The sequence below is a fragment of the Taudactylus pleione genome, unplaced genomic scaffold, assembly GCF_031769625.1.
Source record: "Taudactylus pleione unplaced genomic scaffold, aTauple2 ptg000100l, whole genome shotgun sequence".
Taxonomy (NCBI): domain Eukaryota; kingdom Metazoa; phylum Chordata; class Amphibia; order Anura; family Myobatrachidae; genus Taudactylus; species Taudactylus pleione.
In genome coordinates this window covers 4,676,524-4,810,933 of record NW_028284502.1, presented here as the reverse complement: position 1 = coordinate 4,810,933, position 134,410 = coordinate 4,676,524, and the positions used below count along the sequence as shown (strand labels likewise).

The 134,410-nt window shown below is 44.3% G+C and overlaps 1 protein-coding gene across 1 annotated transcript; it reads left to right on the top strand.

Moving 5' to 3' along the window:
• The first annotated feature begins 26,574 nt into the window (after positions 1 to 26,574).
• Positions 26,575 to 133,989, top strand: LOC148525806 (sodium-coupled monocarboxylate transporter 2-like). The gene is made up of 15 exons (XM_088470461.1): positions 26,575 to 26,931; positions 35,601 to 35,666; positions 40,885 to 40,936; positions 52,143 to 52,210; positions 53,973 to 54,127; positions 56,301 to 56,441; positions 79,402 to 79,531; positions 90,808 to 90,896; positions 92,303 to 92,415; positions 110,079 to 110,146; positions 111,026 to 111,112; positions 124,985 to 125,190; positions 126,967 to 127,070; positions 130,282 to 130,415; positions 133,813 to 133,989. The coding sequence occupies exons 1-15, from the start codon at positions 26,575 to 26,577 to the stop codon at positions 133,981 to 133,983; spliced, it is 1,941 nt and encodes a 646-aa protein (XP_088326587.1). The 3' UTR covers positions 133,984 to 133,989.
• Positions 133,990 to 134,410: the final 421 nt, after the last annotated feature.

Genomic DNA, 134,410 nt, shown 5'->3' with positions numbered 1-134,410 from the left:
ATATCCTGTAGAATTTGTATCAAGACTTGCTACGCGGCATCCCAACAGCCGGGATTTCATACCCAACCCATCAGGACTAAAAGCCACAGAGCACAGTACCAAATAAGGAGACAGAATCATAAGGCGTGATTCATAACGGATCGCTATGCGAAAATATGCTAATGACTGCAGTCGCAAAGCCAGTACCCAGACGCCGAAAGCAAGCGTAGAGACACCCACTACCGCTTTCGCACATTCGTAATACCTTGCAATACTGCGTATACATCAGTAACATAGGCCCCTGATGCACAACCCCCCCAAATGCTCTCAGCCTGTCACTCGCTCTGCGATGACTTTGTATCTGTGTGAGTGATCGCAGTGCGATCGCAGTGCGATCGCAGACTGCCACACCATCGACCGATTGCAGAAACAAGGGCTGAAACTCCAAAATCCAAAACATGAACACAGCAGCAACAGGAGCACTAGAGGTAATAGATCTAACCAATGGGCATCTAGCAGTGCAGGACACATTGCTTGTACCGGCAAAGCAGGTTTGAATTCGGCACCCTGGTAACCTTAGTCACCAGGGAGTCCAAAGGTTTACCTTGAAGTTGAGAGTGGGACTGCAGGAGAAAAAAACTGGTCACCAGGCTCAGTAAGTGCACACCACATTCTAGGACTGGTATATAACACCGAAGTGTATGACCTGCGGGATATTCCTGTCCTAGGATGGTGGGACAGAACCCTTAAATCAGGGCAGTTATGACGTATTCACTAGTAATCTAGGTGGCCTCTTAGGGCCCAGTGGAATATCGGGGGACATCTCTTTGACATTGCTTTTTTTTTTCTTTAGGTGGGTCCCCGAATCTGATCACCATGTGCCAGTATAGAATGTGCTGAGCTACAGGGCAGGATGTATCACACATCACATTTTGAATACGATGTATCCTGCCTCCAATCACATGCTAAGTGTTTAATAATGCCGTATGCATGAAGATTTGCGTCCTTTTGTACATGCGTGGCTGTTGGCCCAGTGCAACGGCAGCCATAGGTCATGCTTGAGTTCCAGTGACCATGCATTGCCATTCACCACTGAATTACCTGCCTCAGACGTGAAGGCGCCTTATGCGACTGAGACGCTCTGGGATGAGAAGCATACCGCATTTTTCTTTACATTTTGCATCATAGTCGCAGTGCAGACGCAGCAAGAAGCCGCTCACCGTGCAGCAAAGTCTGCGACTTTAATCACATAGGAATTGTCTTTACACACGTACAAAGTCACAGATGAAGCAATACGGCACTTGGGGTGAGGAAAAGTCGTGTGTGCTCGCATTGGATCCCTTTTTACACAGATTTGAGACTCAGTTGCACACAGATGTAAGAGTAACATACAACCCAGTGGTCAGTGCACACTAGCAATGCAGTTCTGTCACCTCCAGCTATTTTATTTATGTGAATAAGATGCACACTTTTAGCGAAAAAGACACTCGGCGTGGCCAAGATGCACAGGACCTGGTGTGCCAAGAAGGGCTACTTGGCATGACTGAAGCCACATGTAAAAGGACAGATCTGTACAGCTCCATGCGGTCTGCCCAGGGCCGGATTAAGGAAGGGGCGATAGGGGAGGTCGTCCCTGGGCCCCCACACATAGAGGCAGGCCCGCTGAGAGCTGCGGCGGGCCCGGGTACTTGGGAGCGTGGCCTAATCGCGGGAGACGTGGCCACGCCCCCTTCCCGGAAAAAAAAGTTTTGCAGCGGCGCTGCACGCTGGGGAGGGAGTGCGCTCTGAGCGCCCTCAGCCCGGCGCAAAGTCAGGGGGGGCGCAATCAGTGTGATCGCTCCCCCCCACAGGCATAGGAGACTGCTGTGGCTGGGCTATGTGAGGGGTGGGCTGCGCCGGACCCGTGCCCCCGCCGGGCCCCTCTGGAAGCCCGGGCCCGGGTAATCTGTACCTGCTCCTCCCCCCTCTTGGCGCCCCTGCATAGAGGGGCCCCCACACAGGGTCAATGTGACCCTGTTGAGAACAGGTGTCCAGCGGAACCTGTTCCCGGATGGGGGCCGGGCTCAGAAGCCGTGGTTGTTCTATTGCGTGCAGCACAGACTCTGAGCGGGACGGCTCCCGAATCCCCTCATCAGCGTCATGTGACACATATCCGTGACGCTGAGAAGGGAACCCAGGAGCAGCACCACCAGCCGGAAAATTTAAGGTAAGAGAGGCTGGAGGGGGGTGCGGGGCCAGGCGTATTCTCAGTCGCCATGTGCCTGTGGGAGGAAATGGAAGGCACAGGCGCAGTGTAGCTTGTGGAGGGGGGGAGGTGGAAGGCACAGGTGCCGTGTGGCTGTGGGAGGAAATGGAAGGCACAGGTATAGTGTGGCTCGGGAGGAGGGGGAATGGAAGGCACAGGTATAGTGTGGCTTGGGGGGGGGGAATGGAAGGCACAGGTATAGTGTGGCTCGGGGGTGGGGAATGGAAGGCACAGGTATAGTGTGGCTTGGGGGGGGGAATGGAAGGCACAGGTGCCAGCTGGCTCGTGGGGGGGGGGGTGAAAGACACAGGAGCTGTGTGGTTTGGGAGGGAGGGATGGAGGGCACAGGTGCTGTGTGGCTTGGGTGGGGGTTAATTGGAAGGCACAGGCACCTTCTGGCTTGTGGGGGGGGGTGGAAGGCACAGGCGCCGTGTGGTTTGGGGGGGAGGAATGGAAGGCACAGGTGCTGTGTGGCTTGGGCAGGGGGGAATTGGAAGGCACAGGCGCCGTCTGGCTTGTGGGGGGGGTGGAAGGCACAGGCGCTATGTGGTTTGCGGGGGGAGGAATGGAAGGCACAGGTGCTGTGTGGCTTGGAGGGGGCCCCCACAATTTAGTTGCCCTGGGGCCCCCACAAGCCTTAATCCGGCCCTAGATCTGCCTCAGGGCCTGATTCAGATTTGGAAATAGAGTAAGATAGAGCAAGTAACTGTGTACCTGGACAAACCATGTTGCAGTGTAAGGGGTGCAAATACATATTTTTGCATGTGGGGTAAATACTGGCTACTTTTGCATTTAGCCCACAAATACTGCACAGCTTTACTTTACACTGCAATTTAGATTTCTGGTTGGACTCAACCATCTCAAATCGAAATCTCTCTGCACATTTTACATCTGCCCCACCTGCAGTGCAGCATGGTTATACCAAGATGCATAGTTACTGTACTTGCTCTTTCTTACTCTGGGTCTGATTCATTACAGATCGCTATTGCGATTGCACCTGCGATTACGCACGCAGTTCTGCTGCAAAAATATGCTAATGTCTGCAACTGCTCAGCCAGCATAGAGACGCCCACTATCGCTTTCTCACATCCGTAATCAGGGGCGCTGAGAGGGGGGGGGAGCGGGTACTAATTACCGGGGCCCGGGCTTGCTGGGGGGGCCTGGGTCCGGCACCGCTCCCCCCCCTCTTACATCACACAGCAGCCCAGCACATGCTGCTGTGTGCTGAGCTGCCTTGGAGACTGCTCGTGGCTGCTAAGAAGCAGCCACAGCAGTCTACTATGCCTGTGGGAGGAGCGGTCAAGCTAATCGCTCCCCCCACTGGTTATGCGCCGGGCTGAGGGGGCTCACTGCGCCCCCTTCACCAGGGCACAGCGGCGCGGCTAAACTTTTAAAATTTTAGCTAAGGGGGCGTGGCCACGCCTCCCGCGATTAGGCAACACACCCTTTTTACTGGGGTCCGGCGCGGCTCTTGACGGGCCTATCCATTAGACCTCGCAGTCCTGCATAAACATCGTTAACATTGAGTAACATCGGACCCTCGCGCAGAATTACAGTAGGTCTGACCTGTCTCGGAAATTGCAAGTCTCGTCGCACGCAGTGAGTACACAAGCTGTGTATGCCGCCTGAGTGGCTAATTTATGCACGCCCAGCGTTTAAATGGGCATGCGCGCCTGCGTTTCTCTGACCACTTCCTCGTCAACGCCCCCCAAACGCTAATGTCCCGTCACTCACTCTGCGATGGCTTTCTGTCTGCATGCATGATCGCAGTGTTATTGCAATCCTGGACTGCGTACGCGTACTGCGGTGAATGTGCAGTGCGCACCCTTGGCCGATCTGCGTAAGCTGTTGCCATTACGATCTGTGATGAATCAGGCCCTCTGCTTGCAAAGTCACAAGTTACAGCATATTAATTCATGAGCCTCTGTAGGATTTTGCAGCCCATTGTCTTCATTAGCTAATGCTTGACACATACATTACATTTTGCCAGTGGCGTTAATAGGGGGTTGCAGCCCACACCGGGTTACACCATCCGAGGAAGTAACACCATAAATAGTATAACTGCTCTGCTATTTTGACATCACCACCTCGGATGGTGTCACCAAGCAGAGCTGTAGCGGTGCGTCACCACAATGTGCTGGGGGAGCCTGAAGCTTCCCAGCAGCTCCTGAAGCCCTGGGCAAATTTCCCAGTGTGACAAGGACAGGGATATGACCAAAAATGGCACATCAGGAGACATGGCCTTGCTGCCACGAGGCCATGCCCCCCATTTGCCTTCGGCACACGTGAGAGGTAGATGAGTGTTGCACCGTGTGTCACCACACCTGCTGACACCTCTTTATTTAGCAGTACAGTCAATACTTAAAACATAAATATAAGACCTAAGAATGGATAAATGCAGACCTCGCACATCATCTGTCCCTACAAATTATTTTATAAAGGAACATTAGGAGTGACTTTCCACAGATGTAATGTGGGCTTTTCAATTCTCTTTCAGTGTGTAAAAATTATGGAGTAGGGATGTGTAGGCTCGGATTAGTTAGGATTTTCCAGCCAAATTCAGATTCCAAAAGTCCGTGAAAGATGGTGTTTGTCCATGAAAGATGATGTTTGTCCATGAAAGATGACGTTTTGCCTCTTTCTGAGACCTGATTTTTGGCGGCAAAAATCCAAACTTGGTGGCAAAATCCAAACTTCAGGCTTTGCACATCCCTAGTAAAAATGTCCTGAAGGCCAATGAGAAGTCAATAAGTGTCACTAACAGTGGTGCACCTAGTGGTGACAGGGACCTGTTAATTTTAAGTCATACATCTTTAGTCCGACTCTTATCCTAGGCACCAGCAGTACCTCCCTCGGCCCTCGCTCTGTCCCTAAAAGAAGCAGTGTTGTCCTTTTCTGAGTGGTGCAATGGGTTCATGTACTGGGCAGCACTTGCTCAGAAGAGGTTCCCATGGCTCTTTTCAGGTAGGAACAGGAGGTCTACAGCACATCAAAAAGGGGGGGGGGGTTGCAGTAGCCGGCGGCGGGCGTATGCCCAGACACAGTCTCCCTGTATTTTTTGGAAAAATACAGGGAGAAGTGTGCGAAGGGAATTCGCAGGTGCAGAGCTTTATTGCAAGCTCTGGACCTGATTCGGAGCCGCTCGTAAGCGGCCCGCTCGTTCGTTCGGAGCGATGTTCGCACATCTGCGCATGCGTATGGGTTTTAGTATGCATGCACGAACCAGTAAGTGCGTTCAGAAATTGTGTGCTCGCAAAATAGCGAATGCCTGCTAATTTGAGTGACAGGATGAGGCGTTTGTGGGTGGTAACAGGGGAAGGTGCTTGAAAACGGGGAGTGGAGATCCGAACGCAGGCGTGCCAAATGGTCAAAACGGGCGTTTTAAGGGTGTGCATAATTAACAAAGCAGCGTCATCGACCACGTCACTTGGTTGTCTTTTAGCCTAAACTGCTCGCATGATTGCGGTAGGAAAATGCTACCACAAGAATAGCGAGCAGTTCATACGCCTTTCGATGTACTCGATTAATCTAATAAATAGCGGAGATGACGTATGATGCGAGCGGCCAGGGGGCGTTTTTTTCAAAATAGCAACCGCATGTTTTGTTCGCTCGTTCAGACATAGAGGCGTCAACAGACCACAAAGAGCGAGCACTTAATTGAAATATCCGGCCCCTTTTTCAGAACGACCGTCCGCAAATTGCGTTCGGTTCTGAATCAGGCCCTCTGTCCCTGCAACTAATTTTTAATAAATCCCTGTGCTATTTCACTATCACTGCACCCGCATCTTAGATATGGATTGTAGTAAATAGATCCCCTAGGCACAGTAGTCATTGTATTAGGCTCAGTAATAGTATTTATCATGAAAGTGTCCCATATGCATGTTTGCTGCTATGATAAATGCAGTAGGTTTTGTAAGACTGCTGGGATTTTTGGTAAATAGGCTTCCCCGTGCAAAGATTTGGAAACACCTCTCTAAAAATCCTGCATTTGCTTCTGCTATGATTCACTATTCTGTGTTCACTATCGAGAAGTAAAAGTGGAATCCACTGTGCAAAAACATTTTATGTCACACAAGTACTTTAGAGCCATTGCACCTGGTTTTATAGGGGAACGCTTACACTTGTGGGACAAGATGGTGGTATTTACACGGGGAACATGTTTTCACCAGCATCTGGAAGGAGTTGGAAAAGGGAAGGAAAGGAGATGGAAAGGGTCAAGGGCATTCCCTGTCTCAACTTTGTGGCGCAGGATGGTGGTGTTAGCAATAGCCAACGTGAGGAACTTGACAGATTGGAGTCAGTCTTTATTAAAACTGAATTAGGTGCATAGATGTAAAAGTTTTCCGGTTAAGTGGAGAAAATTAATTTCGCTTTGTGGACAGGATAAGGTAACGTGATAAAGAGGAGAAGTTTGTGTATTTAGGGGCGCACCACGCTTTGCGAGAGCGTGCACAACCTTTCTCTCCGCTTAAAAGGACCCGACACCTTTATTTGTGAATTCACCCATAAAGTCTCTACCTGTAGCAGTGGTGTAACTAGGGTATTTGGAGTCCAGGGCAAGATGAAAAATGGAGCCCCCCTCCCCCATGTGCGCGTGCTTAAAAGTGGGCATGACCACATGCCACAAGGGGTGTGGTCACTGAAAAATGGGGGCGTGTCAAAATGACACACCACCGTTTCTCGTCACTCTGGGAACATTCCTTTCCATTCCATATGCACCTTATGCCCAGTGTAGTAGTGCCCTTCTTGCAATGCCCACTGTAGTAGTGACCCTTATGCAATGTCCCCAGTAGTAGTGCCCCTTATCCAGTGCCACATGTAGTAGTGCACCCTTATACAGTGCCCTCAGTAGTGCACAGTGCCCCCAGTAGTGCCCCTTATACAGTGCACCCAGTAGTGGTCCTCCCTATGCAATGCACCCAGTGGTGGTCCCCCTTATGCAGTGGCCCTTATACAGTGCACCCAGTAGTAGTCCCCTCTCTGCAGTGCTCCTTATACAGTGCCCCCAGTAGAGGTCCCCATTATGTAGTGCCCCTTACATATATATAGACACAAGCAAAAATCAGAAAACAATACATACCTGTCCCCGCCGCCGTCTGTTAATAACGTCTCTCTCGTCACCCACTGCGGGAGCTGGAAGGTGGAGCTCACAAGTGAGCTCCAGCCCGGCCCGGGCGTGGGTGCAGCTGCCAATGAAGTCTGTCTGACTCTCACTGGCTGCTAAAACAAACACACCGCTGCCGGTGTGTTTGCTTGTTTTACTGTGTAATGAGTGGACCGCAATCACTAAACTAACTGAAACGGACATGGATACACCCCCCCTGCGCCACCAGAGCGACGGTGCCCAGGCCACGAGCCCTGCTGCCCAGGCCACGAGCCCTGGCTGCCGCACCCTAGTTTACGCCACTGACCTGTAGTCCTCTACACTAGTGACCTTCTCATGTCATCCTCACTCCGTATTCTCTGCTTTACCTTCCTGGATGTCTACTACCATATATAAAGGACAAACTAGCAACAATAAAAAGCACATTATATTAATTTATATACTAATACTGCTAATACTATTATTATTATTATTACACTAGTTATAATCAATAATGTAATTAAAATAGATTACCAGAAGGAATTTAATTCTCACTTTAGGGATGCAGAACTGCTGAGTAACATAATACAAAATAATGGTTAACTCATCCCAAAAACTGCATAAAAGGCACTGTGCTCTCCCTGCACTTTATCATGCCAATGGACAATTGTGCCTGCAGTGACTTGGAAGATTTTGTTTTTCTATATACTTTGATAACAAAATGTCTAAACTCCAGATCCCAGAAATTATTACATTTGCAAGTTGGGACTATCTTGTATTTGCAGGACTGTTTTTAATATCCGCTGGAATTGGGGTGTTTTTTGCTATAAAAGAGCGAAAAAAGACGACTTCAACAGATTTCCTTGTGGGTGGTAAGCAGATGTCCTGTGGACCAGTGGCTCTGTCCCTGACGGCCAGTTTTATGTCAGCGGTGACTGTCCTAGGTGCACCTGCTGAAGTGTATCGCTTTGGCGCATCCTTCAGCTTGTTCTTCATAGCCTACGCGTTTGTTGTTATATTTACAGCTGAGCTCTTTGTGCCTATGTTCTATAGATCAGATATCACCAGTACTTATGAGGTAAGTGATTCCTCGCTTATAACCAAAACTCTCAATATCTTAACCTGACAACTTTTTAACTATGGTTTATCAGTTTGTGGGGCCTATTCATCAACACTAAATGGCCCGGTAACCATGTGGAAACACTAGTTTCAGCATATTTTATTTACCGGGTCATTCATCATCAGAGGTCCTGTTGGACCCCCTGATATTCAGCAAACTCCGAAAACTGAGAGTTTTCTGCGTTTGCTTGCGAAAACAAACGCCATCTTTAGACAGCGCTTGTTCTCGGATCCCCGCTCCTTCCTATGGGAAGAAGTTCTGGGGATGCGAAGGGGGATCCAAGTGGATCCCTCCGCCGCCTCCTCACTACTTCCCCGGCGGCTTTGCTCATGCGTGACCTCGGGTCACACATGCGTAGCCGGGTAGACGGGGAGGAGGTAAGTTACGTAGCTACTTCTGTACCTGCAATACTAGCCGAGGAGACAGCTGCTTTCGGAGCAGCTGTCCCTGCACCGGACCAATGATGAATTGCTTCGGTGTAAATTTTCCCCCGCTGCGAGATAACTTAATAATCGGGGGCCATACGGCCTCCCACTGATGAATAGGCCCCTTTATTAGTGGTGGATTTATAACTACTGTGGAGAAAATCCCGTTTAATACAAGATTACACGTACAAAAGAAAAAAAAACATTATTGTAGGAAATTGGAATAAAGCCCATTTCAAATGTCTTTTCTGGATTATTGACATCTGAGTATGGCGTACAGAACTAGTCTTTCAGAAGTAGCTCTTTTTGTTAAGTTGGCTTCTCTGTGCATCGGCAGCTTGTATTGGGCTTAATGAAAAAGAGTCTTTGCCCTTTGATTATTCTGACCCAGTGAATACGACAGGGTGCTGGTTGGTGAGGGGCTGTGGTTCTGCTCTGTCTGCCTTGATCAGTGTAATGACTGACTGTGATGAATAGACAAAGTAATAAAACAGATTACTAGTAGGTAATGTTAAACATACTGTATATCCGTCACTCTATCGCATGGATTATGTATGTCCTAACATGGCAGTGAAGCATTTCCATGACTAGTGATATCAGAGGTTACCAAATATACTGTAAGGAATAAGGATGTGCTTCACATATGCTTTATCCTTAATAATATTCTAATTAGGGGTGTGCACCGGCCACTTTTCGTGTTTTGTGTTTTGGTTTTGGATCTGGATCTTTCTTCGTGTTTTGGATCTGGATTGGTTTTGCCAAAACCACCCTTCCGTGTTTTGGGTTCTGGGTTTTGTGTTTTGGATCTGTATTTTTTTTAAAAAAAGCATAAAAACAGCTAAAATCACAGAATTTGTTGGTTTCTCTGCTCCTATGCTATTATTAACCTCAATAACCTTAATTTCCACTCATTTCCAGTCTATTCTGAACACTGAACACCTCACAATAGTGTTTTCATGTCCAAAAGGTTGCACCGAGGTAGCTGGATGACTATGCTAAGCGACACGAGTGGGCGGCACAAACACGTGACCCATCTAGAAGTGACACTGCAGTGGCAGACAGGATGGCAGTTAGAAAAACTAGGCCCCAAACTGTACATAATGCAAAGAAAAAAAAGAAGTGCAAGATGGAATTGTCCTTGGGCCCTCCCACCCACCCTTATGTTGTATAAACAGGACATGCACACTTTAACAAATCAATCATTTCAGCGCCAGGGTCTGCCACACAACTGTGGCTGAAATGATTGGTTCGTTTGGGCCCCCACAAAACAAGCTGGCAATTAATGTGTCCCTGCACAAACTGGCTCTACGGAGGCAAGATGTCATCCTCATCCTCCTCATCCACCGATTCCTCACCCTCTTCAGTGTGTACATCCTCATCCTCACAGAGTATTAATTCGTCCCTGCTGGAACCACAGGTCCCTCTGTACGTTCTGGAGGCTGGTCTCCCTGGAAGAGTTGATAATTCATTTTATGAACATCATCTTCTCCACATTTTGTGGAAGCAACCTCCTACGCCTTTCGCTGACAAGGTTCCCGGCTGCACTAAACACTCTTTCGGAGTACACACTGGAGGGGGGGCAACTCAGGTAAAATAGAGCCAGTTTGTACAGGGACCTCCAAATTGCTTCTTTTTCCTGCCAGTACAGGTACGGACTGTCTGACATGCCTACTTGGATGCTGTCACCGATGTAATCCTTTAACAGACAGACGCACGCTTGTCGCTGCTGCTTTGAGGATTCAAGTGCGGCTACAGCCCACACAATTCACAAAGACAGAAAAAAAAAAAGAATATTTTTATTGTTTGTGGAGCACACTTTGAGGGTTACACCACCCTTTAACAGACAGACGCACGCTTGTCGCTGCTGCTTTGAGGATGCAAGTGCGGCTACAGCCCACACAATTCACAAAGACAGAAAAAAGAAGAATATTTTAATTGTTTGTGTAGAACACTTTGAGGTGTCACCACCCTTTAACAGACAGACGCACGCTTGTCGCTGCTGCTTTAAGGATGCAGGTACGGCTACAGCCCACACATTTCACAAAGACCGAAAAAAAAAAGAACAATATTTTAATTGTTTGTGTAGAACACTTTGAGGTGTCATCACCCTTTAACAGACAGACGCACGCTTGTCGCTGCTGCTTTAAGGATGCAGGTGCGGCTACAGCCCACACAATTCACATAGACAGAAAAAAAAAGAACAATATTTTAATTGTTTCTGTAGCACACTTTGAGGGTGTCACCACCCTTTAACAGACAGACGCACGCTTGTCGCTGCTGCTTTGAGGATGCAAGTGTGGCTACATCGCACACAAGTCACAAACACATTAAAAAAATAGTTTTTTATTTTTTGGAACACTTTGAGAGTTACACCACCCTTTAACAGACAGACGCACGCTTGTCGCTGCTGCTTTAAGGATGCAGGTGCGGCTACAGCCCACACATTTCACAAAGACCGAAAAAAAAAGAACAATATTTTAATTGTTTGTGTAGAACACTTTGAGGGTGTCACCACCCTTTAACAGACAGACGCACGCTTGTCGCTGCTGCTTTAAGGATGCAGGTGCGGCTACAGCCCACACATTTCACAAAGACCAAAAAAAAAGAACAATATTTTAATTGTTTGTGTAGCACACTTTGAGGGTGTCATCACCCTTTAACAGACAGACGCACGCTTGTCGCTGCTGCTTTGAGGATGCAAGTGTGGCTACATCGCACACAAGTCACAAACACATTAAAAAAATAGTTTTTTATTTTTTGGAACACTTTGAGAGTTACACCAACCTTTAACAGACAGACGCACGCTTGTCGCTGCTGCTTTAAGGATGCAGGTGAGGCTACAGCCCACACATTTCACAAAGACCGAAAAAAAAAGAACAATATTTTAATTGTTTGTGTAGAACACTTTGAGGGTGTCACCACCCTTTAACAGACAGACGCACGCTTGTCGCTGCTGCTTTGAGGATGCAGGTGGAATCTAGACGGGATTTGGAACCGAGGACACACTACCTCCATCAATTGTCTAAATCCCACTGCACTAATGTCGGATACCGGACGCACGTCTAACACCAACATAGCAGTCAAGGCCTCAGTTATACGTTTTGCTTCAGGATGACTGCTGTCGTACTTTGTACCTCATCGCTAGGGACTGTTGGAGGGTCAATTGTTTAGTAAAAGTAGTGATGTTCCTACTTCCTCTCTGGGATGATGAACAACTCCCAGCAGCAGCAACAGCACTAGGAGGAAGAGGTTCTTGATCTTTCCCTATTTTATTTTTATCGGAGAAAGTTTGGTCCTCCATTTATGTTATATTGATATATATACGTGCGGCTAAAGCGCACTCAAACACAGAAAATATTATTTTATTTTTGCTGGAGAGTAGTGCACTTTGTGGGTTACACCACCCTTTAAGAAATGAGCCAGCCGGCTCTTTACTTATGGGACACAGGCGCACGCTTGGCGCTGCTCCTTTGTTGATGCACGTGCAGCCACAGTGCACACAATTCACAAACACAGAAAATAATTTTTTTTTTGGTTTGGACTGGAGTGTACTTTCGGGGGTTACAGCACCCTTAACGGTCAAGCCAGCCGGCCCTTTACTTATGACACAGGCGCACGCTTGGCACTACTTTGTTGATGCACGTGCGGCTACTGCGCACACAATTCACAAACACAGAAAATAATTTTTTTTTAGGTTTGGACTGGAGTGTACTTTCGAGGGTTACAGCACCCTTAACGGTCAAGCCAGCCGGCCCTTTACTTATGACACAGGCGCACGCTTGGCACTACTTTGTTGATGCACGTGCGGCTACTGCGCACACAATTCACAAACACAGAAAATAATTTTTTTTTGGTTTGGACTGGAGTGTACTTTCGGGGGTTACAGCACCCTTTAACGGTCAAGCCAGCCGGCCCTTTACTTATGACACAGGCGCACGCTTGGCACTACTTTGTTGATGCACGTGCGGCTACTGCGCACACAATTCACAAACACAGAAAATAATTTTTTTTTAGGTTTGGACTGGAGTGTACTTTCGGGGGTTACAGCACCCTTAACGGTCAAGCCAGCCGGCCCTTTACTTATGACACAGGCGCACGCTTGGCACTACTTTGTTGATGCACGTGCGGCTACTGCGCACACAATTCACAAACACAGAAAATAATTTTTTTTTGGTTTGGACTGGAGTGTACTTTCGGGGGTTACAGCACCCTTTAACGGTCAAGCCAGCCGGCCCTTTACTTATGACACAGGCGCACGCTTGGCACTACTTTGTTGATGCACGTGCGGCTACTGCGCACACAATTCACAAACACAGAAAATAATTTTTTTTTAGGTTTGGACTGGAGTGTACTTTCGGGGGTTACAGCACCCTTAACGGTCAAGCCAGCCAGCCCTTTACTTATGACACAGGCGCACGCTTGGCACTACTTTGTTGATGCACGTGCGGCTACTGCGCACACAATTCACAAACACAGAAAATATTTTTTTTTTTGGTTTGGACTGGAGTGTACTTTCGGGGGTTACAGCACCCTTAACGGTCAAGCCAGCCGGCCCTTTACTTATGACACAGGCGCACGCTTGGCACTACTTTGTTGATGCACGTGCGGCTACTGCGCACACAATTCACAAACACAGAAAATAATTTTTTTTTTGGTTTGGACTGGAGTGTACTTTCGGGGGTTACAGCACCCTTAACGGTCAAGCCAGCCGGCCCTTTACTTATGACACAGGCGCACGCTTGGCACTACTTTGTTGATGCACGTGCGGCTACTGCGCACACAATTCACAAACACAGAAAATAATTTTTTTTTTGGTTTGGACTGGAGTGTCTTTTCGGGGGTTACAGCACCCTTAACGGTCAAGCCAGCCGGCCCTTTACTTATGACACAGGCGCACGCTTGGCACTACTTTGTTGATGCACGTGCGGCTACTGCGCACACAATTCACAAACACAGAAAATAATTTTTTTTTTGGTTTGGACTGGAGTGTCTTTTCGGGGGTTACAGCACCCTTAACGGTCAAGCCAGCCGGCCCTTTACTTATGACACAGGCGCACGCTTGGCACTACTTTGTTGATGCACGTGCGGCTACTGCGCACACAATTCACAAACACAGAAAATAATTTTTTTTTGGTTTGGACTGGAGTGTACTTTTGGGGGTTACAGCACCCTTAACGGTCAAGCCAGCCGGCCCTTTACTTATGACACAGGCGCACGCTTGGCACTACTTTGTTGATGCACGTGCGCCTACTGCGCACACAATTCACAAACACAGAAAATAATTTTTTTTTTGGTTTGGACTGGAGTGTACTTTCGGGGGTTACAGCACCCTTAACGGTCAAGCCAGCCGGCCCTTTACTTATGACACAGGCGCACGCTTGGCACTACTTTGTTGATGCACGTGCGGCTACTGCGCACACAATTCACAAACACAGAAAAAAAAATTTTTTTTGGTTTGGACTGGAGTGTACTTTCGGGGGTTACAGCACCCTTAACGGTCAAGCCAGCCGGCCCTTTACTTATGACACAGGCGCACGCTTGGCACTACTTTGTTGATGCACGTGCGGCTACTGCGCACACAATTCACAAACACAGAAAATAATTTTTTTTTGGTTTGGACTGGAGTGTACTTTCGGGGGTTACAGCACCCTTTAACGGTCAAGCCAGCTGGCCCTTTACTTATGACACAGGCGCACGCTTGGCACTACTTTGTTGATGCACGTGCGGCTACTGCGCACACAATTCACAAACACAGAAAATAATTTTTTTTTAGGTTTGGACTGGAGTGTACTTTCGGGGGTTACAGCACCCTTAACGGTCAAGCCAGCCGGCCCTTTACTTATGACACAGGCGCACGCTTGGCACTACTTTGTTGATGCACGTGCGGCTACTGCGCACACAACTCACAAACACAGAAAATAATTTTTTTTTTGGTTTGGACTGGAGTGTACTTTCGGGGGTTACAGCACCCTTAACGGTCAAGCCAGCCGGCCCTTTACTTATGACACAGGCGCACGCTTGGCACTACTTTGTTGATGCACGTGCGGCTACTGCGCACACAATTCACAAACACAGAAAATACATTATTTTTTTAGCACTTGGGGGGAGCACCCCTGATGGACAGAGCACCCCCTGGACAACACTACAGCACTCCTTTAGGACTGGGACACTGCACAGGACTTTGGAGTGGACACAGCCCCTATGGAGAACTGACTGCACAACACAGTCCAGCCAGCCCCTATGGACTTTGAAGTAGTGGACACAGCCCCTATTAACAACAGCAGCACAGCACAACACAGCCAGCCTCTATGGACTTTGAAGTAGTGGACAACAGCAGCACTACACTACACTACACTACACAGCCCTAACTCCCACCCTCCCTCTTCACTGTCCACAGCCGAGTGAGAAAATGGCGCCGACGTGGGTACCTTATATAGGATCCAAAACCCGCGAGACTCGGAAGGCGGGAAGATGACGTTTTGCCTCGATTTCAGAATCCGAGTCAGGCGGGAAAAGTCGAGCCTGACTCGGATCGGACTCGGATCGGGGGGGCTCGGGGGGGTTCGGATTTCAGAAATCCGAACCCGCTCACCCCTAATTCTAATACTGTACATTACTGGAGATGTTACCGATGCTTCTTGCAAAATACTTACAGTGTGAAGTTTGCTCGACAAAAAACTTGGGATGGGGAGTTTGCTATTAAAAATCCAAAACTCAGTAGTGTCTGCCGTGATACAAACGTATAAGGATTTGGTGTATAATAGAGTACAAAGAACATATTAGGAGTTATTTTTAAAACAGGGCTCGCTCTAGGACAGAGGTGAGCAATAAGCGGCCCTCCAGCTATTATTGAACTACAAATCCCAGCATGCATTGCAACAGTTTTAGCATGGCCAAATAGCAAAACTATGGCAGGGCATGCTGGGATGTGTAGTTCTACAACAGCTGGCGGACGCTTATTGCCCACCCCTACTCTAGGATAACCTTGATGTTTAGGAGCTGCTGAGACACGAGGTGTCTAACCTCACTAAAGAATGGGACGTCCAGCACTAACTCTCCCTGCAGCCTAACCCTTACTCTCCCCCTAGTGCCTAACCCTAATACCTAAACCTCATACTTACCCGCCAGGATCGTAGGCGCACAGGATGTGGGTGGAGTAATTGTAACCCCTGTTGGGATTCCGGCGCCAAGGGCTGAGTACAGGCATTCTGTGCACCGGGATCCCAACTACATCCTGTCACTAGCATGTCAGTGACAGCTGCTGCATTCTCAGATGCAGATTTGCAGCTACAAAGACCATGTTTTGACGGTGTTCAGGCGAAGACACTGCACCTGCCATAGCTGGTGCAAGTGTCAATGGTGCATGCAATGGTGCGACAATGGTGAACTGTTCAGAACCACCAGCGGTATTGCAGTGTGCAAGGGCATTGAAAGTGGGCATTTCAGGGCTTGCACATTCCAGCTGACACTAGCACCTGCATATTATCATTCATGCAGCATTGAAAAAAGAGGCAGCCGTGGTAGTGACTGCATGTACCTCTGAATCAGGCCTAGTATCTCCCTAACAGCTGTAAATAGGAGTAGGATCTCCTATGCTTTTGTACATCAACACAGATCTTTAAATCTACATATTGGAGTGTTCCATAAGGAATATATAATATTCTTGGTGAATCGCATTGCCATCCATCCATTCACCATGGGTTTATCCTGGCTTCACTTGCATTCCTCTTTGCTAGATTGGCATTCAGTACAAGTCTTGTCCTGTTCTTCTCTCTGTCAGGATGTCTCTCTTCTATTCATTTTAATAATTGTATTGTTAGATTTTTAATAACAAATAAACTGCATTAAAAAAATCATCAGGCAGATCTAAGTGGTTATAATTGTGAATTGGACTACAGCGCAGGTTTTTTATGTTTTCGTTAGTTCTGTAGATAAATATTCCCCTTTCTTCAGAAAAATCTGCAGCTAATATAGGGCCTGATTCAGCTTAGATCGCAGTTGCTAATACGTATTCGCAGCTATCAAACCAGCCACTGCGATCTGGACTGCGGTTGTAGTGACTACGCAGACCCATCGCAGAGTGATTGACAGGAAGTGCTGTTTGTGGGTGGTGACGGGAGGGTGGTTGGAGAAATGCAGACGTTCCAGTGTGTTTGGATGCCATTGCATTAGCAATTTCTGAGTAAGCAAATTCAAATATAAGTGGTTCACAATGTGCTGTCCTCAGATCAAGATTTTATGACTCTTTAATTCAGACGGATGTCACTCTCAGGAAAGAAAAAAACTTATTGTACAGTTAAACTTCAGTATTCCAGTGCTTTTAATCAAAGCCAGGTGCTATCTTCCTTTCACTCACCTCAATACCGTGAGATACGTTCATTCACAAAACGATTTCTTTGATCTTCCTACACATTCATTAGTCTCATATGAATAATGGTATCTCAAAGCTTGTCCCTTTTGGAAATGATCTCATCTGGGCACAGGTATAGATGTTCCTCAAAAGGTATCTTTATGTTCCCACACGTGCTTTCATTAATGCTCCACTCAGGTCAGTAAACTCCTCACAGACATCCTATGATAATGTCCAAAAATGTATTCCAGAAAAAGATATACCAAAAAGTTTCCAGAAAACCACAACAAACAGTAGACCCTCTTGTGGGCCTTCCAGAGTGCATGGATTTAACTGAACACAAAACAAAAACCTCACCCAGAATGAGTAGAGGTATGTTGGTCAGTTGGATTGAAAAGAAGTTCTAATAAAGGAGAATCCACAGTTCCAGAGGGTCCCTCACCAACACATTTCTGACCTTCCTGGCGCTTCCTCAGGGTGTAGCTCAGGTTGTTGGGACCACTGTGTGTATCTTAATTTCTGAGTAAGGTCTGACCTTGGGCAAGTGTGCATGAGGCTGCGATGGTACTCAATTGTACCGATGTTTTCGCAGTCTTGCTAAACATTACACCTTGGGCATCCTTATGTAGTGCCATGGCAACATAGCGATCGTAATGAATTAGCATACTAACGCAGTTGAACTGCATGCGTTATCGCACCTGGGATCGCAATAGCGATTCAAGCTGAATCAGACCCATAGTCCATATTTCAGAGGTTTCTATACACCGCCATTACAGTCCATATTTTAAAGATATCCATGCTTGAGCACAAGTCACTTAATCAGGGCCATAAATAGGAGTGGGGTGCGGGGTGCGGCCACACAAAGCACAGCGCTCTGTTGGCGGCACTGCCGCTCACCCACGGCTCCTGTATCTGGCTAGCAGGGTTGCCTAGAGCATTCTTAGGATGCTTCGGATGGTCACACCGCTGCTCCTACAGCCTCCCTTAGCATTGTGGTAATTATCAATGTTTGTAGTCCCGCCCCCTCCGTGTGATGTCATTTTTAGGGGGCATGACCTTCACCGGGCGCCGCAAGCCTTAGTTACGGCTCTGCTCTTAATTAGAAAATCAGTGAATTTGATCTAACCATTTGGACTCAAGCATGGATTTCCTTAAAACCTGGACTGTAATGGCAGAGTTTGAGAACCTCTGCCATATTTTATTTTCATTTTATTAATAATAATAATTTTTCACTGGTAGAAAAGAGGAAGGTTAAGGGTCTTGTTAGGGGAGAATATAAGGATTGTGAAATATCAAGTAGGGAGAATGAAGAATGGAAGTGAGGTGAATTTATTTTTAAATAGATGCCATTAGTTCACTTATAAATAAAATTATAAATTTCTAATAAGGTTTTTATTATAAATATTCACTTAAGTGGTTCAAAATAAATCAACCTTCCCTGAGATTTCCACATTATTATGGACAGTTAAAAATGATTCCACACAAAAAGCAACAAAAGCTCTCCAGAAACTCAAATCTTCACTTCAGTCCAAATCCTCCATCAATCCAATGTAAAGCTCCATTCTACTGAGAGGTTGGTGCTTCAACAGTAGGAGTAGGAGCCATCCTTTCACAAAAACCTCACATATGCAAGTTTCATCCATGTGAAATTTTCTCTCTTAAAGTTGCTGAGAAGAATTACGCTATTGGTTATAAGAAGTTGCTGGCAATGAAACTTGCCTTAACCAATGGGTGACTTCTTCTCAAGAGCCATATATCCTGTAATAGTCCATACAGATCACAAGAATATACTTTATCTCCAATCTGCTTTAAATTCACACCAGGTTTGCTGGTCCCTAGTCTTCTCCAGATTCAATACGCTAATCACTTTTATTCCAGAAGAAAAAAACAAAAAAGGCAGATGCCTTATCATGATGCTGATCCTCAGGATGATGAATCTCCAAAAGCTAATACAAAAAAATCAGATTTACTCTTATCAATCAGTAGAACTTATATCAGGAAGATACATGTTTGGAAAACCGCCTAAATTATGACCTGTTACCTCAGTGGAGCCATACTTCCTGCTATTCTAGCCATTCTAGAATCAAGAACACTGTAGAATATATTCTTCAAAAGGTATTGGGAGCTCACTATACTGACAGATGTCAGATGTATCAGTGTGTGTTACAGTATATGTGCCCAGCACAAAGTACTGTACCTAGACAAGTTTTCTTGAGGCACTTGATCCTATTATTAACTCTAGAATGTCCCTGGTTATATTTGTCTACTGATTTCATTGCTGTCTTATCCCTGTGTCATGCCTTCAATACCATTTCGGTCATGATACAGTAAATCGTTCTCCAAAGCTGCTCACTTTGTACATTTAATGGCAATATCTTCAGCTCCTAAGATACTGTAGCAGTAAGCTTCATTAAGGAGTTCTTTCATTTACATGGCTTCCAACTGGAGATAATATCTGACTAAGAAGTACAGTTTGTCCTAAAAATGTTGGAGAGCTCATTGCAAATGTTTCATTGTCAAGTAATATTGTTTTTCAGGTTATGACCCCAAGTTAAATGGTCCAACAGAATGAATGAACCAGGATTTTGAAACATTTCTTACTATTTATCTCTGCATCTTATAACAACTTGCGTAGAACTCCTGACATGGGTCACGCTTTCCCACAATCATTTGTTTCATGAGGCTAGCTCTTCCCCTCCATTTTTCATATAATACTGTCTTCATCTGATTCTTAATGAAGTTTCCGCTTGTTCTTGCCAACAGCCAATAATTTAGCTTGGAAATTATACATTATCTGGAGTCAAGTAAAGAAAAATCTCTTGAAGACTTCTAATAAATACCTGTACAACTTTTTTTTAGACTGAATCTTCTTCCTGGTGACCATGTTTGACTATCTAATATAAATTTGTGTGCCCCTATTATGAAATATGTTCTCTTTATATTGGGTCCTTCTAGATTTTACAAGTGATTAAACCTGTGGCATACTTTGTGGATCTTCCACCATCTCTAGAAGTTTCTAAAGTTTTCTATGAATCTTTGCTCAATTATCCTGTTATGAATAGGTGCACTTCAGTCAAGACCGTTACACCCCTTATCAAAATTCATCATCATGAAGAATTTAAAGTGAAACAATTTCTAGACTCATAAGGAACTTTACAATTCTTAGTTGGCTTTAAAGGATTTATTCCAAAGGAGAGATGCTGAGTAAAAGCTGAAAAGACCTTTAGACCCCTCATCTTTTACACATCTGCTCCTGGTGTACTTGTTTGGCCTATTGTGTTTCAAGGCCCACACCATCGCTCCTCTTTTGGCTCGGAAGGTGTGTTTCCTGACTTTGACCTTGGCTTGTGACCTTAACAATTCTTTTTTTTGCTCATTCTGGCTGTGTCATTTCCACTCCATGTACTAGTTCCAGCTTGCTCAGTTCTCCAGACTATCATGCTAGGTACAAACTAAGGGGGACTTGATCTGCCTACCAGGCACAGTGAAGCACATACAGTACCTCCTTGCAGGGGCCCCTGGAGAAAACCACTGGTACACTAGACTCCATGTCTCTGCTGTTGGCAGTGCAGATCTTACCTGGTAGAATGAATCCACATTTTGACTCATAAATAGCTAGTTCTGTAACCACTATCTTATTTTGGTTATGGTGTTCAAGTAGAAATGTATGATTCATCAAGAGCAACACCTACGCCTCAGATGTTTTCTATAGGGGAGGAATCTGTACCACATATTTTTACAATACTCCTCTTTAGTCTGACAGGTGAGCCAAATAGTATATCTTGTTAGTGTTAAAAAAAAAGTACAGTATGTTTTCAGTTAGTTACAACTGTATATAGCTTGAGACGAGAATATAGGTGTGACCTATGAATTTCCTCTAAAGTTATTTTAATAACATCTGCTGAGCAGGAATTGGCATCCACTGATATAAATTTGTTTAATGAGTAATGGAATCTAAGAACTTTGCCAATTAATTCTAAGAAAATGTGGCTCTTAGAATGAAGAGTGTAACTGTATATATAACTCAGTGGTGAAATAGGTCATTATCAATATTGGAAGTTTATATACAGTCATTAAACCACTTAGGTGACCAGCAATAAAATAAGTTATATTTTAACAATATTATAATAGTTTTTTTACTGGGAATGTCACATAAAGTAAACATTTCTATGTTTTCAATTGAGTTATCCACCTTTTGTAACTTTAATAGCTAAATAAATAGCTTTAACTTTCTGTTACTCTTTTCTATTATTCAGTCATGCATTTCATCATGCAGTTTTATATATATTTGTTGCCAATGGATTATACACATCTCTGTATTGGGTAAAACTAAAAAATAGCAACACACTTTATGTTGTGTAATGGAGTAGTACAAATAGCCTTGTCTGATTATATAAAAAGAAAGTTAAAGTTACAGAGAGAAGTCAGTAGAATACTGACTTGTTTCTGGGAGAACTGGGGAAAAAAATACTGTTCCAGCAACTGCTTAGTAACTTGCACTGAAAGCCGGATGAGCGGCGACACCTAGAGGGCCATTGAGTCAACTGCGGTGCCTGAGTACTGATGGGGACCTGGCCAAATTTGTGAGGTGTGGTCATGCCCCCTCCAGAAAACAAATAATGGAATTGTGCAGTAGAAGAGGGACATTTGTCCCTCTCAGCAGCTAACCTGGGCCCATCTTGCAGTGCTCCTATGAAAGGTTTGTTTCTCATTACCATTATCATCAGTGCCCACTTACTTCACTTGGTGTGTATGATACATGTGGAAACAGGCAAATTTATGCTTACATCCAACTCTACATACCTCATAGATGCACAGACACTCTGTACTTTACCTATGATAGAAAACCTTTGCAAGTGTAAGTGGAGATGTTAATGACTAGAGCTATCTCTTACGGAAAGACAATCCCTCAACGAGAGTATTACCCCCCACAGTGAGAAGGTGATTGGGATACACAACACGCACCAGCACTGCTATACATTGTACAATACCATTGGACACACACAATTGTTATATTGAATCTATTCTATACACAATTTTCAATAATACCTATTCCTTATACAACTTCATCCACTACATTTGTTTCACTCACACTCCACACATTATACATTCACACAGTTGAGCACATCCCCACCTCTGATAAATGTATTGGAGAAAACAACCACAGGGATAGAACTTGTTATCGGAGGCACTTTGAGAAAGCAAAGCGCCAACTCCTGGCAAAGACAAATCGACTTCCAAATAGAATGGGAGAGTTATATTAGGCAGATTGAGAATGGTGGCAGAGTTGAATTCCTCATTCAGAACTTGAATTGCAGAAACTTCTTATCTTGGACACTCTTTGTTAGTGAGGTGAAATAAGCAACCAAGGTGGAATAGTTTAGAATGAGTTTGTTAGTAATTAGCAAAACCAAAAAAAGTGAGATAGAGATTTGAGGTTGATGGGTTGAGGCCATTTGATAATGGAAAATAGATATGATGTTAGTCAGGGCATTAAATTTCTAGTCACCTGGTGTGGATATGTATATTACTCTATCTACTTATCTTTTCAATATGGACAAGAGTCCTGGGTCTTTTGTATACTGTAGAACACCTCCTCAATGTAGGTTTGGTTCATCTGAGATTTATCAAAGTAAATAAATAAATGAAAATAATGTAAAGAATAGAAGAAAATACGTAACAATTTCTTTCTCAGCATGAGATATAAATCTATAAAAGAGCTATTCAGGCGGACCCTCACTCACTGAGTAAAGAGAGGTGGTTTCCCCATCAATGTATCTTTTATTAGGCTGAGGCTAAACTGCTATGAGTTGCTAATCATCTTTGGCCTATGAAGTATAGTTGATATGTAGTTGCGGAGGTCGCGTACCTCACTTACACTAATACACAGGGAAAGGAAGCTTGTTAAGGTATCTTTATGAATCATTCATAATGGTGCGTACCAATACGGACGAGTAGATTAGTATATGTAAACATATAACGGTTTCTTTAAAATGATGAATTCCAGAATATGATCCAAAATTTAAAATTGTTTAATTTTATTCCCACAAAAGTATAAAAGTTTATACATAAACAAAAATAATTAAATAGAGCTAGACTAAGTGAGCGGACAGTTCATAGGGAGAGGCTGACCAACAGTTATAAAATTCAGTATAACAAAAATATCCTGGGATAGATATAAATATAAGTTAAATGGTCATACCTTCTCTCTGGTAGTGTGTCTGAAAAAAAGTCCCATCAGGTAGTAGGTCCTCTGAACCAACGCGTTTTGAGTTTAAGGAACTCTTTATCATTTGATTGTTTGTACTTTCTAAGGGTCCATTTGTAGGCATTGCCAAAGTTGATGTCAGCAAGGAAACGTAAAGACTTCTTTTCAAAAAGACATTTCTCAATCTTGCAGAAGCGTTTCTTTAAACATAAACAAGTGAGCACTTCCTTGATGTGCCTACGATGTGAGTTAAGGTCTTTCAAAAAACTCAAGATATTGTCATGGTACACTTCTACGGAGTTGCATAGTAAATCTTAGAAGATCCCATTGATGAAGTCCTGGAGAGCGACAGGTGCATTGCAGAGACTGAATGGCATAAGATACTCATAATGCCTTTCACAAGTGTTGAACACTGTTTCTCATTAATTGACTTGGCAAATCGGAATGAGATTGTATGTCCCATGCAGGTCGAGTTTTGTCAGGACTGACGCTCCCTTTACTCTGTAAAATAGTTCTGGAATTAGCGGAAGAGTGTGCTGGTTCTTCATGGTTATAGCATTGAATCATCTCTAGTTAATGCAGGGGCACAACCTCCATCTTTTTTCTAGACAAAGTACAATCGTGGAACCTTTTGGAAAAGAAAATGGACAAATGAATCCTTGTCCAATTTTTCTTTTAATTGATTCAGACATTGCTTGCATTTCCAGAAGTGACAGAGGATACACTCTGCCTCTGGGAGGCATCTTCCTGGTGATAAGGTCAATAGGGTACTTCTACTCATGATATGGGACAAGACTTCCACAGTGTTTACTTGAATGTAGCTTTGAATTGGAATAACAGGAAGGGATGAGAATATCATCTTTAGAGGGATTCAGAATGGCCAAACATAAAGGGAGCACTGATATGAGGCAGCATCCAAAACAGGAGGATCCCTGACCAGTCAAAATGATTGGAGTGTAGGCAAAACCATGGAAAACTATGACTCATTGCCATAGAAAGTACAAAGAAAGAAATCACTTTGGAATGGAGTGCTCCCACCAAAAGATGTAGGGGTAGAGTTTTTAGCTGAATGGTGCCCTCTGGTATACTGCTTCCATCTTTGGTGAGATAGATACATGTGTCAATAGGAAATGTGGTTTAGTTTACATACCAAAGCTGCTGAGATAAAATTGGCTACAGCCCCTAAGTTGATTAAAGCTGGTAGATAAACACAACCCTTGGGTTGAGTGAAGAGAATTGAACAGTCTTGTGTCATTGTTTGGAGAGTGAGAAGATTTCCCTAAATTGACCTCTCCATCATCAATTATGAGCAGACAATTCCAGAGTTCTTTGTGCAGGAAATTAAATGATTTGAAACTGAAAGTTTTGCTTGCTAGAACTTTGTACATAGGGGGAATGCGGTCAAAAAAAGTTTTGCCCGCATTTTGACTTTGGTATATCCCGCACCAGGTCAAATGTTACAAATCCCAGTGGTCAGTATAACCTAGAAGTGCAGTTGTCACTTTTAGTTGTATTACTTATGTGAATAAGGTGCACATTTTGAGATACTGAGTTGCACAGAACCTGGCTCACAGAGAGAGGCTACTGTATATGGCGTGTCATATTTACAGTTATGCTTACAGTTTGAATTTTCAGGTCCACGGCGGTATCCAATTACCCGTGATCATCGAAAAACAGGGATTTTTCGCCGATTACCCCATTTTTCGCTGATATTTTTTTTTCACCCTATCCTATTATTTTGGTCAAAATAATAGGATATTTCTCCCGAAAACACATAGGATCCATGATAAGCTAGTGGATCTACGTGTTTTCGCATTTAGGTGGTGAATAAATGGCACTTATCGTGGATTATTTTCCGGTCACATCATATCTTGAAAAATATCCATGATAAGTGGGCTAGCGTCGGATGGCACTTCGGGCCTAATTGGATAGGCCAGCAGCGATCAATTAGCAGCGCTACTTTAGCACTGCTAATTGGACACCCCCCTTAGTGTGAACTGAGGGTCTGATTCAGACCCGCTCGCAAGCGCTATGTGCTCGCGAGAAGGGTCGATGTTAGGCCACTACGCATGTGCACGCTGGAGCCGGCTCCGACGTGCGTATGCGCGAGACCTGGCTAGCGACGGGCGCTCCGTCGCTCCGGGTCTCTTACCGAAAGGTGGCAGCTTTCAATTTTGATCGACAGCTCGCACCGTTTTGGAGGCATGGCGTGGGGGTGGCTTCACAAACGGAGGCGTTCCCATGCGAACGCCTGCCATTTGTGGACGGCCCCACTGACTTCACCAGTGATGTCAGTGGGAGAGCTTCCAGCTCTATTAGAGCCAGAAGCTCTCTGGGGATTGCGGCCATGAGACCCTACCACAAGGGTCTCGTCGCAAGCCCGATGGTCGCGATGGTCTTGACCATCACGATCATCATCCTGGCCGCTCGCAATAGCTGTGGGTTGTCACCCACAGCTATGCGAGCGGCCGGGAGGCCACTCCAAAAAAAAAACACCCTGATTCAGAGCGAGCGCTCTTTCAGAGCGTCCGGCTCTGAATCAGGGCCAGAGTGTATTGCCAACTACTGGAATTCAAATATAAAAATTAGCACGTATTATTTTTGTTTTCTAATGGGCATCTTTTCTCTAACTTAATTGTATTTTTGTGCATAATTTTAAATCTATTCTGCGTTATTGAGACAGTAATGCTATTAAAGCTGGACAACAATCTATCAGTTATTAAAACATGATTGATAAAGCTCCTTCGGTGTCGCTACAGATCAGTCTCGCCCATAGAATAAGATAATTTGTTTTCTAGATAGCTGAACATAAATACTCAAAATTTATAGTGCATTGGGTGCACTATAGTCTGCTTTCATTGCCTAAGTAATGTTTAACAAAATAAGAATAATAGATACAACATGGGTAGCTTATCAAGCACTATCATTGGCTAGCTAATGGCCCTTTGCCTCACCTGAGAAATTGTGAAGTAACAATTTATGCTTTGATAAGTGATCAATGTTCCCTTTGCACTTCGAGCACTTGCAGACATCTGTTTACACATTATACATTATCGCTTAATGCTTCCAGCTCATAGTGATCTATGTGCTTATTTAATGGATGCAGTGTGCGCATTTAATTTATTTACAGTTTTATTCTGAGATAAAGTCACGAGACACCCAAGATGCCGCAATTCCAAAAACCAGAGATTATTAGTTTTGTCGTCTGGGACTATGTTGTGTTTGCGGGTCTCTTGGTCATCTCGGCAGGAATTGGGGTCTTCTTTGCAATTAAAGAAAGGAAAAAGAAAACATCAAGTGAATTTCTAATCGGGGGCAGAGAAATGACTTATGGACCTGTGGCTCTGTCACTCACAGCCAGCTTTATGTCTGCTATTACCGTTTTGGGGACTCCGTCGGAGGTTGTTCGTTTTGGAGCCTACTACTTGTTTTTCTATATCTCCTACACATTTGTAATTACTCTGTCTGCAGAGCTATTTGTACCAGTTTTCTACAGGTCTGGTATAACAAGTACATATGAGGTAAGTACAGTACATTTAAGCTTGATAATGAATAAATATCAGGGCTGCGACAATATTCTGCATATTATTTGAATGGAAATTTGTTAAAAATAATAATGATAACAATAATAATCTGTTTATGTAAAAATGATTGTCGTCTGTGGAGCTAAATTGACAACGGGACTTACAATATTTGAAAGGTTGAATTCTATGGACCTGTGTTTTTTTTCGAACTTTGATAAATAAGAGCCTGAGTAAAAGTTAGGAACAAGTAAACAAAAAGTTGCATTTCTATAGGGAAGGAGCGGGGGTGCGGAAGCAAACGCCATCTGAAGATGGCGAATACTCCCGCAGTCAAGCTCTGAAAATATTGTATTTTTGGAGCTCGATGAATTTAGGTCCCCATAGTAGTGTATGGGGGTACAGAGGAACAGATTAGGTCTGAAAGGTAAGTAGGAGATATCCGTGATATCTCCTACTTTACCATTATAATGAATAGCACCGATACTTAATTTCTACAAAAGTAGGTGAAAATTTAAATTATCACCTGCTTTTGTAAAAAATTAAGTGATGATGAATATGGCTGGTAGTATGTTGTCATACAGATACACCTAACTAATATGATTTGATATGAGATAGATAGATAGATAGATAGATAGATAGATAGATAGATACAGGGCTGTAACTAGGTGTGTACAATAGGTGCCATCACACAGGGCCCTGGGAGCGGCACCATCGCTGTCCCACAGCACCTGCATGTGGCCTGCAGGGTGACTGAAACAGCACCTTGCAGCCACTAGAACTACTGCAGAGCAATCCGGTGGGTCCAAGGGATGCTTGAGGCAGGCACCCTGCAGCCTGTGGAGATACCCAGCGTGTCCTAGGGAAGCTCTAGGCAGTGTTCCACTTCCAAGAGCGGGCATCCCCATCCCCTATGCACTGCCGTCCTGTTACAATGATGGATGGATAGATAGATAGATAGATAGATAGATAGATAGATAGATAGATAGATAGATAGATAGATATTGTACTGAGGGCCCTAGGCAAGATATTGCTTTAATTTATATTAAAGGTGTGCGGTACGGTTCTCCAGAAATACGAATCCACCTGAATTTCGGGAATCTGGGTAAATCAGAGTCGCGGTTCTGATCTCCTGAGGAGATCCGGGTAAATCCAGGTCGCGGTTCTGATCTTTTTGCGGTTTGGAATTTGGATTTTAAATACAAAATTCAGCTTTTGGATTGCATAAATTACATGATTTTAGCTGTTTTTCAAACTTTTTATCTATTATTTTTTTTAATTCACATCCAAAACACTTGAGGGTGGTTTTGCAAAACCAAGTCCAGATCCAAAACCTTGAAGGAGATACAGATAGAAAACCAAAACACGGGGATCAGCGCACATCCGTAATTTATATTACTATACTTACATTTACACACTGGTTCCTATACACAGAACACACTGATATCACTTAGGGCACTACTCCAATATCATACACCTGGTGCACACTGACCACTATACACAGGGCACTACTACAATATCACACACCTGGTGCACACTGACCACTAAACACAGGGCACTACTCCAATATCACTCACCTGGTACATACAGATCCCTATACACAGGGCACAACTCCAATATCACAAACCTGGTGCACACTGACCACTATACACAGGGCATTACTACAATATCACACACCTGGTACACACACTGATCGCTATACACAGCGCACTACTCCTTTATAATACACCTGGTACATACTGATCCCTATACATAGGGCACTACTCCAATATCATACACCTTGTGCATACTGATCCCTATACACAGGGAACTACTCCACTAACATACACCAGGTGCACACTGACCACTATACACAGGGCACTACTCCAATATCATGCACCTGGTGCACACTGACCACTATACACAGGGCACTACTCCAATATCACACACCTGGTACATACTAATCCCTATACACAGGGCACTACTCCAATATCATACACCTGGTACACACTGACCACTATACACAGGGCACTATTCCAATATCACACACCTGGTACATACTGATCCCTATACACAGGGCACTACTCCAATATCATACACCTGGTACACACTGACCACTATACACAGGGCACTACTCCAATAGCACACACCTAGTACATACTGATCCCTATACACAGGGCACTACTCCAATATCATACACCTGGTACACACTGACCACTATACACAGGGCACTACTCCAATATCACACACCTGGTAAACACTGATCCCTATACACAGGGCACTACTCCAATATCACACACCTGGTACACACTGATGCCTATACACAGGGCACTACTCCAATATCACACTCCTGGTACACACTGATCCATATACACAGGGCACTACTCCAATATCATACACCTGGTACACACTGATCACTATACAGGGCACTACTCCAATATCACACACCTGGTACACACTGATCACTATACAGGGCACTACTCCAATATAACACACTGGTACACACTGATCACTATACACAGGGCACTACTCCAATATCATACACCTGGTACACACTGATCCCTATACAGTGCACTACTCCAATATCACTCACCTGGTACATACAGATCCCTATACACAGGGCACTACTCCAATATCACACACCTGGTACACACTGATCACTATACAGGGCACTACTCCAATATCACACACCTGGTACACACTGATCACTATACACAGGGCACTACTCCAATATCACACACCTGGTAAACACTGATCCCTATACACAGGGCAGTACTCCAATATCATACACCTGGTACACACTGATCCCTATACAGGGCACTACTCCAATATCATACACCTGGTACACACTGACCACTATACACAGGGCACTACTCTAATATCACACACCTGGTACACACTGACCACTATACACAGGGCACTACTCCAATATCACACACCTGGTACAGCTGTCATTTTTGTGCTGACAGCTTTTCAGGAAAATAGATAGTTTTCCCTCTCTACACTACCTTACCGCAGCTGGAATCCGTGCTGCGCATGCGCTGCTACATCTGTAAAACCAGCGCATGCGCAGCTCTGCATACAGATGCAGTAATTTTGTGTCCCCCTCACCCCCCCTCCGCATACTTCCCCCCCTCGTCCCTGCACTTACCTGCTTGCTGCAGCGCCTCCAGCTCTCTCCTGCTGTTCAGACATGTGGTCTCCCAGCAGCACACAGTACAGTTTAGAAAAAAAAGAAAAAGTTTTTTTATTCTAAACTTTATTGTGTTCTGCTGAGAGAACACTTCTCAGAACAGCCACTGGAGCCAGAGGACGGACCAGAGCGCCGGAGGGAGACGCCGGGGTACCTGCACACACTGGAAGCAGGTAAGCAGGTAAGTGTTACTTGCTATTCGCCACCTCACAGTGGTGAATATTAACTCCATCAAATTCCGAAAATACATAATTTTCAGAATTGGATGATTACCATAATTTTCATATCCCCATGCTAATGTATGGGGAGTGTGGAAATTAACGCAGGAGAATTTAACCAGGAGATATCAGTGATATCTCCTGTGTTAAGTCTCTTCATGAATACTAAAATAACCTTAATTAAGGAAAATGTCCTTAAAAACGTTATTTTAGTGTTGATGAATAGGCCCCAATGCCTCTTAACAAGCCTGCTCAGGCTGTTTCCCCAGGAAGTGAGACACTGAGTAAAACCCCTGAAACACCTTTATCATCCTCTTACAGGTGCAAGTACTAATTAGCTTGTTCTCAGGCTAAAGACCTGAAGACCCGAAATGGGCCTAATGGATGGAGCCTGCCTTCACTCTCCATCCATAATCACAGGAACCCTTATCCAGCTTTAATAAAGCCCAAACCTCTATCAAGTCTGTTTTGTAATCCTGGGATTTTAATATATATAGGTCAGAAATCTGGGACAAATATATATCCAGTGTACAACCTAAGCAGTGCTTTTGTCAAACTACATATATGAATGGAGCAGCCAGATGTAGCCTAATGCATGATCTACTGTAGCTATGCATAAGCAATGTGTGTTAATGACACCTGCCCATAAATATATTACAACATCTGTGACTAACAGCTTAACACAACTTTATAAAACTGGAAGTTCCAGCATGCCCTTCTGACCAGAGCACCCTGAGACTTGTAATTAATGACACAATCATTCAATGTGGGTAGGTGCAGGGCTGCTGCATTAGGCAATTTCACTTGCTCTAGAACCCTCCACAGCCCTGCTTTCTTTGTGTTACACTCTCCTTCAGAGGCCACACATCATGCACTAATTGGCTGATAGACATGTCTGTTTTCCTCTCGGACATTTGCCGCTGATTGCACAGAACGGACAAGCAGCAAGCTTGTAATCTTAAACTGGGTACTATACAATATATCTTACAGTCTTGGTACTTTTACCCAATCTGCACCAGTGGTGGTGGCAAGGTGGGGGCTGCAGCCCTACCAAACAGCCAGAGTGGGTGCTGTTTAAACAATAAAATTAAGTCTTCTCCAAATGCTGGTGCCGGGAATTGTTAAACTCAACGGGGATCAGCTGGGTCTCTGTGTGTATCACAGGCACACCGGATTAGACCGCCCCCTGACTCCTGTGTAAGCAAGTTCCTATTGGCTAGTTTTGGCTACACACAAAGAGCCAGCTAATCCCCGGTAAATTTAACGATCCCTGGCAGCAGCGTTTAGAGCAGACTTAATTTTATTGTTGAAGCGGCACCCAGTCTGGCAGTCTTGAACTGCTCTTCAGCCCCCGCCTTGCAACTGCCACCGTTCGTCACGTCATCCTATGGAACGATTCCACAGATGACGCAGTGTTATTACATGTAAAGATATATCATGTCGTCATACAGCAGAACGTGTAGTACAGAAAGCGATACGATGTACCAATATATATAGTGTTACATTGCATTGCTGTGTTGCTGTGTCACACCCTCGTTCAGGTGTGTAGCTAGCTTTACCCTGTCTGTAATACCCCTTTCACACTGCATTCCAGGGTCGCATTCCAGGGCCCTGGGTGAGACCTTTTAGACTGGCGTCCCGACCGGCTTATTGCCAGGTCAGTGACGTCACTGCCATCATGTGCCGATCATCTCCAAGCAACAGCTCTTCTTATGCTGCATCGCTAGTTCCGCCTCTGACCCAGCAACCCTCTCCAAGCACAGCACCAATCAACCAGCTGTACAGATCACAGCAGCAGCCAGCAATATCCAACACTCATTGCAATCCACAGAGCTGTAACTAGACATTTTAGTGCCCTGTGCCAGCAAGAGCATTGGCACCCCCAACCCCAATGCCCAGCAGCCCTCTTCCAGTGGCAATTTTTGTTACTGCCCACTGTCTCTGCTCCCCAGTCCCGGTGCATGAGCTGCTGCCCGATCAGAGCTAAGCTGATCATGTTAGGACAGCAAGAGCAGAGGTGCATCCGCCTGTCCTGGGCCCATCATTGCCCACTATCAAGCTGAGTTGGCCCTAGACTTGGAATACATGCCCCTAGGATTTTCAAATTTGTTAGGTAGTAGCACAGGGATCTGGAACAGCTTCAAATGCAGGTATTAACCAGGTGCTCTTTCGTAGCTAAGTAGGAGACTTCTGTCTCCCACCATGTCACTCTACACAGTTAGACTAGATAGCCTCTGCACATGCTCAGTAGTGAGCTCAGCAGTCATCTTTGGAAAGGCCATGAAGCCTCCCTGGAGGACAAGAAGACTGGAGTCTGTGCAGTAGTGCACTCCTCTTCTAACAATGACTAAGTAAGATTAATCAAAACTTCTAAAGAGGTCAAGTTAAGGTGTTGCTCAGAGCGTCCGATCATATTCTAACTATTAATTTAATTATCTAGTACATGTTATAAAATGATAGCTATAAACTGATTGGTTGCTAAGGGCAACACCTACACTTGTCCTCTTTATAAAGCATACCTCCCAACATGACCCTCTCCAGGAGGGACACAATGCTCTGGTCCTGGACTTCCCTGGTAAGAGGCGGGGCTGCAGCACAGCTCAAAATTCAAATAGAGGAGCCACACCAACTGTCATTTTACACACTGTCCAACATCACTGGCTGGGACTCACTGGCAGTTGGTGTGACTCCCCTATTTGAATTTTGGACTGTACTGCAGCCACACCTCTGGAGCCTCCACCAATCATAAATTACCAGGGAAGTCCAAGACCAGAGCATTGTGTCCCTCCTGGAGAAAGTCATGTTGGGAGGTATGATAAAGTTTGAAAAATCTCCCCATCTGTCTTGTTGAAGTAAGATGACACCCAATGTCATGTGATTCCCTACTGATAGGATCCTGAAGCAGAAGGCTCCATTACAGAAAGGCAGGGATTTAGCATTGCCACCTGCAGATTATAGTCTCCATGAGTCGTTGCAATAGAAAATAGGATAAAGTATGCCATTATTCTCTATATACAGTACATCAATGTATTTATCCCCCTTCTAATTAAATGTAGAATATCCCTACCTGAAGCATTTTGCCTTCAGGTCCAATTTTTGTTCCTCAACCTCACTTCAATTTATCCTCATATTCCTAGTCCTTTATTCAGAAATGGATATAAATTAAGAGTACTGATTGTTATTCTCAAACTGCGAGCATGGTTGGGGGAGAGATATGTATTCTTCCCAATATGCAGACTTGAATGCATTCTGTGATGTGACCACCTCTATGTGTATTAACCATCATCAGTGTGTACTGAAAAATGGAAAAATAGGTTCAGGAACTGTGGGTGGAACTACTGGGGGCAGGGCTATAGAAAACACAATTATGTATACATAATATATACTTGCATATATAATATATATATATAATTATATATAGTATTTGGAAAATAAGACACTCAAAAGGGACTTTAAAATAGAACTTAACTTATGGAAAATACAGTTTGGCTCAGGACATTACATCATAGAAGTTCAGGAACAGAGGGCCTGATTCAGCAAGTAACGTAGTCGTTAATACGCATGCAATCGGCTGATTGTTGCGTACTGCGTATGTCGGGCGAACGTAAGCGTGCCAGTGCGTTTCAACGGCATTGCAGGGCGTGCATAAATTATCAACTGCGATGCCATACGCAGCCTGAGGCCTGATAGCATGCATGGAAGTTAACAATTTCTGAGCAAGGTAAGTAGTTGTGCAAGTGTGCGTGAGGCTGCGATGTTACTCGATAGTACCGATGGTTTTGCAGTCCTGCTAAACATTACGGATGTGTGCTAAGTAAAGTGGGCGTCCTTGTGTAGTGCAGCGGTGGCATTGCAATCACAATGGATTAGCATACTATCGCTGTTGAACTGCGTGTGTAATCGCTATTGCATTCACAGTTGCGTTACTTGCTGATTCATTCCCTGAGTTCCTGCTTGGTCCTGCTGAAAAATAGAATTGCCTGTACTAGGTGCAAAGGATTCGCTCCTCACACAGGCACATTTTTACTATTCTGCATAGTCTGCAATAGCATCGGTAATCTGTCACTGGACTTTGCATACACGAGTACGCCCCATTAGAACACAGTTTATGCCTCTTCTGTCATAAATGTATATACAAATGCGTACAAATTTGCATCACCCGAACTTGCATGTGCTCGCATCTAAATGCAATATATGCTCCGCAAATAGGCATACATCCAGCCTTGCAACAGCCCCATAAATTGTTGTCTTCCTCTTACACTGTACTAGTCAATATACTGTGTCACCTCAGTCCCTCCACCTTACTCCCACAGCTGTATACTGTACTTACACATTTCCGGTAGCCAGCAGGTCCTCCATCCTTTCTGGTTAGGGTCTGTCTCGTCGGTCCCTGCAGTGGGAGCCGTTGGAGGGGTGACCAGGCTCCCACTGCGTATGCATGTTGGAGACAGGACAAACCTTACAGGAATATTATATAGATCTTTAATACTATTTTCATATTGGAGTGATCACTATAATAAATATTTTAGGGGGAGAGGGCCTGGACTGCACACCCTAGCTCTTTCTAATGGGATGTGCTACCTAGCTGAGACTTAGTACTAACAATATAAAAAGAGAGAGACCAGATGCACCATACAACCATTAGTAATTATACATCATATATTTTGGTATAAATTTGGCCAAAGTCATGACCTTACCCATCAACGTCAAGGTAACCTCACCGGGTAAGTCTCTAACACTATGGGGGTTCATGTCTGGGGCATGGGGCACCCCCAAACCCTCCTAGCCAAACCACCCCAGGGCACCACACAAAATAAAATAACAAATAGCAGTGACGTGTTATAGTGTTAGGTAAGTGAAAGTGGCTGCTTAGTATTGAAAGTGTTAGAAAAATGAAAATAAATGTGTGAAAATGTGTCATAAATAAAAAACAAATGTAGAGTGATATAAAGTGTTAAAAATAAGTGTTAAGTGGTGATGCCCCAAAGAAGTCCAGCCAGAGCAGTTCAAGGGTCCCCACGCCCCAAAGTTTACCCCACAACTGACTTTTTTTTTTTTTTTTAATAAGTTTTTCTAAATTAATTCACTTTGACAATCAGTTCACGTGATGTAATCTATGGAGCAGAACTCAGCTTCCCCCATTCTGCTATTCAATGACTCAAAAATAATAAATACATTTGAATGAGTTCCCCTTTATTAGCATTATATTCAATGTTACTATATATTCTTCAGCATTTTTGAAACAACTAAAATATTTTTATTTCTCTTGTATCCTTTAGTACCTAGAGCTCCGGTTTAACAGGGTTGTCCGGTATGCTGCAACAATTATATACATTATACAAACGGTAAGGAACTAAATGCACGAATCATGTATATATTTGTTGAAAAGTAAAAGGCTAGAAAGTTACATTGCTGCCAGAAAGAACAAGAGGTTGATACATAACAGATGTTGCTCTTAAATGGCATTCTACGTCAGGGTCATTGGTTATTGAAGGCAACACACAAATATTTTATGTACTGTATATAAAATTCCCCTACACTTAACATTTTTAAGAACTTCAACTAATTGTTTTAAGGAATCCCATGTCTCCACTCTGACTGAGGAATAATGGAGGTTCAGTTCATGATGAATCTTTTAACAATATCCTCTCCATAACTTCTTAGCCTATAGAAATGTTATTGAAAATACTGCGATTACGCACGCAATCGGCCGATTGTTGCATACTGCGCATGCACCGCAGTACATGTGCGCAAACACACCACTGCGATCGGGACTGCGATCGCTGATTACTCAGACCCATTGCAGAGTGATTGACAGGAAGTACCATTTGGGGGTGGTGACGAGGGGGTGGTCAGAGAAACGCAGACGTGTCAGTGCGTTTGAACGCCGTTGCAGGGGCCTGCGTAAATAATCAACTGCAATGGCATACGCATCTTGTGTACGCACTGCGTGCGATGAGGTTAGCAATTCCTGAGCAAGGTCAGAGTTTGTGCAAGTGTGCTTGAGGCTGCGATGGTACTCGATGTTTCCGATGGTTTCGCAGTTTTGCTAAGTATTACGGATGTGTGTACAGTAAGGTGGACGTCCTTATGCTGTGCTACGACAGCATAGCGATCGCAGAGGATTAGCATATCTTCGCAGTGAGACTGTGTGCATAATCGCTATTGCAATCGCAGTTGTGATCCTTAATGAGTTAGACCCTTAGTTCAGCGTTAAAGTTGCCCATCCACTAGGCGATTGCTTTGAGTGATTGAACGATATCGTTATCGTTCGATTGTTCGATAATCATTCTGTAATCGTTCGTTAATCATTCGGTAATCATTCGAAGATTGTTTAAAAAATGTCTAAAGTACCAGCAAAGCGCGATCTCGCTGGTTGTTTAGACCAGCGCCGTCTCTGGACGGCAGTGTAGAGGGTGGGGTGACGTCGGACCCTCTAGCAAGCCCGGGCCCGGGTTTACTGTACCCACACCCCCCCTCTCGGTGCCCATGTGTGAGATGGTGTTATCAAGGGTTTCCCCTGGTTCCCCGACTCCTGCTCCACTCTAACAGGCAGATCAGAGCCGGGCCCCAGTGATCAGCTGTGTGGTCTAAACAGACCACAAGCTACAAGACTTACCTGCATACATGGTGCTCAGTGATGTCCTCCCCGGGCTCTGGTCAGCTGGTCTCCCGGCTCCTGCACTGTGACCCTGGTCAGCTGCTGCATAGAACAACTGACTGGGATCACAGTGCAGGAAGGGAGACTAGCTGACTGGAGCCCCTGGAGAGGACATCACAGGGCACCAGAGGTAAGTGAAAGTGCAGGGAGGTGGGGGTCAATTGCGGGGGGGTCGTGGCCGCGTGGGTGGTATGGTGTTGCTGGTGGGCGCATGCGTGGGAACCATGTCACTGTATTTTTGCGAAGAATACAGTGATAAGGCTGCTGATGGGAATCGCAAGGACAGAACTTTATCGCAAGCTCTGTCCCTGCAGGGGATTTTTTATAAATCCCTGTGATATTTACTAATTTGCCAATGCAAATTTAGGCAAAAATATCACACTACAATCTGCATATTTTATGCAGATTGTAGTAAATAGGCCCCTTAGTAACCATACTGTCCAACTTCAGAAGGTTAGTAACATGTTTAGTGGGAAGCACAGATTTTACCTCATATCTGAGTAGTTGAAACTTAAATGATAGTGTACATGATATGGAAAGTGTAAGGTCCAAATAATTACTGCGGTGACAATGAAGCTCGACACCAGGTTACTACAATAGAAACTGAAATTATTTAACCTTGGAAAAATCAGCCTACTTTATTACGTGTGGAAATTACGCATATGCTCATGAAACTGTTTCCATCAGTAACATGAAATACAGGGTATAAAGTTCTGTGCTCCCTTTATATATTTACCCTCTTTATAACATTGTCCGTCACCCCGCTACCGGCTCTGGCGCTGTCACTTTGCGGCCGTCCATTTCACTTATCTGTAAATGTGGCTGGCCTTCCACTCCTGGTGGTTCCTGCTGTTCTGCATGTAACCAGCTACCAGCAACTTCAGGCACATGTTTGACTCATCCTATCAGTGCTTAGAGCACTGACAACTGGCAGCACATTGCCAATACAATATATACCATACATACTGCTACAGCCTTCCCTGCACCTATTCTCAACATCTGTCCTACCCATTATGTATTTATTTAGCTATTATGTATTTAGTTATTTATAATATAGAGCACACACATATTCTGTAGCGCTTTGCAGGGAATATTTGGCCACTCACATCAGTCCCTGACCCAATGGAGATAATCTATATTCCCTACCACATGTACACACACTAGGGGTAATGTTTTGTCAGTAGCCAATTACCCTACCTGTATATTTTTGGAGTGTGGGAGGAAACCAGAGTACCCGGAGGAAACCCACGCAAGCATGGGAAGAATATACTAATTCTTGCGCTGTACTCCTGCCTTATCATGTGACACCCATATGTCACATGAGAAGAGATGAACGGGACTACAAGTTCCAAATGTAATCGTATTTAAGTAAGTTTGTTCTTTCTAAGTATTTATTTATTATTATTTTTATTAATTTTGGGTCTGCCTCCCACTATACTATATATATGAGCATAGGACATGTGAATAATTTGTTGTAAGAACACACGAGTGTGTGTTTTGATTAGCATTATTTTTAGTTTTAATGAATGGTACTATTTAAGAGCTTATAGAGATCTATCCCATCACCTTGAAAAAGCTGCCAATCCGGCAGGGAAACGCGTTGGTGCGACACCCTATCTACAGGCAGCAGGACCTTTCATACTACAGCACTGCAGACCTTTGAATGCTTCTAAACAGCAGCACTTTATCCACCACAGGACTGCAGACCTTGTGCGTCCATCAAGCATTACAACCGGTGTAAACACCGGCAAACTTCTTTCCCAGAGATTACCGTCTCCAGTTTGGATTCTGTGCATCCCACACCATCTGGCCATGTGCATTGGGAACAGCACATAAAGAACCACCCTGAGGTGTATATACACTGTGGGATCCGGTTCACCTTGGAACTGCCTAGCTGTGGATATTGGTAATTATTTATCAATGTTTTATTTTGGATGACCGGATTGACTACATCCTATATTTCTATTCATCTATTCTATGGTGGTGTACCCTATTGACTGGGAAAGAGTATTATTTCCACATTGGAACTTTCTCTAAACATTTGTTTTGGTGCACCACAGATTGTGCCTATTTAGGGTGTTTCTATTCATCAAACAAGCTCTTTTGAGACATGCATGTCGATTATTGATTGTTTTTTGTGCCTATACTCAATCATTTACTTCATGGTTTAATGCAATATTCAGTGTAATCGTTGTATTATTCTTTGTTTTAATTTTAGTATTAAATGTGTTTTTTATCTTTACATGTAGCGCTGCATTCTTGCCTTTTACATAAATGGTATACGTTTAGGATGCTGGCGGCCGCAATACCGACCGCCGGCTTCCCGACTCCTCAATCCTGGCTAGGGTTAAATGACAGGCGTCTAAAATCTAGACGCCTGTCATTACTCCTACGCCGGGAGTCTGGCACCCGGCATCCCGATCGAAGGGATGCCGGGCACCGTGAGCGGACAGCAGCGCGGGGGGGAGGGTTAGGTTTAGGGCTCCCGGGGGGGACTTAGGGTTAGGCACCCCCCCGGGAGGGTTAGGGTCAGGCTAGGGGAAGGGGGGATTAGGATTAGGCACCCCCGGGGGTAGGTTAGGGTTAGGCCCCCACCCCCGGGGAATTTATTTTTAGGCAGCGGGGAAGGGGGGGTTAGGTTTAGGCACTTGGGGGGAGGCTAGGGTTAGGCACCCCTAAGGGAGGGTTAGGGTTAGGGGGGCAGGTTAGGTTAGTTAGTACTTACTTGGGGACGATCAGGATGTCCAGCGATGCCGCTGCCAGGATCTCTTCCTTTGTCGGCCTGAAGCTGCCGGGATTCGAACTGCCGGCCATGCGGCTGACAGTATTACATACCGATTCCACATAAATGAACCTATGTATGAGAGGTAGCACAATTTACTTCACTTTACTACTTCACTATATTTTTTTCGGAATTTCTCAATAACAAACTTTTGGCTTAGGGGTGCCGTGAAAACAATTCTGATGCACTAGGGTGCCGCGATTCAAAAAAGTTTGGGAACCACCGTAATAACCTATTCTAACACTATTTAAGAAGCATCAATATTTTATCCAAGTTAGTTTCTCAGTCACATTTTTCTTGGAAACATTTTGCCTGCTGAGAATTGGAATTATCCATTACTATTAGGGGGAAGTACTAATACTGAAGTCAACAGAGAAAGAATGGTAATTAATTCAATTAAGCAATTGTAAATGTTGGATAAGAATATAAATGTCATTAACTCTTAGTTTTGTGTGACTGTGTTTTTTGCTCGTAGCAATAATAAAAAATTTTACTTACTTTGGTCAATGAGTTTGTAATTTTTTTTTTTTTTAAAGTCTTGTAGTCTGACCTCATTTTTGCTTTCCTAAAATTCTATTGCTTTACTTTCCCTTTTGAAAACTTACAGTACCTTTCCCCACAGGGGAATAGTGGATACTATGCAGAAGTACATAGATGATTTGAATTATTTTTATTGATTTATAGTGGATATTATTATTATTATTATTATTATTATTATATATCAGGTAGTCCTAGGCCTGGTAACTGGCGAAAACAAAAAAAATCTGAAAATTCTCAATTCTGAGCCATGATAAATAATTTTCAATGTGAAAACCTCTCTGTCCAGCATACTCTTGGCTCTTATATGTCTAGCACTTTCCACACTAGTCCTAGTTTTTGCCACTAGGGATGTTAGCTAAGGTTATTTATTTAGGTTGCAGATTTCCAATGCACCTGGCAACCCAAAAACAATAGGTAACGGTTGCTGCACAGAAACAGAACAGTACTATTTATTCATGATTCATACCTGAAAATCCTAATTTGTGGGTTCAGTTGTCCTTTATGTGAATTCATTTATTTTTCTGACTTTATCGTACATTCCTAATCTGTTACATGCATTGTCTGCCATTTCTCTCTACAGATCCTATACACTGGAGTAGTAATTTATGCCCCAGCATTGGCTTTGAACCAGGGTAAGTCATTGGCATCAGCCGGACCACCTTGTAATATTCAATATCAATCTTACTCTTATCTGTGTGTACCGTGTATATTAGCCAATCAGCTCTTCAGAATGTCCATAGCAGCAGTTCCACCCTTGTAATCTGGCTGGATCAGTTTGTAATATGTAGCACTTAACCTTATGGGGTCTATTCAGCAATGATTTTGTTACATAAAGAATGTGAGAACGCATATCTGTATTTTTTATGTAAATCCCAAATTCAGCAATGGGAAAATGGAGAAGATAACACAATTATCTTTTCCATTATCTTTTCCATTGATCTCTACAGTGCTTTAATGATTTTTGGTATTCAGCATAGCAAAAAGTGTTAAATTACTTGATAAATCTTTACTTTTGTATTATATAATGCCATCCCGGTGACCGCCGACAGGTAAGTCCAATTAGAGCATGTCAAACCTGCCTAAATAGATTGACATGTGTTTTCAGGCTTTATATTAGTCTGTATACATTTATATTTCTGTGTTTTATATTTAAAATGTATATATACATTTTAAATATAAAAGCACATAAATATACATGTATAGAGAGTGACTAATATAAAGCCTGTATACAAATGTCAATATATTTGGACAGGCTGGAGTTGTCACCTCAAAGCAGGGACGGAGACTGTTCCTGAGCGCATGACTGAGCATGTACAGGAGCAGAATCATAAGGGATTGTTTTTCGGAAACCGATAACAATGCCTTCTGTAACATCGCAGGGCCACAACCGCTGTCCCTGCAAAAAATATTGCTGAATAGCAGCAATAACTGTTAACAACTGATAAAAAGTTGTGACGATGTTGCCCGATAATATTCTGGGCAACATCGTCACTGTTGCTGAATAGAGCCCTATGTATTATATTCTTATTTCCCTATTTAATGAAAGCTGACAAGCAGGCCCCTCTCTGTCTGCCTGTCTTATTTTATTACTGTGTTTCCAATTTTACCAATTGTGAAGTGCATTGATAAATAAAAGTCTCTGCAGTCACAGAAAATCTCAGATCAATGCAGGACGGGAAAGATAATGTAGGAGTACAAGATAATACTAATTCTGTATTACCACCTATATCCTTGCTGCTTCTTGCAAATGGCCTTGTAGGTATTACAGTATGTGGCCCACAGGTTTTACTGAACTACTGTAGTACATTAATCAACAACACCACCTCCATTAAGAACAGTGCGTCAAACGGCTATTTTTATTTTGTCTCTACAGGTGACACAGTATATATTACATGCATAAAAGTGTTTGTTTAGTATAGGGATGAGCGGGTTCGGATTTCTGAAATCCGAACCCCCCCGAGCCCACCCGATCCGAGACGGATCCGAGTCAGGTTTGAGGTTTCCCGCCTGATTCGGATCTGAAATCGAGGCAAAACGTCATCATCCCGCTGTTGGATTCTTGCGGGTTTTGGATTCTATAAAAGGTCCCCACGTCGGCGCCATTTTTCACTCCGGCTGTGGACAGTGAAGAGGGAGGGTGGGAGATGCACTGCTGTTGTCGTCCATAGGGGCTGTGTCCACTCCAAAGTCCATAGGGGCTGGCCTGGCTGTGTTGTGCAGTCTGTTGTCCATAGGTGCTGTGTCCACTCCAAAGTCCATAGGAGCTGGCTGGGCTGCGTTGTGCAGTGTCCCATAAAGGCTGTAGTCCTAAAGGGGTGCTGTAGTATTGTCCAGGGGGAGCTCTGTCCATCAGGGGTGCTCCCCCCTTAGTGCAAAAAAATTATATATTTCTGTTTGTGTGCGACGTAGCCGCACGTGCATCAAGAAAGTATTGCCAAGCGTGCGCCTGTGTCATAAGTAAAGGGCCAACAGAGAAAACCATAAACAGCGCTGAGAAGTCAAAATCCAACGGGAGGCACAGATCCCAAATGTGCAGCTGTAATATTCCAACGAAGCTGTCTTATTTTCTCATAACTCCAATGTGGATTATCATGATATGAGAAACAAAATACAAAAAATGGGTTACATAACTAGTAAGATATATACAGTTACTGACGAATGAGTCCACTGATTCCCAAGGATGTGCTCAGTAGCAGAATACACCTTTAGTGCATGTAGCATAAGATGCATAAAGTAATGCTTACTATAAGACATATTGCAGACTCATAAAGGTTTCTTTTCTCTGTATATTGTTTTCCTCAACTTCCCATTGGTCACACATATGAAAGTGAAGAAAAACTCAGGATGTAGATAAAAATCACTTTTTAATGTTTATAAAATATATATAAGCAATAATATATCCGTACCAGATGGTAACAAGCCTAATCCATGAGCTTTACAGATGGTATAGAACCCGGGTGCTCTATTTAAATGGTGTGAAATAGGCTTTGCAGGTACGGAATGTAAATTCACTGTCACTCACAACGCGTTTCACCGCTCGCTGGCGTCTTTATCAAGTGGAGTGACTATAAAAATGAATACAGTGTAAATCTCCTATTAAAATTTCAGTAGCATATCTACATCATAACACTGACTTACCCCTGTTATAGGATCAAACCGGCACTGGTATTCACGGTGCCATATTGTCCACACTGCATAAAGTTTTATAGTGATGGTATCATAGCTCATGTGACCAATTGTTCAGATGCAATAAAGTTTCATTCAAAGAAAAAAATAGATTTAAAAACAAATTTAAAAACTATTGCTTCCCAGTTATTTAAACCAGATAAATGAGTATAGAAGTCCGCTATCTCCCGGTTGCATGACTTTCTAATAATGTAATCCAGTCACATGATCCTGCATAAAGTTTTATAGTGATGGTATGTATCATCACTCATGTGACCAATTGTTCAGATGCGATAAAGTTTCATTCAAAGAAAAAAATGAAGTTTAAAATAAATTTAAAAACGAATTTGAAAACTGTTGTTTCCCAGTTATTTAAACCAGATAAATAATTATAATAGTCCTGCTACCTCCCAGTTGCATGACTTTGTAATAGTCTGTGTTTCCCAATCACATGACCCTATGATATAGTGGCCATACTGTATAACACAGAGCACCCGGATTTTATATCTAGACAGGTGCCAAACATATTAATCCAATACCTTGGATATAATATACATATGAAAAAGTACATAAAAGTTATATATAAAACAACATAAAAACACATAAAAAAAACAGCATCAAAACATGGAGAGAGTAAGTATAATCTCCATACAGAAGAATACATCATTATAATGAAATCTCTACACAGACCAGACCAGATTTTATATCCAGAATGGTACCAAAGTAATGAAGTCTGTGATTTTTTTTTGTATGTCCATTAGTGTGGAATTCTGTAATTTTTCGTTCACCCGGACATGACTTGCAGCTTTTAACTTTCTCCACATCTATAGAACCCTTTATTTCTGGGTAATAATCTGGTCCCATCCATAGGAAGGGCGCTTGTGACTAAATTATTTCTTACATTGGCAGCCTTTCTATAGATACATTTTGGAGATGGGGTTACATTTTTTTTCAGACATTCGTCCTTCAGTAGTATCCCCCAGTTTTTCTTAATAATGTGTTCAAAGTGTTTATGTCTTTTATTGTACCTAGTACAGAAATTTAGATTATAATGACCATTCTCTGAATCTGGTTTTATCTTTTCTGCCAGCAATTGTTCACGTTCCATAGATTTAATTTCACCTAAAGCTTGATTAAGAAGTTTGGGTTCATAACCCTTCTGTTTAACCTATCAATCAAGTCATCTGCTTGAGACTCGAACGTTTTAATATTAGAACAATTGCGTCGAAGACGCACCAGTTGTCCTTTAGGGACATTATTAAGCCATTTGGATAGATGGTTTCTAGTAATATCTATAGATGTATTTGAATCTGTAGGTTTTATAAAAGTACTAGTAGTAATATTCCCATCTATAATTTAAATTTTCAAATCCAAAAAATGTACTGTACTCTCACTAATACAAAAAGTCAAATCTATATTGAGTGTGTTAGTGTTCAAATATTGACAGAACATATTCAGAGCATTTCTTCCCCTTCGCCAAATAAACAGCACATCAGAAGAAAAGAGCTGAAGTTACTCGAGGAACAAATTTCCCATCTGGAAATGTTGATTAATCCCTTTATAGATTCAGAAGATTATAAATTCTATAAAATGGGCTGAGCATGATGAAAGATGTCTTACATAAGACATAAAGGGGCTGATTCTGAGTCGGACACATTTGGAATCCCTTTTCTGTTCGGCCATGGCATTCTAATTATTTTCATATGCAAATGTGAGAATTTGGCCAAAGTGTGTAGAAAATCCGTGTGACTGAGGAGTCTATTTACTAAGACTCCACATACATGCCACTCCTGCTTCGCCTGCTACCACTGCGAAGCAGGAGCTGGCTACCGCGGGTATTACTAGTAATAGAACCGCCGGGGAGGGTGAACATTAAGTCACCCCTTCAGCGGTGTAAGCAGCATAGTAGAGACACAGGACTCACCAGGGGGTCTATTTACTAAGGGGAGATAAGGGCTTATGCCACGTATCCACTAGAGATGTGCGCCGACCCCCGTGTTTTGGTTTTGGTTTTGGATCTGGATTTCCCCTGGTTTTGGATCTGAATCTGGTTTTGAATTTTTTTCCTTGGTGTTTTGTTTTCCGGTTTTGGTTTTGGTTTTGGAACTGTATTTTTTCCAAAAAATTACAGCTAAAACCACATAATTTGGGCCTGTTTTTGTTCCTACAGTAATATTAACCTTAATAACAATAATTTTCAGGCATTTCTAGGCATTTTTAACCACCTCACGCTCACAATATTGATTTCACTATTTTTCGACAATATAGGCTAAAGGCTGCAGCGAGCTGGCTGGCTAAAGTAAGCGTCAGAGCAGCGGCACAAACGCATGTCAGTTTAAAAAAATATAGGACACAGCAGTGGCAGACTGGATGGCATGTTAATAAACTATAATAATGTCAGTCGGCAATGCCCCAAATTGTGCCAAATGTAAAGTAAAGAGGTGCAAGATGGAATTGTTCCTCCCACCCACTCTTATGTGGGATATTAAAAAGGACAGGCACAGTTTAACAAACCAAGCACTTTAGCCACTAGGACTGACACTTTTGTGGCTGAACTCCTTGGTTTGTTTGGGCCCCCACAAAACATTTTTTGAAAGGACTACCTTCAATTATTAAGGAGGAGGTTGATGATGAGGGTGTTGGTGGTGGAGATTGCATGTGCTGGTCCAAACTGCTGGTAGCTGATACTGGACTACTTGTTATTAATTTACAAATTATAATTTTGTTAAACAAATTGCATGAACTCGCTGCAAATGACGTAACAGGGAGGAGGTGCCTAGATGCTTGATGTCCCTTCCTCTGCTAACTTTGGCTTTACAAATGGAACAGATGCCTTCACAACTGTTGTCAGAATTTAGATGAAAATAATTCCACACCCAAGACGTTGCGTTTCTGGCTTTTTTTTTATCATTAGCAAGAACTGCTGCCACTGGTGGCTAATTTACGCAAACCACATCCTCATCATCAACATCCACATTAGCGTCAGATAGGACACAAATTTTCTGTTCATCCTCCTTTTGCACTTCCTCCACACTATCATCCTCATTTTTTATTATTTCACCATTTAATAATAGCACAGCCGTCATGGCTTCAGTGATCCACTGTGAAACTGGGTGACAGCTGTTATACTTACTTCTTCTATCAAAGGACTGTTTAATAGTCAATTGTTTTCTTAAATTACTACTAGTAGTCCCTTTCTGGGATGAAGATCCAAACCCAGCAGCAGCAACAGGAGAAGCACTCAACGATCCTTCTGAGGTATCACGGATAGAAGAGGAGTCAGTCATGCTTATGAAATTGGATGCAGGACTACTTCCAATCATGACTGAGGATGTTGATGATGATGCAGGTGTTGGTGGTGGAGGTTGCAGGTGCTTGGATCCAGATAGAAGGGAGCAGCTAGGTGACACTGGACTGATTGTTGTTGACCCCAAAGTTTTAGAATTTGAAATACCCTTTCCAAGTTGATGAATGCGCTGCAAGTGACGTAACAGGGAGGAGGTTCCAAGATGGTTAAGGTCCTTACCTCTACTCACTGTTACTTGGCAATGGTTGCAAATGGCTTGGCAATGGTTGTCCGGATTTGGGTGGAAATAATTCCACACAACAGAAGTGGATTTTTTGGTCCTTTGCCCAGGCATGCCAACAATGGGATTTTTCCAACCATGGGCAACAACTGTTGCCTGATTTACAATTTTTACACAAACATCCTCGCCATCAACATCCTCATCATCATCAACATCCTCGTCATCCTTGTTGTTATCGCCAACTAGATAAATATCCTCCTCGTGCAATCCACAGAAGCATCCTCGATTTCAATGTCAGAAGGCACACAGATGGTGGAAGGAGGATCTTCTTCAAGTACAGTATTACTAGAATGGTCAGGGTCACACATGGCAACAGAAGACACACTTGGACTCTCCTCGGGGATTTGTGATTTTTCAGAGCACACAGTTGGTTCCGGTGACTAACTCGTCTTAACAATTGAAATTTTTTTTTGTACCTCTCGTACAAGCAGAGGGGCTTAAATCATCACTAGAACCACCAATCAATAATAATAAAGGCCAAGGCCTTATCCTTTCCTTGCCACTTTGAGTAGTGAATGGCTTATTGACAAGTTTTTGTTTCTCTAAAGCTGATTTAGCTTTACATTTGTTTTTGCATTGACAGGGTAAAAGTTGATTTTTTTTTAGCCTGACTTTTTGGCTTGACTTAAGCCCTGGTACATCGGCCTTCACAGATGTTGTTGACGGCCTTGCATCGTCATCATGACTGCTGCCGACAGCTACAAGACTGGTATGTGGATCCTGCTCTCCGGTCATGTGACTGTCCTCCATACTCACTATGCACACAACCGCACACAAAAAAAAATAGTTGTTTTTATTTTTTGGACAGCAGCTCTTAACAGACAGCAGCAGAGCACCCCTGCGCAGCTACGCCGATGACAGTGACAGCCAGGTGTGGCTGACATGCCCACAAAATAAATTGTTGGTTTTATTTTTTGGGCAGCAGCCCTTGACAGGCAGCAGCACAGCATCCCTACACAGCTACCCCGATGACAGTGACAGCCAGGTGTGGCTGACACGCACAAAAAAAATGTTTATTTATTTTTTGGACAGCAGCACCTTGTCAGACAGCAGCACAGCACCCCTGCACAGCTACGCCAATGACAGTGACAGCCAGGTGTGGCTGACATGCACACAAAAAAATTTTTTTGGACCAGCAGCCCCTTGACAGACAGCAGCACAGCACCCCTGCGCACCTACGCCGATGACAGGTGTGGCTAACACACCACACAAAACAAATTGTTTATTTTTATTTTTTTAACACTGGGGTGAACCCCTGAAAAGAGGCAGCAGCCCCTTAACAGACAGCAGCACAGCACCCCTGCACCATACTTGCCTACCCTCCCAATTTGGTCGGGAGCCTCCCAAAAATCGGGTGCTGTTCCCGACTTCCCGGGAAGGCAGGCAAGTCTCACGGGAGCTGCTGACCCCTCCTGCCCCCCACCGCAATTACAGGAAAATCCCCGCCGAATCGTGTCACTTTGGCCCCGCCCCCTGCTTCACGCTGCCTGTATTATCGGCAGTGTGTAGCGGGGGCGGGGCCAAAATGACATGATCGCATGGCTCTGCCCCCCACTTCGCCCGCAAACTCTTGTAGTCTGGCCAGCCCCGCCCCCATTTGCTGGCCATGTCCCCCCAGCCAAGCCGATCTGGCTGCTCCCTCCCGGAAGGGGCAGCCAGATAGTCAGCAAGCATGCCCTGCACTCATGACAAGTGTGGCTAACACTAATTTTTTTTTTTTTTTCACACTGGGGATGGGTGAAGAGCACCACTGAAGGACAGAGCACCCCCTGGACAACACAGCACTATAGCCAGCCAACTCCTATGGACAGGACAACAGCAAGCCCCTATGGACAGGACAACGACAGCCAGCCAACCCCTATGGACAGGACAACAGCAAGCCCCTATGGACCCCTATGGACAGGACAACGACAGCCAGCCAGACACTATGGACACGACAACAGCCAGCCAGCCCCTCTATAGAAGACAACAGCCAGTCCTTATGGACAACAGTAGCCAGCCCCTATGCACAGCGTCAGCGTGCAATTAACAATAACAAGTATTAGCAACAGCACAGCACAGCTCACTCCCTCCTCACTCTCCACAGCCGGAATGAAAAATGGTGGCAAATCGCGGGACCTTTATATAATCCAAAACCCGCGAGAAGCTGACAGCAGGATGATGACGTTTTGCCTCTTTTACAGATCCGAGTCAGGCGGGAAAATCCGAGCCGACTCGGATTTGCCTCGGATCCCCGTAGTTCGGGTGGGTTCAGTTCTCAGGGAACCGAACCCGCTCGTCTCTAGTATCCGCTAGACGATATAATGAACAATAATGATATCATTCAATCATTCATTATATCGTCCAGTAGATATGTCATCAACGACCAGCGATGCGTGCTCCCACTGGTCGTTTACTACATCGCTCATCATCCGGACCTGCTGTCCAACCTGATTATATCGTCAGGTTGTGCTCAATGTTGTTAAGGACATTGAGCACACCATTGCCGGGGACACACTACACGATATCGCTCATGGAGCAAATTGTGTAGTGGATTTGTGCCGAAATGCTAAAGGCACAGAAAATCCCTGTACATACTGCGCCTCAGTATGTACTAAAGGGATTTTCTCTGCCTGCAGCCTGTCAGGGCTAACTGCAGGCTACAATATCACACTGCACCAGGTGCACTTAGCGCTTCCATAGACACCTATGACAGCACTAAGTGTACCAGGTGTAGCGGAAAAGATAATTTCACATCAGCATGGGCATAACTGCACATGATATTGTGTTGGTAAAAACTTGTGATTTTCCCTTGTACATTTGCATGTAGCATCCTTTTGTGTGTGGAAATATGACAAGCCTTTTGAAGCTGGGCAAGAGAGGTTATAGAAAGATCTGTCTTCCTGAGTCAGCCATAAACATGTCGCAATGTAGATGGCTTAAAAGAAATATGCCTGTGGAAATTATAGGACAGCTGGCCAGACCCTTGATAAAACAGTCATTGAGAGCCCTGTGTTCGGTTTGGGAACAGTGATCAAAAAATTGTTGTTTACACAGGGAGACACCTGGTCTCAGCAGGTGTGAATTTCTTCACCTAGTAGCTGGGCATGTTTATAGATGCCAGCTTGCTTCCCAAACTTCAAACAGAGCTGAATAGTTAAATAAATGACCCCTGCTCATGTGGCCAGGAAACCCTGATATACAGCCAGCTGAACAATCCACTCTGAGCTGAAAAGGGTTAAAGGCATCCCCAGGGAGGGGGTGTGGGGGGTGTGTGGAAAAGCAGGCATAAATATGTCTCAACCCTGGCCCATGGTTCATTCTGCATGAGGCTATAGAAGGATACAGATGATCCCTAATTCGTCACTCGGAATACCTCATCCCAGAACCATTTAAGCCAACATGATCCGATGGTTTGTTTCTCACTTTTATTATTTTATTTGCTTTTCTGGAAATTGTAAGTAACGGTGTGATTCTTTGTAACATTATTATATTCTTTGTAACTTTTTGTACATGAGCTTTGAAGATTTTCTTGAACTAAATATTAATTCTAGTTCTGGATCCGTGTTTTTATGACCAAAGGCCTCATATGGCTCATGTTACCTATTTTTACTAAGCGTGCATAATTGTATGGCAGGTAAGTGCAAAGGCTTACAGGGTGTTCTCTTTTGCTGGTGGCAGTTACCAGGTTTAGATAACCACACGTGCTGAGGTACCCTCTAAAAGTCACGGGGGGCGATTCTCAGATTGGCGTATCTGGAGGGTTGGCCCGCAGGACCGTGACACCAGGTATTACTAAGGGGAGAGGACACTTACCATCGGGTGTCTTCTCTAGCGCTGATACCACCTCCTGTAGCTGCTGGTATCTGCTCCTCCTTACTAGAGTAAGTGGCATATCTGTAATGGCTGCAGTGGTCCAGGGGGCCCCACACCGAAACCCTCCCCCCATATATATTGGTGCTACAGCAATTTTCCCGGAGATTTGCGCATACGCAGTAGAGAAGTCACAGGCAATATGGTGCAGCCGCCATGTTCCTAGAGACCTGCACATATGTCAGAGTCTACTGCACCACAAGAGAGGAGGGGGCTACACATTGGCATCAGAAGGCGGACGCGGGTCGCACCCGGGTGTCACCCACCGAGGGGTGACACCAAAGTGCCGACTCCCCCATAGTGACAGGAGCTGGGTGCTGCACTGTAGCATTACGTGCAGCACTCAGCTCCTGACACAGTGAGGGAGCCAGCACTACAAATACACTGGCCTCCAGGGCGCAGTCCGCACTTCCGTGAACCCTCTGGAGAGACTAACACTGGGGGTTCAGGCCACGTGGCCACACCTCCTTACAGCAATTCCACGCCTCTCATCACAAGGCCACATCCCCTTTTTTATGTAGAGCAGTGTCGCCTCGCACACTACACTGCTCTCCACACTGGGTGGAGTGACGCCACTGGGGCTACACACAGGCCTCCTCCTCTCTTATACCGCCTCTGATCTGAATATAAAGGGCCTGATTCTGACTCGCTAGTGTATGGACCCCTTAACTGTATACCCAAACACTGTTTCACTAAAGGTGCATATGCACTACACAATAAATTTGAACGATTACGTCATTGTTAGCGTTCAATCATTCATTAATCGTGCAGTGAATATGCTGGCAACGACCAGCGATGCGCGCTCCCGCTGGTCGTTGCCGGCATCTATCATCGCCTGAACATACTGCCCAACCTGACGATGTCAACATGCTGTGAATGCTCGGGGATGAGGGAGGGTGCCTGCACTGAACGACATATCATTCAGGCTGGGCACATTATCCACTGCACAGGATGATGAATGATTGAACGATTACGATGTTGTAATCGTACAGTCGCTCTACACTTGTGTTGTGGATATGCACCTTAATGCTTACTGTGTGACTGGCAGATACTGTCTGTGATACACAGAATGGTAGTTGCTCATATCAATTTATTGGTTTATCACAGGTACATGCAAGGGAGGGGTTAACCTAGACTAGAAAAAATATTGCCATGATGACAAGTACAGTTTGTGTTTTTATAACTTAGCATGTACTGTATTCAATTATTACTAACTTTATTTATTTTTTTACAGTGACTGGATTCGATCTGTGGGGATCTGTATTTGCCACTGGTATTGTTTGTACATTCTACTGCACCTTGGTATGTTATCAATTCAGTTTATATATTGCTGCAATGCTACAGAGACCACTTAGTTAATATTAGTAAATGCTGCCATTAGTTGAATAACCTACTTTTTTGAATATACCATTACAAATCAGTGAGTTATTTCACAGAACCAATTTTCTAATCTGCTGGTTCATCTGTAGTTCTGGAACCTGGCAGTTATCTGCTTGTATCTATTTAAGAGAATTAGAAACTGTGTGGTATATTGATATTTGACATTTCTGCAAGTAAAGACAGATGCTATCAGAATAAATATGTCACCTGGGTATTATTAAAAGCAATTACAGGTTGAGTCTCCCATATCCAAATATTCCGAAATACGGAATATTCCGAAATACGGAATAATTTTGGCATGACTGAGATAATGAAACCTTTGATTTTTGATGGTTCAATGTACACAAACTTTGTCTAAGGCACAAATTATTAAAATATGGTATAAAATTACCTTCAGGCTGTGTGTATAGAGTGTAAATGAAACATAAATTTATTTCATGTATGTACACAAACTTTGCTTGAGCCACAAAATTATTGAAAATACTGTATAAAATGATCATGTGTATAAGGTGTATATAACACATAAATGTATTCTGTGTGTATATTGGGGTCCCATTCCCAAGATATTTCATTATGATATGCAATTATTCCAAAATTCGGAATATTCCGTTATCCAAAATACCCCTGGTCCCAAGCATTTTGGATATGGGAGACTCAACCTGTACCGCTAAATCGGGCTAATTCTAAAGGCCCCCATGCATCAGCAATCGATTGTGGCAATTCTGCAATTTGCAGATGATTGTATAAAAAATCAGCAATGTATGGGCTTCACAGATCGCAGATTGCAACCAAAAAGTGATTGGAATTGTTAAATCAGATTGTCCAAAATGTTGGATTTCACAGATCGATTGGGGCTGTAAATTGCTACTATATGGACATGATCAGCAGATTTGCAGAGCGTTACTAGTAAAAGGATGGGCCTTTCAAGGTTTGCAGATCTGTGTTTGCTGAAAATGATCTGCAAATCACTGAATAAGATCTGTAGTGTATGGGCGTAGATTGCTAGATTGGGAAATCCTAAAATCGGGCAATAAATCTTCAAATTGTTTAATTGTGGTTTTTAGATTGCTGATGTATGGGGGCCTTTAGTCGGATATATCTCTTTGCATGGGCACAAAGGGAGAGTTTTTGTATAAAGCGCCTGCTCAGATGTGAATTTGTGCATTTTTGCATACTGTACGTCCATCCTATTCTAAACTGTACAGAACTCTGTCAGAACTGTCTTTGTTTGAAATTGGTCGTTACAGGACAGCTACTGGGAGGGAACAATGTAAGAACACAGAACCACTCTGTCTTGTGGGAGTGTCATGGGAGTGTGTGAAAAGCTCTGTGCGATTCTGAGTCATATATACGGGATGGGGACGTCTGTTTCTGACGCATCTCTTGCACCTTCTGTAGCATGGGGGCTGGTGCAAGAGCAGATATTATTGATGACGGTTGCAGAGGCGTATAACCCAGTGGCCAGTGCGGGTCTGTGCTTGCAGACATACAAAACCCTGTATAGCACTACGGATTCTCCCATTAGAATAAGATAGTAAATCTGGCTTCCATGACTGCCGGTACCTACAGACACTTTGCATGCATCTCAGAATCAGCCCTAATTTCTCTGCACAGCTTTTAATAAATTGACCGAAAAGTAAATAATGTTTTCTATATTAATACTGATGTTATGCTCCGTACGTAGGGGGGACTGAAGGCCGTTGTGTGGACAGATGCATTTCAGATGGTGGTGATGGTTGTTGGATTCTTGTCTGTTCTCATTGAAGGAACAATAAAAAATGGAGGACCATCTAAAATATGGCAGATAGCCATGAATGGCTCACGGCTGGACATTGCTGAGTAAGTATTTCATAACATGTCTGAAGTACTGCAGCAAACTGGAGTTTGCTGCAAACAGGGCAATTCATTTATTAGTCAGTGACTTTAAGGGACCATTTTACACCTACCTGCTATTCTTGCACCTGGGTCATTCCACATCAGATCACCTCAAAAAAAATTAAATGTCCACCACCGAGCTCAGATTTTTATATATTTTATTTTTATAAGACAGCATGTCAAAAAAACGATTTCTGCCAAATATCTCGACTGCCTGACTGTTAGTTTCTGAAATATGGATTTTCCAATGTTGATGTAACCTAGTGTTTTTAATTCTGTTCCAAAAGCTTGCATTTTTGCTGTAACTGGAAACGTAAGACAGATAAAGTTATTTGTAATGGATTTTTGGATTCGGGAAAAAAAGTTACAAATTTCATGGTGATTCCTTAATAAACACCTGTGATACTTCAAATAAACTGGAATAAATAAGCCGCAATTAGTAAATAGTTTAATACAATGAAAAACCTATATTTGGGAAACGAACAGTCAGACAGTCGAGATATTTGTCAGAAATAGTTTTTTTGACATCCTCTCTTAACTAAATTTTTTTTCGTAAAAATCCAAAATGGGTGGTGAACACACCTGATTGAACTGACTTAGAATGACCCAGCTGTTTAATAAACGCATGCAAAGTACATTATACTGTAAGTATGCTGAGCGGGGGTGTATCAAACCTTCTAGACAGGACAGGTGGAGGAGTTTCCCATAGTAACAAATCACATTCTAGCTATCATTTTATATAATGTACTTGATAAAAGAGAGCCAAAAGGTGAATGGTAGCTCTGGGTAACTTCTCCATGTGTCCTCTTTAGAAGGTATGATACATCTCCCTCTAAGTAGGAGACAGTGCAGCACAACCAATTACACTCACATTTATGCACGCTACCAATATTGTATCTGTAAATCTTCAATAGATGAAAAGCATTAAGGGTCCCATTTATTAACGGAGCGCTGTACCAGCTGCATATTTTGTTTAGTATCACTGTGATACAAGCAAAAATGTAGATTACCGCTGTTTGTTAAATATAGAAATGAGGACATAACCTCTTTAGCAAGTGCTAAAGGAATTGTGCATTGTTAATAAATGGGTCCCTAAAAATGAATCACTGAAACATATCTAAGTTTTCATGCATCTTTATTCATATTACTAGTATGGCTGTGTGAGCAAGCCCTAAAGGGGCCTATCCATTAGCAGATGTATTTCTGAGAGATGAAAGACAAAAGATATCTCTTGAAAATTCCGGTGGCTGTGCTGAACGATATCTGTCATGTACATGACAGATTTTGGCAAAAGATGAACGATATCGCATGACATCATTCAGGGAGTGGATTTTTTTCTCTCCAGTGCTTTGTAGCTGCTGTTAATATCGTTCGTCGTTTACCGCATTTAAACTGCCTTATATTTCTAATATCTGACAGCGATATGCGATAATTGACTAACATGTTGGAGAGATGAAAGATTCAATTTATCAGCCGCGGGAGTGCGCATCTGTCATCATTCAGGGCCTATAATCGATATATATAACAATATATAGTTCTGTCGTTCAATTTGTCTGCTAATGGATAGGTCCCTTAAGAGTGCTAAACTGATTTTCATAGGATTATAGAAATGTTCTTAAAGCTACTTCTAAAGACACAAGTCGGTCACCCTTTTTGCAATATATAATTTTATTCCAATTTTAGATCTACTTTGATTATATATTCATATTATTTTGTTTTACGTTTGCCATTACATGTGAATGTCAGTAGCACTCTGTATACTTTCTGTAAAACCCCACCCACCTGTACAGGGTCGGATTAAGAGCCACATGGGCCTGAGGCTAAAAATGTTCAAGGGCCTATTGTGATAAGGGGAGTGACTGTGACCAGTGCTGTGTGGGTGTGGCTAGTGCCATGTGGGCGTGTGTACCTCTTACACTATCAGCCCCACTGTCTCCCTAAACTGTCGCCCTGTTGTTAAGCTGGTCCTGTACCTATAGATTTAACAAAAGTTAAAAAAAAAACATACTGTAAAAATATTTTGACAGTGTTCATTTCATCGTGTATGAATTTGTTGAGTTTTAAAATAGACAGGAATGCAGACTGATTAGTATATATTATACATCATTTTATTTCTAATAAACGTGACTTTTTAAAGTTTTGATACAGATCCTTTGAGAAGACATACCTTTTGGACAATTGCAGTCGGAGGGACATTTACATGGCTGGGAATATATGGAGTCAACCAGTCCACAATCCAACGATGTATTTCCTGCAAGTCAGAGAAGCATGCAAAACTGTAAGTCCAGTGATATCAATATCGTTAGACCCTCTAATGGCTTATGCTTAGAATCAGTAATTGTCCCAATTTTCTATAGACTATCCAGGTTTAATAGAAATTGGATATTATAAAAATGTCAGTATAGTTGGCACCCAACCATTAAAGTAGAGACTTCCTAGTTGTTCTAGTTTTCTGTTTGAAACTTATTAGACTCCCCACACAAATTGCTCTCTACTGTATCTTGATTTATAAATTCAGACAATGGCTGGGATGCGCTATACGGTCATGCCAGAGGTTTGACCGCAATTTCAGTATGCACCAAGCTCAGTAAAGTGAAGCTTTCCGGAGCTTGTATCCATTAAGCAATGCCACCTATAGGTAGCATTGCCTAATAGTAGCCTTTGGGCTTCTTATCAGTTTTCCCTGAGTGGCATCCAATAGGATCCCTGTCAGGGTCCCCCGCGACGTGCGCATGCACTGGCCGACAGCCGTGCATGCGCAGGACTACGGGGTCATAAACCCAGAAGCCTCCACACCGCAAAGTACAGCTCCTATCAGGAGGGCTGTCTTTTGCTTCAACCTTCATGCATACAGCGTTACTGAAGGCCGATATGCATGCGATCATTGCTAGATGCACCTCTCCCTATATACTCTGAGAGCCAGGGGCGTATCTATAATGGGTGCAGGGTGTGCGGGGCCCATCCCCATTCCTCTGGCCATCTTGTCAGCACCACCCCCACTTGTCATCTGGCTTGCCTCCAAAAGTGGTCTGGCCACCCTCACTACAGGAAAGCATTAAGTTGCAGTGGTGCTGAGAAAGCTGGGGTAGGTCTAACAGTCAGGGGTCTATTTACTAAGCAGTGTTAGGAGGCAGAGTGAAAAGTGATAAGGTACCAGCCAATCAACTCCCAACTGTCATCTCACAGGCTGTTTGAAAAATTACAGTTGGGAGCTGATTGGCTGGCCCCTTATCACTTTTCGCTCTGTCTCCTAACACTGCTTAGTAAATAGACCCTCAGAGTCTTACAGCCAGCTGGAGGGAAGGGAGCTCAAGGGGAATCTCTGTACCTTGGACATCCATCGTCCAAATTAACTGTTATGATCAAGCTAACCTTTAAGGTTCAACAGAGGGCATGTGTTTGGCACTCATACTAAATTAATTCACTATTTCTAGATATTATTTAGAGTTTTTTACAACCTTTTTTCACAGCAGTTGTGTAATAACTTTTATGTTTTGAAATTATATTATCAGCAATTGTATTTTATAGATTTAGAAGCGTTTTACAGTTTTAAGTATTTTGTAGTAAAAAGTAAACAGAGGACCATAACTTTCTATTTATTGTGTGTAAATGTATGTTTATAGTTATATTATTTTTTTTAGCATTTATGATGTAAAAGGTTGTAATAAAATGCATAGTTTTGAAAACGCAACTGTAATATGTTTTTTTTTTTAATCTAATCTCAGTTGATACACCTATTACAACTTTGTAATATGCTTTGAGGTTTTATTACATGTCTAAATTGCTCAATCATACAAAAAATCTCTCTAGACTGGGTTATGTACAATGCCACCCAGTGGGCAAATTATTTATTGAAATACAGGATGGTGCTTTTGACATTAACAAAAAAAAATGTATTTTGTTTTCTTGACTAATTTGTTATTTTTATATTGATTTTCATAACCATTAAAAAATTATTTATTGAAGCACTATAAACCTCTATCTCATATAGTGTAAAAGATAAATGAATCGAAAAGGTCCAAAAAACATATGCCAAAAATATTTTGAAGAATATTTTTATTAAATGGAGACAAAATTGTGAAAAACTAACAAATATTATACCAATATTTGTCAGTATTTGTTATCACAGTTTATACGGATGCTCCTCACTTAATGACCGAGATCTGGCCCTGATTCAGAGCCGGATGCTCTTTCAGAATCAGGACGTTTTGTTTTTTTTTGTTTCGGCCTCCTGGCTGCTCTCATAGCTGTGGGTGACCATCCACAGCTTTTGCGAGCGGCCAGGAGATGGTCGCGACCATCGGGGCTTGCGACGAGACCCTTGTGGTAGGGTCTCATTCCCGCAAGCCTCAGTGAGCTTCCGGCTCTAAATAGAGCCGGAAGCTCACCACTGACATCACTGGTGATGTCAGTTGTGCCTCCCACAAACAGCAGGCATTCCTTCGGGAACACCTCCTTTTGTGTAGCCATCCCCCCTGCCCGCCTCCACAACGGGGCGAGCTGTCAATCATAATCGACAGCCGCCCTGTTTTGGTGCAAGACCCATACTGACGGAGCGCCCATCGCTGGCCGGGTCTCGCGCATGCGCACGCCGGAGCCGGCTCCGGGGTGCGCATGCACAGTGGGGGACCATCGACTCGCTTACGAGCGATGTGCGCTCGCGAGCGGGTCTGAATCAGGCTCCCTGTTCCTACGACTAGGTCGTTAAATTAATTGGTCACTAAATGAAGACCCATATATACTTAATACAGGTAATCATTTTTATTTATTCTAAATAAAGAAAAGGTCTAAATGAAACTCAAACTTGATACTGTAACTGTTTTACTTGGCATAACTCTTACATACTGTACAGTACAATTAAAGTTATAAAAAAAAGACATTCAGAATAACATTTTAGTCATTGTACTATGGGTTCCAGCTGGTCAGAGCGCTGGTCGTAAGTCCGAGTAGTTGTTAAACGAGTAGGTTGTGTTGTTAAGTGAGGGATGTCTGTACTTTTTCATCTGCCGTTAGTTTTCAACATCTGTAGTATGTATTTGGATGTTTGCTTGTGCACCAAAGATTAACAACATATATGAGTCGGTAGCAGCTGGGGAAAGGAGTTCACCAACCTCCCAAATGGTCAAAAATGATAAAGAAATATACCCAAGGGCTAACCTAGGTGTATTAGATATGGATGCTGTATTTTCTTCTATGCTAAAATGTCATCAGGTTGTGTGTGTTATGTGAACTAATATAATGTACCCAAAATGAGTATACTGCTGAGCATGCAATATGATGTGGCAACAGTTAGCATGTCTAGCATGTTACGTGTTCCCCGGTTGTGTGTTACCGGTGACCTGGTATAATGTACCCAAGAAGAATACAGCAGAGCATGCAGTGTGATATAGCAATGATAAATGAGGCTAAAATGTAGAAAGGATGACAGAAGACAATGATCTTAAAACTTTTTATTTATTAATTAACTAGCGAATGCAGTGGCGTAACTAGGGTATTTGGAGCCCAGGGCAAATTTAAAAATGGAGCCCCCACCCCCTCCTCTATGTGCGCACATGGCAAAAAAAATGGGCATGGTCACTTAAAATGGGGCATGTCAACATGACACACACCCCTTTATCGTCACTCTGAACATTCCTTTCCATATACACCTTAACCCCAGTAGTGCTCCTTATACAGTACCCCCAGTAGTGGTCCCCCTTATGCAGGCCCATAGTAGTGCCCCTTATAGAGTACCCCCAGTAGTGGTCCCCCTTATGCAGTCCCCATTAGTTACCCTTATTCAGTGCCCTCAGTAGTGGTCCCCCTTATGCAGTGCCCCATGTAGTGGTCCCCCCTATGAAGTGCCCCCAGTAGTGGTCCCCCTTATATAGTGCCCCCAGTAGCAGTACCCACTTATGCAGTGCCCTTTATATAGTGCCCCCAGTAGTAGTCCCCCCTATGCAGTGCCCCCAGTAGTGGTACCCCCTATGCAGTGCCCTTTATATAGTGCCCTCAGCAGTAGTCCCCCCCATGCAGTGATCCCAGTAGTGCTCCCCCTTATGCAGGCCCCCAGCAGTGATCCCCTTATCCAGGGCCCCTTATACAGTGCCCCCTGTAGTGGTCCTCCCTATTTAGTGCCTCCAGTAGTGGTCCCCCCAGTGCAGTGCCCCTAGTCCCTTATATGGGATTTATTTGAACAAGTACTTGATATTAAGTACTTCCCTTTTGTAGTGGACCCTTAAACAAGACGGTATGCAGTCGGGAAGCCGACGGACCTAATCCCAACAGCCGGCTTTCTGACTGCTTAATCTCGGCGAGGGTTAAATGATCGACGTCTAGATGTCATTTTACTGACGCCAGGAGAACGGCGCCCGGCATCCCGATCAAAGTGATGCCGGGCGCCGCTGCGGACGGCCACGGAGGGGGAGGGTTAGGTTTAGGGCTCCCAGGGAGGGACTTAGGGTTAGGCACCCCCCCCGGGAGGTTAGGTTTAGGCTAGGGGGAGGGAGGGTTAGGGTTAGGCACCCCCGGGGGGGACTTAGGGTTAGGCACCCCCCGCCCCCCGGGGGACTTAGGTTTAGGTGGCGGGGAAGGGGGGCTTAGGTTTAGTCACTGGGGGGGAAGGTTAGGATTAGGCACCCTAAAGGAGGGTTAGAGTGAATAGGTTAGTGAATACTTACCTGGGGACGATTGGGATTTTCATCCTGTTCGGGCAGCCCCTGTCGGGATTTGAACCGGCGGTAAATCATACCGATTCCAACAAGACAGATATTAGTCTCTGGTAATATCACTTTGTTTTTGTTGCCATAAATATAGTTGTATTCTGTAGTTATTATTAGTTCCTGATATCACTTTGGCCGTGATTTAATTCAATGCGATGTTGAATAGCCCCAGGAGGGAGCTCCCGAAGCTATTCAGTTCAACGCAATGTTTTTGTCGTGCTAAAGGATTTCTTCTCGCACCCCCCTTGGGATGCAAGGAGAAATCCCACAAAAGTGCCGGCCGTGCGGCTGTTTGCCGGCTTGCGCTGCGCTAACAGCCTCGCAGCCGGCACCTATACACCCAGGTTAAGTCGCGAGAACCGGCATTCTCCAACTTAATGGTGCACTAAATTGAATAGGTCTGGGAGCTCCCTCTCGGGGCTATTCAACATCGCCTTGAATTGAATCGCGGCCTTTGTGTTTTGTTATCATAAATATACAGTAGTTATAGTCTGTAGATATTCGTTTCTGATTATATCATTGCGCCTTGTTACTGTAACTAGAGTTTTATTCTGCAGATATTAGTATCTGATGATTTCACTCTTTTTGGTAGTGAAAGACTATGATAGGCGCTATCCCGAGGCATTGCCGCTAAGAAACATATGTAAACATGCTAAGGAGTTGCAACTAATGTTTACTCTTGTGTATAACCAAAGGGATCCTCACAGACCAAGGAACCACTTTTATGTCTAAGTTGATAAAAGATATGTGCCAGCTTTTAGGAGTATGGCTTTTCATACTTCAGTTTATCATCCTCAAGTGATGAGCAGGTAGAACAACATTAACAGAATAGAATATACTGAGGAAGGCAGTAGTTCAGGAAAGGGAGTGAGATACACACCTGCTCTACTTACTAAGCTTAAGGGATTGTCTTTTTATTACTTTTGTCAGTTCCGACAAGTCACAATACACTAAAAGTGGTTCGGTAGGTACTCACTGTTTCCCCACACTGTCACAGTCTCATAGCCAGCCTGTTCAGCATCAGGTTAGTTAGACAGCTCCCACTACCATGAGAAGCTGAGAGGGTTACAGCAATCTGCCCCGCAGGCTATTGGAGGAACCCCTGTGACACCTCCGGATCATCAGCCCCCTGGAGGTAGAGTGCTCCCTTACAGCCATGCCATATCTAGCAGCTTACACTAGCAGCTCCGCAACTCTATTTGACCACTCATCCAGACTTCACCTTAGATAAACTGCCCCAATGGTTCTCACTAGGGGTGAGCGGGTTCGGATTTCTGAAATCCGAACCCCCCCGAGCCCCCCCGATCCGAGTCCGATCCGAGTCAGGCTCGACTTTTCCCGCCTGACTCGGATCTGAAATCGAGGCAAAACGTCATCATCCCGCCTTCCGAGTCTCACGGGTTTTGGATCCTATATAAGGTACCCGCGTCGGCGCCATTTTCTCACTCGGCTGTGGACAGTGAAGAGGGAGGGTGGGAGTTAGGGCTGTGTAGTGTAGTGTAGTGTAGTGCTGCTGTTGTCCACTACTTCAAAGTCCATAGGGGCTGGCTGTGTTGTGCTGTGCTGCTGTTGTTAATAGGGGCTGTGTCCACTACTTCAAAGTCCATAGGGGCTGGCTGGACTGTGTTGTGCAGTCAGTTCTCCATAGGGGCTGTGTCCACTCCAAAGTCCTGTGCAGTGTCCCAGTCCTAAAGGGGTGCTGTAGTGTTGTCCGGGGGTTGCTCTGTCCATCAGGGGTGCTCCCCCCAAGTGCTAAAAAAATAATATATTTTCTGTGTTTGTGAAAGGTGTGCGCAGTAGCCGCACGTGCATCAACAAAGTAGTGCCAAGCGTGCGCCTGTGTCATAAGTAAAGGGCCGGCTGGCTTGACTGTTAAAGGGTGCTGTAACCCCCGAAAGTACACTCCAATCCAAACCAAAAAAAAATTATTTTCTGTGTTTGTGAATTGTGTGCGCAGTAGCCGCACGTGCACCAACAAAGTAGTGCCAAGCGTGCGCCTGTGTCATAAGTAAAGGGCCGGCTGGCTTGACCGTTAAAGGGTGCTGTAACCCCCAAAGTACACTCCAGTCCAAACCAAAAAAAAAATTATTTTCTGTGTTTTTGAATTGTGTGCGCAGTAGCCGCACGTGCATCAACAAAGTAGTGCCAAGCGTGCGCCTGTGTCATAAGTAAAGGGCCGGCTGGCTTGACCGTTAAAGGGTGCTGTAACCCCCGAAAGTACACTCCAATCCAAACCAAAAAAAAATTATTTTCTGTGTTTGTGAATTGTGTGCGCAGTAGCCGCACGTGCACCAACAAAGTAGTGCCAAGCGTGCGCCTGTGTCATAAGTAAATGGCCGGCTGGCTTGACCGTTAAAGGGTGCTGTAACCCCCAAAGTACAATCCAGTCCAAACCAAAAAAAAAATTATTTTCTGTGTTTTTGAATTGTGTGCGCAGTAGCCGCACGTGCATCAACAAAGTAGTGCCAAGCGTGCGCCTGTGTCATAAGTAAAGGGCCGGCTGGCTTGACCGTTAAAGGGTGCTGTAACCCCCGAAAGTACACTCCAGTCCAAACCAAAAAAAAAATTATTTTCTGTGTTTGTGAATTGTGTGCGCAGTAGCCGCACGTGCATCAACAAAGTAGTGCCAAGCGTGCGCCTGTGTCATAAGTAAAGGGCCGGCTGGCTTGACCGTTAAAGGGTGCTGTAACCCCCGAAAGTACACTCCAGTCCAAACCAAAAAAAAAATTATTTTCTGTGTTTGTGAATTGTGTGCGCTGTAGCCGCACGTGCATCAACAAAGTAGTGCCAAGCGTGCGCCTGTGTCATAAGTAAATCGCCGGCTGGCTTGACCGTTAAAGGGTGCTGTAACCCCCAAAGTACACTCCAGTCCAAACCAAAAAAAAAATTATTTTCTGTGTTTTTGAATTGTGTGCGCAGTAGCCGCACGTGCATCAACAAAGTAGTGCCAAGCGTGCGCCTGTGTCATAAGTAAAGGGCCGGCTGGCTTGACCATTAAGGGTGCTGTAACCCCCGAAAGTACACTCCAGTCCAAACCAAAAAAAAAATTATTTTCTGTGTTTGTGAATTGTGTGCGCAGTAGCCGCACGTGCATCAACAAAGTAGTGCCAAGCGTGCGCCTGTGTCATAAGTAAAGGGCCGGCTGGCTTGACCGTTAAAGGGTGCTGTAACCCCCAAAGTACACTCCAGTCCACACCAAAAAAAAAAATATTTTCTGTGTTTGTGAATTGTGTGCGCAGTAGCTGCACGTGCATCAACAAAGTAGTGCCAAGTGTGCGCCTGTGTCATAAGTAAAGGGCCGGCTGGCTTGACCGTTAAGGGTGCTGTAACCCCCGAAAGTACACTCCAGTCCAAACCCAAAAAAAAATTATTTTCTGTGTTTGTGAATTGTGAGCGCTGTAGCCGCACGTGCATCAACAAAGTAGTGCCAAGCGTGCGCCTGTGTCATAAGTAAAGGGCCGGCTGGCTTGACCGTTAAAGGGTGCTGTAACCCCCAAAGTACACTCCAGTCCAAACCAAAAAAAAAATTATTTTCTGTGTTTGTGAATTGTGTGCGCAGTAGCCGCACGTGCATCAACAAAGTAGTGCCAAGCGTGCGCCTGTGTCATAAGTAAAGGGCCGGCTGGCTTGACCGTTAATGGTGCTGTAACCCCCGAAAGTACACTCCAGTCCAAACCAAAAAAAAAATTATTTTCTGTGTTTAGCCGCACGTATATATCAAATTGATATAACATAAATGGAGGACCAAACTTTCTCCGATAAAAATAAAATAGAGAAAGATCAAGAACCACTTCCTCCTAGTGCTGAAGCTGCTGCCACTAGTCATGACATAGACAACGTCGTCTGCCAAGGCCGATGCCCAATGTCATAGTAGAGGGCACATACAATCCCAAATGGCAAAGTTCAGGAAAATGACCTTGAAAAAGACATTTAAATCAGCTGAAGAGAAACGTAAACTTGCCAATATGCCATTTACGACACGGAGTGGCAAGGAATGGCTAAGGTCAATCCCTAGTATGTTCATGACTAGTGGTTCAGCTTCACATGATGATGGAAGCCCTCCTCCCACTAAAAAAATCAAAAGAGTTAAGCTGGCAAAAGCACAGCGAAGAACTGTGCTTTCTAAGAAGATATCACAAATCCCCAAGGAGAGTCCAAGTGTGGTGGTGGTTGCGATGCCTGACCTTCCCAGCACTGGACGGGAAGAGGTGGCTCTTTCCACCATTTGCACACCCCCTGCAAGTGCTGAAAGGAGCACCCACAGTCCACTTGCTGATATGCAAATTGAAGATGTCACTGTTGAAGTACAACAGGATGAGGATACTGGTGTAGCTGGCGCTGAGGAGGAAGTTGGCGAGGAGGATTCTGATGGTGATGTGGTTTGTTTAAATCAGGCTCCGGGGGAGACAGTTGTTGTCCGTGGGATGAAAAAGCCCATCACGGTCATGCCTGGGCAGAAGACCAAACATTCCACCTCTTTGGTCTGGCAATATTTCTATCCAAATCCGGACAACAACTGTCTTGCCATATGTACCATATGTAAAGGTGAAAATAAGTAGGGGTAGGGACGTCAACCACCTAGGAACATCCTCCCTTATACGGCACCTGCAGCGCGTTCATAAAAAGTTACTGTCAAGTTCAGAAACTTTGGCTAAGACCGTAAGCAGTCCAGGGACACCTAAATCCCGTTGTCCTGTTGTATCCAAGCGCCTGCAAACCACACCGTCAACTCCCTCCTCGTCAATTTCCTCCTTAGTCAGGATCGGAAGTAGTCCTGCAGGCCATGTCACTGGCATGACTGACTCTCCTATCCGGGATTCCTCCGGAGGATCCTGCATTGCTACGCCTACTGCTGCCGCTGCTGCTGTTGCTGCTGCTGGGAGTCGTTCATCATCCCTGAGAGGAAGTAGGAACACCACTACTTTTACTAAACAATTGACCCTCCAACAGTCCTTAGCGAGGAGGATGAAGTACGACAGCAGTCATCCTGAAGCAAAACGTATAACTGAGGCCTTGACTGCTATGTTGGTGTTAGACGTGCGTCCGGTATCCGCCATTAGTGCAGTGGGATTTAGACAATTGATGGAGGTAGTGTGTCCCCGGTTCCAAATCCCGTCTAGATTCCACTTCACTAGGCAGGCAATACCGAGACTGTACAGAAACGTCAGAAAAAGTGTCCTCAGTGTCCTGAAAAATGCCATTGTACACAATGTCCACTTAACCACGGACATGTGGACAAGTGGAACAGGGCAGACTAAGGACTATATGACTGTGACAGCCCACTGGGTAGATGTATCACCTTACGCAGCAACAGCAGCAGCGTCACCAGTAGCAGCATCTCAGAAACGCCAGCTCGTTACAAGGCAGGCTACGCTGTGTATCACCGGTTTCAGTAAGAGGCACACCGCCGACAACCTCTTAGAGAAACTGAGCGAAATCATCGCCCAGTGGCTTACCCCACTTAGACTCTCCTGGGGATTTGTGATATCTGACAACGCCACCAATATTGTGCGGGCATTACATCTGGGCAAATTCCAGCACGTCCCATGTTTTGCTCACACAATAAACTTGGTGGTGCAGAATTTTCTGAAAAGCGACAGGGGCGTGCAGGAGACGCTTTGGGTGGCCCAAAAAATTTCTGGCCACTTTCGCCATTCAGCGACTGCGTGCCGAAGACTGGAGCGCCAGCAAACACTCTTGAACCTGCCCCGCCATCACCTGATGCAAGAGGTTGTGACGCGGTGGAACTCAACCCTCTATATGCTTCAGAGGATGGAGGAGCAGCAAAAGGCCATACAAGCCTATACATCCACCTATGACATAGGCAAAGGAGGGGGTATGCACCTGACTCAAGCGCAGTGGAGAATGATTTCCGTGTTGTGCAAGGTTCTCCAGCCCTTCGAACTTGCCACACGTGAAGTCAGTTCAGACACTGCCAGCTTGAGTCAGGTCATTCCCCTCATCAGGCTTTTGCAGAAGCAGCTGGAGAAAGTGAAGGAGGAGCTAAGACGGAGCGATTCCGCTCGGCATGTGGGACTTGTGAATGAAGCCCTTCATTCGCTTTGCCAGGATTCCAGGGTGGTCAATCTGTTGAAATCAGACCACTACATTTTGGCCACCGTGCTCGATCCTAGGTTTAAAGCCTATGTGGTGTCTCTCTTTCCGGCCGACACAAGCCTGCAGAGGTGCAAAGACCTGCTGGTGAACACACTGTCAGCTGAAGCGGAACGTGACACGTCAACGGCTCCTTCTTCATTTTCTCCCGCAACTGGGGCTGCCAGGAAAAAACTTAGGTATCCTAAGCAACCCGCTGGCGGTGATGCAGGGCAGGCAGGACCAAGTTTGGACATCTGGTCCGGACTGAAGGACCTGGCAACAATTTCTGACATGTCTACTGTCACTGCATATGATACTGTCACCATTGACAGAATGGTGGAGGATTACATCGGTGACAGCATCCAAGTAGGCATGTCAGACAGTCCATACCTGTACTGGCAGGAAAAAGAGGCAATTTGGAGGCCCCTGTACAAACTGGCTCTATTTTACCTGAGTTGCCCCCCCTCCAGTGTGTACTCCGAAAGAGTGTTTAGTGCAGCCGGGAACCTTGTCAGCGAAAGGCGTAGGAGGTTGCTTCCACAGAATGTGGAGAAGATGATGTTCATCAAAATGAATTATCAGCTCTTCCAGGGAGACCAGCCTCCAGAAGGTACAGAGGGACCTGTGGTGGTGGATTCAAGTGGGGACGAGTTAATACTTTGTGAGGATGAGGATGTACACACTGAAGAGGGTGAGGAATCGGTGGATGAGGAGGATGAGGATGACATCTTGCCTCCATAGAGCCAGTTTGTGCAGGGACACATTAATTGCCAGCTTGTTTTGTGGGAGCCCAAACGAACCAATCATTTCAGCCACAGTTGTGTGGCAGACCCTGGCGCTGAAATGATTGGTTTGTTAAAGTGTGCATGTCCTGTTTATACAACATAAGGGTGGGTGGGAGGGCCCAAGGACAATTCCATCTTGCACCTCTTTTTTTTCTTTGCATTATGTACAGTTTGGGGCCTAGTTTTTCAAACTGCCATCCTGTCTGCCGCTGCAGTTTCACGCCTAGATGGGTCACGTGTTTGTGCCGCCCACTCGTGTCGCTTAGCATAGTCATCCAGCTACCTCGGTGCAACCTTTTGGACATAAAAACACTATTGTGAGGTGTGAATTGTTCAGAATAGACTGGAAATGAGTGGAAATTAAGGTTATTGAGGTTAATAATAGCATAGGAGCAGAAAAACCTACAAATTCTGTGATTTTAGCTGTTTTTATGCTTTTTTTCAAAAAAATACAGATCCAAAACACAAAACCCAGAACCCAAAACACGGAAGGGTGGTTTTGGCAAAACCAATCCAGATCCAAAACACGAAGAAAGATCCAGATCCAAAACCAAAACACAAAACACGAAAAGTGGCCGGTGCACACCCCTAGTTCTCACGTCTCCTCTCTTTGTACTTTGTACTAGATTTATTCTATTGTAGTTGAATACTTGATGCTCTAAAACTGAAATGTACAGTAACATAGGTCTGCAATGTAAAAATAGTATAACTATCCACACTTTTCCATAGATTTTTTTTGGTGCTGATTTAATTCAAATTATAAATATAAAAAGTCCATCATGCACCATTTTTCCACAAAACGAAAATTTTATTTTCGCTATTCATGAATTACTCTATTCTTACACATAAACCTATTAACTTAACTGGAGCGACCATCAATCGATCTGATTTTTAGGGCAATTTGCCTTCACCCTGGACATGGTATGATCGCCGGTACACATTACCCGATGTAATGAATGATTGAACATTCACTGGTTCCGCCCTTCATTAATATGTATGGTGCCGCATGCGATATCCGTGATTGGCCGTGCTACACGGCCAATAGCATGATATCGCATTCAACCGCGGACGAGAGCAAATTGGGCATACACACTGCATTACATGCCTGATTTGTCCTTCCTATTTGGCCAAACTGGGCAGAAATCGCTACAGTGTGTACCCGGTTTTAATGTTCTGTAATGATGTTATTGGACTGATGCAAAAGTTTATCAATGAACACAGCACAATGCGAATGAGTGGAGACTCTTTATTAACTCACCAGATAGAAGTCTCAACGCAATGTTGATACACAAAGGCAGCAAATATGCCTGAGTCCCAGTTGGTAATTTTGTACTTTGGGGTTTATTTACGAAGCATCCAGTTTTAAAACCCACGCTGATCATATTTATACCTGATATTTAAATGGCAATGTTTTTACTAACTAAACACGGCTAGTGAAAGCATTGCCCTTTAGAATATCGGGTATACTGTAAGGACAACTATAAGGATCATGGTGGGATAACCACATTTTATCTTAAAGTTTTTTCCATGCTCCTTGGACATCAATTAGGATACACAAAGAACCCATGCTTTTTGTGTGAATGGGACACCACTTGATGAAAAGCAATGGCCAATCAGGGCTAATTTAACACTTTGGGGCATATTCAATTGGGGCGAGAATAGCAAAATCCCGCACTTGCGAGGTTTTTCCTGCAGGTGCGGGATTTTTGCTATTCGATTAGGTGCTCGTTTTTTCCTATTTTAAGTGCCGGAAGGTTTTTTTTGCTCACCTCCAGGGCATTATCGATTTTTCCCAAACTCCAATTTTAGGAAAAAAAAAGGTTGGGAAATGCTCTGGGACCCCGTTGGCACCCCTCTTAATGACTAATTAAGCAATTGGAAGTTTCCAATTAGCTTAATTAGTCTGTTATACTCACCTTCCGAAGAGCTGTCTTCTGCATCCAGTGTCGGGACCCAGGGTCTCATTCAGAGGCGGTCGTACGGTCTATGACCGCACGGCCGCCTCGATGTTTGTCCAGTGCACATGCGCACGAGGGAGCCGGTTCCTTCGTGCGCATGTGTGAGACCCGCTACGACCGACAGCGCCGGTCATAGCGGGTCTCTTTCCAAAGGGGGCGAGCTGTCGATGTTGATTGACAGCTCGCCCCATTTGGAAGGCGGGCCGGGGGGGTGGCAGCCCAAATGGAGGCTTTCCCTTGGGAACGCCTGCCATTTGGGGGAGGCCCCACTGACATCACTAGTGATGTCAGTGGAGAGCTTCCAGCTCTGACAGAGCCAGAAGCTCTCCGGGGCTTACGAGAAGTGAGACCCTACCCTAGGGTCTCGTCGTAAGCCCCGATGGTCGCGATGGTCTTTGACCATCGCGACCATCACCCTAGCGGTCATTAGAGCTGTGGGTGTAAACCCACAGCCTAACGACTGAAACAGAGGCGGGCGGTCAGGATGCAAGCGGCCGCCCAGTTTCTGAACGACCGCTTGCATCCTCCGACCGCCTCTGAATGAAGCCCCCAGTCTCCTGCAGCAGCGGTGAGTATGTCAGTGTGTGTCATTGTTTGTAAGTCTGTATGAGTGAGTGTGTGTATGAGTGTTGTGTGTGTGACCCCCAGTTTGTGTGACCCCCCCCAGTGTCAGTGTGCCCCTCGTAATGGGCGCTGGGAGATACATCTCCCAGCAGCCCTGGTGCCTCCCTGCTGCCCCCAGGACTCCCACCAGTGAGAAGATGGAGAGGAGGCCACTGGGAGCCGCTGAGACCACCGGAGACCCCAGGGCAGGTAAGTGGTGAATTATTTTATTTATTTTTTACGCGGCGCAGGGTTTTCAGAGATGTAAACCCCGCGACCGCTTTTTAAAAAATTGAATACCGCAGGTATCGGGAGTGTGCATATCTGCAGTAATCCAAAATTGGGCAGGAGGGGCGCAAGGTTTTTTCCTCTCTAAACCTCGCGCCCAGTTGAATATACCCCTTGTAATCTTTATCCAGGTAAGTTTGGTTGATCCCAAAAATGCCCTCCTAGCCAATTTTCATGTGAAACTATGACTTATGAAGCTGTTTATAAATTATTTTCTAAAAGCAGGAGAGTGTTTTTAACTATTTGTGTAAAAAATTTCCAAGATTGTCAGATGGTAAATTGAAAGAAGGCATTTTTGTTGAACCAGACATTCAAAAACTCCTAACAGATGAAAGTTTAAAAAAAAGAAAATTGTTAAAAGAGAGACTTGGAATGCTTTTAAGGAAGCTGTAAAGACTTTTTTGGGGAACTTTAAAGATCTTCTACAAGCAAATAGTGGGAAACATGCTAGAAAAATACAAAGCATTAGGTTGTTTAATGATCTTGAAAGTGCACTTTCTGGCTGGCTCTCCGTAATCCAACAGTCATTTCTGATTGGCTGAAAGCTAGCTGAACAGTTGGAAAACTGGAACTCCACAACCAATCACAGCTCACTAACAATAATTGTGAATTATTTAGGGAAGCTTTGGCTTCCCATTGTCCAAAGAGGGACTGTGATTTCTGATTATTTAGTCATTGGTGTGTTTTCTTTGTACTCATGTGATATCAGTGTGACCGGGTAAACCTTTGCCTCCTATGTGCTGTCAAGGTTATGCAGAGATCAAAATCTATATACAGTACTTATACATACATTTATTTTACTTATTGAAGCAGAAGTTTGTATAAGATTACTTCATTGTATACCATTTTCCCTAGGTAAAACATCAAATTGTCTTTGGACAGTCTTATATAGTAATCTTAGTAGTATCATTCTTTTTTTTATTTTTAAAATATTCAAGGTTTTATACAGCTCATTAAAAAAGGTGTCTGAAATGGGGAATTCACCTTCTTTAAGGTACTTCCTTGTAAAGTCTTAAACTCTGCAGCACGTCACTAGGCTGTGCGGGGTGGAGCAGACTGCACGGGGGTGTCACCCTCCGAGGGGGTGATAACAAAATGCTGTCTCCTCCTCTGTGGCAGGGAGCCAGGTACTGCACTGTTAGTGTACATGGTTCAGTTTCTGATCACTGAAGAGGAGCCAGCAGTGCAGGGAAAGTCTCTAGGGGAAGCCCGTCATCTGTAAAGTACGTCAATCGCCTTTCCCCTAGAAGCATTGGGAAAGGTTTAGCCTTATATGACTGGAAAGAACTTTGTTATGGACTTATTCTATGATTACTGTCTTAAATGTAATAAATAAAGCAGTTTATGTCACATCGCTTGAAATAACACATTTGTTTGGAGTATAAATTGTTTTACCGTTTTGAGTCATCTCAATTAGTAGCGTTTGGTGTTGTAGTTTCCTGATACTGAATGGCTTTACTTATCATCACATTCATGAGCAGTTAGAGTACTCTATCTAGCTTGTATTTTGCTTAGTTGATGTAACTACAGAACCATATACAAAGTGATTACTTTATCCTCAATAAATAGAAAATATACTGTATTTGAGATTTTATTTGTACATAACAAATAAAGATGGACTAAGGGCCTGACTCAGCTTGGCTCGCAGTTGCTAATACGCATGCAAACGGACGATTGTTGCATTCTGCGTATGCATCGCAGTGAGCGTGCGCGAACCGGCCACTGCGATCAGGACTGTGATCGTAGTGAATATGCAGACCCATCACAAAGTAATTGACAGGAAGTGCCGTTTGTGGGTGGTGACTTGGTTGGCAAAACTTAGGCATGCCAGTGCATTTGATCACCGTTGCATGGGCGTGCATAAGTTATCCACTGTGATGCCCTACGCAGCCTGAGGCCTCATAGCATGTGCTGAAGTTAGCAATGTCTGAGTGAGGTCAGAGCTTGTGTAAGTGTGTGTGAGGCTGCGATGGTGCTCGATTGTACCGATGTGTCTTGCTACACATTACGGGTGTGTGTACGGTAAAGTGGGCGTCCTTATGTAGTGCTGCAGTGGCATAGCGATCGCAATGAATTAGCTTATTATCATAGTTGAGCTGCGTGTGTAATCGCAGCTGCGATCCTTGCTGAATCAGGCCCTAAGTTGCTGTAAAATTTGTATTAATTGAGACTCAGAGTGGAAAAGGATGTTTTTATGGGTCCTGTTGACATTCTGCACTGTATTTATAAATTCACATTTTGGCGAAGTCAGCTGGGATAATGATGGTCAATTTATTCTGTTGTATAGCAAATTGAGCAAAATTGTCTAAGAAATATGGAAAAAGGTGAATACTGTATTACAAATAACAGTTTTACAAATGTTGCCCTTCTCTAAATATAATATACCTTATTCATAGCATAGTATATCCATAGCCCAACATCTTTTTCAGTTTTGATATAGGGACAATGTGACATTGTAGTCACACTCAGGGCTGCCAACAGAAATTGTGGGGCCCAGGACATAAAAAAATTGTCAGGGCCCCCACCATCAAGCTTGCCTTCTTCTGTGTTCAGCCAGGCCCCCTTTCTGTTCATTCAGCCAGCCACCCTTCTGTGTGTCCAGCCAGGCCCCCCTAATGAGTGTCCAGCCAAGCCCCCCTAATGAGTGTCCAGCCAGGCCCCCCTAATGAGGGTCCAGCCAGACCCCCTAATGAGTGTCCAGCCAGGCCCCCCTAATGTGTGTCCAGCCAGGCCCCCCTAATGTGTGTCCAGCCGGGACCCCCTAATGTGTGTCCAGCCGGGCCCCAGATGTGTGTCCAGCCAGGCCCAAATGTGTGTTGAACCTCCCCCATCTCTCACAGGCACAGCCTAGACCACTGGCAGCTCGTTTAAACTTACCAGCTTCAGAGCACTGCCTTCTGCTCTGCTGAGTCCCGGCATTGCCGCGCATGCGCATGCATGTTGCCGCGGCGGGTCCTAGTGCCCGCCAGCTCAACGGCTCAATCTACACTGATGGAGACAGCAGCAGTGGGCTGCTGCTGCTCTCCATAAGAAAAAAATGCCAGAAACGACGGGGAGGGGGCATGGTGGGAGCGAGTGGTAGAAGCGGGCCTCCCCTTTTCTGCTAAGTGTCTGGGCCCGGGACTCCAGTCCCAGCAGTCCCCCCCTGATGGCAGCCCTGGTCACACTACATGCGTATAACTACGTCACATTGCTTCAGATGCACTGGGCCAACACTGTCTTCTTCCCTTTTCCCTGGGTACATCCTTTTAATACCACATGAAGTAGCATCTGTTAGTGAGACATACATCCCAACTGACTTGGAATCTGATCTGCCGATAATGGAAGTCCCCTCAAATCCTGACCGTCCTGCTCAAATTGAGAAAGTAGGAAGGTATGGTATAATATTCAAAACCCCTGGCTCCAGCTCCCTGCGGAATATTGCTGGAAGTGCACCATGTGAGTGTGATATTTCTCACTTCTCTTAAGTGCAACTCTGGGTCATATAATTACAATTAATGTACTGCATGATAACAGCACATGTATAAGCTGAGAGCTGACTCACCTGGGAGGTACCCCAGAAACCTCCAAATGGCACTATATGGACCAGCATATCCTCCCAATGCTGGCTCCTTTCATGCCTCTCAGAACTGCAAAAAGAAAGTATGGTGGTCGCTCACATCAGCTTAATGATATTGCTCAGGTGCTTGTAAAGGGCGGGGTTTATACTGAACCAGAGAAAAAAGAAGATTCCCTCCAGCACACTGCAGCAATATTAGCAAAAATACTTGAATCCTACATGATAATAGAAATTCAGAGGTATTGGTTGCATACATTTGCAAATATATGATTAAGTGCCAGGCCAGCATCAAGGCTCCTCTATACCGGCGTCCCTAACATTAAGGGGTTCACATCCGAGGCGCAGAGCAGCCCAAAAGAACCCAGCCAAAGACCACTCCCAGGGCATCACAAGAAAAATGGAAGAAAGGTGATAGTGAAGTGTATAGTATAGATGTGTCAAGATAATCAATAAGCGTTAATATAATAAGAAAGAATTAAACTTACATAAATAATAAACAAACAAATGGAAAGGTGATGAAAATATATCTATGTGAATTAAGTGGTGATGCCTTGAAAAAGGCCCAGCCAGAGCCACTCCAGGGGCCCCACGCCCAAACACTCACCCCAAAATAATTATTGCTACAAAAGAGTAGCACCCACTCTGGGTCATATAATTACAATTAATGTACTGCATGATAACAGCACATGTATAATTTTGACCACCTCACAGCTCACAATATTGATTTGTTCATCTTGTTTAGGCCCAAAATTTGCACCAAGATAGCTGGCTGACTACGCTAGGCTGCAGCAGTGGGCAGCACAAACACATGGCAGTTCAACTTTTATTATTCAAGAGAGGCCTGAGGGAGTTGGAGTATGTATGTATGTAGTTGAAGGTAGGGCAGGGACAGGAAGGGTTGATTGGTAGTAAATTTTATTTTGTTTTTTGATTCAAAAGAAAATTTATGAGGGAGAAGGGGAGGGAAGGAGGCATTTATAAAAAAAATGTGATACAGTACATTTACATCAGTCCTTGCCACAGAAGAATCCTTGAGCATGGTTGCTGCTGCTGGGAGTTGATTTTCTCATCACAGAAGGGGACCAGGAAGAGTGCTTTCCAAAAAAAAAAAAACAATTGACTTAAATAATGCTTTGCAAACCTTCTATAAAGGCATTTCCCAACCTGTACAGAGACATAAAAAAACATAGTTAGTTAGTGACCTCAAAGTGCCACTTAACCAGCACAGATATGTGGACAAGTGTAAGATCTATGATTTAAGGGCAGGGGTAGCCAACCCTGGTCCTCGAGAGCTACCAACAGTGCATGTTTTCCAGGTCTCCTCACATAATCAAAACTATAATAATTAACTCCACCTGTGGATCTTTCTAAATGTTTTGGTGAGTAATGAATGCACCAGCTAGGTCATCTGGAAAACGTGTGGACCGAGGTTGGCTACCCGATTTAAGGCCTTACTTGTCTTTCTTGAGAATCCTGTGCCTGCTTCTGTGGCTAGGAGTGGATTTTCATCCCAGAAGGGGACCGTGAAGAGTGCTTCCAAAAAACAATTGACTTAAATAATCGTTTGCAAACCTTCTGTTCTGTAACAGAATTTCCCAACCTGTACAGGGACATAAAAAAAAAACAGAGTTAGTTAGTGGCCTTCAAATTGCTATTGTTCCCACTGTCCACTTCTTAGATATGTGAATATGTTAGAATGTAGAAGGCCAAAAATTGGGTAGACCACACATGGCTGATTGATCAACCATGGCAACTGGATTAGTGTCATAAGGAAGAGGAGGCTGCAAACTGGGTGTCATGTTATGAGTTGGCCATATGGGGTATGTTGCTTTTAAGGGATCAGTCTGGTTATCATTATCAGTGGACACATTATTATTATTGCAGTTGTTGTTATTTTGGGTTGCCATCTCCTGAATGGTGTTTACCAACAGCCAGAGACTACCTACCTATCAGCTCAGGCATAGACACTTCCTGAGGAACAGAGCTCTGTTCTCTGGAGGGAAGCCAAATAGGTGGGAGCCCCTGTTGAAGCTCTTATCTCTCCACATAATCTATTACAGATGAAAAAAAAAATATCATCGGGGACATCTAGCTCCTCTTTCTGTACCCTGCTCACCATTTTTGGACAGGAAGTCCAGGATGGATGGTTTGGAAGAAGAAGGCCAGCAACAGATGGGGATGGTCATTATCAAGACCTGGTCCCCCCAGTGGGTGTAGTCTGGGAGGTATTGGTTGGCATGCAGGTAGCGGAATAACAAAGGCCTCCATGTTGTCTGTGCTTAGAATTCCATATTTCAGTTTGCGATTCAGGTAGGATTAAAGTCGGCTACAGAACACAGTGACAGAATCACTGGATGTCTTAGTGCATTCAGGCCAAATACGATCCATGAATTCGCAGACAGATTCTGGACAGTTTAATCCTTTGCTTGTAATAATCTTTGGTAATTCCTGGCAAAGGTGGGTGTTATGTTTTTGAATAGAACAGTTTTAGAATTTAGGATGTCTACTCTATATAGGTTTGTAAATAAATATAGGCTTTAGCTTTTTAGAGCATATAACATTTCTGCTATGTTTAAGATAAAAAAAAACAACTTTTTGTAACCCAATAACTTAAAAATAAAATTAATTCATGCAGCCCCTCTCGCCTGCGTAGCTACGCCGATGACAGGTGTGGCTAACATGCACACAATTAAAATTGCTTATTTAATATTTTCGCCAGTGCCTCTCGACAGACAGGAGCACAGCACCCCAGGGTACCTTCGCCGATGACAGTGATAGCCAGGTGTGGCTGACACGCACACAAAAAAATGTTGACAAAAAAAATACATTATTTTTTTATTTTTTTTATGTTCCAGAATTTGGGCCCAGAGCAGTGATTGATCACGACTGGAGTGGGGCAACACTAGGTTGCAACTTGCGTTGCTGGCTGGATCTTGTGCGGTTAAGCCTAACACGCACACACACAGACAGTTAAAGATCAAAAAAAAGACAATTTATTTTAATTGTTTTTATGCTCCAGAACTTGGGCCCAGAGCAGCGATTGATCACGACTGGAGTCGGGCAGCACTAGGTTGCAACTTGCGTTGCTGGCTGGATCTTGTGCGGTTAAGTCTAACAATATATTTTATTTTTATTTTTTGGGGGGAGTCCAGAACTTGGGCCCAGATGGATGCAGCACCATGCCAGATGTATTATGCACCAGCCCAGATGGACACAGCAGACAGCAGAGCACCAGCCCAGAATGAATGAGCACTGCAGCACCCCAGGACACAGCAGACAGCAGAGCACCAGCCCAGAATGGATCAGCACTCAGCAGTACCAGTCCGGAATGGATCAGCAGTGCACCAGCCCAGGAAACAGCACCACTCTCCCAGCCCTACACTACCCACCCTCCCTGTTCAGTCTCAACAGCCGGAGTGAAATGGCGTCCGTCGCGTGGTCCCTATATACTACATTGATCATAGAGACGTAAGCTCGCGAACCGCAAGATTTCCGACTCTATGGTTTGGCTCGGTTTTGAGATCCGAGTCAGGCGGGAAACTCCAAGCCTGCTTGGATCCGACTTGGATCTGAAACTTTGGGGTGGGCTCGGTTCTCTGAGAACCAAACCAGCTCATCTCTATAAATAACTGTTACTACTAATACTACTACTACTATTAATACTTAAAGCTCAGTCTCTCAGGCATAACACACTGCTGTATGTCATATACTGTAGTAGTACAGGGTCTGTCAGCATTCTGTACGCAGCAGATCGGTGGGGCTCAACAATGATAAAATTAGACAAGGCCTTCTCTTGCCTGTAGTCTGCTCTGCTCACTCACAATTCACTGACATCAGTTCACAGAAAAGACTCACAGAAACTTGTCTCTGAGTTGTAGGTCAAGCTTGTCCCAGGACACTCTCACTAGTACTAAGGTGGCTAGTATTGGTCTCTCCCTGCCTCTGATATAGGGTGCTCCTGGCAGACTGCATGCTTCTTCCATCTATGGGGCAGTACTTTTCCTGATGACTCCTGCTAATAGCAGTACACCAAAGGGACTCCAAGATCTTTATACAGGTTCCCCATGCTGCTTGGTGACTCAGCTCTCCTCTCCTGGACTGAAACTTCCTCAGAGCAGCCTATTTGAACCTTAGTGACGGTGTACACACTTTCCAATGCCGGAAGCAATGGAGCATTAGCGGGGACCATGTTGCATTCGGCAGCATGGCCCCTGCTAGTGTGCATGCAGATCCAACAAGTGATGTCGCTGTTGACATGAGGGAGCGCACACCGTCAGCAACATAGCAGGTACAAACTAGACGATGTGCCTTATGTGTTGCTCTGATCCGCTGGATCGAACAACATAAACGTCTAGTGCAGTGGTTCCCAAACACTTTTGAATCACGGCGCCCTATCAGCATTGTTTTCATGGCACCCCTAAGTTTAAGTTTTTATTAAGAATTTCAGAAACAAATGTAGTAAAGTGAAGTAAATTGTGCTTACCTGTCATCCTTAGGGTCAGTTATATGGTGGTGGACATGTTTGTGCTTCTGTTTGCCTACATATTTCCATTACATTGACCACAAGTAATTTGATTTGGTGCTGGACCACCAACCTGAGGCAATCCTGCAAGTGTCCCAAGCACCCTAGGGTGCCACGATCCACAGTTTGGGAACCACTGGTCTAGTGTATACTGGCATTAGAGGTAAACTGCGGATATCAACCCTAAGGGAGTTTAAGGTATACATAAGTCTATACTAATGACTAGAACTTTCAGGCCTTGTTAATATTTTTTTAAAGTGTACCATTTGCTTGCAAATTATGTATGCAGCCATTATACTATAATTTATGAGAATGAGGTACAAAGTAAAAAATAACACTTGTAATTCTATTGTTTCTTACCTTTGGGGATCGATCAATGGACACCTAGGGGGCGATTCAACAGTTTTTTTAGCCGCAGTAATTATTGGGTGCCCAATTTAGTAATTCAATTGCTTTTGGGCACTCATTAATTATTGCTCTTGTTGCGCTCAAATAGACCGGGTTTAGCAGCATAAAACTGCTAAACCCGACTAAAGTCCTCGTTAGGGCGCCCAAACTACAGACTTATCGCACATTTCTGCCCACCACCTCAGGTGGCTGTGAGCAGAAATGCTGAAATGGAGCAACAATGACAGCCGCCGAGTCAATTGAATTCCCTCCTTAGTGCCCTCCATAGAGATATAACAAGGTTATGCAATTTTAATGTCTTTAATGTTCTCTTTTCAGAGCTCTTTATTTTAATTTGCTTGGACTCTGGATAATCTTGACCTGTGCCGTGTTTTCAGGATTGGTCATGTATGCACATTTTGAAGGTTGTGACCCTTGGACCGCTGGATTTATAGAAGCACCTGATCAGGTGGGTAATCAGCAAAAATGTATGCAAATGTATCTTCTGTTGATATGAAAGATCCCGTGCTTTACAGCTGAAGATTTACATACCAAAGCAGTTATGAACCTGAATTAGGATATTTATTAGGGATGTGCGCCGACCCCAGTGTTTTGGTTTTGGATCTGGATCTCCCCTGGTTTTGGATCTGGATTGGTTTTGCCAAAACCTTACCTCCGTGTTTTGTTTTCGGGTTTTGGTTTTGGATCTGGATTTTTTTCTTAAAAAATAAAAAAACTGCTAAAATCACATAAAATGGGCCTTTTGATTTGTTCTTACAGTATTAAGAACCTCAATAACATTTATTTACACTCGTTTCCAGTCAATTTTGAGTACCTCACAGCTCACAATATTGATTTTTTCATCTAGTTAAAGGGCCAAAAGGTTGCTTCCAGCTTGCTGGCTCAAAACTGATTGATATAATTATTAATAGAGTTGAGGACTGTGCAAAGATGATGGATGGCATACCCTTGAGGATTGAAGAATTGATAGTTGATAGTTGGTGCAGCCCCTGGCTGTAAAATTTGATAATAAATTAATTAAAAAGCAATTCATTGGTGCAGCCCCAGGCTGAATAATTAATAATAAAGAAATTCATTGGTGCAGCCCCTGGCTGTAAAATTGATAATAAATTAATTTAAAAACAAATTATTGGTTCCTAAACCAACAATAACATTAATTTAAAATGTCAGGCAGCAATGCCCCAACCAGCACATAATTGTATGGAAAATGGTGCAAAATGGAATAGTCCTTGGGCCCTCCCAACCACCCTTATGTTGTATATGAAACAGGACATTCACAGTTTAACAAACCAATCATTTCAGCGACAAAGACTGCCAATTGTGGCTGAAATGATTGGTTTGTTTGGACCCCCATAAAACAAGCTGCCAATGTGCATTGGACATGGAAATGAAAATGATCCCATACACAAACTGGCTTTACATTACAAGTTGTTGTCATCCACCCCAATAGTGTGTACATCCTCTTCTTCACACAATATTAATTTGTCCCTGCTGGAATCCACCATAGGTGGAACTTGGCAACATACACTTTAATATTTGATGAATGCGCTCCAAGTGACGTAACAAGGAGGAGGTTCCTAGGTGGTTTAGGTACCTCCCTCTACTCACTCTTGCTTGGCAATGGTTACATATGGCTTGACAACTGTTGTCCGGATTGGGGTGGAAATAACTCCACACGTGAGAAGTGGATTTTTTTGTCTTTTGCCTGGAATGACAACAATGGGCTTTAGCTTTTTCAATCCAAGGGCAACAGCTGTTGCCTTACTTACACAAAGGACATCCTCGGCATCAACATCCTCATCACCAACATCTTCATCATCAACATCCTCAGCGCCTTCATCTATCAAAATATCCTCCTCCTCCATGTGCAATTCTACAGAAGCATCCTCACTGACTACGTCTGCAAGATGCTGACTGCCCTTCCCCACATTTACAAAGGGCACACAAATGTTGGAACTTGGAGGATCCTCCAGTACACTAGTATTTAGGTCTGGTTCACACATGGCAACCAAGGACACACTTGCACTCTCCTCGGGGATTTGTGATTTTAATTTCTCAGGGCACACAGTTGTTTTTTCCGGAGCTGTCTTACTCTTCTTAACAACTTTCATTTTTTTAATGGTACCACCACCACTACTACCACAAGCAGAAAGGCTATCAGAACCAGCAGTTATCATAAATAAAGGCCAAGGCCTTATCCTTTCCTTGCCACTTCATGTAGTGAATTGCATATTGCCAATGTTTTGTTTATCTAAAGGCAACTTGCCTTTCGATTTTTTTTTTCTTTACTACAGTAAAAGTAGCTGTACCATATCCATGGCGTGACTTAAGCCCTGGGGCATGGGCCTTCATAGAGGAAGAGGAAGTTGATGGCCTTGCATCATCATGATGACTGCTGGTGGCTGCTACAACATGTGGTTCTTGGCCTTGCTCTCCTGTCATGTGACAGCCCTCCATATTTTCTGCGGTGTTGAAGCAGTGTCACAAGCACCAATAGTGTAGCCAAGGTGCGGTTACAAAATTCACACACGTGCAGTCGTGCGCACACAGAACAAAAATAGACAAAAGACACTAATATTTTTTTTTTCGGGTCCAGAACTTGGGCCCAGAGCACCGATTGATGATGACTGGAGTCGGGCAGCACTAGGTTGCAACTTGCGTTGCTGCTGTATCTTGTGCAGCTATACCTAACTCGCACACAAAGAAAAAAAATAGACAAAAGACACTATTTTTGGGGATTTTTTTGGGGTCCAGAGCACCGATTGATGACGACTGGAGTCGGGCAGCACTATGTTGCAAACTTGTGTTGCTGGCTGTATCTTGTGCGGCTAAGCCTAACACGCGCACACACACAGAACAAAATTAGAGCAAAAAAAAATACACTACTTGGGCCCAGAGCACCGATTGATGATGACTGGAGTCGGGCAGCACTAGGTTGCGTTGCTGTATCTTGTGCGGCTAAGCCTAATACACACACACACAAAAAAAAATAAAAAGACTATATATATATATATATATATATATATTTTGGGGGGGTCCAAACTTGGGCCCAGATGGACGCAGCAGACAGCACAGCACCTGCCCAGATGGACGCAGCAGACAGCACAACACCAGCCCAAATGGATCAGCAACAGCCCAGATGGACACAGCAGACAGCACAGCAGTGACAGCACCAGATGGATCAGCAGTGCACCAACCCAGGACACGGCAAACAGCACAGCACCAGCACCAGCCCAGATGGATTATCAACAGCCCAGATGGACACAGCAGACAGCACAGCAGTGACAGCACCAGATGGATCAGCAGTGCAGCAGACAGCACAGTACCAGCACCGCACCAGCACCTCTCCCAGCCCTACACTACCCACCGTCCCTGTTTAGTCTCCACAGCCAGAGTGAAATGGCGTCCGCCGCGTGGTCCCTTATATACAACATAGATCATAGAGACGAAAGCTCGCGAGCCGCGAGATTTCGTCTTTATGGTTTTGCCTCAGTTTGAGATCCGAGGCCGGCAGGGGTTCTCGACCCTCATCTCAAAATTCGGGTGGGTTCGGATTTCTGAGATCCGAACCCGCCCATCTCTAATATTTATTGTAAAGTGCTTATTTCAGTAAATCTCACTGCAGTATCTGCTCATTTTTATTATGAATCAAACAATGGTTGTTAACTTGTTATTGGTGACTTTTCTGTGTTATCACACTTGCTGACTTTCTGGCTACTCCCTCTGGGAGGGGGCAGCCAGGTAGACTATGCATGGAGCGCAGGTGTCACACAGGGGAGGGGGGGATAGTGCAGAAAAGTGGAAGGCACTTTGGGGACCTGATAGCGCATTCATGTCATAGTGGCTCCACACAGCGCTTTACAATGGCTTGATTACATGAAGGGTGTAGCCACAATTACGCAATTCAACGCCAATTGCATCATCGGCCACCTGGACTGCTAATTTTACTCAGGAAGAATGTAGCTGTGGGCAGATGGCGAGCAGCCTTTGAGAGTCTTGCCCAAATAGTAAATAGATGTGATCAGCGCTCATCTAGTGAAGCAACCCAGTTTCGGGAGCTGCTGCATGTCTAGAGGTGACCAGACTCCAAAAGGCTAATCTATGTATATATCACATATGACACAGAAGTGCTCACCTATTTGTTGATGGAAGCCTGTGTATTAATAGGATAATCATAATAATAAATGTCAGATCTCTCACCAATGCTTATGTCAAAAGAAATAATAATAATTAATCCTTAGGAGACACATTGCTCCAAAAAATAAAAAAATAAAAAATCTCGAAACTAAAATCAACGCAACATTGTTTCTGAATGTAAAACAGGACTGTGGCTTGAAAACGCCCCTATCCATATAACAGCTACAAATACAACTAGTCCCAGTGCCCCCTTGGCAGTAAGGTGTTTCTGAAGGTATGTCACTGCCCGGGTGTTGGTGGTGAGGGTAATAAGTGTGCCCCTTCAGAGTGTTACTTACCATATGATAAATACATCACCCTTGTAGTTTCCTACAAAGTAGCCACTATGTAAGATGCTTCTGGGGGGTGATAAGGGAATCTGGATGAAACAGTGCCTTTCCGTATGCTGGAATAGCGTACGTCACCCCTGTAAACATGTACTGGTATGTTGCAGTCTCAAAGAACACACACTGTAATGTCACAAGGCTTTGTACGTCTACAGTCACCGCGTCCTGTACTGTGACTTACCCTGTGACTTACCCTATTTACTACAATCCACATTGTATTACAGTTTATAGTGTGATATTACCGACTGAATTCGCATTGCGAATTCAGGCAGTATCACAGGGATTTATTAAAAATCCCTTGCTGGGACAGAGCTTGCGATGAAAACTCTGTCCCTGCGAATCCCCTCCGCGGCCTTATCACTGTATTTTTCAGAAAAATGACAGTGACAAGCTGCCACGCATGCACCTTCTGGCCGCCGCTATCCCTCCCGCGATCGTGACCTCCCCCCTCCCCCTGTGACCTTCCCCCACCCTTCATTTCACTTACCTACGGTGATCGGGGCTCCGGTGATGTCCTTCGTGGCTCCGCTCAGCTGGTCTCCCATCCTGCACTGTGACCCGATCAGCTGACGGCCACAGTGCAGAATGGGAGACCAGCTGACCGGAGCCACGGATGACATCACCGGAACCCCGATCACCGGCCCGTATCTGGAGAGACCTCTTGGTCTGTGGGATACCTACCCTAGATTCATGAGCTTCATGGATGTTCTGGGAGAGTAGACAAGTATGAGTGTTATGCATCATCAGGGCCGGACTGGCCATCGGGCACTTCTGGCAAATGCCAGAAGGGCCGATGGCAAGATGGGCCGGTCTGGGCGAGCACAGGCTTACCCGACTGGGTTCACCTCTCACCACGGCCGCGTCATTGCGTGATGATGTCATGACGCGGCCGCGTTATGACGTCATTACGCGAGCGGCGGCCGGATTTGAGGATGGCTGCTGCACACACATCGCCGCCATGCGGCGGCGATGTGTGTGTTAATCAGCAGCCAATGAGAGTCAGACAGACTCTCATTGGCTGCTGCACGCCCACTGCAAGAGCCGGGCTGGAGCTCACTCATGAGCTCCGCCTTCCGGCTCTTGTAGTGGGTAATGGGAGAGGCCCGGGAGGACTGACGTGCGGCGGCAGAAGCTGCAGCTGGAGCGTGGATTCAGGTAAGTGTATTTTTTATAATTTTTTTTACATGTTTGTATCTGCACTGCATCGGAGGGGGAGGGCACTTCTGGGGGCACAACTACTGGGGGGGACTTCTACTGGGGACTACTGTTGGAGGGGCTACTGCTACTGCTGGGGGCACTGCATCGGGGGGACCACTACTAGGGGGGGACCTCTACTGGGGGGATACTACTACTGGGGGGGGACTACTGCTGGGAGCACTGTATCAGGAGGGGGGACTACTACTGGGGGGGCTTCTACTGGGGGCACAATATAAGGGGCTTACTACAAGGGGCACTGCACTGGGGGGACCAGTACTGGGGGCACTGAATAGGGGAATCACTACTGGGGGCCTGCATAAAGGGGACCACTATTGGGGGCACTGCATGGGGGGGACTACTACTGGGGACACTATATAACGGGCACTGCATAAGGGGGACCACTACTGGGGGCACTGTATAAGGGGCGCTAATGGGGGGCTGCATAAGGGGGACCACTGCTGGGGGCATTGCATACAGGGGGTACAGTATAAGGGGAACTAATGGGGTACAGTATAAGGGGCACTACTAGGGGCCTACATAAGAAGGACCACAACTGGGGACATTGCATACTGGGAGTACTGTATAAGGGGCACTACTGGGGTTAAGTAGCGTTCCCGCTATGCTGTTTTAGCGGGGCGCGAGGCCCTGCCCTCCTTCTGGAGGGCAAAAAGCACCCTGCCCTCCAGAAGGAGGGCAAAATGCGCCCTTCCCTCACAGCCTGCGGATGCTGTCTTCACCCGCGGGTCGCAGTGTCTCGCAGGTGGGGAAATGTGTGATGAACCTGTCACCGCCGGAGAATAGACGCTTGACGCATGTGGGGCACTATATAAGCGGGCTGCCCGGTACACCCCAAGAGTGATGAAAAGGGGACGCGTCTTGTAGACATGCCCCCTTTTCAGGCACACGCCTTCGGCGCACGCAGAGAAGTGCCCTATCTAGCACCAGTGCCCTGCCTGCCGCCGGAGCTAGAGTGAACATTTGTTAAGGTGCATATGGAAAGGCATGTTCAGAGTGACGAGAAAGGGGTGTTTGTCATGTTGACACGCCCCATTTTTAAGTGACCACGTCCATTTTTTTGACGCGCACATAGGTGGGGGGCTCCATTTTTACATTTGCCCTGGGCTCTAAATACCCTTGTTACGCCACTGTTTGTGTGTTTTTCTAATATTAATTATATATGGATGAGCATAGACTAAGAAGTGGGAGGGGTCATGAATAGTAAGGGGAGGAGTCTTTGCCTTGAGCCAAATGCTGACGCGAGTTGGGCCTGTGTGCTCTTGAAATGCCAGGGCCTCTTTTTAGTCCCAGACCGGCCCTGTGCATCATGTTAAATACAATTAGGATCTCACACAATTTGCTGTCTCCACTAAAATGTATTCAGCTAAGCCAATTAGCTAATTTTATCCTGGGTTATAGTACACATAGACTACTTATACTAAATACACCTTAATCTATTGAGCACAGATTACCTATTATTATCCTTTATTTATATGGCGCCATAAGGAGTTCGCAGCGCCTTACAAAGTACATAGAGATAGTTTATAGAAGTAATATACAGATAGCTTAGTTAACTAGCTAATTTTAGAACAACATATAAGCTAACCTATTGACAACTGAAAAAACTGTAAACATGGCAATGATGTCAATGTATACTAGAATGATTCAGGCCTTAATAACAGCCAGGCTACAAAGTAACTTCACCAACAGTTTTATCTAAGAGCAATCCCAGTCATTCCTCAAGAACTGCTTGGTTCAAAGGACAAAGGGCCTGATTCAGAGCCGCTCGTAAGCGGCAGTACGCTCGTTACGAGCGATGTTCGCCCATCTGCGCATGCGTACGGTTTGTAATACGCATGCACGAACCAGTCAGTGCGGCCGAAAATCGTTTGTTCGCTATATAGCGAATGCCTGCTATTTTGAGTGACAGAAGGAGGCGTATGTGGGTGGTACCAGGGGAAGGTGCTTGAAAATGGGGAGTGGAATTCAGAACGCAGGCGTGCTTAAAGGTCAAAACGGGCGTTTTATGGGTGTGCATAATTAATACAGCAGCGTCATTGACCACGTCACTTGGTTGTTTTATAGTCAGAACTGCTCGCAATATAGTGGTAGGAAAAACCAGCCACAAGAATAGCGAGCAGTTCATACGCTGATCGATGTACTCGATTAATCTAATAAATAGCGGACATGACGTATGATGCGAGCGGCCAGGGGGCGTATTTTTCAAATAAACGTCCGCATGTTTTGTTCGCTCGTTCAGACATAGAGGCGGCAACAGACCGCAAAGAGCGAACGGTTCATTTGAATAGCCACCCCCTTTTTCTGAACGAGCGAGCGCTAATAGCGTCCGGCTCTGAATCAGGCCCAAAGACAGTATCCTACTGTAACTAGTACATCTGTGAGATAGTGAACAGTTAATACACTGCAGTGTGCGTTTCCTCAGAGCACTATTAGGACAACCTGCTAATGAAACCAGTAAATTTGCATTTCTTTATTCCTCAATGAGTAATTTCACAGGCTATTATTTGGACACCAAAAAAACCCCATAAATATATTCCTTGTGGATCCTTTGTGGATGTCTGCTGTTTGTATCAACTGTATGCTGTAAATTCCTTCACCCAGAAGGAGGAGTCTTGTTCAAGACTATTGAGCAATAAACACCTTTTGCCTCTACGCATCTGCATCCTGTGCCTAACAGAATTGCGCCAAATGCTATTCCATTCTCTGGCTGTTCTGGAGTGAGCCCAAGTGTCTCCAAGCTCAAGCCCTCGGTCAGCTACTGTGCAGAGCTTGGTCCATTGTGAGGGGCCAGGGAGAAACCAGCCGACACCAACCAGGAGGTATGGCCGCAGTGCGTCCAGCATACACAGCGGAAGCAGTTCCAGGCGCCGCTGAAAGGAGCTTGGTGGTGGCAGCTTCGTTAACCGCCCACAGCGCAGTGGGCGGAGTCAGTGACAGGCGGTCACTGACGGTGAGTGGGAGTCCAAAAGCGCTAACCCGTGACCAGGGCCGGCCTAGACGACAGGCATCCGGTCACATCCAGTCAATTTATTCTCTCATCTTACAGTGCTGCCCTGTCCCTCTCCAAACAATCAAATTTCAAGAACCTCATCTCCTCCCAGTCCGCAAACCCCCAGCGTCTCTTTGCCACTTTCAACTCCCTCCTCTGCCCTTGTCCTCCCCTTGCCTCCCGTCCTTGTTCTCTGCCTTTGACTTTGCCACCTACTTTACATCTAAAATTGACTCCATACGTGAGGACATCTTATCCCATCAGACCCTCAGCACTCCTGCCCCTCCCTTCCCTGACCACCCCTCCCTTTCTGTCTCACCAACTCTGACATCCTTCTCCCCTGTTTCTGGAGAGGGAGTCATGGCCCTCATCCGGTCCTCCCCTCCTTCCACCTCCCCCCTTGACCCTATCCCTTCCCGTCTCCTCTGTTACCTGTCTCCCTCTGCCTGTTCCCATCTTGCCCACCTCCTCAATCTCTCCCTATCATCTGGCACTGTTCCTTCTGCATTCAAGCATGCCCCTGTCTCCCCCATTCTTAAAAAACCTACCCTGGATCCTAGCATACTCTCCAACTACCGACCCATCTCTCTCCTCCCTTTTGCTTCCAAACTCCTTGAGCTTATTGTTTACAACCGCCTTACCACCTTTCTTTCTTCCCACTCCCTCCTTGTCTCATTTCAATCTGGCTTCCGTTCTTTCCACTCCTCTGAAACTGCCCTCACGAAAGCCAGCAATGACCTCCTTGCTGCCAAATCCAAGGGCCACTACTCTCTGCTCATTCTCCTTGACCTCTCTGCTGCATTTGACACTGTAGACCACCCTATCCTCCTGCAAATCCTTCACTCTCTTGGTTTCTGTGGCATTGTCCTCTCCTGGCTGTCCTCCTACCTCTCTGATCGTTCCTTCTCTGTCTCCTCTCAGGACTCCTCTTCCCTCCCACTTCCACTAACAATATGAGTTCCCCAAGGTTCTGTTCTTGGACCTCTGCTTTTCTCCCTATATTTGTCCTCTCTAGGTCCACTCATTAACTCTTTTGACCTCCAATATCTTCTCTATGCTGATGATACTCAAATTTATCTTTCCACCCCTGACATTTCCCCCTTGCTTCTTACCCGTTTCTACAACTGTCTCTCTGCTATCTGTTCATGGATGTCCCAGTGCTTTCTTAAACTTAACATGTCTAAGACTGAGCTGATCATCTTCGCACCCTCTTCCATTACCTCACTTCCCACAATTTCTTTATCTATTGACGGCACAACTATCTCCTCTATCCCCAAAGTGCACTGTCTTGGAGTTATTTTTGACTCCTCCCTCTCCTTTAAACCACACATTCAGCACCTCTCGCAGTCCTGCCACTTCCACCTAAAAACTATTTCCAGGATTAGACCCTTCCTCACCCAGGATGCCACTAAAACCCTCATCCACTCACTAGTCATCTCCAGATTGGACAACTGTAACCTTCTCCTAGCTGGCCTCCCAGTCTCCCACCTCTCTCCACTACAATCGGTCCTCAATGCTGCTGCTCGGCACATCTTTCTCTCCAGACGTTCTACATCTGCTTCCCCTCTCCTTCAAGCCCTACACTGGCTCCCCTTCCCCTTCAGATGCCAATTCAAGGTTCTTACACTCACCTACAAAGCCCTCACTAAATCCTCCCCCACATACATTTCTGACCTTCTCTCCCTTCACACTCCCGCCCGTCCACTTCGCTCAACAAATGCATGCCGCCTCTCTTGCCAACTGATTACTTCCTCCCACTCCCGCCTCCAAGATTTTGCCCGTGCTGCTCCCTACCTTTGGAGCTCTCTCCCTCTCCCTATCAGACTCTCCACCTCACTGCATATCTTCAAACGGGCTCTCAAGACCCACTACTTCATCAAGGCCTTCCAGCTCTCATCCTAACCAACATCATACTCTCTCCTCCCTATCTTCTCCTTCTGTGTCACGCCTGTCTGTCTGCCCCTCCCCTTTAGAATGTAAGCTCTCACGAGCAGGGCCCTCTTCCCTCATGTGCTTCTCGTTACACTTTCTTCTACTCCTTGCTCCTTATATGGGCACCTAACACGTCTCTGCCAACTCCCTGCTGCTTATTGTGAGTGTTTTAATCACTATTGCAGCAATGTATATAATGTTCTTCACTGTACTGTAATTTACTTGTTTGTTTTTTTTGTTCACTTATTAGTTTTATGTACTATGTAAGGCGCTGCGGGACACTTGTGGCGCCATATAAATATAGGATAATAATAATAATAAAACATTTGTTGTTCCTGACAACAAAGACAGACCATGTTGAATTGGAAACCAAACACCCCTACAAAACTTTGGATATGTGTGCAGTGCCCCATCACAACGCAGTTACGCCTCTTAAGCCAAGATGGCGCTGAGCTGCGCTACGGCCCATGCACATTGTGAAAACTCGCACCATCCGCAAAACTATCTTGCGTTCAACTCTGCCTCAGCCCCTATGTGATAGATAAACAAATTACCAAGCGCCTGGTAGACACTAGAGATAAAGGTTTGAAATCTTCAGCAGTGAATGAAGAGGTGATTGCCAACCAGAGGCGGCTCCAAGGGTGGGGCTGCAGCACAGTCCTTAAAATTCCAATAGGGGAGCTATACCAACTGCCAGTGAGTCCCAGTCATCTATGTTTGGCAGCGTTTGAAATGACGGTTGGTGTGACTCCTCTATTTGAATTTTGGACTATGCTGCAGCCTCACCTCTGGAGCCTCCACTGTTGCCAACCTCACAAAAATAGATAAATAATTAGATGATAGATATCACTGCGCAGATGAAACCTGAGATTGCTTCAATAAACACCAGTAAAATGAAGCACCACCCAAAATATATAAATATTTTTATTAAAATTGTATAAAATTTTTATATTATTTAAAGCTTAAAAAAAAAAAAAGCCATCAGCCCCCATGTGTCCAAATATAAATCCAACTGTGATGTTTATATTATTACTTTTAACAATTGGTTTTGTGTTTAATCCCTAGATGATGCCCTATTTTGTTATGGACATATTTTCAAAAATGCCTGGACTTCCTGGTCTGTTTGTAGCATGCGCTTTTAGTGGAACTCTGAGGTAACATTCCGTTATTTAAAATATGTTTATGCTTCTGCTTTCATTTGTACAAACATTAAATAATGAAAAGGGCAAGGGGTGCCAAGACAGGTGGGGGCAGGTACCAATTTCCTGGGCCCAGGCTTGTCTAAGAGCCCAGGCCAGCTGTGCAATGGGAAGAATGCTCCCCTCCTCAGCACGCAATGCCAATGCAAAAAGTTGTTTCTCTTTTTTTATTTGCCACTGATTTGGCCACACCTCTGCCATCACCCAGCCCGCCACTGCTCCATACACCCCCAATAGGGGCTACAGGACAGAGGGTTCCACTATAAAACAAATGCACAAAGCCTAAAGGCTCTAGCTAAGGATATTTTACTGGTGGTATATATAGCTTATGATGGTGTGGGAGGTCTACAACTCAGTTCTGTGAAAATCCAGCCTATTGTTGTGACATACTCCTTCTGAATGACATTGGCAGCACTTGCCCAGAATTTTCAAGGTTTTTGTGAAAATTTCAATGAACAACGCAATCTGCCGAATCTTCAGGCACGTGGCTGGCCATGCTTGGCAGATCCGACCATTCACTATCAGGTCAAACTTCCAGATCCCAAGTGGTTCTATTAGTGCGAATAACTACACATATACAGTACATCGTGAAAGTGGTCACCAGCCGATTGGAATTTTCGGCAAGCAACGTTTGTAATCCAGACAGATTGCAAATTTCGATTATTATTCACTGTGTTTGGTGGTCAGTTGAGCACCATGCATAGAGATATTTAGCTTCTTTAAGTTTAAATAAGATAATGGGGTATATGTACTAAGAACTGGAGAGAGATAATGGGGTCTATGTACTAAGCTTTGAGGAGAGAAGTGGATGCAGATAAAGTACCAACCAATCAGCTCCTGTCACTTTACAGGCTGTGTTTGAAAAATGACAATTAGGAGCTGATTGGTTGGTACTTTATCTTGCTCCAAGACTTAGTATATAGATTTTTAAGTACCAACTAATCAGCTCTTAGCTGTCACTTTACAGGCTGTTTAATTGGTTGGTACTTTATCTCTCTCCAATTTCTCTCTCTCCAATGCTCAGTACATCTTCCCCACATTACAAAACAACCACATTTTATAGCAATTTTAAGCTCCTGTTGTCTTTTTATATAACTCCATCAGTTTGTCCATTTATTTCTACTTTGGTATTAAATTAATTGTTCACTTTAATGTATTGTTTTGATTTTACGTGTCTTGCTGAAAAGTCCAATAAAATGAATAACTGGGGACCCTCTCCACCACAAGACCAAAATAGAGACATATCTCCAGTACATTCCCCACTATCTGGCCAGCTTGAAGTCCTGTTAATAAATCCATTAGACATGATGCATTATAAACTCCATCATAATTACTGTATGATACTTTATTCTGTATGACAGCACGGTGGCCGCCAGCATCAATGCTCTGGCTACTGTTACTTTTGAAGACTTTGTTAAGAGCATTTTCAAGAACATATCAGACAAGAAGAGTACCTGGATCAGCAAAGGACTATGTGAGTGTTGGCTGAGCCAAGTACTGTATATGTTCTAATAATTGTGACACTTGTCTATAAGGGGACATGAGTGAAGTTTTAGGAATTGGGAGTTAATATTGAGGAGGATAATAATAGAGCGCAGAACAAAAGGGGGTAAAGCCCCTAGCAACCAAACAGATATTCAATTTGTTATGGAAACTGTCCTAGAAAATGAAATTGTTGCTTTGGGCTATTGCATCTTTTTTCAGCAGTTTTCATAATTTCTTCCAGTGATCAAGAAAGTCTTAAATATGCTGGGGGGGTATATATACTAAAAGTCATTTTGGTAGATTTTTGGTCGATTTTGTGTTTCAGGGTCTAAATCACACATTTACTAACAGATGATTTTTGAATTTTTTTTTAAACAATGTCAAAAATCATCTATAAGTGAATGTGCGATTTAGACCCTGAAACACAAAATCGACAAAAAATCGAACAAAGTTTACCCAAATCGACTCGCCATCGACAGCACGCCCCCTTTGTAGTGAGACCCGGAGCGACGGCTTGGCCGTCGCTATCCGGGTCTTGCACATGCGCACGACGGAGCCGGCTCCCTCGTGCGCATGCGCACTGGGCCAACATCGACCCACTTGAGAGCGCTCGCGAGCGGGTCTGAATTAGGCCCTCTGGTCCCAAGTACTGTAGCAGGATTCCATTTGGCTACACTTTCAGGTGTTCAAGGTGGACAAGGTACTGCTTGAACTGAGCAGGTGATTTACTTCTGCCATCAATTTGGTCTGTCAATATGATTAGAAGGTGATTACAGACACAGGTGATCATTTTACCAAAATGCCTGATCATGATCCAATAGATTTGTCAGGGAAGTTTCCAGGTGTTGTATCCATTTTGGGGTATCATATACTGGCATATCAGGCAAACTGTGTAATACATAGGGGGAGGGGCCCGAGATTGCACACCCTAAGCACAATGTGAGGTGCTACCTGCTGAGACTTGTAGTGCTGCAAGCAGAAAATCAGAAACAAATGCAAGTGCACACTCTAACTATGCTGAACCTAATAATAATACTGCTAAATTGCATCCAAGAGGTTCTTAGCATAATAATGGCCATAATTATGGGCCTGCCCACCATATCCAGGTGACCTCCATCAGGCAGGTCCCTAACACTCCTATGGAACAAATACAGGGCACGGGACCCCCAAGGCCAACCCAGCAGAACCGCCCCATGGCATCACACTAGTGTGAGATTTAAAGTGAGGGTTAAAAAATAATAAAGAAACACCTATGTGTTAAGTCCTACATAGTAGGAGGTTATAATTAAAAGTGTATAAACTATAAAGTGCTACATATATAAAAAAAATGCCTGATCATGATCCAATAGATTTGTCAGGGAAGTTACCAGGTGTTGTATCCATTTTGGGGTATCATATACTGGCATATCATGCAAACTGTGTAATACTTCAGCATTAATGGTCACTCCTACCATTATATGGATACTAATATAGATGGACAGGTTAGATGGAAAAGTAAAGTTATTGCAGACTTTTAAAGAAACTGTTGTAATTACATTAACTAAAATCCTTGTGCCAAAGGTACATTTAGAGAAAATGAGTGGGATCTCCAAAATTTGCAAACATACAGGACTTTATCCAGCCATACCCAGCGGTATAAAAAAAAGACAGGAGAATATTAATTTTGCAAAGACCATAACTGCTTTACTGTATGAAGAGAAGTTACAGTACAAAGAGAGTTTGGAAGCCATGTACTATCAAAGTAGATTATGTATAGCAAGCAACCGGAAGCTGTCAGCCAGGCATTTGCTGTGATTGGAGGTCATTTTGAAGCACAAACTGCCAGCTCTGCATTGCAAAACAATCTTTGAATCCTTGAATCATTCAAGCCATAAATGAGTACAACAAATAAACTATTTGTCACAAACCGTGCTAGAGACCTCCGTCTCAGACCCCTGCACCTACCTATGCGCCTGTGTCATCGCGGCCTGCCGAGCTGCCGGTCGCTACGTCCTGTGGTCTCCTGTGTGGGGCCTCTACCTGAGGACTGTCCGCAGCATCCCCGCTGTGGCCTGTGTGTCACTACCGCAGCTCCGTGCGTGCATCACGCCAGCATGCAAGTCCTCCGGATCGTGGGCGCAGCCATCTTGGCTCAGGTCAGGTGGTGTGTGCGCATCCAGTCAACAACGCTTTCTGCTGGCTCTAGCCAATCCACAGTTGCCTGACAGTCAGGGCCGGCCCTAGCCCAAATTGTTTGGTAAGCGAGAAGATTTTTTGGCGCCCCCCTATGCAGTGCCCGCAGTAGTGGTCCCCCCTGTGGAGTGCCCCTTGTGCCCCCAGTAGTAAGCTTATATAGTGCCCCCAGTAGTAGTCCCCCTATGCAGTGCCCCCTATATAGTACCCCCAGTAGTAGTCCCCCCCATGCAGTGCCCCCAATAGTGGTACCCCTTATGCAGTGCCCTTTAAACAGTGGCCCCAGTTGTAGTTCCCCCCCCTATGCAGGACCCCCAGTATTGCCCTTTATATAGTGCCCCCAGTGGTGGTCCCAACCTTGTAGTGCCCATAGTAGTAATCCCCCCTCTTGTAGCACCCCTAGTAGTCCCCCCTTGTAGTAGTCCCCCCATTGTTGTGCCCCCAGTGGAGGTCCCCCGCCATGTAGTGTCCCCAGTAGTAATCCCCCCTTGTAGCGCCCCCAGTAGTAATCCTCCCTTCAAGTGCCCCCAGTATTAGCCCCCCTTCTAGTGCCCCCAGTAGTAATCCCCCCTTCAAATGCCCCCAGTAGTAATCCCCCCTCTTCAAGTAACCCCAGTAGTAATCCCCACTTCTAGTGCCCCCAGTAGTAGCCCCCTTCTAGTGCCCCCAGTAGTAATCCCCCCGTCTAGTGCCCCCAGTAGTAATCCCCCCTTGTAGCCCCCCCAGTAGAGACACATGTAATAAAAATAAAAAAATAAAAAAACACTTACCTGAACCCCCGCTCCTGCTCCCGCCGCTGCTGTCAGCTCCTCCATCCATTCTCCAGGGCCGCTTTGCATTATGGGAGAGACGTCATGACATCATGACGTCTCTCCCATTACCCACTGTGGGAGCCGGAAGATGGCTCCCGCAGTGGGAGCAGCAGCAGCCGATGAGAGTCTGACAGACTCTCATCAGCTGCTGAAACAAACACACAGCTGCCGGCACCGGCGGCTGTGTGTTTGGCACTGTGTAGCGCTGACCGAACTCTGTCCGGTCAGCGCTACACTCGCGGTGCAGCTGTGTCACAGAGACACAGTCTGCACCGCGGTAAGCCTCTAATAAATCTATGTGGCGCCTTACGCGGCCGCGTACCACGCGTAACCATAGAACCGGCCCTGCTGACAGTATAAAAGGCCCTCCAGAGACACAGGCTAGTTGCCAGTACAATAATGTCCATTGCCGCAGCATGACGCTTGTTCCTGTGCCCCTTGTGTGAATCCTATGTTCCTGTTTGCTACAGTGCCTAAGCCTGTTCAGCATTCCTCAGGTGTAACTCATGTTCCTGTTACTACAGTGCTGCAATCCAGCGTACTCCAGCCTGGAGTCATACTCAAGATCATCACTCCAATCCAGCGTACTCCAGCCCGGAGTCATACTTAAGTGCACCACTCCAATCCAGCATACTCCACTCCGGAGTTATACTAAAGTACACCACTGCAATCCAGTATACTCCAACCCGGCTTTCTTCAGTCATATTCAAGTTCTCAACTTCAACCAGCAAACTCCAACCCGGACTCATATTTCAAGATTTTAATTCTATTTTCCAAGTTCTACTTCTTCATGTCTACAGTTCTTCGTTACAGTTCATCTTCCAAGTTCAGTGACTTTGTTTTACAGTATTTCAGTATCTTCCAATTGCGTTATCTCTGCACAGAGGACTATAAGTTACATCTCATATCACAGTCTCTATCATATCTGTATGAGCAGAAATTATATTAAACCATCCAAATTCCAACTACTCTCTACAACCCAGCTCGGGTCCACAACACCAAGTTCCCCAGTCTGTGACACTATTTAATAAATGTGAAGTAAAAACATTCAGTTATATCAGGGGCGTTTTAAGAGAGGAGGGGGCCTGTGTGCAGTCTCCGTCACGGGCCCCCTCCTCTCAGTCCGGCAGCCGGCAGCGCACTGAGGGCATAGCGGCCAGCTCCGAACTGATAGACTCTGGGGGAGAAAAAGATATACTGCGCTCAGCTAGCAAACATTACTAACGTGCGGTATCTATGAACCAAGTATGGAGTTAATCTATGTTTAGCACGTATGATATGATAAGACAATATGTAACAAATACTTAGTAGACAATGTGGATATTATGTAATAAAAAATGATTTATTTTCAAAGTTGGCTAAACCATATAGAGTGGAAAACCTGCACATGCACACAAACAAACAATATCCTACCAGATCAGTTAGGAATGAAAACAAATCAGCATTGACCATTCAAGGACCATAGGATATATGTGTCAGGATATGGTAAATGGATAGTGAATATCAGGCCAAGGAGTGATATTACTAAAAGTAATAAGGTGCACTGGCGTGCACGATCCCAAATGAATCTGGATGCTTGATGTCAGTCTTTTAGTCAGAAAGCGGCGTCCCGCTGTAGTGGCAGCAAGAAGTGGTAAAAAGTACAGTCTGAGGTATGGTGCCCGGGATGATCTTCACGGGGACAAGAGTACAGTGTATATGCTGGGGAGCAGTAGCCTCCTGGTTTGCAGTGTGATCCGCTCACCGTGTCAGTATCGGAGGTTGCCTGAATGACCAAGCTGCCTCCGACCTGCAACACCGGGGATGACACTGTGTCCAACGGGAGACTGCCCGGCAACACCGCTCACTTGAGTAGCGTGCCGTGCGTCTCCCCCTGTGTAACCGGTGACTTACCTGTCTCACCCTGGGATTCACCGCTCCTTCCGCTGCCGGCTATGTTCCTCCAGATGGTAGAGTTGCTAGTAGTCTCCTCTGTGATGTGATCACCTGATCGGTGGTCACGTGTGTTGAATGGGTAATTAATTCAGTCTGGATATTCTTAGTCTGCAGCGCACACTCGTACCGGTAGCCACAATAAAAACAGCAAATGCTTGGATGTGTGGGATAACTCCAACGCGTTTCTGCCTGGATGGCCTTTCTCAAGGAGTAATGTGTTCTGTTCCTGTCAGTGTTAAATAGCAGAGTTTCTTCTCTCTGATTGGTCACATGCACACTGGGAGGGTTTAGAGTGCTAATTAGCAATAGAATAGACTTGCATCAGTGTGAATATATACTCTACACCTAATCCACAGCAGTATATGTATTAAGTCTATTGTAGATAAAAGCAAAGGTAAGAATCTATTACATTAAGTACTGGGACAGTATAAATTGGGTATGCATATGAAATTCATACATAAGACATGTCCTAATTAATAATATATAATGCTACGCCAGTATTCTACCAAAAAGAGTACCCCCATATTAGCAGATACTAGATGAAAATTTTATAGTACGGTAGTAAGTTTATTTCCCATATATTCCAAATAATAGACAGTGATAGAGTGATATTAAATTATCTGCAGAAGTATCTAATTCATCCTGAGCTCTATATTTTAGGTAGCATTGGATTTGCATACACGACTTAGTGGTGAAGGTATAAATGATATGAGTGATGGTGGTTCTAGACACACTGTATGTGATGTCCAGTACGGGCTAAAATGGCGTTGTGGTGCTTCTATTGACAATAATTAATTAACTCAGAGATACTGTTTAGTTTCTTTTTTTACATATGATGGATTTAATTTCGTTGTCTAAATTATGCCCTCGGGGGCAAATGTCTTAAATTCATATATCCATTCAAGCTCTCTGGTGTTCATTTTATGCTCGTAATCCCCACCTCTCCAATTGTGTGTCACTTGTTCTAGACCAAGAAATTTTTGTAATTTTGGATCACTGTCGTGATGAATTAGGAAGTGGTTTGACAGATTGTGCTCTTCCAATCCTCTTTTTATGTTTCTAATATGTTCACTAACACGGGTTTTTAAAGGTCTTATGGTCCTGCCTATGTACTGTTTATTACAGCTACATTCAAGCATGTAAATAACCCCTTTTGTGTTGCATGTTATCGTACTTTTAATGGGGTATTCCTTTCCTGTCGTGCTAGATGTAAATGTCGTGATTGGTTTTGTGGATCTGTAGCCATAATTTCTACAACCTAAGCAATTGCCGCAGTGGAAAAAGCCTTTGTTGTTGGAATTGTCTAAAGTGGTTTGTTTAAGTTGTTTGGGTGGGATATGGTTATGTATGATCTTTTTTCTTAGATCTGGTGCTTTATTATAGATGATTCTCGGATTTGGAGGTAGGTGTTTAGCCAGTGTGTCATCACCAAGTAGTATTGGTCAATGTTTGTTCAGGATGCGCCTGACATCTTTTGCTTGTTTTGAATACTGCGTGATGAAAAGAACTTCATCCTTGAACTTGGTCTGTCTATTATTACTGTTTTTATATTCCAGTAGCTCTTGTCTATTACTCATTTCTACTTCATGAAATGTTTTGAAGACTGAGTTTTTGTCGTATTCCTTCTCAAGAAACTGCTCCGCTAAATTTTGGCCTTGTGTCTTATAATCACTTATTTTTGAGCAGTTCCTCCGTAGTCTCATGAACTGCCCTTTAGGGATGGTCTTGAGCCAAGTGGGGTGATGCCAGCTGGTAGCTAAAATAAAACTATTCACATCTACTTCTTTTTTGAAGGTGTTGGTTTGAATCTTCCCTCTTTCTGTGAATATATTGAGATCTAAAAACTCTACCTTCTCCTTACTGTAATTAGCTGTAAACACTAGTTGATTGTCGTTGGTATTAAGAATGGTCAGAAATTGTTTCAAAGCGGCTTCATCCCCTCGCCAAATGAAGAAGACATCGTCTATGTATCTCTTCCATAGCACGAGGTTTGCCCCAAACTCCGCCCCCCTCCAGATATGGTGGTCCTCCCACCAACTCATGAAGAGGTTGGCGTAGCTTGGGGCAAACCTCGTGCCCATGGCAGTGCCAGTGGTTTGCAGGAAAAATTGATCGTTGTACCAAACATAATTATGTTTAAGGATGAACTGAATGCTGTCAATTATAAAGTCCCATTGAGTATCTGTGAGAGAGTCATTTTTATTTAGGTGGTATCTGATGCTGGTGATGCCTTGAGTATGGTCTATGACCGTATATAGGGAAGTGATGTCAGTTGTCACTAGCCAGAAATCCTCCTCCCACTTTATGTCATTTAGAATGTTCAGGATCTGGGTGGTGTCTTTCAAGTATGCGGTTTGTTGTATCACATACGGTTGTAATATGTGGCCTATGTATTCAGACAAGTTAGACGTCAGGGACCCTATCCCAGATATAATTGGTCTCCCCGGTGGTTTGTTCTTATTTTTATGCACCTTTGGCAGATAATAAAATACTGGAATTATTGGATTGTTTGTTTCAATGAATTGGTGTTCTTGTTTAGTTAAAACACCTAAGCTACTACCTTTGAGTAGGTGGATCTTTAATTCCTGTGCGTATTGTTGTGTGGGATCATTGGTCAAAACCTTATATGTTGTTGTGTCACTTAGAAGTCTCTGTGCCTCTTCCATATAGTCTGCTTTGTTAAGGATTACAATACCTCCCCCTTATCTGCAGGTTTTATAATGATAGAATGATCCTCCAGTAGTGCTCGTAATGTATTCCTTTCTTTTTTTGTCAAATTATCATGTTTATTGTTGCTGTGTATATTCTCTATGTCTTTCTCCACCAATCTGGTGAAAGTTTCCACATGTGCCCCTTTTATATGACTGGGATAAAATGTTGATACTGGTTTTAAATCCGTGAGTCTATTGATGTTATTGTGCTCTGTGTTCCTTATTTCTATGGGATTGATGGATGAAAAATATTTCTTTAAAGCCAGTTTGCAAGTAAACTTGTGCAGATCTAGGTATGTCTGGAATTTATTAATGTTGTTTGTTGGAGCAAACTTTAGGCCTTTGTCTAAAAGCTGCAAATGTTTGTCTGTTAAAGTGCTATTGCTCAGATTGAATATACCTCGTCCTGATGTATTGGATTCTGTGATCGTGTTTTTCCGTGTCTTGCTTTTTTCTCCCCCCCTACATCCCCTTCTTGTGCGTCTAATTTCCTTTTTCCTGGGTTCAGGTTCATATTGTGTAATATTAGAGGTGTTTTGTGCAGAGACTCTTCTAAAAAAAACCCAGTAATAATAGACAGACCAAGTTCAAGGATGAAGTTCTTTTCATCACGCAGTATTCAAAACAAGCAAAATATGTCAGGCGCATCCTGAACAAACATTGACCAATACTACTTGTGATGACACACTGGCTAAACACCTACCTCCAAATCCGAGAATCATCTATAATAAAGCACCAGATCTAAGAAAAAAGATCATACATAACCATATCCCACCCAAACAACTTAAACAAACCACTTTAGACAATTCCAACAACAAAGGCTTTTTCCACTGCGGCAATTGCTTAGGTTGTAGAAATTATGGCTACAGATCCACAAAACCAGTCACGACATTTACATCTAGCACGACAGGAAAGGAATACCCCATTAAAAGTACGATAACATGCAACACAAAAGGGGTTATTTACATACTTGAATGTAGCTGTAATAAACAGTACATAGGCAGGACCATAAGACCTTTAAAAACCCATGTTAGTGAACATATTAGAAACATAAAAAGAGGATTGGAAGAGCACAATCTGTCAAACCACTTCCTAATTCATCACGACAGTGATCCAAAATTACTAAAATTTCTTGGTCTAGAACAAGTGACACACAATTGGAGAGGTGGGGATTACGAGCATAAAATGAACACCAGAGAGCTTGAATGGATATATGAACTTAAGACATTTGCCCCCCGAGGGCATAATTTAGACAACGAAATTAAATCCATCATATGTAAAAAAAGAAACTAAACAGTATCTCTGAGTTAATTAATTATTGTCAATAGAAGCACCACAATGCCATTTTAGCCCGTACTGGACATCACATACAGTGTGTCTAGAACCACCATCACTCATATCATTTATACCTTCACCACTAAGTCGTGTATGCAAATCCAATGCTACCTAAAATATAGAGCTCAGGATGAATTAGATACTTCTGCAGATAATTTAATATCAGTCTATCACTGTCTATTATTTGGAATATATGGGAAATAAACTTACTACCGTACTATAAAATTTTCATCTAGTATCTGCTAATATGGGGGTACTCTTTTTGGTAGAATACTGGCGTAGCATTATATATTATTAATTAGGACATGTCTTATGTATGAATATCATATGCATACCCAATTTATACTGTCCCAGTACTTAATGTAATAGATTCTTACCTTTGCTTTTATCTACAATAGACTTAATACATATACTGCTGTGGATTAGATGTAGAGTATATATTCACACTGATGCAAGTCTATTCTATAGCTAATTAGCACTCTAAACCCTCCCAGTGTGCATGTGACCAATCAGAGAGAAGAAACTCTGCTATTTAACACTGACAGGAACAGAACACATTACTCCTTGAGAAAGGCCATCCAGGCAGAAACGCGTTGGAGTTATCCCACACATCCAAGCATTTGCTGTTTTTATTGTGGCTACCGGTACGAGTGTGCGCTGCAGACTAAGAATATCCAGACTGAATTAATTACCCATTCAACACACGTGACCACCGATCAGGTGATCACATCACAGAGGAGACTACTAGCAACTCTACCATCTGGAGGAACATAGCCGGCAGGGGAAGGAGCGGTGAATCCCAGGGTGAGACAGGTAAGTCACCGGTTACACAGGGGGAGACGCACGGCACGCTACTCAAGTGAGCGGTGGTGCCGGGCAGTCTCCCGTTGGACACAGTGTCATCCCCGGTGTTGCAGGTCGGAGGCAGCTTGGTCATTCAGGCAACCTCCGATACTGACACGGTGAGCGGATCACACTGCAAACCAGGAGGCTACTGCTCCCCGGCATATATACCGTACTCTTGTCCCCGTGAAGATCATCCCGGGCACCATACCTCAGACTGTACTTTTTACCACTTCTTGCTGCCACTACAGCGGGACGCCGCTTTCTGACTAAAAGACTGACATCAAGCATCCAGATTCATTTGGGATCGTGCACGCCAGTGCACCTTATTACTTTTAGTAATATCACTCCTTGGCCTGATATTCACTATCCATTTACCATATCCTGACACATATATCCTATGGTCCTTGAATGGTCAATGCTGATTTGTTTTCATTCCTAACTGATCTGGTAGGATATTGTTTGTTTGTGTGCATGTGCAGGTTTTCCACTCTATATGGTTTAGCCAACTTTGAAAATAAATCATTTTTTATTACATAATATCCACATTGTCTACTAAGTATTTGTTACATATTGTCTTATCATATCATACGTGCTAAACATAGATTAACTCCATACTTGGTTCATAGATACCGCACGTTAGTAATGTTTGCTAGCTGAGCGCAGTATATCTTTTTCTCTGTCAATACTTAAGGATCTGGTCAGATATCCTATACAGCAGCTCGCTTGCATCCTATGCCCTCTAGAAATCTTGGTGCGCTAGTATCCATTTGTTTTCTTCATAATCATTTCCTGTCTGACAATTTACTAGCAGCAAGAGACCCCCTTTTTTAGATGGGACTTTTAGACATCAGATTGAACAGACAAGATAGGGCCCACACCGCCTTTGCAGATCTAGTTAAAGAACCCCCACTGATCAACCATGGGGACACTTTCTGTAACACATTCCTCAAACTAGAGAAATTGATTACTAGGGAAACCAGGATCTGGTGGGACACGCACACTTTGAAGTGCTATCGAGATAATAATATTATCCCGAAAGGTCTACGTATCAAGAAAACACCCAGCCATAATCTAGAGGATCTGTCTTTCATGAAAGAATGGAATGACATCCTATCAGACTGTTCTTATAAGCTGATTCAATTAATAATAGACAATCACGAAAAGCAATTACAAATCCTAGATGAAGAAATTAAGTCACTAGATCTAGCATTAGGTCCCTACAAGAACGATAAGGAATTCATCACCCTGTCCACCCTTACATTAAATAGAGTCATTAAAGGAGAGACCAAAATAATAGAAACTAAAAAGAATAAAATACTCAGAGATAAATGTGGACAGAACAAACCCTCACTCAGGACGTCAAAACACATGAGAACGACTAACAAAGAATCAAAAAAGAAGAATTTTTCCACAAATAAGAACTTAGGAACACCCATTTACCACAAACTAAATCTGACATATCAACAATATATGTCAAGACTCCACAATACCAACAAAAATAATACTTTCCATACCACAAAACTACCATCACAAAGAGATCAACAAGATAAAGAACATTTATCTGATCTATCCACCTGTAGTTCTGTAACAGAGACATCCTTTTCCATTCATGAGACTGAGGACGATCCAATCTATGAGGATGTAGCTAGGACTTCCTTAGATATAGGTTGGCATATTAGCGACCTAACGGAAACACCAATCAAACATATACAGCCCTCAAACACAATCCCGGGAACCATCAATTCTGAAGAATGTGTTTCCCAACCACAGGTGTTTTTAGAAGAGTCTCTGCACAAAACACCTCTAATATTACACAATATGAACCTGAACCCAGGAAAAAGGAAATTAGACGCACAAGAAGGGGATGTAGGGGGGAGAAAAAAGCAAGACACGGAAAAACACGATCACAGAATCCAATACATCAGGACGAGGTATATTCAATCTGAGCAATATCACTTTAACAGACGAACATTTGCAGCTTTTAGACAAAGGCCTAAAGTTTGCTCCAACAAACAACATTAATAAATTCCAGACGTACCTAGATCTGCACAAGTTTACTCGCAAACTGGCTTTAAAGAAATATTTTTCATCCATCAATCCCATAGAAATAAGGAACACAGAGCACAATAACATCAATAGACTCACGGATTTAAAACCAGTATCAACATTTTATCCCAGTCATATAAAAGGGGCACATGTGGAAACTTTCACCAGATTGGTGGAGAAAGACATAGAGAATATACACAGCAACAATAAACATGATAATTTGACAAAAAAAGAAAGGAATACATTACGAGCACTACAGGAGGATCATTCTATCATTATAAAACCTGCAGATAAGGGGGGAGGTATTGTAATCCTTAACAAAGCAGACTACATGGAAGAGGCACAGAGACTTCTAAGTGACACAACAACATATAAGGTTTTGACCAATGATCCCACACAACAATACGCACAGGAATTAAAGATCCACCTACTCAAAGGTAGTAGCTTAGGTGTTTTGACTAAACAAGAACACCAATTCATTGAAACAAAAAATCCAATAATTCCAGTATTTTATTATCTGCCAAAGGTGTATAAAAATAAGAACAAACCACCGGGGAGACCAATTATATCTGGGATAGGGTCCCTGACGTCTAACTTGTCTGAATACATAGACCACATATTACAACCGTATGTGATACAACAAACCGCATACTTGAAAGACACCACCCAGATCCTGAACATTCTAAATGACATAAAGTGGGAGGAGGATTTCTGGCTAGTGACAACTGACATCACTTCCCTATATACGGTCATAGACCATACTCAAGGCATCACCAGCATCAGATACCACCTAAATAAAAACAACTCTCTCACAGATACTCAACGGGACTTTATAATTGACAGCATTCAGTTTATCCTTAAACATAATTATTTTTTTTACAACGATCAATTTTTCCTGCAAACCACTGGCACTGCCATGGGCACGAGGTTTGCCCCAAGCTACGCCAACCTCTTCATGAGTTGGTGGGAGGACCACCATATCTGGAGGGGGGCAGAGTTTGGGGCAAACCTCGTGCTATGGAAGAGATACATAGACGATGTCTTCTTCATTTGGCGAGGGGATGAAGCCACTTTGAAACAATTTCTGACCATTCTTAATACCAACAACAATCAACTAGTGTTTACAGCTAATTACAGTAAGGAGAAGGTAGAGTTTTTAGATCTCAATATATTCACAGAAAGAGGGAAGATTCAAACCAACACCTTCAAAAAAGAAGTAGATGTGAATAGTTTTATTTTAGCTACCAGCTGGCATCACCCCACTTGGCTCAAGACCATCCCTAAAGGGCAGTTCATGAGACTACGGAGGAACTGCTCAAAAATAAGTGATTATAAGACACATAGCCAAAATTTAGCGGAGCAGTTTCTTGAGAAGGAATACGACAAAAACTCGGTCTTCAAAACATTTCATGAAGTAGAAATGAGTAATAGACAAGAGCTACTGGAATATAAAAACAGTAATAATAGACAGACCAAGTTCAAGGATGAAGTTCTTTTCATCACGCAGTATTCAAAACAAGCAAAAGATGTCAGGCGCATCCTGAACAAACATTGGCCAATACTACTTGGTGATGACACACTGGCTAAACACCTACCTCCAAATCCGAGAATCATCTATAATAAAGCACCAGATCTAAGAAAAAAGATCATACATAACCATATCCCACCCAAACAACTTAAACAAACCACTTTAGACAATTCCAACAACAAAGGCTTTTTCCACTGCGGCAATTGCTTAGGTTGTAGAAATTATGGCTACAGATCCACAAAACCAATCACGACATTTACATCTAGCACGACAGGAAAGGAATACCCCATTAAAAGTACGATAACATGCAACACAAAAGGGGTTATTTACATGCTTGAATGTAGCTGTAATAAACAGTACATAGGCAGGACCAAAAGACCTTTAAAAACCCATGTTAGTGAACATATTAGAAACATAAAAAGAGGATTGGAAGAGCACAATCTGTCAAACCACTTCCTAATTCATCACGACAGTGATCCAAAATTACTAAAATATCTTGGTCTAGAACAAGTGACACACAATTGGAGCGGTGGGGATTACGAGCATAAGATGAACACCAGAGAGCTTGAATGGATATATGAACTTAAGACATTTGCCCCCCGAGGGCATAATTTAGACAACGAAATTAAATCCATCATATGTAAAAAAAGAAACTAAACAGTATCTCTGAGTTAATTAATTATTGTCAATAGAAGCACCACAACGCCATTATAGCCCGTACTGGACATCACATACAGTGTGTCTAGAACCACCATCACTCATATCATTTATACCTTCACCACTAAGTCGTGTATGCAAATCCAATGCTACCTAAAATATAGAGCTCAGGATGAATTAGATACTTCTGCAGATAATTTAATATCAGTCTATCACTGTCTATTATTTGGAATATATGGGAAATAAACTTACTACCGTACTATAAAATTTTCATCTAGTATCTGCTAATATGGGGGTACTCTTTTTGGTAGAATACTGGCGTAGCATTATATATTATTAATTAGGACATGTCTTATGTATGAATATCATATGCATACCCAATTTATACTGTCCCAGTACTTAATGTAATAGATTCTTACCTTTGCTTTTATCTACAATAGACTTAATACATATACTGCTGTGGATTAGATGTAGAGTATATATTCACACTGATGCAAGTCTATTCTATTGCTAATTAGCACTCTAAACCCTCCCAGTGTGCATGTGACCAATCAGAGAGAAGAAACTCTGCTATTTAACACTGACAGGAACAGAACACATTACTCCTTGAGAAAGGCCATCCAGGCAGTTGGAGTTATCCCACACATCCAAGCATTTGCTGTTTTTATTGTGGCTACCGGTACGAGTGTGCGCTGCAGACTAAGAATATCCAGACTGAATTAATTACCCATTCAACACATGTGACCACCGATCAGGTGATCACATCACAGAGGAGACTACTAGCAACTCTACCATCTGGAGGAACATAGCCGGCAGGGGAAGGAGCTGTGAATCTCAGGGTGAGACAGGTAAGTCACCGGTTACACAGGGGGAGACGCACGGCACGCTACTCAAGTGAGCGGTGGTGCTGGGCAGTCTCCCGTTGGACACAGTGTCATCCCCGGTGTTGCAGGTCGGTTGCAGCTTGGTCATTCAGGCAACCTCCGATACTGACATGGTGAGCGGATCACACTGCAAACCAGGAGGCTACTGCTCCCCGGCATATACACCGTATTCTTGTCCCCGTGAAGATCATCCCAGGCACCATACCTCAGACTGTACTTTTTACCACTTCTTGCTGCCACTACAGCGGGACGCCGCTTTCTGACTAAAAGACTGATATCAAGCATCCAGATTCATTTGGGATCGTGCACGCCAGTGCACCTTATTACTTTTAGTAATATCACTCCTTGGCCTGATATTCACTATCCATTTACCATATCCTGACACATATATCCTATGGTCCTTGAATGGTCAATGCTGATTTGTTTTCATTCCTAACTGATCTGGTAGGATATTGTTTGTTTGTGTGCATGTGCAGGTTTTCCACTCTATATGGTTTAGCCAACTTTGAAAATAAATCATTTTTTATTACATAATATCCACATTGTCTACTAAGTATTTGTTACATATTGTCTTATCATATCATACGTGCTAAACATAGATTAACTCCATACTTGGTTCATAGATACCGCACGTTAGTAATGTTTGCTAGCTGAGCACAGTATATCTTTTTCTCCCCCAGAGTCTATCAGTTCGGAGCTGGCCGCTATGCCCTCAGTGCGCTGCCGGCTGCCGGACTGAGAGGAGGGGGCCCGTGACGGAGACTGCACACAGGCCCCCTCCTCTCTTAAAACGCCCCTGATATAACTGAATGTTTTTACTTCACATTTATTAAATAGTGTCACAGACTGGGGAACTTGGTGTTGTGGACCCGAGCTGGGTTGTAGAGAGTAGTTGGAATTTGGGTGGTTTAATATAATTTCTGCTCATACAGATATGATAGAGACTGTGATATGAGATGTAACTTATAGTCCTCTGTGCAGAGATAACGCAATTGGAAGATACTGAAATGCTGTAAAACAAAGTCACTGAACTTGGAAGATGAACTGTAACGAAGAACTGTAGACATGAAGAAGTAGAACTTGGAAAATAGAATTAAAATCTTCAAATATGAGTCCGGGTTGGAGTTTGCTGGTTGAAGTTGAGAACTTGAATATGACTGAAGAAAGCCGGGTTGGAGTATACTGGATTGCAGTGGTGCACTTTAGTATAACTCTGGAGTGGAGTATGCTGGATTGGAGTGGTGCACTTAAGTATGACTCCGGGCTGGAGTACGCTGGATTGGAGTGATGATCTTGAGTATGACTCCAGGCTGGAGTACGCTGGATTGGAGCACTGTAGTAACAGGAACATGAGTTACACCTGAGGAATGCTGAACAGGCTTAGGCACTGTAGCAAACAGGAACATAGGATTCACACAAGGGGCACAGGAACAAGCGTCATGCTGCGGCAATGGACATTATTGTACTGGCAACTAGCCTGTGTCTCTGGAGGGCCTTTTATACTGTCAGCAGGGCCGGTTCTATGGTTACGCGTGGTACGCGGCCGCGTAAGGCGCCACATAGTGAAGGGCGCCGCGGCCGCGACCATGCAGATTTATTAGAGGCTTACCGCGGTACAGACTGTGTCTCTGTGACACAGCTGCACCGCGTGTGTAGCGCTGACCGGACAGAGTTCAGTCAGCGCTACACAGTGCCAAACACACAGCCGCCGGTGCCGGCAGCTGTGTGTTTGTTTCAGCAGCTGATGAGAGTCTGTCAGACTCTCATCGGCTGCTGCTGCTCCCACTGCGGGAGCCATCTTCCGGCTCACGCAGTGGGTAATGGGAGAGACGTCATGATGTCATGACGTCTCTCCCATAATGCAAAGCGGCCCTGGAGAACGGATGGAGGAGCTGACAGCAGCGGCGGGAGCAGGAGCGGGGGTTCAGGTAAGTGTTTTTTTATTTTTTTATTTTTATTACGTGTGTCTCTACTGGGGGGGCTACAAGGGGGGATTACTACTGGGGGCACTAGAAGGGGGGATTACTACTGGGGGCACTAGAAGGGGGGCTAATACTGGGGGCACTTGAAGGGGGGATTACTACTGGGGACACTACATGGCGGGGGACCTCCACTGGGGGCACAACAATGGGGGGACTACTACAAGGGGGGACTACTAGGGGTGCTACAAGAGGGGGGATTACTACTATGGGCACTACAAGGTTGGGACCACCACTGGGGGCACTATATAAAGGGCAATACTGGGGGTCCTGCATAGGGGGGAAACTACAACTGGGGCCACTGTTTAAAGGGCACTGCATAAGGGGTACCACTATTGGGGGCACTGCATGGGGGGGACTACTACTGGGGGTACTATATAGGGGGCACTGCATAGGGGGACTACTACTGGGGGCACTATATAAGCTTACTACTGGGGGCACAAGGGGCACTCCACAGGGGGGACCACTACTGCGGGCACTGCATAGGGGGGCGCCAAAAAATCTTCTCGCTTACCAAACAATTTGGGCTAGGGCCGGCCCTGACTGTCAGGCAACTGTGGATTGGCTAGAGCCAGCAGAAAGCGTTGTTGACTGGATGCGCACACACCACCTTAATAAGTTCTTGTAACTGAAATATAAATTGTCATATGAACATGCTTTAAAGGAGCCACTAGTCACATAACTACATGAATAATAAATACAATAAAATGTTGGTTACTGAGTAAATATTTATTTCTCATTTCGTAGGTGTGCTGTTTGGTATACTATGCACAGTAATGGCAGTGGTTGCATCACTGATGGGGGGAGTAGTACAGGTAAGTGAGACTAATGTTTCCTGCGGGGCTGTAACCAGTGCTGTTTCGACAATGGTTAGATCTACACTCAGTTACTAGCTGGTAAATTGAGCAATCTGTTTATTAAAAGCTCAATCTAATGAGATCCCCCTGGTGATGATGCATTGGGAATCTACTGTTCAGTTAAAATTCGCACAATGATTTTTCTCAACAAATGACGTTATTATTATTATTATTATTTAAGAGGACATATCTCAGGTAAACATTGCATGCCTCAGTTCTGTGTTATTACCTTGTTGGATAAACTTACAATATTGTCTACACGAATAAGGTCAAGGGGCCTATGTATTAATAATCACGGCAGTCCCACGATTATACAGTCCGTCTCACAATGGACTTTTGACAAAAATGTCCCCGCTATGTACTAACTGTAACTCACAGGGAGAGCGCTAGCGATTACTGCTGCCCCTGCGAGTTACAACTGAGGACGGTGTAAACGAACGAGGTGGCCAAACTCAGATATGCTTAACTTTTGGTACATTGGGATCAGACTGCAGTCCCCATTGATAATAATGAGGAATGAGGTATATATAATATATATATATATATATATATGTGTGTGTATATATAATGTGTAGAAATGTGAATAGTGATGTCACAATGTATTAATGGTAAGAGTGACTGTAATTCCTTTTCCACTATCTGTGTGTCCTATCTATCTATCTATCTATCTATCTATCTATCTATCTATCTATCAAAACAATGTCAATATCCAACTGAAAATATATTATATTGCATAATGTGTTTACACAAACCAATAACATTTTTGAAGGTTTTGCCTATCCATTGATACTACATGTACTAAATCATTCAGCTCATTGAAATGTTTTATACCCACAGGCTGCTCTTAGTATCCACGGGATGGGTGGAGGACCCATGTTAGGATTATTCTCGTTGGGTATTTTGTTCCCATGGACCAATTGGAAGGTAGGTTACAAATCAAATACAATTGCTTCAGTTTGTCAATATTATCATGCAGGATTGAGAAGGGCCTGGAATCCTCCATTAGCTGTAGTATAATTTCTAGGCTATGGGTGTATTTACAAATGTAATGAGCCTGTAGTGCTTAGGCCTACACCCCTCAAGATGAATAGGAGCAAAGGGAGAGAAGGGGGCATGGGCAAGCTACAAAGGGCTATGGCAACATTACATTTGAGGTGTGCCCTGTACTTCAGAAATGTTGGACCACCTTTCACCCCCTACCCTAAAAACAACCCCTCAATGCTAATTCACTTTATTTCCCTTCCTCATCCCCAGTCCTTCTACCCATGTTATTAATCATACATCAAACTTATTCAATACTCCCACTCATGTCACTCATTTCCACCTTCAGTATCCACTCACTCTTTTTCTTAACCATACTTCATCTCATTATCCATCATACTCCTTTATTAGCCACCTCCCCATGTTACCTGTTTACTTACATTATGCAGCAGAAGTGGCAGATAGAATACCGGGTCACCACAGCCTATGATTGACTGGGTGCAGATACTCACTGTGTTAGGTAGAAGAAATGACAGAGAGAGGATGGCACAGCACTTTCAAAGGATATATCTGGCAATGGGCCATGCCCATGGGTACCAACTTTGGGCCCCCATGACCCATGTGCAGTACACACTTTGTACCCATGGTAGTTACATCATTGTTCTATGCAACTCAAGAAGGTAGTATTGTAGCCAGCAGATGATGCAGTGCCTATTATATAACCTCTATAGAAAAGTGCTTCCTATGCTGCTCCATGGCATAATTTATATCATATGTACCACGTACACAAATACATACATACAGTGCTATTCAATACTAGGTTAGGGACGCAGTGGAATCAGTCTATGCTACAGACTATGGTAACCATGCTGTCTAGCAGTGGCATAGAAGGGCACTATGGTTACCTGGGCCAATCTTGCTGCCCACCGCACAAGTGACGCCATTACGTCATGGACACGGCAAATGGAAGAAGCTGAGTGTCAAGTGCATGTTATGGACAAGCCGGTTGGCTTTCCAGGCTGCAAAGTGGTGTTCCAGGCACCCTGCTAGCCAAATGCAGGTGCCCCTGGGGAAGTGAGGGTGCCATCCTTTGGCCTTTTACACTAGGTGGAAGAACTACCTGCACACCCCTAGTTACAGAGCTGCTGCCTAGCTTTAAACACATTGCACTTGCATACCAATGACAGGGGTCTATTTACTAAGCAGTGTTATTAGACAAAGTGAAATGAGATGAGGTACCAGCCAATCAGTTCCCAAGTGCCATGTCACAGACTGTTTTTGAAAAATGACAGTTGGGAGCTGATTGGCTGGTATCTCCTTATCTCCTTTTACTTTGTCTCCTAACACTGCTTAGTAAATAGAGCCCACAGTCATGATAATTAATGCGGAGCATTCGGCATGTTTTTGCCTGTTTAAAAAGTGCCAAATACTGCCTCTTATCAGAAACCAATTCATACATATGCCTGTTCCACTTACAAACATTGGGGCATTCTTATCTACCTTTCATACTGTACTTGTCCTCCAGAAGATGCTTAGGGAAGTTTAACAAGGGGGGTGGGTGGACTTGGTGACATATGTCATCATGTGTGACAGGCAAGACAGATGATTGTGATAAGTGTGATATCACACTCTGACCCACTCAGTCTTTACTGTGGTAGTAGTGGCTTATTGACTATTTTTGTATCATCACAATTCGCAACACATCCCATCTTCTCTTTCTCCATCCAGGTCTGCAATGAAGAAAATCTTCTAAATGGAGTTTCTTAATAAAAGTTATATTACAGGGGGCAGCTAGTTCATAAGTTTAACTGTTTTGCAAAGAGGCAGAAGAACAAATTAAGGCCCTCATTCAGAGCCGTACGCTCTGAGCAGAGCGCACGCTCTGAATGAGGGCCGGCCTCCATGAAAATGGAGCGTCCTCCTGGACGCTCGTATAGCTGTGGGTCACCACCCACAGGCTATACGAGCGTGCAGTTTGATGGCCGCGATGGTCGTGACCATCGCGACCATCGAAACTGCGAGCCGGAGCCTGTGGTTGAGGTTTTCAACCGCAAGCTCCTGAGTGATTTTGGCTCTATCAGAGCCAAAATCACTCCCACTGACATCACTAGTGATGTCAGTGAGCCGGCTTCTGACGGGAGGCGTTCCCGTGGGACTGCCCCCGTCAGGGAGGCACGCCCCCGGCACGCCTATCAAAGGGGGCATGCTGTCAATCAACATCAACAGCACGCCCCCTTTGATCAGACACAACAAGCGAAGGACTTTCCTTCGCTCGGCGCGTCTGGCGCATGCGCACGACGGAGCTCCCTCCGTCGTGCGCATGCTCAGTCCAGAACATCGACCCACTTGCGAGCGAACAGCCGCTCGCGAGTGGGTCTGAATCAGGCCCTAAGTCTTTCTGGTGCACTCTTAAGTAATTAGAATAGAATTATCAAAGAAAAAATGATAACAACATATAATAATACTTAACCTTTAATATTTAATATCATAAAATTGTCCTCAAAGCGTCTTACAGATACACTTCTTACTGTCCGGGATCACCAACAGTAACCAATCGTTAAAAATGTAGTTCCATAGATAATACAATATTATAAAGTTGTGGAGAAAATATTATTCTCTCAAAGTTCCCTTATGTAATCATATGAACAAATATTTGTTAGAGAACCCGAGTAGATACACCACCTTTGTATAATGCAGAAATATTTTATCTCATAAAGTTGCATTCATTAATTATGAGACCAATTCAAGTACATCAAAGGTCTGAACAGCTGTAATTTATGTCTGAATATGTGTGCTCATACATCATATAGTCATAATTCCACTAATGATTAAATCAGAACACATACAATTCATAATAGCCTTTGGCTAATTATTGACGCTGATGTCACAAGTCATACACACTTGGACCAGGTAGAAACATTTTCTCCTGATTTTTAAACTATCGTGTTGCTGTATAACCTGAAACAAAACAGTGTCCCTGAAGTGATAGAATGAGGCATACAAGTTTACTGAACTCAAATTGATATGATAAGTGTTTAACCACTATAATTATTCATACACTTGCTTAGTTACACTATAAACAGCATCATAATCTAATATCGGCTTTATTCATTCTGCAGTTCATTGATCGCAGTAAACGTTTATGGTAATGTTTAAAACCTTCAATATTATTATCATAGCTGTAGGTGAATTGAGGTCATGAGAAGTAATATGCACCTGCTTGATGGAACATTTGCAAGAGATCACAGTCTAATATAAGTGATATCTATTATCCATATATGTAGATACCATGGAGAAAAGTTCAGTGTGCCCCAGAAATAGTAGAAAAGCCTAAGGACAAGCTGTATTATATGCCTTCTGCTTTCCCTTGTCTTATAAATATCAGACAGGGGATGAGAGAGGGGTGAATACTATCCTCCGGGAAACAACAGGTTAAACGCTTCTGCTGTCCCCGCTCCTAACTATCTCTCCTCTGTTGCTGTAAAAGCATTGTAGAGAGAGAGTGTCAGTTGGGCTTAGATGAGAGAGCGCTAGAGTGATAGAGAAAGGAGAGATACCTGGTGCGACAACAGCTGCAATAGTCGGCTACCCGGTTAGTGTCAGCTGGGCTGTAAACAAATGGCCCGTAGTGTATGGCAGTGGTCAGCTGTTCACAGTGTATTGTCTAGGACTGTCTGCATGTGAACAGCCCATTGAATGGATGCGCGTTTCGCCTCTACAGGCTTGGTCACCACCAGATCCATGGAGGAGGTGGCTATTTCCTGCAGACACCTCCTGCTGCATTTGCATTTTAATTGGATGGTATTACACAGCTGCTTCCTTGTGACTGTGCAATACCATCCATCTCTGACTCATGCCCGGGTGTCAGACTAGTATTTGTTTGTTAACCCCGGTGTTGGATATTCATCTGTGTTGGTGTCTGGAGGCGTGTACAGAAAGCTGGCAGGCATAAGGAGACCTCCTGGCATGTAGTGAAGAACACTTCCCTGACTGGGAATCGAACCCGGGTCTCGGCGGAGAGATGCCGGATTGTACCCACTAGACCACCAGGGACATCGGTGTTGAAGACAAGTTGTTATGTGCAATCAGAAGAGAGTGTGGCAGTAGATTGACCAGGCTGATACTGAATTAGTACTGTAGATATAATAATAAAAACACTCTTCTTAATGTAACCGGAAATGCTGGAGTGGTAGATCTTGGCAACATATTCACCAGGCTAAAACTGGGTTGTTGCTGTAGTCCAGGATCCAGGAGCACTCAGACGGTAGCAGGACCGGATGCAGATAAAATACCCGAATGGGCAGTAGGTGATGATACACCAGGAATGGCATCGAATGGAGCAGGAACCACGAACATTCACCATTAGTGAGAATGGTATACACAGGCGAGTGGTAGGTTCAGAAAGCAGGATCAGGTAGGTATTCACTGTGCAACTAGTGGGATTGCTGCCTCAGGCATAGACAGAACTGGATTCAGACCGGACACCGGAATGGATAGTGGATGACGATACCAGTAAGCAACAGGAGCTCAGTATAGCTCACTCAGTAGGAACTGAGATTAGACATTGTACTGGCAATTAGGTAGAGTCAGCAGCTGGGATATATACCCCTGGGTTACCTGGGATTGGCTGAGCAGAGGTGGTATGGTGAGGCTCAGACTATCACATGATTGGCTGTTGCAGACAGGTGATCGGGACTTGTCACTGCAGTACTCTGTAGCAGGCTTAGATCTTGCTTGAGGCCTAGCAGGCCAGGAAACACTGAAGCCTCTGCACTGTGCATCTGGGATGTGATTGAGAATACTGGCAGAATCGATGTGACCCGGCGGCAAGGGAAACAGACCCGGGTTGTGACAGTACCCCCTCCTGAGGAGGGGCCTCAGGACATCTATTTGGCTTCCCAGGAAACTTGGCATGAAAGCTGGAAACAAGACGAGGAGCATTAAAATCTTCAGAACTCACCCAGGATCTCTCCTCAGGACTATGGGTTTCATTCAGAGCCGGTCGCAAGCGCCGATGCGCTCGCAACCAGGTCGATGGTTAGCCCTGCACAAGTGCGGTGGCCGCAAAGCGCGTGCGCAAGCCCTGGAGTGAGAGAGAAACTCTCTCGCTACGGAGCTCTCTACAAAAGGGGCGGCTGTCGATGTTGATCGACAGCTCGCCATGTTTTAAAAGGCGGGCCGGGTGGGTGGTATCCAAATGGAGGCGTTCCTTAAGTAATGCCTACCATTTTGTGGGCGGCCACACTGACATCATCAGTGATGTCAGTGGGGAGTTTCCTGCTTGATCAGAGCAGGAAGCTCCCTGGGGTTTGCGGTTGCTGAGACCCAACCTTAGGGTCTCATCACAAGCCCCGATGGTTGCGATGGTGTTCACCATCGCGAATATCAACCTGGACAGTTGCTAAGCAGTGGGTGCTAACCCATAGCTTAGCTAGCGACCAGGAGGCCGCACTACAAAAAGGAAGCGGCCTCCCTCATTCAGAACGAGCACTCGCTTCTTGCGAGCGCCTCTGAATGAGGGCCTATATCCTTTCCATTGGACCAGATATTGGAGTTTCCCATAACGACATCAGGCATCGACAATGATCTCAATCTCAAATTCAATCCCTCGCTCGGTCTTGACTGGTGGAGGTTTTGGTGGAGAAGATTGGAACCTGTTGAGAATAAAAGGTTTGAGGAGAGACACATGAAGGAATTGGGGATCTTGAGTGATGGAGGAAGCTGTAAATGGTACGCCACTGGATTGATGATCTAGATCACAGGTTCTCAAACTCGGCCCTCAGGACCCCAAACTGTGCATGTTTTCCATGTCTCCACACTGAATCAAGTGAAATAATTAGCTCCACCTGTGGACCTTTTAAAATGTGTCAGTGAGTAATGATTACACCTGTGCACCTGCTGGGTGACCTGCAAAACGTGAACCGTGTGGGGTCCTGAGGACCGAGTTTGAGAAACACTGATCTAGATAATAGGGAATGGACCAATAAAACGAGGAGTGAACTTCATAGATGGAACTCGAAGTCTGATGTTACGTGTGGATTACCAGACATGAATGCCCACTTTAAGATATGTAATGGCCCTCCTTTTTCTGTCAGTAAAGATTTTGTAACGAGCTGAAGATTTTTTCAAAGTGGCATGAACTTCCTTCCAGATGCATGAAAAATATTGCAGAGATGCTTTGGCCGCTGGTACATCAAATGTCGGATGAGACTGAAACTCAGGGATACGAGGATGTTGCCAATAGACTGTTAGGAAGGGAGTGGTTCCAGATGAAGTGTGGTATTTGTTATGGGCGAATTCGGCCCATGGCAGAAAATTAATCCAATCATCCTAAGAGGAAGAAATATACATAAGGAGGAAGGTCTTGAGATCCTGGTCTACCCTCTCATTTTGACCATTGGACTGCGGGTGATACACTATGCAAAACTTTAATTGAATCTGTAAGGAAGAATAGAGAGCTCACCAGAAACGAGCAATGAACTGTGACCCCCTGTCCGAACTTATTTCTTTGGCTAGACCATGGAGACGAAATATTTCAGTAATGAAGAGCTGAGAGAGACGTGGAGCAGAAGGTAATTCTGATAGAGGTATAAAGTGTGTCATCTTCGAAAGCCTGTCGACTACAACCCATATGTTGTAAATCCCTTGGAGACCGGAAGGTTAGTAATAAAATCAAATCCATAGATGTATGGGTCCATGGTTGTAGTGGAATGGGCAGAGGCTGTACTAGTCCAACAGGCAGTTGGCGAGAAATCTTATGCTGGGCACACTGAGAGCATAAGGATACAAACTCTTCTACATCAGATCGCATGGAAGGCCACCAATAGGATCTTTTGATAAGTTCCAGAGTCTTTTGACACCTGTCATCTGTATGGCCAGAGAACTTGGAGGCATGAGCCCATAGTAGTAGCTGTTTACGAGGTTCAGGGGACACAAAAGTTTTCTCTAGAGGAGGTGTAACCACATCAGTAGCAGCAAACACAGTAGGGTTTAACATAGGATATTGTTCAGGAGCTTCTGCTTCGTCCTCTGGGTTCAAGGACAGAGATAAGGCATCTGCCTTACAGTTGCGAGAGCCAGGACGGAAGGAAATTTTTAAATCGGGAGAAGAACAACACCCACCGGGCTTGTCTGGGCATGAGGCATTGGACAGTCTTTAGAAACTGCAGATTTTTGTGGTCGGTGAATACCAATATTGGGAAACTGGCACCTCCCAGCAGGTAACGCCATTCTTCAAAGGCCAGTTTGATGACTAAGACTTCTTTCTCACCAATGGGGTAGTTTTTTTCAGCAGGTAAGAACTTTTGGAGAAAAATCCACATGGGTGTAGTTTTTCTTCAGATCTCTGAGATAACACTGCCCCTACACCTTCAGAGGTTGCGTCCACCTCATGAATAAAAGGTTGAGTGACGTCAGGTTGGCAGAGTACTGGAGCAGAAATAGCTGGAAGGCCGATTTTGCTTCTGGAGCCCAATGCATTGGGTTGGCACCCTTATGGGTTAATGCAGAGATAGGAGCTGCCAAGGTAGAAAATCCATTGATACATTTCCTATAGTAGTTGGCGAAACCAGAAATCTTTGAATGGATTTTAAGGAATTGGGGTCAGCCCAGGAAAGTACTGCTTGAACCTTTTCAGGATCCATCTTGAGGCTGGTACCTGAAATGATGTATCCTACAAAAGGAATGTCTGGTACTTCGAACACACATTTTTAAATTTTACAATAAAGCTGGTTAGTATGAAGTCTTCGGAGGACTTCTTTCACTTGGTCATGATGAGTAACAAGATCATTGGAAAATATAAGGCTATCATCCAGGTATACAACCACTGAGTGGTACAGGAGGTCACGAAAACTGATTTCATGGAATATTGAAATATGGCTGGGGCGTTGCTGAGACCAAAGGGCATGACGAGGTATTCATAGTGTTCTCTAGTGTTGAATGCTATTTTCCATTAGTCACCTAAGCAAATACAGATTAAATTGTATGCACCCCTTAGATCCAATATCGTTAAGACAGTAGACCCCTTCACCTTATCAAAGAGCTCTGTGATCACTTGTAATGGGTAGCGATTCTTGATGGTGATTTCATTGAGTCCCCTATAATCAATACAGGGGTCTTCTTTCTTAATGAAGAAAAACCCTGCACCGGCAGGAGAAGATGAAGGTCGAATTAATCCTTTGGCAAGATTCTCTTTGATGTACTCGGTCATTGATTTCGTCTCTGGCATGGATAATGGATAAGTCCGACGTCGGGGAGGCATTTTTCCAGGTAGTAACTCTATTGGACAATCCCATTCCCTGTGGCAGAATGTCAGCCACCTGTTTGCTGAAGACGTCCAGATAAGAATGATATTGGGATGGTACAGTAGTTTTTCAGCCAGGTATCAGAGACACGGATGGGGACCACTTTCTCCAGACATGCTTTAGCACAGTTCTTACCCCAAGACAGGATATGCATTTTAGACCACTTGACCTGACCGTTGTGCTTCTGTAGCCAAGGAAGTCCGAGTACAATAGCATGGGTAGCCTTAGGAATAAAAAGAAATGACATTTCTTCAGAGTGCAATGTTCCTACTTAGAGTTTAACAGTTGACATGCAGTCAGTGATGGAGCCATGAGGAATCAGACTGCCATCCACAACCGACAGTGATATTGGATGGGACAAAGTCACAGTGGGTATCTGATGCTTGATGACATAGCTGTGTATTATAAAGTTCTCAGCAGAACCAGAATCCAGGAGACCAGAAAGAGAATAAAGTTTATTGGCAAGAATAAGAGTCACAGGAATCACAGAGTCAAGTGGTTGAGAAGAGGATTGTATTCCTCCTACTCTTTTCCCTCTCGTAGAAATTAGGAGTGACCATTTCCTAGTCGTTTGGTACAAGAAGAAATCAGATGTCCAACTTCACCACAATATAAACATAATTTCAAGTGATGTCGTCTTTGACGTTCTTCAGGCGAGAGACGGGACCTACCAATTTGCATGGGCTCCGTATCAGGTGTGGAATTTTTAACAGGAGTAGAAGAAATCCCCTTGCTTTTGCTTCTTACACCAGAACGCTCTTGGAGGCGTAAGTCAATTTTGATGCACAAGGAAATAATGCCTTCCAATTTGGATGGTAGATCGCTGGTTGCCAATTCATCCTAAATTCGGTCAGAAACTCCATTCCAGAAAGTGGCTATAAGAGCTTCCTCATTCCATTGCACTTCAGATGCTAAAGTCTGAAATTGAATCACATATTGGCCCATAGATTTACTGCCCTGGTGTAGCTGTAATATGTCTCTGGATGCTGACGTAGATCTTCCAGGCTCGTCAAATATCTTACAGAAGGTGGTAAAGTCATTATAAACAGACAGTAGTGCATCAGATCATTCCCATAATGGGGATACCCAATCCAGAGCTGGACCCAGGAGCAGGGATACAATATAAGCAATCTTGATTTTGTCAGATGGAATACTGGCAGGTTGCAAAGTAAAGTGCACATCACATTTGTTTAAACACCTGCAACATAACTTGGGGTTCCCGTCAAATTTTTTAGAAGTTGGTAGGTGAAGTCTAGGTGTTGGAGGAACAATGGATGCAGGAGGGGTAGTAACACCAGGTCCTGCGGTAGAATTTAGGATCATATCCTGACAGGTGGAGATTTCCTAAAGACCTTGCCCCAGCTGGCAACTTGTTACTTCCAGACCCTCCAGACATCCCGCAATATTGCTGAGGAAGTCCAGTGTAAGATGAATTCCTTCAGCCGGATCCATGTGGCCAGTACAAACTGTCAGACTAGTATGTATTTGTGAACTCGGTGTTGGATATTCATCTGTGTTGGTGTCTGGTGGCTTGTATAGAACGCTGGCAGGCCTTAGGAGACCTCCTGGCATGTAGTGAAAACACTTCCCTGACCGGGAATCGAAACCGGGTCTCGGCGGAGAGATGCTGGATCATACCCACTAGACCAACAGGGATGTCTGTGCTGAAGACAAGTTGTTATGTGTAATCAGAGGAGAGTGTGGCAATAGATTGACCAGGCTGATACTGGATTAGTACTGTAGATATAATAATAAAAACACTCTTCTTACTGTAACCGGAAATGCTGGAGTGGTAGATCTTGGCAACGTATTCACATGGCTGAAACTGGGTTGTCGCTGTAGTCCAGGATAAAGGAGCACTCAGATGGTAGCAGGACTGGATGCAGACAAAACACCGGAATGGGTAGTAGGTGGTGATACCAGGAACGGCATCGAATGGAGCAGGAAACAGGAACACTCACCAAGTAGTGAGAATGGTATACAGTACACAGGTGAGTTGTAGGTTTGGATGACAAGATCAAGTAGGTATTCACTGTGCAACTAGTGGGGTAGCTGCCTCAGGCATAGACAGATCTGGATTCAGATTTATTTCTTCATGTACTCCATGCGCTCAGCATAAATCTTTGCATCAAGCCTCAGCTGGTGAGTTGTTGCCCCTGCCTATTCCATCACGTCCGTGGACTCATCTCTCCTTGGACTTTGTAACTGCTTTGCCGAGTTCTCAGGGTTACACTACCATCTGGGTCATGGTTGACCGATTTTCGAAAATGGTCCATTATGTACCTCTAAAGAAACTGCCTACTGCTTCGGATTTAGCTCATCTTTTCATCCAGCACATATTCCGTCTTCACGGACTTCCTGCCGAAATAGTCTCAGATCGGAGTGCTAAATTTGTGGCAAGATTTTGGAGAGCTCTGTGTTCTGTTCTGCAAGTAAAGCTAAACTTCTCCACAGCCTATCATCCACAAAGCAATGGATCCACAGAGAGTCAATCAATACCTTGAGACTTTCTTTAGAATTTTTATGTCATCATCTCCGAACAATTTGGTCCGATTTGCTGCCCTGGGCTGAAATTGTGCATAATGCCTCCTATCACTCTTCCACAAACCAAACTCCGTTCCAGGTTGTTTGCGGTCTCCATCCTCGAGTACCTGAGTTCCAAAGTCTGCCTGTTTTTGATGTGCCAGCAGTGGATGATACTGTACGGAGATTTGCATCAATATGGGCTCAAGTGCATACTGTTTTGGAACAAACGTCCTCTCGCTAGTTGGAGACCAGGTTTGGTTATCCACCGGAACCTACGGCTCAGAGCACCTTCAATGAAGTTTGCCCCACGTTTCATCGGACCCTTCTCCATCACCGAAGTAATCAACCCTGTGGCTTATTGCCTTCAGCATACCTAAAAGTTGCCAATTCCTTCCACATTTCCTTACTTAAACCATTAATCCTAAACAAATTCCTCAAAGTTCTCCCTGTTCCCCCTCGTATCCAGACTGAAAGAGGTGTAGAATTCGAAGTCTCCCAGGTTCTGGATTCTCGTGTCCACAGGGGTTGACTGCAGTACCTTCTAGATTGGAAGGGTTACGGCCCAGAAGAATGCTGTTGGACTGATGCCCGGGACATCCATGCTCCTGCACTCGTCAGGAAATTCCATGCTGTCCATTCTGAAAAGCCTGGTGAGTGTCCTGAGGCTACCCATAAGGGGGGGGGGAGTACTGTCATGACCAGGGTTTCTTGGCATGCCGGCCGGCATGTAATACCTGTGAGGACGCTATGGCGAGGGGTGTCTGGTGGTGGCGCTGGTGTCTGGCAGGGTGCTCTGGCTGTGCGTATTCCTATGCGGGCACGCTGTCACTCTGGTCTGGTTAGGCCTGGTGGTGCTTCCGTTCCGCTCTGGTATGGGCGCCGCCATCCTGCCTCCTTGCATGTGACCTAGTCGCCCTATCCTGGTGTGTCACATGCTCTCTCTGTTGGCACTGGGTATTTAAGGTAGTGCAGAGCTTCCTTTCATTGCCAGTGCAAAGTGTTTCTCAACGAGAGCTGAGAGAGAGTTCCTCTGCTCATTCACCTGTCTGTTGGGATCATTACCTAGCCTGCTTCACCCTGCCTATTCCAGCCCCGCTGCATTCTTCTGCCTCCTCCATTGCCTCTCCCTTGACCTGAGTACCTGTGTCAGCTGTTACCCTGCACCTTGCCTCCACTTGCATTTCCTCTGGACATTATTTCTTCAGCCTTCAATTCATTTCAGCCTTACAAAACCTGGAATTCTGGACTGCCTTCTGTTATCACTACCTGGACTTTTTTCCATTGCCTCACTACAGTTCCCAAGTGCACTTTAGTGCTATACCCAGACTTTTTGTTTTGCCACATTCATGTCTGTCACACTCATTAAAAACTCCATGTTTATTTTTAAATCTGCTTCAGTGTCTGCTCCTATTACCACCCCGGGCCCAGAACAAAACCAGAACCTCACAATTGCCTGTCTACAAGTTGTTGTCGATCTTTTGACTTCCTATCTAAATAGTGTAGATCTTTTAATCCACACCCCTTTCATATTGCCTTTATGTCTAGTAGAGTGTAGTGTAGAGTGTAGTGTAGTCCAGATGACCAATGGGAGACTGAGATGTTGCAAACAAGTAAGCTTTTATTCCAGGCTTGAAAAGGCAGAGCCAGTGTAATGGCTTTTTTACACAAGGCAAACACAGTTCAGGAACAATAATTCAGCTTACATGAGACAGTACATCAAATGGGCAGAGTATTCACAGCACAGTCAGGGTTTAGATTGTCCAGCATAGAGAGAGCTGCTGAAGGTGCAACCTCACCCTCACATTCCCCTGACTAACTCAACTTACCAGGTTTTTATACCTTACCTGGTCTTCATTGAGGTGACGGTGTGGTTCCTTCCTGGCTACAGGAGGTTAACCCTTTCCTCAGAATTTGGGAGCGACCCACTCTGTCACATAGAGGATGACAAAGTTTGGGATGCTCCTATTCCAGAGAATGATCCTATGAGATAGGTAAAAGAGGGTCTGGTAACTGGATTTTCAGAGTAACTTCCCTAAACTATTATTAAAATACAATTGGTTTATTTAGGTCTAGTTAAAAAATGTCACATGTCCACACCAGTCTTTTGGTGCGAAGATACTGCCCCTCACACATGTTACCACTGTTACCACTTGTATTTTAAAAATAAAATATTTTTATTATCTATTTTTATTTGGGGGGGGGATTCTTTTTTTTTAGTGCCACTTAGACATTTCATCTAGTTCATCTCTAGACTTTTTCAAAGTGGATTGCCTATTTATTACCAAAGTATTTATACTGGAAGACCACTCCTTTCCATTTAGTATAATTGATTACACATTATAGTATATCCTAACCTCACATTTAAAGTCAATTCCTTTGCAAAAAACACAGATTAAAACCCAGTAATGACAATTCATAACATAGGAGATGAAAAAGAAATGGCAACAAATATAAATGTATGTACAACCTTTCCCAACATGTTCTCCTATAAAATGGCAGCAAAGGGTGGGAAGAAATGGCTTATACCATATGCCAAGAGAACACACAAGATCCCATTTCTCCGACTCAAGACTGTTCATCTCTAGTAACCACATCACCAAAATGGAGCAGCTATGTGCATCGGTGCACAACATCTGCAGAGTATCGCCCACCTCACTTACACTGAGGCCGTGCAGAGCTCCTGTGGCACATATGTCTTCTGTATAGCAACTGCAATGTAAAGAATCCCACCAAGACTCACTAAACTAATGCAGGATCAATAGCACCTGAGAGGACAGTAATACTATTTCACTGCAGTCTATGCTGACAAAACCAAGTTACTTTATACTTGGGTGGAGAACCCTTTCAAAGATTTACTCATTGGCTCCCAGTGACCTACAGTATAGTGAAGACGTCCTTATTTCCAACTATTATAGTGGATATGAGATTAATACATAGTAATGACTGAATGATGCTTTCTGTAGTCTAACATTTACACAATTTCTAGGGAGCACTAGGAGGTCTCCTCACTGGAATCACCTTGGCTTTTTGGGTTGCAATTGGAGGTTTTATATATCCTGCTCCGGTATCCAAGACACACCCACTGATACTAAGGACAGATCAATGCCAACTACTCAATGAAACTTTCAACGCCTCATTATCCACCATCCTACCTACCACACTGACAACTACCACTACCCTAGCACCAGAAAGGTAAAAATTTATTTAAGTTTGACGGATCAGGTTAGTAAATCTTCTGTGGTTAATCACCGACCAAAGCTCATGTATTGTATGTCATACACTTGTGTTGCAGAGTACTCTGGAGAGGTAAATCAACACACATCCACCAGTCTTGTGCTTTAATTACGTGTCATACAATAATATAAAGCATAGTGTTCTCACATTGCAACATATTAGTATTTTCACACTACATCTTAATACAGCAGTCATTGTTAGTCTGACAAACATCTGCACATTCCAAGGTTTCTGAAACTCAAAGGTTAGCAAAAGTCATTCTCTGTAATGTTCTGCATTTAAAGCTATGAATAACATAAAGGCACACGCCATCTTGTCACAAAGATGGAGTCTTATGTGGATAGTTTAATATCAGATTCTTCAGTTTGTTAATTACTTTTTTTATTTGATTAAAAAAATGTAAACAGATTTATATTGATGAATTTTTCATACATTAATGGTACATTGATTTCAGATTGTCTTATTGAAATGGCGAGTATTACTTATTCTTAACAAGTTAGATATATTATCTGTTGGCAGTACAAATTCTTACCCTCGCCTCGCAGGTGCCTCACATCACTACTCTGTACTACTGGGGTACACTGTTCCTTCCAATATCTAATGCTGAGTCTCTGTCTTCCGCTCTTTCCCCAGTACACTGATACCATCACATGTGGCCCTGTTAGTAACATACCAATTACCAACACATGTGCAGAGGTTACTGACTTCCACATGAACAACACATTCATCTGTGTTGATGTGCACATTCGGTTGATCTGTTGACTGTTCCCATCCTTTACAAAACCGGGGTCACACAGATGAACATATTCAAAACCACCTTAAAAATATATACCGGCTATTTTTGGCAGATCATTTTTAGAATATTCAGAAATACTTATTGAATGTATTATTGTTTGCACAATTTATTCAACGCCCTATTGTTGCAAGAACCTTCAGCTTACAAAATAATTACACAGAGGCATAGTTATGGGGAAAAAATGGGTCAGCTTTATTTATAATTAAGTAAATGACACAATGGAAAAGACGATAGATAAAGTATTTCGGCGAAGAAAGAACAGCCTCACTAAGCAACTTCGCTATTTGCTCTCCAGTTTGTCCTAGATAGGGGGCCAACTGCCAGCCCATCACCACAATTCAAGGTATCCAACTTCCATCCCAATGACACAAAGGGCCACCAGGACCAGTGATGCAACTGATCCCAGTAGGGTAGCAGCAGTCTATCCCACGTAATGGCAGGGAGAGCACCTCAAGCTCTAAAGGCAGAGAGCAACTGTGACCATTCTTTCCCACCACAAATAAAGCTGGCACTAAAACAAACCAACACACAAGTGAATTCCTTGCCAGAAAGCCCCTTCTCCTAGGACCAACACCATAACTCCAAAATGGCACCTTAAACTCACCCCTTTCACAGCCATAGGCTAATGTACATCAGGCCATACTAAGCACACCTCTACACTAGTTTATTCCTTGCACAACCGGTGCAGACTGACCCAGACTAGGGGTCTAACATGTTTCTTACATGCATTGTCTCCCATTTTGCACCACTTATGTATTGCCTGGTGGTGTATTCAGTACCTGGTGCTATAGTAACAATCTTTTCCTTCCGAAATTGCACGGATGCATTTCTGCAGATTGCACATTCACTGCAGAGAATACATTGTACTGATACATTTCTCTGTCCCCTTAGATCACAGTACATGTTATTTAATTGATGTTACATGTTCTTTTCTCCAGGTCTGTGCTTGCAGATAACTGGTACAGTTTATCATACCTCTACTATAGTGCTGTCGGCTGCCTTGGCTGCATCATCGCTGGGCTTTTGATCAGTTTTATAACAGGTAAGTGAATAATGTTTGTCTCTGTTATGGGTCGCAGTGTGAAATACCCAAATATGATGTCAGGGGTCGGATGTGATGAAATAGCCAGGATATTTATTAAACGCAGCAAGGTAATGCGGAGCCCATGAAGACTGGAGAGTACGTAACATACACACAAAGGACCTCATTCACAGCCGCTCGCAAAATGCAATCGCTCGCATCCAGCGTATGCAAATTTATCAAAGTGACGACATGGGAAGTGATCGCTTGCATCCAGCGTATGTGACATATACTATGACGCTGCCTGTTAATTATGCATGCCTTAAAAACGGCGTTGAAACACTCAGGCATGCCTGCGTTCGCACCTCCACACCCCCGTTATTAGTGTCCTGCCCCTGTTACCACCCACAAACGGCCTCTCCTGTCACTCATTTCACTGGGCTGTCTTTGCTGGGCGAGTGAGCGGGCTGCGATCGCAAAGAGTAGTTCACGCACGCGCAGAACGAAGCATGCGCGTTCACAAACCATCGGGCCACTTGCGAGTGCACAGCGCTTGTGAGCGGCTCTGAATGAGGTCCTAGGTACAGTCTATGGCTCTGATAGAGCCAAAATCACTCCAGGGCTTGCGGTCACTGAGACCCTACCGCAAGGGTCTCGTCGCAAGCCCGATGGTCGCGATGGTCTTGACCATCGCAACCATCATCATGGACGCTCGCATAAGCTGTGGGTGGTAACCCACAGCTATGCGAGCGTCCAAAAGGCCGCTTCGCAAAAAAAAAGAACACGCCCTGATTCAGAGCGGGCGCTCGTTCAGAGCGTCCGGCTCTGAATCAGGCCCAATGTCCACTAATATTTTTATGTGATGGTTTATTTGCCTGGTATAACAAAGCAAAATCACAATCATTTCAGACTTGATCCACCATAAAAAGGCCTCTAGTAACGTTAAAGCTGGGTACACACCTAAACAATCATCTGACAGATCATAAGTTTTACAAGTTTTGGTGAGATATTGTAAGAGTTGTAGGCACCTACGATCACGTTTTATTTCAAGAAAACCAGTTGCATCTGGCTTCATGGGAGTCCTAATATTTGTGAGAGGTGATAGATAATATAATGTTGGACAAACCTGGAGGTGTGTACGGACGCTCCATCATTCATTCTGTCCAATACTTCTGCTGCTGCTACTCCTGCAATCACGACCTTTCCAGCAGATGGTTTCAGGAGATGAGGCTTACAGAACGAATGGTAGATTGTAATAGGGGGTGCGCATGGATCTGCTTGTGCATCTGGACTTTCAACTGTAAGTGTAATTGTAAGAAGAATCGTATGTCAAGTATGAATGCACAAGGGTGTTCCTAGCTTTACAGATATGTGTGTAAAAGTGTCCTTTACTGGGCTTCCTGAAGGGAAATCTGCATCTCATCAGGAAGTTTAGGCCTCCTTGAAACATTCTATCAGATATTTTAAGTCCAGATAAGCTAATAAATGAAACTTAAAGATAATTACCTCCTCCCCTTTGAACTGTGCAAACAAGGGCCCTCATTCAGAGCCGTACGCTCTGAGCAGAGCGCACGCTCTGAATGAGGGCCGGGCTCCATTTTCATGGAGCGTCCTCCTGGACGCTCGTATAGCTGTGGGTCACCACCCACAGGCTATACGAGCGTGCATTGTGATGGTCGCGATGGTCGAGACCATCGCGACCATCGAGTTTGCGAGCCGGAGCCTGCGGTTGAGGTTTTCAACCGCAAGCTCCGGAGTGATTTTGGCTCTATCAGAGCCAAAATCACTCCCACTGACATCACTAGTGATGTCAGTGGGCCGGCTTCTGACGGGAGGCGTTCCCTTAGGAACGCCCCCGTCAGGGAGGCACGCCCCCGGCACGCCCACCAAAGGGGGCGTGCTGTCAATCAACATTGACAGCACGCCCCCTTTGATCGGACACAACGAGCGAAGGACTTTCCTTCGCTCGTCGCATCTGGCGCATGCGCACGACGGAGCTCCCTCCGTCGTGCGCATGCTCAGTCCATAACATCGACCCACTTGCGAGCGGACAGCCGCTCGCGAGTGGGTCTGAATCAGGCCCAAGGTCTTACTGCTGGTGTAAGTTCCTCTGTCATCAATGTCTTGAACAACAGAAAAGACAGAGTAGCAGACAAGGACTTATGTTGGGTACACACTGGATGATATATCGTCCGTCCAGTTGAACGGCCAATATATTGTGTGTGCGTTGGTGGGTGTGTACAGCCGATATGTCTGTGAATGACGTCGTTCACAGACATATCGCATCGGCTGTGCAGCACAGCCGATGGCCAATATACAGTTTCTGCAGACATACCTTCTCATCGTGCAGTGTGTATGGGCGGTCAGCCGACTGCCCATACATTTGCTGCAAAGTCCATCCGTGACTGACAGCTCAACTGGGTGGCCACAAGTAAATGCCCGCCATTTGTAACATGAGTCACGACACATCGGGACAACGATTGGAAAGTGTGTATGCACTAACCAATCATCAGATAGGACAGCGGATCGGCACCTGTAACCCACAAGTGGCTGAAGAGATGCTCTCTATGTATGTACAGCTAATGTGCATAGTGATTGTATCCCGAGAGGATCCACATTCACTGATCCCCACTGTAGGCAATAGCTAATGTGTGTTTGTTTCTGCCCCATAAACTGATACCGTTACTTTAATTAAGCAAACTTATGATTTAGGGGCCTAATTAATCTTATATTTAAATTTCATTGGCCTGTTTGTCTCTCTGGGTACGTATTCTGACACTCCTGCACCGATTGGGATGACACCAATGCAAGGTGGTCCAGTGACAGGTTTTAGGGGAGTTAGGGTCCCAGTCGGGCCTTCCGTTGGGGTACGCTGGGCAGAACTTTGACCGGGGGAGTCTGTTCTGATAATTCCACTGGATGGATTTGGGTGAAAACGTCACAGAGGGGTGGCATTGGTCGGATCCGGTACTTCAGCTAATGAGCAACAAAAAGCAGTCAGTCCTCCAAAAATTGCAATTTTCGGAAGGTTGCAGTATTTTAGAGTGTTAGGGCCTTTTAACAAGGGGGGTAACACAGCAGATTTTCCGTCTTTACGCTCACAAAAGCAGTCCCCATAGCTTTCTATGGTGACAGTGAGGAATCCCCATTTATCTAGCTGCAAAAAGCTTAACTGATTCTGAATAATCAGCCGGGCACATCATTACTATAATGCCATTTCATATTGTTACAGGTCGTGAGCACGGGAAGAACATTAGACCATTGCTAATCAGGCCAGTCTGCAACCTTTTGTGCTTCTGGTCAGATAGTTACAAGAAAAAGTGTTGGTGCGGAGTTCAACATGATCAAGTAGAAGATGAAGAGCTGGTAAGTGCACTCTAAATGCTTGGTTACAGGGAGAACTATATTGGGCCTGATTCAGAGATGGACGGAATTGCACAGACGCACAGAAGTGAAATGTGCAATTCCGTCCATTTAAAATGCAAATGCAGATGGAGGTGTCACACAACTCCTTGCTACATCTGCGTGGTCCCAGCGCTGCGAGACCGAGGTCGCAGCCTGGGGTCACCATCGTAACAATCGCGACAATCAGTTGCGATTGTTGTCCCTTGTACTAGGCTGCGGGAGCTGAAGCTTCCTGCAGCCTGGCCGGGTCCTGGCAGCTTGTGAGGAAGTCTGCGTGCACCCATGCAGACCCTGTCCTCTTCCCTCACGGAAAAACGGGGCGTCGCACCCCCCGCTTCTGGGAACGCTGCCAGGGAATACCACTGCTCTGCCTCCCATACGCTGCAGCTTGTCAATCGCAGACGGAGGGCTGCATATGCGCAGTACACCTCCTGCGTATGCACAGTCCTCCCAACGTCGGAGATGTGTGCTAACCATCGGGTTAGTGTACATTTCTGAATGAGGCTCAGTGTAGGCTGTGTGTCTGGACTGTGGCCCAGAGTGAGTGAACATGAGATACAGGCAAAGATGTATAAATCCTTGGGGCTCTATTTACTACAATCCGCACTGGGAATGCAGATTGTAGTGTGATATTACTGACTGAATTTGCATTGCAGGGATTTACTAAAAATCCCTCGCAGGCACAGAGATTGCGATAAAGCTCTGTCCCTGTGAATCCCCTCCACAGCCTTATCGCGGTATTTTCGCAAAAAATACCGTGACAAGTGCCCGCACATGCGCCGACCGGCCGCCGCTGCTACCCCCCGGCGCTAAGCCCCGCCCATAGCACTAAGCCCCGCCCCCGCAATCACGGACCCCCGCAACCCCTGTCCCCCACGACCCCCCCTCCCTTAATTGCACTTACCTGCATGATCCGGGCTCCGGTGATGTCCTCCATGACTCCGGTCAGCTGACATCCCATACTGCACTGGGACCCGGTCACCTGATGACCGGGCCGCAGTGCAGTATGGGAGACCAGCTGACCGGAGGGAGGACATCACCAGAGCCCCGAACTCCGGTCCCTATACTCAGGTAAGTTAATTTTTTTTTTTTTTACTATTAGATTTTTATTTTTTTGCAGTGTATCAGCTTGCGGTCTGTTTAGACCACACAGCTGATCACTGGGGCTGGCTCCGGGCTCTGCTCTGCATGTTAGAGCGGAGCAGGAGTCCGGTAACCGGGGGAGACCCTGGATAACGCCACCTCCAGGTGGTGTTATTATCACAGGGCCTCCCCAGGTATTTTTTCACAAGTTATTTTTAGTAATTTGCACACAGATCGCATTTCCCATTACAATTATGGGAAATGCGATCTGATTACTAAAAATAAGTGATACTTAGGGGTTGATATAGAATTTAACGATTTTTACTCCAATTGCCCTGTAGTAACTTTAGATGAAACTAAAATAATGTGAAAAGATTGTGAAAATACCATTTTGCACGTTATTTTAGTAAAAATAATGATAATAAATAGAGCCCTTGGAGAGAGAAAACTGTCATTTTACAGGCTGTGTTTGAAAAATGTCAGTAAGGAGCTGATTGGTTGGTAGTTTATCTCTCTCCATGACTTGATCCATCTATCCCACAGATAAATAGGAGCTGAATGGCTGAATTGAGAAACTTTGGTAGTGAGCAGCATTGTAATCTTGCTTCTACTGCTTTCATTACTTATTAAATTGTTATCCCTAAAGCTACTGTAACTACACACTATACAATTATTGGGCAGATTTGCAATCATCGGGTGATCGGCCTGATTTATTGTAGTTTGTACAAATGATCATTTTAGCATTTCACCGATAAAATGGTAAAAAAACGTACACAAATGCATTCTTTCGATTATCCAATCAATCAGCCAAGAACGAAGATCTCGGCCTCAATTTCCCAATATCGAGCAAGTGTGTGCATTTCTGATAATCTGCTTATATTTCCTATGTCTTCCTGTCACTATGTCATCCTCCTTGTGGGGGTACATATGCAAAATGAGTGTTGCATGGTGGAAAATCTGTAGCTTCTAATAATAAATTGCATAATGTGTAGTGTAACACAGATATTGGGGTTGGCAATTTGCTGAAATATCCCCCCGTTTCTTGTCCCGATCAAAAAAAATCGGACAGTGTGTAGCTAGCTTTAGTAGTGATATTGGGGCAGATGTTTTATAGAGGCAATTATCGTGCTGCTATAACGCTTCCTGCTTCACCTCTTTACCGAAGCAAAGCAGGAAGCACTAACGGTGAGATGTATTAACATCTCATCGGCCGGAGCGGGGGAGTGAAAACTACCCCCTCCGGACATCCCCACTAGAGCTCACAGCGCATCAGCCTAGTGCCGATGCGCTGTGTCTCACTCCAGGCCGGCTCCACTGAGCATGCGCGAGATCTCGCAAGCATCGCAAGATCCCGCGTGCAGCCCTAGAGCCGGCAACCGCTGCAGCAGGGACTGTCCCTGCTGGGGTGATAGGGCAATGCCAGCTGCAGCTGTCGACATCGATAGCTGCAACTTGGCCTTGTGGTAGGGTCTCGCTGCCACAAGCCCCAGAGTGCTTTCGGCTCTAACAGAGCCGAAAGCACTCCCACTGACATCACTTGTGATGTCAGTGGGACCGGCCCTAGACGGTAGGCGTTCCCATGGAACGCCTCCGTCTGGGCAGCCACGCCCCCGGCCCGCCCACCAAAGGGGGTGTGCTGTCACTCAACATCGACAGCACGCCCCCTTTGGTACGAGACCCGGAGCGACGGTTTGCCCGTCGCTATCCGGGTCTCGCACATGCGCACGACGGAGTCGGCTCCATCGTGCGCATGCGCACTGGGCCACCATCGACCCGCTTGCGAGCGAATAGCGCTCGCGAGCGGGTCTGAATCAGGCCCTAAGCTATTCTGTGAAAAATGCCCCTTTACAATTTAAATGATATGAGCCTCATAATAATAGAATTAAAACTCAAGAGCAAAACAAAATGAGAAACAAATATAGCTCAAATTTAAAATGTACAGATAGATTTAGAGTTGGTATGGGGTGGTGTTCTGGGTTATTAACTCTAAATTGCAGTGTAAAATTAAGACTATCCAGTATTTGCATACTACTGTACATGCAAAAGCAGTATTTTCCCTGCATGCAAGTACAATGCATTTGTAGTTCTTGCATGGTTTATTTATCTACAAACAAACTTGCACCATTTTATCGCATTGCTCCCAAATTAGATTCTGTATACAGTAATTACATATTAATACATTATTATTACCATTTGCACAATCTGAGCAGCTGACCACATTATTTACCACATGTATGATTTATAAATGTATTTCCCCATATATTTTCTTTAAAAGGATCATATTAGTTTGAAGAAAGACGTCACGATGACACCAGAAGCAGAGAAATCAGAGAAATCAGTGGAAAACACGTACGACAACGATTCCTTACGGAAATCTCCACCCGGTTATAACGCTAATGAAAACTCCTACACAAACACCAATGTAGAGAAAGAATGCCGAATGTAGATAATGCAATAGCCATGACGTTTACTGTAGCACCTAATGTATGTACTGCGGCAGTTAAAATAAACTGTTATTACCTGAGCATTGCTGTGATATATACAGTATATGGTTCCTGTATCTGTTCTGTTGAGAATTATGTCACTAAAGTGGCAAGCGAGGAGTCCGTTATTTATGCACTGTACAGATTCTATTATTCACCCATTTTGAACCCGGGTCTTTGTTCCATCTATAAGGTGATCTGAGGACTGTATATGCTTACGGTACGGATGTCCCACAAACTTTTTAGAATGTTATGTCATGTAATAAAAATATAAATTGTCTTTATACACCTGGAGTTTGTTTTCCCTTTATGCATCCCTTTGAAGTGGACGGGAAGGGAGAAGATAAAATTATTATTATTATTACCAGTTATTTATATAGCGCACACATA

What these genes read in the sequence shown, in the direction of transcription:
- LOC148525806 (XM_088470461.1), top strand. Translation starts at nt 26,575, where the DNA reads ATGCCGCAATTCCAAAAACCAGAGATTATTAGTTTTGTCGTCTGGGAC. An exon ending in AGCATTGGCTTTGAACCAGG is followed by an intron (nt 40,937 to 52,142) that starts GTAAGTCATTGG and finishes ATTTTTTTACAG; the next exon opens with TGACTGGATTCGATCTGTGG. An exon ending in TTTGATCAGTTTTATAACAG is followed by an intron (nt 127,071 to 130,281) that starts GTAAGTGAATAA and finishes ATATTGTTACAG; the next exon opens with GTCGTGAGCACGGGAAGAAC.